The sequence below is a fragment of the Nuphar pumila genome, chromosome 11, assembly GCF_984573655.1.
Source record: "Nuphar pumila chromosome 11, dmNupPumi1.hap1.1, whole genome shotgun sequence".
NCBI classification, from domain to species: domain Eukaryota; kingdom Viridiplantae; phylum Streptophyta; class Magnoliopsida; order Nymphaeales; family Nymphaeaceae; genus Nuphar; species Nuphar pumila.
The window spans coordinates 8,654,850-8,799,028 of NC_143259.1; the positions used below are offsets into that span (position 1 = coordinate 8,654,850).

General features: G+C 35.7%; 4 protein-coding genes and 1 pseudogene across 13 annotated transcripts in view; 3 read left to right on the top strand and 2 right to left on the bottom strand.

Annotated features, from left to right (window-relative positions):
• LOC149821853 (guanine nucleotide-binding protein-like NSN1) overlaps nt 1–7,903 on the top strand; it is a 9,678-nt gene extending 1,775 nt beyond the window's left edge. Inside the window, exons 4-10 of the mRNA XM_089980661.1 lie at nt 446–557; nt 659–832; nt 2,190–2,407; nt 3,477–3,741; nt 4,383–4,562; nt 4,634–4,845; nt 7,311–7,903. Of these exons, the coding sequence (XP_089836787.1) occupies nt 446–557; nt 659–832; nt 2,190–2,407; nt 3,477–3,741; nt 4,383–4,562; nt 4,634–4,845; nt 7,311–7,652 (1,503 nt within the window). The 3' untranslated portion in view covers nt 7,653–7,903. The remainder of the gene's footprint in view (nt 1–445; nt 558–658; nt 833–2,189; nt 2,408–3,476; nt 3,742–4,382; nt 4,563–4,633; nt 4,846–7,310) is intronic.
• Nucleotides 7,904–11,630: 3,727 nt separating this feature from the next.
• Nucleotides 11,631–71,161, bottom strand: LOC149821854 (uncharacterized). Of its 2 annotated transcripts, none has more exons than XM_089980660.1 (8): nt 65,347–71,161; nt 61,220–61,343; nt 61,040–61,116; nt 59,526–59,767; nt 52,310–52,396; nt 17,512–17,611; nt 14,430–14,634; nt 11,631–14,331 (listed from the first exon to the last, which is right to left on the bottom strand). In XM_089980660.1, exons 1-8 carry the CDS (start codon nt 69,556–69,558, stop codon nt 12,560–12,562), a joined length of 6,819 nt encoding a protein of 2,272 aa, XP_089836786.1. In that variant the 5' UTR covers nt 69,559–71,161; the 3' UTR covers nt 11,631–12,559. The 2 variants fall into 2 exon arrangements, with proteins under 2 accessions (XP_089836786.1, XP_089836785.1); XM_089980659.1 differs by having other exon boundaries at nt 11,631–14,337.
• A 10,468-nt stretch (nt 71,162–81,629) lies between these two features.
• On the top strand, nt 81,630–83,351 carry LOC149821855 (pentatricopeptide repeat-containing protein At2g13600 pseudogene; annotated as a pseudogene).
• A 19,575-nt stretch (nt 83,352–102,926) lies between these two features.
• On the top strand, nt 102,927–110,273 carry LOC149821856 (uncharacterized). 3 transcript variants are annotated; one of them, XM_089981001.1, is made up of 3 exons: nt 102,927–103,088; nt 104,362–104,648; nt 108,970–110,273. In XM_089981001.1, the coding sequence occupies exon 3, from the start codon at nt 108,980–108,982 to the stop codon at nt 110,054–110,056; it is 1,077 nt and encodes a 358-aa protein (XP_089837127.1). In that variant the 5' UTR covers nt 102,927–103,088; nt 104,362–104,648; nt 108,970–108,979; the 3' UTR covers nt 110,057–110,273. The 3 variants fall into 3 exon arrangements, with proteins under 3 accessions (XP_089837127.1, XP_089837126.1, XP_089837128.1); XM_089981000.1 differs by having other exon boundaries at nt 102,927–104,648; XM_089981002.1 differs by lacking the exons at nt 102,927–103,088; nt 104,362–104,648 and adding an exon at nt 105,240–105,582.
• Nucleotides 110,274–112,575: 2,302 nt separating this feature from the next.
• On the bottom strand, nt 112,576–138,167 carry LOC149821857 (uncharacterized). 7 transcript variants are annotated; one of them, XM_089980689.1, is made up of 9 exons: nt 137,992–138,167; nt 137,428–137,468; nt 123,469–123,569; nt 117,036–117,302; nt 116,714–116,815; nt 115,888–116,598; nt 115,428–115,495; nt 114,512–115,319; nt 112,576–114,370 (listed from the first exon to the last, which is right to left on the bottom strand). In XM_089980689.1, the coding sequence occupies exons 4-9, from the start codon at nt 117,102–117,104 to the stop codon at nt 112,712–112,714; spliced, it is 3,417 nt and encodes a 1,138-aa protein (XP_089836815.1). In that variant the 5' UTR covers nt 117,105–117,302; nt 123,469–123,569; nt 137,428–137,468; nt 137,992–138,167; the 3' UTR covers nt 112,576–112,711. The 7 variants fall into 7 exon arrangements, with proteins under 7 accessions (XP_089836815.1, XP_089836814.1, XP_089836818.1 ...); XM_089980688.1 differs by having other exon boundaries at nt 137,397–137,468; XM_089980692.1 differs by lacking the exon at nt 123,469–123,569.
• Nucleotides 138,168–144,179: the final 6,012 nt, after the last annotated feature.

Here is a 144,179-nt window from a genome sequence, read left to right on the forward strand (position 1 = left end):
GAATTGGTTTAGCAGTTGCATGAGGGATGGATATACACTAATATAGTGAAAAGGATAAAATGTAATTCTGATAATGTCTAGTGGGCAATGCAACCATAATGAATTTAAGAGATGATTTGTCATAACTTTTAAACTTATAGGAAGGTTAATACATTTACTACTGTTGTTATCAACTAATGAATTAGGATAGCAATCAATTAACAACATGTTGTATGTCAAAATAATGGGCTATTTTCATGCTTACATTTAGTAAATTAGTATATAAGGAAAGTTTCTGACTAATTTTATTTGTTTTACCTGGGCATATTTTGAGGACATTACTTTTATATGGAAACGATTTTTTGTGTGATTGTTGAATTGGCAATTACATAGTCTGGATTTGGAATGATTGAGCTACAATATGGTTGTCTTTTTCACATGAGAACGAATTTGTTGTCATTTCTAGGCTCAAAAGAGGAAGTTAGGATTGCTAGAAGGAGGTGATAAGCAAGCAGGTGCAGCATCTGCTAAAGAGGGCAATTTTATGAAGGATGACATAGGAATCAACAAAGTCCATGGTGGGTTGCTTGTTTTCTAGTTTCTTCTTGGTACAACAAATATAATTATAATTCCTTGTGTTTTTCTCCTTATGCATAAACAAGTTCTTTTTATGTTTCAGACAACTCTGAAAGGGCTTTCTATAAGGAGCTGGTGAAAGTCATTGAGCTTTCAGATGTCATTCTGGAGGTTCTTGATGCTCGTGATCCTCTTGGGACACGATGTATTGAGATGGAAAAGATGGTGCAAAAGTATGGTCCTGATAAACATCTTGTTTTGCTTCTTAATAAGATTGGTAAGGACATAACTGATTAATAACTTGATGCATAGTCTGAAAGTTCTATGATTATGTAGGTTCAGATTCTGTTAATTTCTGTATTTAGAGAAGAGATTTTAATAGAGGAATGCATTTTTGGGTGGTTAAGTTTAAATTTTGGGGAGTTTCTACTTTCTAGGCAATAGGTCAACACTTCAATTATTTTCACATTGTGATATTCTTTTGAATAACTTGTGCTACATGAGCCCCACCATCAGTGTATCTCTTATTTTAGCTGCTATTCTTTTGAGAGGGGCCAGAGGGCAGAGTGAATCTTTTTGCTATATATTATATCTTTTTTTTTCCTGTTTTTTTGCCAACTCCTTTTTGATTCATCAGTATCCTCACAATTGACACTTCTTGTGTCTTAATTGTATGAGATACATAGTCAAGTAATTGTCAATTCAGTTTGCAAAGAAGTTAATTTTGTTTGGATAAAGAAAGACATAGTCAGTAGCCTCAAGTTATCTCTAATTGAATCCAAACACCTGCTTTGGGATCTTTGACTGCATTGGCCAGTCAAATATAATCTGAACCAACTAATCCAACTCTTTTCAGTTGATTTGTTGATTATGTATGTTGGCACATTTCACATGATGTTGAACTGTGCATTCTTTACCTATTTTTTCCCTTACAATGCTAGATCTCTTATCGACTATGTAACATGGGTACTTCTGGAAGGTTGCTGCACCGATGTCCACACCAGTACCTTTATCGGTACTTCTTGGGTACAGTTCAGACTTCAGACCAGTTTTAAATCTGGCTTGACCCATGGCTGACCCATTATCTATCATATTGGGTCATTTTCATCTGTCTTTAAGGTGCATAAAGGTTTGTTTATATCCCTTCTTGTATGGTATTTGATATGTGTCCTTGTGCGCATGCCCCCATACCCATACTTTTAGAAATTCTTTTTGTCATACCTTACATACCCACACCACATCTATGTAACACAGGCTGTGGATAATTTAGTATATTCACTTTTCTTGTCTATAATTTTCTCTACGTCTTTTGTCCTTTAACATGGATTTATGTGAACTACTGTCTTGACATTGCCTGTCAAAGTTTTGATTAAGTTCTGGGTCTTTGTCTCCATAGGTAAGTCATTAATTGATTATCTGTTTTTTTGTTTGTTACTTTAGTGTATAAAAATTTGGCAATTGGAACTAGTGAAAAGACATATTTTAGCTTAATGAAAAGATATATTATTTGATAAACACCTTCATTGTTTGTATGTGATATATTAGCCTAATGATGAGATATATTATATGATAAACACCTTCGTTCTCTGTATTTGCCTCTAGATTATTTATTTATTGTTAATCATCTTTGTTAGATCTCGTTCCTCGAGAAGCGGCAGAGAAATGGCTCAAGTATTTACGTGAAGAGTTACCTGCCGTTGCCTTCAAGTGTAGTACACAAGAACAACGATCAAATTTAGGGTGGAGATCTGCTTCAAAAACTGCAAAGCCGCGCAACTTACTGCAAACAAGTGATTGCCTTGGAGCTGAAACTCTTATAAAATTGCTGAAGAACTACTCCAGAAGCCATGAGGTATCATCTGTTCCATTAGAAAACTATTTCAAGGTTTCCTCTTGTTTGTGCAAGTTATGTCTCATAAAAGTGCCTTATTATTATTAAGGTGTGTAGTTCCTTTTAAACTATACTTCATGGCTTCTGGGTACTAAGTTCCCCACCGTCACATGGCACTTCTGTGTGCGGTACCCACAGCGCCACCCCATACTGCATGTTCCTCTTAGCTCCTGCTGACTCGGTAAAAATCCCGTCTTACATCCAACCACATTGATTTGGTTATTAAGTTCTCCAACCCACATGGATCATTACTTGTTTAGAACTTCTCTGAGTTTGTTGATATTTATGTTAGTCTTTATTAAAGGATGCATATCCCACTCTAGTTAAAATGGTAGATGACTAGCATATTTATGTACCAAGCAGGCAATTTTAGTTACTTACATTTATGTTGTCTGCATGTTCTTTCCAACAAGTTCTCTGGTATGCACAATGATACTTAGCTGGCAGACACCTAAGCTCCTATTTTTTTACTATGCCCTCGATCTTTCCTTGGTTGTTTAAACTAGGTCATTTGCCTTTTATTATCAACTTTGAGGTTATATCATGAAGAACAAAAGGTTTGGATTATAGTTCTTGCTCTTTCTGTTTTACACTTCAAAATTCAAATATATGTTGTGTGCACCTAGCTAGAGTGGGATGTTTTTTCATTCTAAGATTAAATCGGATTAGGGTGATTTTGAAATGGTGGAAACTGTTGGATTTAAAGTCGGCATTCTTGTTCTTGTTTTTATACTTATGTGTTTGAAATATTTCTTGTTGTGGGCATGGCTGCTTACATTGAGAATCCATCATAGAAGACTAGAAGCCTCATTAGTTGCAGCTATTTTTTTGTCACATGATGCTGTAAACATTTGTAAAAGAAATATATTCCTGAGCACATTTATGCAGCTTAGTTTTGTTTTTGTGCAAGTTTCCAGCACACTAATGCTAGTCGCTGTTAGGTACAGTATAGGATTAGATTATTGATATAAGTCAATTACTGTCCGTTGCATGTTTGAGACTAAAGTTCATTGTGGCTTGTATTTGGCAGCTGAAAAAGTCAATCACTGTGGGTGTTGTTGGGCTTCCAAATGTTGGAAAGAGTAGTTTAATAAATAGCTTGAAGAGATCACATGTTGTCAATGTTGGTGCAACCCCTGGATTGACAAGGACAATGCAAGAAGTTCAGTTAGATAAGAATGTGAAGCTATTGGATTGCCCTGGAGTTGTAATGCTTAAGCCTTGCGAGAATGGTGTATCTATAGCACTTCGCAATTGCAAAAGGATTGAAAAGTTAGATGATCCAGTGTCTCCAGGTAATTTGATTTGGTTCACAGATTTTACTGATTTTTCAAGAAGAATATGACCTTTTTTTGTGGTAGGAGAATGTAATTTTTGTGTACATTATTCCTTTTATTCATGGCTCAACGTTAAGCATCTAGAAAGATCATAGTCTTGCATGATTATAAAATAAAACAAACAAACATTTCTATTCATTTACATTGTGGTTCACCCAACGGGCGCAAATCTAGTTGGTTCCAAATCAAGCGATTCTTGAGTTAACAAAGGATGTTAAAGGAATAGTACGTGTGAAGTGGAAATCATTAGCTCAGCTCTCTCGCATATGCTCATATGAGCGTATATGCTTTTATCTATGCTTGTCCTGATATGCACAAATGTGTTGTTCTTGTATACCTGTCTATTATTGTACTTCAGTTACTGAATGCTAATTCTGATAGTATAGATTCAAGAGTTGTGAATAAGGAAATGATAAATTTGTCATGTGAGATACTTTTGAGGGGAAGGAAAAAGTCTTAACATGCACATACAGCTGTGTAACCTGTGTAAATTCATATTTTATGTGTTGATATTCCAGTTTATGGATGCATGTGACCAAGCTGCCCATTTTCTTCAAACCCTTCTGACTCTAAGATGCTGTTCTGTTTGAATCTCACAGTTAGGGAGATTCTGAAGCTTTGCCCTGCTGAGAAGTTGATGGCAATATATAAGTTACCAAACTTTAGCTCAGCTGATGAGTTCTTGCAGAAAGTGGCTTCTCTTCGAGGAAAATTGAAAAAGGGTGGTGCTTTGGACGTGGAAGCTGTGGCCAGGATAGTTCTTCGTGATTGGAATGAAGGTGCGTGCTTTAGGCTGATTCCTGTAGCATTTCACTATATAGTAAGGCTCTTATTTGGAATGTTGCTTCAGGTAAAATTCCATATTATACATTCCCTCCTGTCAGAGACCAAGGCGAGAAACTGGAGTCTGCCATAGTGTCAGAATTGGGGAAAGTGTTCAATGTTGATGAGGTTTATGGAGAGGAGTCATCTTTTATTGGAAGCCTTGTATCTATTGCTGATGCTGCTCATGTTGAAGTCCCTCCAAGCTCTCCTGTGAATTTGGATGATCAAATGGTAGAGGTAAGCTTTTTTATGTTTGTTGCTGCTTGATGGATTTCTGCTTTTCATTTCCTCTATCAGGGGGACATCCAATTACTCCCATTTAACACTTTATAGATACTATCTTAACAGTAAATAGTTCAAGACATAGTGACAAAAGTTAAAAACGGCAAAATCTCAGCAGGCAAAAAATGTGGGAGATTTTGAAATTTTTCATAATCTCACGTTTGTTTTTCAGCAAAATCTTGGGAATAAAAAATAAATTAAAATGTATTTTTTATAAGAAAATATAAATAAAACACATTAAAAAAAATCTCGGGGGTTTTCACGATAAATATCTTTTAAAAATATAAATATTGCGATATTTGTCACGGTTTGAAAATCTCATGAGAAATTGCTGTTTTAAAGTTTCAGGCAATTTCTCCCGATATATTGGCGATATTTTTATAAATATCTTGATATATTGGCGATATTTTTATAATGAGCCAAAGTTAAACAAGCCACACGAGGTTCTACATGTTGAGCCGAGCCGAGTACCTCTTGTTCTTACTTCATATTCAGCTTGCTGACCCTATTTTACGAGTTTGATCAAGCTCTTTATGAGCCAAACATGAGCCAACCCACGGACTGTTCAGCTTGTTTCCCAGCCATAGTTCCATGCCCTTTTAGCTGTGTCCATGTGGCATACCTCTGTTTTTATGTTTTTTTATTAGGCAAGTTGGGGTAGTCTGCTTTCAGTTTACAAAAGATGACATTGCAGAGAATTAATGAATCAAAGTAAACCAATCTCGTGGTTTATCCTTCCAGCACCTAGCCAAGGGCGCCTAGTTCCACTAACTTTCTAGGAATGTAATTACACTCTGTAGGGACCCATTCTCATTTGAATTTGTTCCTACTTAGCAGCCTCTGAACAATGTCCCTGGCCACAATCCCTCACAGATCTGTTCCTTCAATCGTATGCACAATCTCACTGTGCACATCTCATCTTGATGATTCCACAATCACATTTGATGCATATACATCATCTAGAATCTCAACCCACCAAAACCATTCTCTGCACTTCATGTCAGGTGGTCTAACCATGGTTGGCATTCTCGGGACTCGGTATTGGGTCACATACAACTCGGTGACTCGGGCAAGTCAAGATTTTTTATTTAATTTATTCTAAATAAATAATAAGTATGTAATTTATGATACAAAAATAAAAAATAACATATTAGGTGTGATTTATTATATATAGTAATAAACATAACTTCACAAATTATATATATATATATATATATATATATTAAATATATTTTCAAAATATTAAAAAATTACATTTTCACTATTTGAAATTGAAAAAGTGTGTTATTTGCAAAATATTATAATGTACTTGATAAAATGTAAATATCACATTGTAATCATGATATTTTTATAGTCTAAACATAAAATTTTCGGAAAATATAGACTATTGCATGAGAGTTAATTAGATGCATTAAAATAGTGCCATTTTGGTAAAATACCTATTTCTTATCATTATTTAAGTATTAAATACTATCATTTAATTCATCATCTCTCTGTCTCTCTCCCTTGAATGCTAATAAATTCTCATCCACCGATTACCCACACCAAATGCAACTTTGGAAAGTAGAAATATTTTAAAATCTAGCTTTGGAAAATTGAAGGTTTTTAATGCTTTTAGTTCATTTCTGAATTTTTATCAAAACATGTTTAATGCTTTTACCAAAACATGCTTTTAGTTAATGAAGTTTCAACATGGTAGCTAAGACTCGGCCCAGTCGATGATAAGCTCAGCCGAGTTTTACTGACTCGTCCGAGTTTGGCCTAACCGAGTTGTACTACTTTTTGAACTCGGTTATGTCCTGATCCGAGACAACTTGGGCGAGTCACCGAGTTTGCCACTCTAACCATCCATTCAATTTTGATGAAATGTTCTTTGTCATCTCACTGCATATCTAAAACGCAGTTTATGATTGCCTTTTTCCGTTCATATAGAAAAGGCCTCTTTATTTTGGAAATAAAGCAGGTATCACTGTTCACCATATTTTAGTACAATAGATGGCAAATATCTATATAGTGAATCAGAGGGCCATATGCAACACGATGTAGGTTCCTTGCAAATAATTTAAATTGTTTCCTCTCCATCTTTATTTTGATTAATAATGTTTTTTCTTTTCCTTTTTTAATATATCTGCATTTTTCAAAAGATATCTGCAAGTAAATATGTCCGTGATAGATTATAAAGAAAACAACCTGTTAGGGCCTTTGCACAAACTCGGATATCTTAATGTTGGAATAAATTAACCTTTTTAAATCCAAAAAACGCAGTCTGTTTCTTTTTTTTTTCCTTTTTCTTTTGAGAATGGTGAACTTTCTCAATTATTAATGTGGTGGTTGTGTTATTATTGCATCGTCTTCTACTTGTTCCTGAAGGTAATCAATTTCTTTCTTGATCTATAACCGTTGCCATTCCAACTGTTCAGTCCGAAGATGAAGAAAAACTGGAGGAGCTCGTGGCCTGCGACACTGTTGACTTGGCCAATGAAGCGAAGCCCCAGCACAGCAGTGGACAGAATGACAAACTTTATTCTACAGAGGGCATACTGGATCCACGGATAGCTAAAGCGGAGAAGAAGAAAAGGAAGAAGACTCAGAAGTCATCTGCTATGGACGACAAGGATGGGGATTATGACTTTATGGTTGATTACAATATCGGGAGACATGCTCCAAATAAGGCTTTGGATGATAAAATTGCTGATGGTGGTGGAAACAGTGATAAATTAAGTGATGGGGTGCCAATGTCTGGCGTCGAACTGGATGCATAAACCCGGAGCTTCTGAACCTTGTAGAGAGAGAGAGAGTTTTGCAGGATATGCCTTGTAGAATAGAGTTTGAGCATAGTTTTGGGCTTTTATCAGGTACAATGTGCGAGTGGCTGGCAAGGCTGGCTGCAGTATCTTTTTGTTTCTTGACAATGGCTAGCAAGGTTCATTTTTTGCTTTTTGGAAGTGACAATATCAACGTTGTGAACCCAATGCGTGTCTAGCGATTTGCAACATAAAAGGGTAATTTACATTTAAACGCCCAACTTGTAGCAAATTTATGTTTATCTGCCCTGCGGAAAAGTGGTAGCTGCCTACCACTGGCTTACAGCAAGTGAGCAGTTTTGAGGTTGTTTTTTGCAAATCTGACTATGCAGATGTGTTTGGCATGATCTATTTGTTAGAAAATCATACTTGAATTATATTTTTTTGATAAAAAGAAATATAAATTTTAAAATTTTGAATATTTATGTAAATCTTGAACCGTTGATTTTTAAACCTTATAAAAACCAACCTGTGTATTGCAATCCGACAATCCAAGGGCATGTGCAGTTGAGCCCCATGAGAATCACTCATTCGAATGAGAGTATGATTCTCATATGGCCTCATTTCTCATGACCAACCAAACATGAGAAAAGGGCTCATGTTATTTTGAATCAAATGTGATTCAAAATTACTCCAGTCTGTGAGATTCCTTGTGTGAGATTCCTTGTGATTCTTAATCATATGATTCAAAATCACACTACACCAATCACTTCACACCCGTGACGTTAGTGTGATGTACAGGTTCTTGTGCAAAAATGCAAATGTTGGGTGATGGGTTGGGGGGTGATGCATCCGTCTACCGCCACCTGCATCCAGCTTGCTGGAAGTGGAGACATCAACTGAAGAAGCGCTTTTGAAAAAGAGTGGTCGCCTGAGTTCAGGTATGGGTTTTTCTTTTTTCTGTTTTCTTTTTTGCTGGGAAGGGGTTGAAGCAGGTGGAGCTTGCTGGAAGGGCTCCTCCATCGAGCTCCACTACCCTCCACTTGACTCATGTGGCTTCCTGCTTGCAACTCCCTATTTCGACCTATTTTTTTCTTTTTGGATTGCTGCAACCATCTTCCAAGATTGAGCAGAGGAGCTGCAACTGTGGTAGAATTGAGATGGCGCTCCTCCAGTAACCTGCAATTTTTTCCTTTCCTAGCACCAACAAGCATGGGAATTGGAATCATATGAAATTCCAAATCATGTGATTTTGAATCTCATGAGATTCCAAATCTCAGGTGATTTATTTTCAATTTTGTAAAATCCAACCAGACATACCCTAAATTAACTCATTGAATCACTGTTGGATGACCACCTACCTCTATTACCCTTGTGCAACACACGTACCTTCCACTTCAAATTATTGAAGTGATTTGACTGCCAGCAAGCTGCTACCCAATTACCTTTTGGCTGCCTCTCTCTTCATCATAATGAAGCATACGAGAATCCTACAACATTTCATTCATGGGATACGATATCCTTGTCGCTGTCAAGATCTCAATGAAGGTTACTACTCATGAACTCAATTAAGCCAAGCATCCCACTTCTTCCCTTGATCCTCCCGTAATAGATGATGCCAACCAAGATGGACATCTAACCAGTAGATGATGTGGCTCTGCATTATGCACATTGGAGTAGTCATCTTATTCTTACCCCTTGGAGTAGCCAAAATTTAACTGTAGTATAACATAGAATCAAGGGAAAGTATTGTGATATAAAACAATCACTTAAAAAATTTCCCAGATTTTCTATGTCCCATAAACTTCCCAACATATCACACATCTATGTAACGACCATAAAAATGTAACATGATTTTCAACAAGTTTGTTCACCAAGGCAAAATGAAGCACATAGAGATCAACAAACATTTCACTTATGTATCTTTTAAGGCAATGAGATTGAGCCACGTTTATAGGTATCAAGCATCAACTTGCAGAAGCCATCCACTAAATTTCTCACTTCATACACACCGTGTATAGACTGTCCAACAAAAGAATGGAAGAGAAAACAGAGTATCCTGGTAATGTGGATCATAAACATCAAAATGACTCCACTAACTAAGAAAAAGATATAGTGGACCTCTGGAGTCTGCTATGTGTTTATAAATGTCAAGATCGAGCACCAGTAGTCAAAAGCAGCAGAAATGGAGGATTTCTAATTTGTACATATGGAACACATTTTTTATGATAATTTTTTTTTGATAGTCGAGCTGGGAGATTAAGGCTCCCCAGCTATACCAGCAGTAGACATAACCTACTGTGGTTGAGAAAACAGTTGCCAATCAGGTGGTTTATCTTTCCATACTACACAGTCCCCATCTTTCGAAATATAAGTCAAAAGGTAACACACTATCAAGTCATGATTTCTGACTTTGAATTCACATTGATTTAATTTAGACTACAATGTTGTTGCACGATTCGAGATACGAATTCGACCTTCCTTGGCTGCCTTCATCCGCGAGATCCAGGTTTTATGGGGAGAGAGGATCCAGAATCTGTGACTAGATGAATGCGTTACCAGGAGCATTTCTTCGAGCAAAAGGGTTTCCGGATCCAAAAGCTCCTCAGGTTGCTGAACGGCACCTAGCATTTCACAGTCAACTCTTACATAAGCCACATTGCATCCCTTCTTAGAACGGGTTAAGATGAAAACAATTGAACTTTACCTCTATCACAGTCACTAGATACAGCACTTCATGCAGGCTCCTGTGAAACAAAAGCAGTGCAGTATTGCATCATTAATCAAGGTTCATGACAAAAATAGCCACACACAAGCACTCACGAAGAAAAAAAAACACATTATGATAATGCAGTAATCTAGTAATCTTAAGATGTTCAAAAAGCATAGAACAAGGTGATCAAATATTATGAAACATGTATCAAATTATTTGTTTGAGAGTCCAGATTACCCGAAAAGACATCAGGCGAAAATGGGAATATAAGTTCACACCAAGATTATGTTGCAAAACAAATGCTATTGATATCTTCAACCTTTGCCTTGTAAAAAGAGAAGAGTGGAGGAGAGCTTATACTGGAGTTCACTGATCAAGGGAAGTGCATGAAACCCAAAATCAGCTAGTTGCCTGCAAGTTACACACAAGCCCAGGCCACCTGGGTTCCTTCGAACCCAGATGCGGAAGGGAGGAGGAGAAAGAAGCAGGACGTGAGGAAGATGAAGAAGAAGAAGAAGAAGAAGAAGAAGAAGAAGAAGAAGAAGAAGAGAGAGAGAGAGAGAGAGAGAGAGAGAGAGAGAGAGAGAGAGAGAGAGAGAGAGAGAGACTAGTGCCCTAAACCCCCTCTTTTGTGTGTGTGTGTTTATAGTTTTGTTTACCTTAAAATAGGACAAAAATGGATTCGTTTAGAGTTGGCCGAGTTAATTTTTTGGCCAATTTGAGCTCACATGCAGTTGAACGCACCTGAGTTCAGGTTGACTGCACCCAGCGCAGCAAGGCCCACGTCCCACTGCATCCGCATCGCAACACGGGCGCAGGGGCCAGTATGGCTACTTGGCGGGTCCATGTGACATAGGCCAACTGTATGCTAGTCTCTACCAATTGTTTTGATCTCCACTTTTTCAAGGACGCTGACTATACGTTACTCTGCCAATTGTTTTCTAATCTCCGTTTTTTCAATTGTTTCCTAATCTCCACTTTCCAAGGATGACAACTTGCCAGTCTTGATCTCCACTATTTCGGACAGGAGACAATATACATGAACATGAGAGAACATGAATACATCATTTCCCATACTCAGAAAGGTTTTGAATGATTTGCAGGTTAAACCAGGAAGAACCTACAAGGGATTTGAGAAAACACAAAGCACACCAGATCTTAAGAAAGCAAGCATCATTCACAATGACAATGTTATAGATGTAATGCAACTCATACTCCCTCAGGTACGAGTACATTTGCGATCTTATACAAGTCATGAGATATTTCAACAGAAAAAGACAATATTTCAATAGAAAAAACATTCATTTCTCATTCAAAGGTCACATGTTTGATTTACAAAATACAAGTGGGTATGAGTTAGCATGGATAACCCAAAACCATCAAGAAAAGGAAAGAGTGTCATGATGATCATTCAGGTGGTCAGCGCATTTTTAAGATATTGAACGTCTAGTAAACTGCTTCTAGGTTAGAGAACTAATTGAAAATGGCTACTTATTTGAAATCATCTTTGCACTGGAAGTGAACATTTGATACGACTTCCAACCTTCCCAGGTTGCTGTTGCTAGCTGTTATTGGCTCAACTGGACCAAATGGTGTGTCGATTCCCAAACTCTCATGTATTAAAAATCTTGTCCAAGGTCAAGATTCACTAGGGGAACCAACATCTACACAAAAGTGAATTTTTGGAATGAAGATGGGAAATGCCTGTCCCAAACAAATCAAGGGAGCTATATCAGCTGTTGCATAATGTTTCTCCAACACTCGATATCTAAAGCTTCCTTTCACTATGGTACCAGTTTCCACAGAACATACATTACCATGGTCACATGCTAAAAGGAGACTTCACCAAGCAATGGAAACATGTTGAATGCCCTTGTGCAAAATTTATGCTGCTAACAGAAGCCATGACACATCACTGATAATCTGTTCCAAAGGATCCCCAAAATAAGCTCCCTGAATACTAAAGCAGCAGAGAGCCTTCACAGATATACAAAAATCAGAAACTACTTTCATAAAGCTCATCTCATAGAACATCCTTTTCTCTGATTAACATAAGGCCTATTATCAGCATATCTCATGGCTTTAGTTCTCGGAGAAAACAATCTCAAAATCCTTATAAATCCAAGGAAGCAACATGTGCCAATCTCCAGCAGTATTTGCATTACTCATTGCCTATTTCAAGAACAATACAGATGCCCCAGAAAGAATCCATTTACAACCAGTCATGAAACTTCTGGTTTCTACCATTCTCAATGGGATTTCTCTTTGCAGGGAGATCATCAAAAAGTTGGCATGCCAAACCCAGGACTACCTCTTTATGTGCTGGGCTTGTTGCTTTTGCGTTCTTTGAAACAGAGAGAGAATTCTCACCCTCAGCAAAAGTACTAGAACCTGCTACCATCGAACGCAGGAAATAGGACTCTGATGGTACACTTTTATCTTTGATAGATCTGAAAGAAGAGTTAAAATGCAGCCCCCTTGAAGAGTCACAAATGTTCTCATCGGGTGTCTGAACATGTTGTACAGCTTGCTGAGGAAAGAGATTAAGAGATTTTTTATTATCATTTAAAGACACCAAAGATTTTCCAGCTATGCTCTCTTCCCAACTGTTATCCTGGAAGACATTAATGGCATCATGCCCAGGGTTTACAGTAGCTTTCCCCACTGCTAATTTTTTACTTGCCAGTGATCCTGACAGAGACATCATTCCATCTGACACATCATGAATATTAGGAGACTTTTTTGTGGGAGACACTGAATCCAAGACATTTTCATTTGTAGTCCCCGATACAAAAGAAGAGGAATTTAATGAAGCATTTAAATCAACTTGTGCATGTGGGACAGACGATTCACACTGAGAAATGTTTTCTGGTTTACTGGGCTCTTCATCCACATTCATCAAGCTGACCATTTGAAGATCACCATTTTCGACTCCCTTCCTGTGAAATACTTCCACACACTCACCATCTTCAATTGAGCTTACTGCAATGCTGAACAGTCTCAAATCATTTTTTACAGGGTCATCTGCTAAATCTTTAATAGTTCTATCTTTGTTTGGAGATGATTCAAAACCTTCTTTTTGTAGGGTACTAAGATCAGTATTGACTATGTTCACTGAAGCAAGATGATGATCTTCTATGTTAGCAATCTCATGAACAGATGCTTCTGATGTACACAACACTGGAGCATGCAATGAGCCCGATGAGCTATCAAAAGATTCTACTAGCATGACTGATGATTTGTTTCTTGTCTCACCAAGTAAGTCAAGATGTGCAGATTTTGGAGTATTCAAGTTGGCTATTTCCTGATAACATTCATGTTTTCTCACCAACCCAAAACAATTGCAGCTCCCTTGGATCCCGTATTTAACTATGTCATCATGTATCTCAGCACTAGATTTCATCATTTCTGTGCTACTCTCCAAATTTCTGCTTCCCTGGTCCCTCATGCCATCTGCACAATCCAGTACTTTAGAACATGGAATGCTGCCATCTGTGGCCATAATTGCTTGACCAGGATCATGAAGAAGAGGAACAATGTTAGCAAGTTTGTCTGCAGGGACAGATCCAGATGCAACACATCCTGAATAGACTGGACTAGAATTAGAGTGATCACATTCATCTGATGAAAACTTTGTAACTGTTATCTCCATATCAATGGCACAATTCCCTTCAGAGTTGTCCAGTGGTTCATTCTGTATTCTGCAGCCTTCAAGTTTAGCATTGACATGTGAAATAATATCTGTGGCTATGGGTGCAGCACATGTCTGAGGAACATTCCCTAAAACATCTGTTGGAACTCTTGCAGCTTCCAGCAATGTGCCATTGGCAGATGGCTCTTCAAGTTGCAGATACTCAAGAACAGATTCTACCCTCATATCATTTTTAACATTGCGATTGTCAGCAGCTCGATGCCTGGGTTCAAGCACAGGAAATACCTCAGAAGGATCCACTTCTTCATGCCCCTCCTTTGACGTCTTGCCCCCTGCTCCTGCCCATCAAACCAGATAGAGTATAAAACAATAGCAGTCCTTTTAAAATTGAATGGAATTGGCCATAACATACAAGAAAAGGAAAAGTCACCTGTTTCTTTTTTTTCAAAAGATTGTGAATTATGCAAGCGCTTTTCTAGCAATGTTGTTCCAGGAAATACCATCAAGTTAATATTATGGAATAGCTCCTTATCAGAATCATCTATGTGCTTGAATCCAAATGCCGAGGTCCAAGTGTCAATTAAATCAGGAATAGCTAATATCACCAGCCTTTCTACGTTGATGGACATTAACATCTGTTACATTATACAGATAAACATGAGATAGAAAACAAAATGAAGAAAAGAAAGAAAAAAATGAAATTCCAAGAAAGAAGCATTGTAAATCAATTTCTATGCAACAATCCTTTTTGTTTCCTTTTTAAGTTGGCATGCAAGATATGTTGCTAAACCACTTTCTGTAAACAAGCCCCAACAATAGTCCTTTCCTTCACAAGCAAACAACAGATATGGGATCCGAACATCACTAAGAAATCAAACAGCAATACTAGATCAGTAGTTACTGTAAATTTCAATGAAAATATTTGAAGCATCTTCACATGGAAGTTCTGTTCAGTTGAGATGGGTCATCAACCTAGTGGTACAGCTCAGCGTGGACCTACAGATGACCTGGACCATCCAAACCTCTGACTCTGGACTCATGCATAAGTCCCTTGAGTCCCCAGTCAGGTACCAAGACAACAAATACTGCTTATAAATATGAAACCAGAACTTCAATTTTCAAGCTCTAGCTTCATGTTTTTTACAAGAAAAAGTTAAAAGTTTTTAAGATTCAGGGTTCAACACAGGAAATAATAAGTGAAAACCTGTCTGCAAGGAGAGCTCATCAGTCTGTTCTTGAGCATAGAAATAACTAACTCAACTGGCATTTCCATAAGGTTTATCAGTTCAAAAAACCTCAAAGAGCAATCCCATTTACATGGCCTATCCAGTTGGGTTGCTTTCTGAATCATCCAACACAGGCTTTTGCCAAGTAGTCTAGCAGAAAATCCCTTTATATTTTTATGGTGGTTTATGCCATTTCCTCCCTTTACATATTGTTATGCATGTAACTAGATATTCTGTCTGTTTTTTTAACTGTTCAGCCCTGGAAAAATTTAACAGCCTCTTGGATGAGCTCCTAGGTAGGCAAAAACTGCTTCCTATGCAATTATTTCAAGCATGTAATCATTTCAGCCAGTATTCATTGTCTGACCATGTCACTGGGATGGATGTGGATATTGGGTACAGCACGTACATGAAGGGTACAACACAAATTTGTAAAAAAAAATGGCTAGGGTGTTTTTCTCGTAAATCTTGCAATAATTTCAAGACACCAGAGATATTTGAGGCTATGACCTCTATCAGAGAACCCACCCAGTACCAGTAACCCATGTTGATACGGTATGACATGGGTACAAGGGCCTATTATAAGTACATATATTACATATTTATCAAACAATTCATCATTACCACGACTATGGGACACAAAACAATGGTCAGTTTTGAAACCAATCATTTTAAACGTTTCCAATCTGAAGCAATTTCCAAGAACTTCCGGTTCTCCTGAATGTTGCTGAACTTTTACGATTTTTTATTTAAACTGTTTTTCAAATAGAGCAATTCAAATTGATTCATGCCAATTTGTTTTTTTTTTCTTTTGGAAATCCAATTCGATTCAGAAACCAATTCTGACAACATTGGGCTTCACTAGTCCTGTCATGCAATAATTTCCATTCACAGGCCTAAATAAACCTATCTTGTTTTACCCTTGTCCATCTGAACATGACAAATTACCACACAACACTAGAATCAGATAGCACACAAAAAGCTTTATTGCACTAAATTACATCAAAGGGAAAAAGTGTGAAGAGCCTCATTGATCAATTGTCACATTCTTGACTGTCACTAACACCTTTCCAGAAATATTTTTTTTTTAAACGGGATTTGTTTGTGATACCAAACGTACACACAAGATCAAAGAACCTGATTGGTGAACAAACTTTTTCTCAAACAAATATTCTGAATATTAAAAAATACAAAGACAGAAACAGAAGATGCATCATCAACTTTATAACTATGTCACATGGGTGCGGGGATTCGGCACTTCCAAAAAACCCGGGTGCAGGGGTGCGGCAGGGGCAAAAATGTAATATATATATATATATATATATATATATATATATATATATATATATATATATATATATATATATATATATATATATATATATAAAGGGGGGTCCGGGGGTTCCCCCGGCACGGGTCCCGCTGCGCGGTCAGGGGCTTATAGGGGGGCAGCATCCCCCCCCCTTTTTTTTTTTAAATTCCGCAGCCCATTTCATAGGGCAATTTTTTTTTTAAAAAAAAAAACCAAAAAAATGGACCATCCGCAGCCCATTTCATAGGGCAAAATAAAAAAAAATGGACCAACATGACCCTTGGTGCAGTCAACGCACCCAGGGTCGGGTTGACCGCACTCGCGTCGACGCGGGTGCGGCACCCTGCTAGCCGAGTCCCTGTGACATAGCTTTATAATCATAGAGGCTTGAGCATTTGCAGCAGCATCTAAGCAAAAGAGGCATAACTAGGAAATACTAACAATGATGAAGATTGATGTTTAATATTCTTTTCTTCAACAATGGCACACCACTGCTGTTTTAGAACTTTGAATATGATTAATGATTCTTCTATTAATTAGTTAATAACATAATAGGTTTTACTATTCCTAAACTTTGTCTTGATTATGACAATGACTAATGTTCACCTGCTTAAGATACATGATTACATGGAATATTAATATCAAATATTTGAACAGCTGACTTAACCACACAAAAATAACTACAAACCAAAGCTATAAACAAAAGTTACAAGACTTGTATCCTACCATAATTATATAATTGTTTTCTTCACTTCCGTACCTTTCCATTATTCAGTATTTATTTAACATGTTACCTACTACTGATCCTTTAGCCTATCAACTTTAACCACAATGACCTTATGCAACCAGCCAGCACAGTAAGACACAGAGATTTAGATTTAAGAGAAAAAAAGAAAAGAAACTTGTCGGTGCATGTCATGTTCAAAGTAAGAAATTTCAATCCCTCCATGTAAGGCCTACTGGATGTGCATTACCTTCTCAATAGCATTCATAAGCCGGCGACACATGCCCTGGCGACGATATTCGCTGCAAGTTGCAATAAGAGGCAACTCCGCGACTACAACTCCATGTACCCTGCACAACCACCAATTAATAATCATGTGTTCTACACCTTAAAGAGAAGAGTAGGTGCACAAATGACACCATAAATCTCTTCAGACAAAGTGACTTAAATACAATAACCAAGAACCAACTATGACCTTTTCCAATGAATGTCATCATAATACATGCAGCATTTGATGTCTACAAAGGACTGGGAGAAAAGAAATATAGTTCCACACCCATTTCACAGCATAAACACCTTGCTCCTGCTCTTGGCTAATATGATCTATTCACATAGCTATGTGTGCAGGTACAGGTATGAAATAGGTGCGAACAAAATTTCTAATGAGTATGTGGGTAACGATATATATGTGTGTGTGTGTGTGTGTGTGTGTGTGTGTGTGTGTGTGTTTGTGTACACAAGCACGTAATGCAATGTACAATAATGCTATGTTTTGCAAAATGCCTTAGAAATGAAGTTAAAGACTGCCCATTGTGAATTTAAGTCTAAAGTATTATATAGTTTACTAACAAATAATGATCCACAGATACATACTTAACATGAAACACTTATGATGATGAGGGTAGGCTACACATTAATTGGATCTTGAGATTGAGTTAAGTTTGAAACCCAGTTGATGGGTATCCAGTATCAGTACAGGTATGACACCGGCACAGGGTCTTGGTGGAAGCACCCATGATACATAAAATATGAGTAATATGCAGCATCTAGTATCCTCCTCAACAAGGATCATTTCCAAACCCTTCCTCCAGGCTTCCTTCCTGATTTATGAGCTGGACATCTTGAAACAGTCAAGAGAAGTTAGTTTGAACTTAAAAAACCATGGACAGTTTATGAAGCCTAGAAACCTTCAAAATGACCACGTGATCGTAAACCCTTATGTCAACCATCATGCGTTCCAGATGTTGAGTACTTGGAAACCATGAATCAAGGATATGATCAATTGTTAACCTAGTGTAAAACACTAATTTAATATTTGTTTAAACATATCTAGGCAATACTCGAAACAGTAAGAACTTCTCCGCACCCAGTGTGAAAAACTTCATAACTGTAGTAGCACTTTTCATTAGGTGATAATAGAAACCCACCAAAAACAAAGAAAATCATTAACATGGTTCAATTTTGTTAGGTGTTACAAATTAAACTCAATTTCTGTTTTTCTTTTGTGGTGTTCAATATTCTCAGGTTACCAACCTCCAGGAGGATAGTCTACCTTTACTGTTAAAATATAGTGTATATATTTGTATACCTAACTGATATACATATATTTATACAATATGCATATATCAGAGGTATTTTGGTCATTTAATGGCATGTAATATAGTACAGTCCAATAGAGACTGTAGAGTCTTTTTTGTTTTTTTATTTTTCTGTTTTTTTTTTGTATGTCAGTCAACATCGTTCGACTGCCCCCAACGGTCATAAATATGACCGTTGGACCCTCTCATTGTTAGAGTCCCACTACTCTACGTAAAATAAGCTTTTCTAAGCTTATTGGCTGTTATATAAAAACCAGTTTTTTATGTGGAATTTGTGTCATTGTGCTCTTGTAAAATTTGTGTTTTTATATATCTCTTTTATGAGATTGATATCGGTCCATTAGAAACCATATTGTATTTATGCACTTGTGTAACCCTTTGTTGGCATTGTGATTGTGCACATCTTGTTTCATTACATGATATCAAAGCCTAGGACTCTTGAAGTATTGAAAGTTATCGTGGGATTGCTCTTTGTGGTGGTGTTCTTCAATCTTTAGTCTTCAAACACAAACCTTCTTTATTATGGGAGAAAGAGATTCCGCCCGTCATCTCCTACAAGCTCAACGAAAGCAACTATTTGATGTGGGCTACCGCAATGGAAAATCACATCAAAGGTAAAAAGCTTTGTGGGTTTGTTAGTGGAACCACTAATGAACCTCAACTTAAATTAATAAGAAAAGAAGAAGATCAAGTCAAAACTCTATTCGAAAAAGAAAAAAAGAAAGCTTTGCAAGAATACCAAAACAAGTTGGAGGATTGGGAAGCTAGCAATGCTCAAATACTCTCATAGTTCATGAATGCTATGGAATTCAAGATCGCCAATAACATCATCAAATTTAAAAAGACGTGATGCATGGATCTTTATAAAGAACACATTCATTCAAAAAAAATATGACTATGTTATATTATCTTCAAGACAAGGTGCGTAATACCAAACAAGGAGATAAAAGTATAAGAGACTTTTGTGATATCTTGTCTCCTATTTGAGATGAACTAGCTATGTTAGAACCAAAATGAGAAGGTTTGGCTATTAAGATGAGAAAATTACAAGTTGAAAGAGAAAACCTTTTCTCTTTTCTATATGTTCTCCAACCAGAATTTAAGCAAGTTAGGTCCTCCTTGCTTCATAGGACTTTGGCTCCTTCTATAGTGAGACTTTTGCTCAAATTTATCACGAAGAAACAAGACTTGAAATGCACAAGTCTAATGACAATGTTCTTGCCGTATCAAGACCCAAAATTTTTGTAAAAACTTATAAACCACCTCACTTTAAAAGAAAATTCAATAAAAAAAGACTTAACGAGGGAGGATACAAAGGTAAAATTACTTGTCATCGTTGTAAAGAACCGGAGCATATAAGACTGGATTATCCCAAGCTATAAAAAATGGTTGTCACAAGTGAAGAACCTCAAGAATCAAAGCAAGAGAAAAACTTCAATGATTTAACAATTGCTCAAATAGTGAAGGTCGTCTCACAAATTCTAAAAGTCACTCCTTCTACATCTAGTGTTGCCATCTCCTCTTCTTCTCCTTCGAGCAAGTCTTCTTGGATTTTGGATTCAAGAGCCTCATTTCACATGACTCATAACGAGGCTCTTTTATTCGATTGCACTAATTCATATTTTTCATGTGTGTCAATCGTTGATGGTACTTCTTTAAAAGTTAAAAGTATAAGAAACCTTAACAATATTTCAAAAAAAAAAATTTGTTTCAAATGTGAGGGTTATCCAAAATTAGATTTAAACCCTTTTTCGGTATCTCAAATTTTTGATTATAGGTGTAAAGTATTCTTCTCATCTAAGGCTTGTTGGGTGCAGGATCTCCAGTCAGAGAAGCTGATTGGGCAAAGCCATAGAAGATGAGATCTTTACTATATAAATTCTTTAAGTTTACCTAAAAACTCATTTTGTAATCATATCAAAGAAATTAATTAAGATCTTTGGCATAAAAAAATAGGACACCCAAGTATATCCAAATTATCACATTTTCCATTTTTGGAAAAATTTTGTAAGGATAAGGAATTTCTATGTGAAGATTGTATACTTGGAAAAATGCAAATGCTGCATTTTGGATCTAGAACTTCTTTCACTAATGAAATCTTTGAATTAATGCATTAGGATGTATAGGGTCCCATTCCCGTTATGTTAAAATGTGGTTATTCATATTATGTTACATTCATAGATGATTTTAGTAGACATAGTTGGATCTACTTCCTTAAACTCAAATAAGAAGTTTTTTCGTGTTTTAAAATTTTTTATAATCTTATTAAAAATTGATTTAAAACAAATATTAAAATCTTTCACTCGGACTCAGGGTGAGAATTTCTTGCAAATGAATTTCAATCCTATCTAAAAACTCATGGTATTTTATGCCAAAGATCTTGTCCTAGGACCCCCAACAAAATGGTATTTTTCAAAGAAAGCATCGTCATATTATTGAAACTACCAGGACCCTACTCATTTCAAAAGAAATTTCAAAAAAAAAATTGCGTAGAAGCCGCTCTCACCAAGGTATATCTAATAAATAAAATGTCTTCTCAAACTTTGAAAAACAAATCTCCAATTGAAAAACTCTTTAAAATCTCTCCTACTTTGAACATAAGCTTCCTAATAGGTTTGTCTCCCATGAATCCTTCTCTCAAAATTAAAGGTCATCCCTTCTACCAATTAATTCATGAACCAACTAACTATAAAGAAGCTAAAAGCATAAAAGAATTGACAGAAGCTATGAAAATAGATTTAGATGCATTACACAAAGCCCATACTGGGGAAGTCCAACATCTTCCTAAGGGAAAGAAGACAATAGGATGTAGATGGGTATTTAAAGTCAAAATAAAGAATGACGGGTCCCTAGAAAGATATAAAGCAAGATTACTTGCAAAATGATATTTCTAAGAATATACAATAAATTATGAGAAAATATTTGCTCCAGTAGCTCACATGACCATAGCTAGGGCTTTAGTTACAGTAGCATCCATTAAAAAATGACCTATATATAAGTTAGATATTAAAAATGCTTTATTAAATGAAAATTTATTAAGAAGTTTATGTGGATCCTCCCCTTAGTCTGACTATTGAAAATGGAATGGTTCTTCGTCTTCAAAAAGTTTATATGGGCTTAAACAAGCTCATAAAATATGGTATGATCGATTTAGTGAAACTGTGTTGAATCTTGGATTTAAATCCTGTTATACTGACATTGCTTTTTTTTGTAAGATCTACAGGTACCTCCCTCCTTTATCACTCTGTTTTTGTAACTTGATGATATGATCATCACTGGAAATGATCAGAAGGAAATTGAAGAAATTAAGATTATGTTTAAAAAATCTTTTGATATGATTGACCCAGGTTTTTTGAGATATTTTTTAGGAATTAAAGTAGCATACTCGCCAAGAGGGTAGATTTTGTCTCAAATAAAGTTTGCAGCTGATATTATTGCACATTCAAGATACTCCTAAAGTGATAGATGCTAAAATGCGAGTTGAAGACAAAGTTTTATTAGATGATCAAACTCCTTAAGGCAACTCATCAGATTATTAATGTACTTATATATTACTAGGCCAAACATTGTGCAAGAATTACATACTGCAAGTCAATTTCAACATGCGCTTACATTAGCTCACATGAGTGGTGTTAAGAATAGTTCGATACATCAAAAAAACTATATCTAAAGGGATATTCTTATCTTCATCATCTTTAAATCTTATTGCTTATACTAATTCTGACTAGAGAGAAGAATCCAATAACCGTCACTTAAGTACAGGTTTTTATGTGCTTGTAGGTGATTCCTTTATTTCTTAGAGATGCAAAAAACAACAGAAAGTGTCTTTATCTTTTACGGAAGCTGAATATAGGGCGATGACAACAACTGAGTTCGTGTGGATAAAATCATTACTTTCAGATATGAGTATTGAACCATCAAAATTATGTTGTGATAACAAAAGTGCCATATATATAGCCAACAATCACACATTTCATGAACGCACAAAACATATTTAGATGGATTGCCAATATGTTCGAGAAGAATAGTTGAAGGGGACGATTACTTTACTATATGTTCAGTCCAAGTTTCAGATTGTAGACTTCTTCACCAAAGCACTTTTTCTACCAAGAATTTTGTATCTTCTTGGCAAACTTTCAGTGATCTCACAAAGGGGAGTGTTAAAATATAGTATATATATTTGTATACCTAACTGATATAAATATATTTATACAATATACATATATCAAGGGTACTTTGTGTTAAAATGTAAAACTGTACATATATGTATATATAATAATATTATATTATTATATATATATAAATACATTTTTCATTTCTTTCATTTCTGTAAGTTTTTTCCTTTATTTTTATTTTTTGTCTTTATGTCATCTAGTTCAGTTTGAACTAGAATGACTGTTGCTAGTCAAGTCCTGTCCAGACTTGACTAGCAATAGAGCTGTTGGACTGACACAGTCCAACAGCTCTTAATAGAGCTGTTGGACTGTGCCCAACAGCTCTATTGAGTCCTCTTTCAGCTGTGTATATAAAGGGGTGTAGCCCCTCTTGTATTTTACTCCAATGCTTCTTAAGCAATTGGTTTTTCATATCAATAAAGAATACATTTTTATTTTTATTTTGTTTCCAGTTATACCCTTTTTAAGGGTTATGCTTTAGTGTCATTCTTGACACTTGCTCTTGTTAATCTAAGCTCGTGTTTCGAAGATCCCCATTTCATTTCATGGTATTAGAGCCGCAGAAGTACTAAATCTTGAGGAAAAGCTGCCTCGGTTTCCGTGCCCGTTTGTAAAAGTGTTCGCCACTTGAAGAGAAGTGTTTTATCACTTCATTGGAGAGGATTTCACATCTTGTTGTATTGTTTTTTTTCTTTCTTTTTCATTTTCCTTCTTGTTTCTCTTCTATCCCTATTCTTTCTCTCATTGTAATCGATGGATGACAATGATAAAGTCACCATCATGCCTATGAAACTAAGTGATACGAACTATGTAACATGGGCTTCAATCATGAAGCACCATATATGGGGAAAAGGCTTATGGGGGATTGTGGATGGTTCCGATTCGGAACCTAAGCTATCTCTTACTAAAAAGAAGGGAGATAAAGAGGTCCTTCTATCGGAAGAAGAGAAAATCAAGGCTATTGCCTCATACGAGAAGAAATGGAAAGAATGGAGAATATCTCATGCGAAGATAATGTCATGGCTTATCAATAGCGTTGACATTAAAAAATGCTCAAGTCTTGCCCAATTTGATCATGCAAATAAGGCATGGGAATACCTTAAGAATATGTATTCCCTTAAAGATATTGCACACGTGTGCAACCTCCAAGAAAAAGTTCGAATGATGACACAAGGAGACAAAACTATTCGTGAATATTACAATGGGTTGTCCGAACTTTGGGAAGAACTTTCCCTTTTAGAACCAAAGTGGCATTGTGCCGAAGACATCGAGCTTCGTCAGAAACAACTCGATGCTGAACATTTTTACCAGTTTATCACTGGATTAAGGCCGGAATTTGAAACCACTAAATCGGCCCTACTTCACCGGGGAAAAATTTCTTCTATTGTTGAAACTATTGAAGAGTTAACAATGGAAGAAAATCGTCTCCGGAAAGGTTCTTTAAAAATTGAAGATGATTCCGTTTTAGCCGTGTCTAGACCAGGGAATCATGTTCGATCATATAGGCCTCCTCACTTTAACCGACAAAATGGTGACTATGATAAGAAGAAAGTTATTTGTCATCACTATCATGAACCGGGACACTACAGGCCACAATGTCCCAAACTTAAGGAGCTGAGAGAAAAAAGAGCTGCAATTGCTGGATCGGAGCCTAAAGATCATGATGCACCAGTTTCCCTGACCCAACTAATGGAGATTCTTCAGCCTCTCATCAAAGGTGCCTCTTCCTCATCTGAAGCTTCAACCGGCGCAGCAGCCTCATCTTTTTCTGATCTAGGTAAAATTTCTTGGTTTCTTGACTCTGGTGCATCTTTTCATATGACCCCAAAAAATCAAAGTCTATCCAAATGTGTTAAAAATAAAACAAGTGTGTCAAAGGTCTTTACTGCTGATGGGACTTCTCTTGAAATAGAACGAATAAGAAATTTTGAAAAAATTTATAAAACAAAAAATTTTTTTATTCCAGAAATTAGACATGTTCCCAAATTAAATTTAAATCTTTTATCTGTATCTCAAATTTCTGATTATGGGTGTAATATTTCTTTTTCTTCTCATGGTTGTTGGGTACAGGATCGCCAGTCAGGCAAGCTGATTGGGGAAGGCCATAGAGAAGGAGGACTCTATTACATGGATTTTTTGGAAATGCCGAAGAAAGCTTTTTGTTATAATATTCAAAAAATAGAGTTGGAACTGTGGTATAAGAGACTTGGTCACCCACATATAGCCAAAATCCAACATTTTCCAAATCTAGGGAAATTTTGTAACTCTGAATCATTTGATTGTAAAGATTGTATTCTCGGCAAAATGAAAAGATTACTATTTCAGAACAGAACCTTTTTCTCTTCAAGACCACTTGAATTAATACACTCGGATGTTTGGGGTCCTGCACCAGTAATTTCTAAAGGAGGATTTGTTTACTATGTTATTTTTGTCGATGATTTCTCCCGACATACGTGGATGTACTTTCTCAAACATAAGTCTGAAGTATTTTCTGTTAAAATGTACACTCAAAATCAATATTGTAAGTATAAATATATATACTTATATACATAGAGATACGTATACATATATTATATGTATACGTATCTCTATATATAAGCATATATATTTATACATTTTTATCCTTTTTTACCCGAAAGGGTATTTTTGTCATTTTACATTTTGCGCATATTCCATTTGGAATATGCTGTAATTTTTCCATTATTTTTGTAATTCTTTTAATTTTTTATTTTTTCTTTTTTGCACTCTCAAAAAGTGCATTGGGGGTCTCCCCAATAGAGTCGTTGGGGAGCCCCCAACGGTCACAATTGTGACCGTTGGGAGCTCCCCAACGACTCCTTTGGGGAGCCCCCTCTTGCCTCCTTCCTTCTTGTATAAATAGGGGTGTTCCCCCTTTGTATTTTTCCAAGCTTGAGAGTCTCAAGCATTTGCTTTTTATAAAGTACATGCATTATTGCATGTTTATTATTTATACGCTTTTTGCGTATTTTGTTCAAGTGTTGTGAGAGTGCTTTTGTGCACTTCTTTTCCAAAGTATTTGTGCGTATATGCGTATTGTCTCTTCGTAGACATTTTCACATTTTCATACTTTCAAACTTTTCATAATATGGTTAAAAACAAGTTTCAAAATGATATTACTATTTTTCGCACAGATTCAGGGGGAGAGTTTTTATCCACAGATTTTCAAAATTATCTTAAATTGCATGGCATCACACATCAAAGATCTTGTCCTTATACACCTCAACAAAATGGACTGGCAGAACGAAAACATCGCCATATTATAGAAACCACTAGGACTTTATTAATAGCAAATCAAGTCCCGAAAGACTTTTGGGCAGAAGCTGCCTTAACTGCCACCTATCTCATTAATAGGATGCCATCTTCTTCGTTACAAAATATCACTCCCATTGAAAAACTTATGAACATTTCTCCAGACTACTCTAGACTAAGAATATTTGGATGCAAATGTTTCATATTTACTGACAAAAATGATAAACTTTCCCCTCGTGCGATTCCCTGTGCCTTTTTAGGATATGCTGAAAACCAGAAAGGTTATAGATGTTTTGACTTCAAAAATAATAAACTATATGTGTCTAGAAATGTTTCCTTTCTTGAAAAGGAGAGCTTCTTTGATTTTAGAAAATTAAAAGACGCCACTGAGTACTCCTTTTTGCTAGATCTAACATCAACATCTGATGAATATGACCTTGACTGTAACTTTGATGATGATCAAAGAATTATTGATCTTAATGTTGAAAATGAAGAAGTTCATAGAGATACTAGTATTCAATATTCCAGGCAACAAGAGTCTAATCCTCCATGTGCACTTGAGAAATATTCTAACATTCCAATTAGACAATCAACCCGAATCTCGAGGCCTCCAGGAAAGTTTGTATCATACGAGTCTTTCTCACACACATATAGGTCAGTTATTGCATTAATTCACTCATATGAAGAACCATCCACATATTTTCAAGCAAAAAATGATATCAAATGGATAGAAGCCATGAAAGCTGAATTAGATACACTTGAAAAGGCTTCTACATGGAATATTCAAGATCTTCCTCCAGGGAAGAAAACTATAGGATGTCGATGGGTTTATAAAATTAAAACCAAGAGTGATGGTACTCTTGAAAGATATAAAGCCCGTTTAGTAGCCAAAGGTTATGCCCAAGAATATGGGATTGATTATGAAGAAACCTTTGCTCCGGTGGCTCGTATTACTACTGTCCGAACCTTAATTGCCTTAGCTTTTATCAAAAAATGGTCTATTTTTCAAATGGATGTCAAAAATGCTTTTTTAAATGGAAAGCTAGTTGAAGAAGTATATATGGAACCCCCTCCTGGTCTAAGTATTCCTAAGGGTAAAGTCCTTCGCTTAGAAAAAGCTCTTTATGGACTTAAACAAGCACCAAAAGCTTGGTATGATAGGTTTAGTCGTGTTATGATTGATATTGGTTTTCAATTCTGTTTAACTGACACTGCTTTGTTTATTAAGAATTCTGATGCAGGGATCATTGTGCTTCTTCTCTACGTGGATGATATGATCATCACCGGAAGCGATAAACAGGGAGTTGAAACAATCAAAACACTTCTTAAATCTCATTTTGAAATGACTGATTTGGGTTTGTTGAGATATTTTTTAGGCATTGAAGTTGCTTATTCTCCTAGAGGATATTTATTATCTCAGACTAAATTTGCTTTTGATATTGTTTTCAGGTCTGGTATTACTGATGATAAGAAAGTCGACACTCCAGAAGTTGTTAATGTTAAAATGAAGATTGATGATGGAGAACTTCTTGCAAACCCTACTCTTTACAGACAGCTTGTCGGGGCACTTTCCTATCTATCCATTACCAGACCAGATATAGCACATGTTCATACAGCAAGTCAATTTCAACATGCTCCTACTTCTGTTCATATGGGAGCAGTCATGCGTATTATCAGATACATCAAGTCTTCTCTTTCACGAGGACTTTTCTTATCTTCCTCCTCTTCTCTTGATTTAATTGCATATACTGATGCTGATTGGGGAGGTGATCCCAATAACAGACACTCAACCACTGGCTTTTGTGTCTTTTTAGGGGAATCATTAATCTCGTGGAGGTGTAAAAAGCAGCAGAAGGTATCTCTCTCATCCACCGAAGCTGAATACAGAGTCATGGCAACCACGACCATGGAAGTAGTTTGGCTCCGACGACTGCTTGCTGACATGGGAGTTGAAGCAACAAAGGCTTCACAAATGTGTTGTGACAACAAAAGTGCGATCTATATTGCTAGTAACAGAACATTCCACGAACGCACCAAACACATCGAAATGGATTGTCACTACGTCAGAGAGGAATATCTACACGGGATAATTGATCTGCCATATGTCACTTCAGAATATCAGTTAGCAGACTTCTTTACAAAGCCTCTTGCTGCTCCCCGATTTCACTTTCTCTTAGACAAACTTTCGCTCATTGTACCGTAAGTTTGAGGGGGAGTGTTAAAATGTAAAACTGTACATATATGTATATATAATAATATACATTTTTCATTTCTTTCATTTCTGTAATTTTTTTCCTTTATTTTTATTTTTTGTCTTTATGTCATCTAGTTCAGTTTGAACTAGAATGACTGTTGTTAGTCAAGTCCTGTCCAGACTTGACTAGCAATAGAGCTGTTGGACTGACACATTCCAACAGCTCTAAATAGAGCTGTTGGACTGTGCCCAACAGCTCTATTGAGTCCTCTTTCAGCTGTGTATATAAAGGGGTGCAGCCCCTCTTGTATTTTACTCCAATGCTTCTTAAGCAATTGGTTTTTCATATCAATAAAGAATACATTTTTATTTTTATTTTGTTTCCAGTTATACCCTTTTTAAGGGTTATGCTTTAGTGTCATTCTTGACACTTGCTCTTGTTAATCTAAGCTCGTGTTTCGAAGATCCCCATTTCATTTCACTTTGGTCATTTAATGACATATAATATAGTATAGTCCAATAGGGACCGTAGAGTCTTTATAGTTTTTTTATTTTTTTGTTTTTTTTATGTCAGTCCATATGACTATGGGAGAGGCACTCCAACTAGTCATTGGACTACCCCCAAGTCCAACGACTATTAGACTGCCTCCCTATCATTGTATGTGAGGCTCTATAAATAGTCTCACCACTCTATGTAAAATAAGCTTTTCTAAGCTTATTGGTGTAATGAAATGGTGGTCTTCCACAAACGCGCGAATAACTCATAAACAAGTGTCTATTGGAGACACTAAAAGCATGGCCCTTGAAAGGGTATAAAAGGAAGAACACTTGAAAAATAAATAATACTTTATTCATGTTCAAAATGCTTAAGAAGCATTGTTACTTACATTGAAGGGGTTCACCCCTATATATACAAAAAACTGGAAGAGAGAGGAGAGCTCAATTTGAGCTCTCCAAAAGAGACATTGGACTCTAGTCCAACGGCTCTTATTATAGCTGTTGGACTAGAGACTAACAGCTATTGCACAAGTTCCAACAGGAACTTGACTGGATCAAATGTCTAGTTCCTATTGAACTAGATGCTAAAAAAGAAAATAAAGGAAAATAGAAAAAGAAAATAATAAAAGGAAAATAATAATAATATTATTAAATAATATATATGTATCACAATTTACATTTTAACACTTTCTTTCAAACTTATGGTACAATGAGCGAAATTTTGTCTAGGAGAAGTGAAATCTAGGAGCAGCAAGAGGCTTGGTAAAGAAGTCTGTTAATTGATATTCTGATGTAACATATGGTAGATCAATGGTTCCATATAAGTATTCATCTCTGACATAGTGACAGTCCATCTCAACGTGTTAAGTGCGCTCATAGAATGTCTGGTTGCTTACAAAGTAGATCACACTTTTGTTGTCACAGCACATCTTTGAAGCTTGCGTTGCTTCAACTCCCATATCCGCTAGCAATCGTCTGAGCCAAACAACCTCCATAGTGGTGGTTGCCATGACTCTGTATTCAGCTTCGGTGGAAGAAAGAGCGACCTTCTGTTGCTTCTTGCACCTCCACGAAATTAAGGCTTCACCTAGGAATACACAAAAACCAGTAGTTGAGTGCCTATTATTGAGATCACCTCCCCAGTCAACATCAGTATATCCAATTAAATTTAATAAAGAGTCCTCATGAAAGAGAGGATTTTAAGTATCTAATAATATGCAAAATTGCTCTCATATATACAAAGGTAGGAGCATGCTGAAACTGACTGGCTGTCTGAACCGCATGAGCTATATCTGGCCTAGTAATGAAAAGATAAGAAAGAACTCCAATAAACTATCTGTAAGGAGTAGGATCATCAAGAAGTTCTTCATCATCAATTTTCATTTTAACATTGACAACTTCTAGAGTGTCCACTTTCTTATCATCTGTAATTTCAGACTTGAAAACAATATCAAGAGCAAATTTAGATTGAGATATCAAATACCCCCGAGGAAAATAAGCGACTTCCTATGTCACATGGATTCGGCCAACAAGGTGCCGCACCCGCGTCGACGCGACGCGACGCGGGTGCGCGTGCGGCACCCGGTGCAGTCAACTTGACCCTGGGTGCAGTCAACGCACCCAGGGTCATTTGTGTCTAACTTTTGGACCAAAAAAATGGCTGATTGATGGAGTATTTGTTTGTTTCTAGTAACTTGTGTTTGGTTGTAAAATATTGGCCGATATATGTTCCTAGGCATCATGGAAAAAATAAGGACGTTACCACTAATGGTTACTTAAAGGGGTTTCATGGAAAATGAAAGAAGAATTAATTCTACATGATTTTTAGTTACTTTTATCTTGGGAAGAAACTTCTTAGAGACTAGCAAAGACGTAACAGCCAAGGGGTGGAGATTTAACAAAGGAACGGACTGCTCAGTTCCCATTAATTACTCTTTCTCTCTCTCTCTCTCTCTATATATATATATATATATATATATATATATATATAAGTAATCAATAAATGCATTAGAAAAGTTAATTGCTTTGACCGGTAAAATATCATGTCCATTTATGTTTTACGCCCTGCAGTGTAGGGATGAAAGTGAGGTTGGGTAAACCTGACCCAACCCGAATTGACCTAGCTCGACTCGGTCATGCCCAAGATGAACATTCATTAGTGTTAATGTTGTTAACTGTTAAAACTTAAAAATTATATATATATATATATATATATATATATATATATTACCACACCCCCGCACCCAAGTTTTTTTAAAGTGTTGCACCCGCACCCATGTGACATAGGCGACTTCAATGCCTAAAAAATATTTTAATAAACCTAAGTCGGTCATTTCAAAGTGAGTTTTAAGAAAAGATTTGATATTTGCAACTCCCTGTTTGTCGCCTCCGATGATAATCATATCATCCACGTAGAGAAGAAGAATAATGATGCTTGCATCAGATTTCTTAACAAAGCAGTGTCGGTTAAACAAGGTTGAAAATCAATATAAAGCATAACATGATTAAATCGGTCATACCAAGCTTTTGAAGCCTGTTTAAGACCATAAAGAGTTTTTTTTAGACGAAGAGCTTTACCCTTAGGGATACTAATACCAGACGGGGCTTTCATACTTCTTCAATGAGATTCACATTCAACAAAGCATTTTTGACATCCAATTGAAAGATAGGTCATTTTCTAATGGAGGCCAAGGTTATTAAAGTTCTAACAGTGGTCATACGGGCCATAGAAGCAAATGTTTCTTCATAATCAATGTCATACTCTTGGGCATATCCTTTTGCCACTAAACGGTTCTTATACCTTTTCAGGGTCCCATCACTTTTGGTTTTGACTTTGTATACCCACCTACAGCCTAGAGGTTTCTTACCTGGAGGGATATCTTGGATCGTCCAAGTGTTGGCTTTTTCTAATGCATCAAATTCTATTTTCATGGCTTCTATTCATTCTATATGATTTTTGGCTTGAGAATAGGATGATGGTTCATCATATGATTGTATTAATTTAATGGTTGGCCTATATGTGGGTGAAAAGATTCATAAGAAACAAATTTTCTGTCTAGAGATTCTAGATGTTCTTCTGGGTGAAACTTCAGAGTATTTTTGTAATGTATATGGAAGATTTTGCTCTCTACGTCTTGAATATTGTAGACTAACATCCCTATGTATTTGCTCTTCATTATCATCATTTTCAACAGCAATAGGACTTTGATCATTGTCAAGGTCACATTCATTGGATTTTGAAGTTAGATCAATTAAAAACGAGTATTCAGTGACATCCTTAGATTTTTCAAATTCAAAGAAGCTTTCTTTTTTCCAAAAATGATACATTTCTTGACACATAATTTGTCATTTTGAAAATCGAAACACCTGTAGCCTTTTTTATTATCAGCATATCCTAAAAAGGCACATGAAATTGCACGAGGAGAGAGTTTGTCATTTTTGTTGGTGAAAACAAAACATTTGCATCCAAAGACTCTTAATTTAGAATAATATGAAGTTAAATTAACAAGTTTTTCTATTGGAATTGTATTCTTTAATGGGGAAGACGGCATCCTATTGATGATGTAGGTGGCAGTTAGGACCGCCTCAGCCAAAAAACTTTTTGGAACCTGATTTGCAATTAGCAAGGTCTTAGTAGTTTCCATAATGTGTCGATGTTTGCGTTCGGCTAGGCCATTCTGCTATGAAGTGTGTGGACATGATCTTTAATGCGTGATACCATATAAATTGAGATAGTCTTTGAATTCTTTGAACATAAACTCTTCCCCTGAATCAGTGCGAAAAATGAAAATATCATTTTAAAACTTATTTTTAACCATTTTATGAAATATTTGAAAGTTAGCAAAGACTTCAAATTTATGTTTAAGAAAATAAATCCAAGTATGTCTATAAAAGTCATCAACAAAAATGACATAATATGTATAACCACCTTTGGAAATAACTGGTACGGGCCCCAAACATCCGAATGTATTAACTCAAGTGGTCGTGAAAAAACAAAAGTTCTACTAAGAAATGATAACATTTTCATTTTGCCAAGAATGCAGTCCTTACAAGAAAAAATTTCAGAATTACAAAATTTTCCCAAACTTGAAAAATATTGAATTTTAGACATATGAGGATGGCCAAGTCTTTTGTGCCATAAATTCAATTCTAATTTCTGAACATTACAACAAAATGCATTCTTGGGTAATTCCAAAAAGTCCATGTAAGAGTCCTTCTCTATGGCCTTCCCCAATCAGCTTCCCTGACTGGCGATCATGTACCCAACAACCATGAGAAGAAAATGAGATATTACATCCATAGTCAGATATTTGCGAGACAGATAAGATATTCAAATTAAGTTTAGAGATATATCTAACTTCTGAGATAAAAACATTTTTGGATTTTTGAAGATTTTCAAAACATCCTATTTCTTTTATTTCAAGAGATGTGCCATCGGGTGTAAAAACCTTTGACACGCTTGAGTTATTTTTAAGACATTCGGATAGACTATTAACATTTAAGGTAATGTGAAAAGAAGCACTAGAATCTAAAAGCCAAGGAAAGTTACTTGGACCGAAGAAAAATGCAACAGCCGCTCTAGTTGAGGCTTCAGTTGAGGAGGATACCCCTTTGAGAAGAGGTTGAAGGATTTCCATCAGTTGAGCCATAGATACAGGTGCATCTCGATCTTTTGACTCGGATTCAACAGATGCAACTCTTTTTTCTTCTCTTCTTTTTAACTTTGGACATTGAGGCCTATAGTGCCCTGGTTCATGATAATGATAACAAATGACTTTTCTTTTATCAAAGTCACTGTTTTGCCTTTTAAAATGAGGCTGCTTGTAAGTACGAGTATGATCTCTAGTCTAGACACAGCTTAAACTGAGTCATCATCAACTTTTGGAGTACTTTTTCTAAGTCTATTTTCCTCCATAGTGAGCTCTTCTATAGTATCAACAATAGAAGAAAATTTTTCCACGATGTAAAATGGTGGATTCAAACTCTGGCCTTAGACCATTCACAAATTGATAGAAATGTTTCATATCGAGTTGCTTTTGGCAAAGCTCGATATCTTCGGCACAATGCCATTTTAGCTCAAGAAGAGGCAACTCTTTCCAAAGTTCAGACAACTCATTATAATATTCTCGAATAGTTTTATTTTTTTGAGTCATTGTCCGAACTTTGTCTTTTAAATTGCACACATGTGCAATATCTTTAAGGGAATACATGTTTTTGAGGTATTCTCAAACCTTATCGGCATGCTCAAACTTAGCTAGACTAGAACATTTTTTAATGTCTACGCTATTGATTAGCTATGACATAATGTTTGCATGCCCTATCCTCCCCTCTTTTCATTTTTTTTCATAAGAGGCTAACGCCTTACTCTTCTTTTTCTTCGTTAGAAGAACCTCTTTTTATCGCTCTCTTTCTTGGCAAAAGATAGTTTAGGTTCCGAATCAGAACCATCTACTATACCCCATAAACCTTTTCTCCAAATGTAATGCTTCATAATCGAAGCCCATATTACATAGTTAGTATCATTTAGCTTCATAGGAATGATGGTGATCTTATCATTGTCATCCATCTTTTACAAAGGTAAGAGAGGAATAGATATGAGAGAGAGAGAAAGAAAAAAAGTAGAAAGGGAATAAGAGAGAGAATACAAAACCAATTTTTATAGCACAAGTCCTCCTTTCTTCAAACAAATCTTCTTAAGCCAAGACCAAGGTGATGAAACACCTTTTGTAAATGTGGCACAAAAATTGAGGCGAAAGCACTTCAAGATCTAAGGATTCCGTAGCTCTAATACCATGTAATAAAATGGTGGTCTTCCACAAATGCACGAATGATTCACAAACAAGTGTCTATTGGAGAGACACTACAAGCATGACCCTTTAAAGGGTATAAAAGGAAGAACACTTAAAAAAAAATAATACTTTATTCATGCACAAAATACTTAAAAAGCATTGCTACTTACATTGAACAGGTTCACCCCTATATATACAAAAAAGTGGAAGAGAGAGGAGAGCTCATTTTGAGCTCTCCAAAAGAGACTTTGGACTCTAGTGCAACGACTCTTATTATAGCCGTTGGAATAGAGTCCAACGGCTATTGCACAGTCAAGTTCCAACAGGAGCTTGACTGGATCAAATATCTAATTCCTATTGAACTAGATGCTAAAAAAGAAAATAAAGGAAAATAGAAAAAGAAAATAATAAAAGAAAAAATATAATAATAATATTAAATAATATATATGTATTACAGTGTACATTCTAACAATTGTCTAGTATATAAAAATCATTTTTTTATAATGTGCTTGTATGGAATTTGTGTCATTATGCTCTTGTGGAATTCGTGTTTTTGTATATCTCTTTTATGAGATTGTTATCGGTCCATTAGAGACCATATTGTATGTGTGCACTTGTGTAGCCTTTTGTTGGAATTATGATTGTGCACATCTTGTTTCATTACCACTATGCATGCACCTCTATGGCCATGGAAAAGCTCTGAACCTCAACGATACACATAAATCCAGATCGACCTATAGAAAACTCGTTAAAACAAGTTAGAAAGGCAGAACAAGGTTCAAAATGAAGGCCACCAGGCACATAGACACACAGAAGCCTGTCCAATCACCACAAATGTTGATGATACATTTTTCAAGATGAATGCATTTGTCAATCACATCAATATAATAATTCTTCTATTAAGATCAAATATCAAATGAAGATGTATTTGTATGCAGAAATACAAAGCAAGGGTACCTAAGAGCTTACAAGATCATAAACACAAAGTGTACATGCAAATATACAGTCCAACTAAGGTACAATACAAGAGCACAAAGGCACTATACAATCACTAAGTGCATTCAAGACATCAAACAATTAAAAAGAGAAACAAAAGAACATAAAAAAATATACATATTATTGAGCATGAATGCTTAAGAGAAGAATTAACTTGAATGGCGACAAGTAATCCCTATATATATATATATATATACACAAAAAAGCACAGGACATAAAGTCATTGGGAGCTCCCAACGGACATAAATGTGACCATTGGAGCTCCCAACGAATTTATAGTCCCAATGACCATAGAGTTGTAATGAAGTATGCAAAAATGTAACCCGACAATGCTTAATGCATTCACAATGTCAAATAATGGACAAGCACTAGAACATAAGAGAGAGAATAAAGAAGTTCACTATGGGACAATACAAAAAGGCTTTAAAAGGCTTAAACAAGAAAATGTAAAGAACTTTATTCAAAGAGAGCTCCACAAGCTTAAGAATACAAGAGAGAAAGCCCTTATTTATACACAATGAAAGAGGAGAAAAAAGGGAACCATTGGAGGCTCCCACATGGTGTCGTTAAGGGTCCCAACGACTCTATGTGGGACCCCCAATGCATATAAAAAAAGTGCTTAAATAAAAAGAAAAGAAAAAGTAAAAATAAGCTACTTATTAAAACAGTTGTTTCTAAAAACAACCACGTAAAATAACAAAAAAAAAAACTATCTGAGTATTGTACATATATATGTACATACTTATATTTTAACACCCCTCCTCAAACTTTACGGGGAGATGACTGAAAGTTTGCTAAGAAAAAAAAAACAAGGAGCATAAAACGGGGAGCAGAAAGAACTTTAATGAAGAAGTCCGCCAATTGATACTCTGATGTGACATATGGCAGGGTAACCGTTCCTCTCAGATATTCATCACGTACATAATGGCAGTCCATCTCTATATATTTGGTGCGCTCATGCAAGGTGTGATTGCTGGCAATGTAAATTGCACTTTTGTTATCGCAGCATAGCTTCGAAGGACCGGAGATGTCTACACCAATATCTTTGAGAAGACTTCGTAACCAAATTAGTTCCATAGTGGTAGTTGTCATAACTCAGTATTCGGCTTCAGTAGAGGATAGTGAGATTTTCTGTTGCTGCTTGCATCTCCAGGCAATCAGAGAATCTCCTAAAAAGACACAAAAACCAGTAGTTGAGATTCTATTATTAGAGTTTCTTCCTCAATCAGCATCAGTATAAGCAAGTAAATTTAATGATGAAGGTGATGATAGAAATAGTCCTTTAGTGATGGTATTCTTGATGTATTTAGCGATTCTTAGCACAACACTCATGAACAGTTGCATGCTGAAACTGGCTAGCAGAGTGAACGACATGAGCAATATCTGGTCTGGTAATAGACATATAGGTGAGAGAGCCAATGAGTTGTCTAGAGGGTGTGGGATCTTCTAGAAGAGTCTCATCTTCTAGTCTTAATTTAGCATTGATCACTTTAGGTCTTATCATCTGAAATTCCAGATTTAGTACATATATTTGCAGCAAGTTTCATTTGAGAAACTATATATCCTCGGGGAGAGTATGCTGTTAGAAAGTGACTTGGAATACATTGGGTTCAATAATAAACCCATACTTATGCACATGGAGTGCAAATAAACCCATTAAAGGGAAACAACATAAGCACATAATGTGCTAACACATAAAACCCATAAAAAGGGAAAAATATGACATAAAGTCATAAGTTGCATATCATTGAAGAATAATGGAGAAGGGGTAAAAACCCCATTACAATGGAGCATAAGCTCCCTCAAGAATACAAAATACAAAGGGGAAATCCCCTATTTATAAGCATGAAAAGGGACCACCTTGGGGGCTCCCAAAGGGGACGTTGGAGAGCCCCCAACGGTCACATTTGTGACCGTTGGGGGCTCCCAACGTCACTTTTGGGAGGCCCCCAATGTGGTACGAAATCCAAAAATATAAAAAACAAAAAATAAAAATAAAACAAAAATTACAATGCACATTCCAATTGGAATATGCGTAAAATGCTAATTTACAAGAATACCCTTGAGGGTATTTTAGGAAGATAAAATATATATATTTATATATATATATATATAAATAGAGATATGTATACATATATATATATATGTATACGTATCTTTATATATATATATATAAATATATACATGTACATTTAAGGATCAACATATTTTAACACCCCCCCTCAATCTTTGCGGGGAAACGAAAAGATTGAACAAAGGGCAAGACTCCAAGAGGCTCCGGCAAGGATGCAATGAAACTTGAAAAGGCCTTCCTCCTATTGTCTTTAAATTTCCCGAACTATCCATGGTACTTCTCTTTGTCCTATCTCCAAGATCCTGTGAAATAACAACAAAGAAACAAGTAAAACAAATCTTTGTACTTTTATTCAAATGGAACATTTCTAACTAGCATAGGTTAGAAGAGATACAAATTATGCAAAAATGACACCAAAGTTTCAAAATCACATATCATGTTTAAAATAAAATGAGCGGAAGCAAATTATGCAGAAATAAATTGCAAGAATGCATAATGCATTCATAAGGTCCAGCGTTGGACAAATATAACCCCATAATAGGGAATAACAAAATGGTCCACTAAGGGACACCACAATAAGCCTACGAAGAGGCATGATATACATAAACATTATTGAATGAGGGCCCAAAAAGGCCATAAAGAGCATATGCATATACTTATCATGAAATGAATTAATACTCAAAGAACTCATTAATGAACATGCTTCAAACATGTAATGAAGTGTCAAACAAGAGAAACAAAGTCTCCAAGCATACTTTAGGCAAAATAAACCCAAGAGTTCACAAGGTTTTAAAATCATTTATGAAAGACATACTTAATACACATTTTGCATATAAGGGTGGCAAAAAACCATAAGCACTTAATATATAGATTAAATGCTAAGAAACCAACTTGATATGCATATCAAAAATATGATTTGCTTGAAAAACACAAGTCATGAATGAAATTTTGCAAATTTCAACAATAGTTTATCCATTACAAACATCTTCCTCATTAGTCCTCCAAAACCCATAAATCAAGTGTATAAGCTACTAGATCAAGAATATAAAGCCATTAAATGCCAAAGACACACACAAAGGTGTGTAAAAGAACCTCTTGTCTACATATAATAATACTTGAAATAAGTGTATCTACGACAAGAACAAGAGAATACATGCCAACATGGACTAAAAAGTATCTCTTGTCTATGTAAAAAATACACTTAAAACCAAGTATGTTCAGCTACTAGAACAAGAGTAATAAGCCAACCATGGGCTTAACACATAATACATCTCTTGTCTATATATGATAGCACTTGAAATGTGTGAAATAAGCCAACCATGGGCATACATCTTAAGCGACTAGAACAAGGACACAAACGCCAACATAGGCTAAAAATCACACACCATGGTGTGAATCAACGTGCCTTGTCTACATATAAAAACACTCAAGACAAGTGTGTTCAGCTACTAGACCAAGAGAGCAAAAGCCAACAAAGGGCTAAAAACACACGAAGGTGTAATAAAATTCTTGTCTACATATGATGACACTTAGATAATGGGCATAAAAGGAAAAGACTTTTGAGGCAATAAACTTGTAATGAAAATAAACCTCGAATAAAACAATACTCCTTTTAAAATGAATTCTCATAACAATAACATGCATGTAAAAAATATCTTCAACAAGATACTATAATCGATAAAATAAAATTCTTGAGAACATATCTTCAACAAGATACTTTAGTCGATAACGCAACCACCTTAAGAATAAATGTGTGAACATACACACCCAATAACACTTGTGCACAACAAGCACAACACACCGAATCACAAATGTGCACTTGCACCCATAAGTTTCATAAACACTAAAGAGGTTGGGCTATAATCCCAAATCCCTTGATTTTTAATATACCTTAAAACATTTAAGGTTTTAAAACACCATATGTCCATCACATTTACATAGAAGCATCCATAATATCAATGGCCACAAGAGAAAAAATGAGTGACACACTCATAATTAGAGATCATACAACAAATCATTTTAGAGTCCCAAGGTGCCCATAACTCACCTCAACAACCATCTGTAATATGGAAGGTGGACAAACTAAAATGATATAACACGAGGTGCCCATAACTCACCTCAACAAACATCTCTAATATAACAATAATAAGGCCAAATAAAAGATACATTAAATAACATGTGATGGACAAATATAAATGCCACAAAAAGGCAATAAACACTTAAGGAATCATTTTTCAAAGAAAAGAGGACCGATTAAAAAATTGAATCAAAAGGTCCAATAATCAATAATGTGCTTTATAACAACAATTTTGCATAAACACAAATTATGCTTAATCTTCAAACAAGTCATTTATACCAAAAAGGACTTATTAAGCAATAAACACAACAACATAAAGAATTCATCAAGACAATCAAGCTTTTAATCAAAGAAATCATAAGAACCGTAATGGTTCACAAAGAAGGCTTTAACACAATACTCAAGGAATGAATATTTAAAACACTTGAAAATTTATAAATTTGGGATTAAATCCCATACAACAATTTTTAAAAAACCTTTGATTGTGATGAGATATGCGGAAACATTCAAAGTGCTAAAAGCACTTACAATGATTTAAAAAGGACTCAATATCTAAATTCATTATATTTTTCACAAAAATAAATGTGCATAAAGGCTCCATAATGCAAAAATGTCTACGAAGAGACAATACACATGTGAGCACAAAAGGCTTTATAAAAGATGTGCACGAAGGCACTCATACAATACTTGAACAAATACACACCAAGGTGTAAACAAACATGCACTAAGGCATGTATTTCATAAAAAAGAGGGAATGCATACAAGTGCAAATATTTGAGAAACAAATGTGCACAAAACACAAAAATACACAAAAGTGAGCAAGTATGTACTTTATAAAAAGAGAAATGCTTGAAATTCTCAAACTTTAACAATTGCAATTGAGGACAAAGAAAACCATATTATGGCCAATGTAGGCATTTTTTTTAAAGATATTATTAAGAGGTTTCGAAACCTTATGAAAAATACAAACCAACAAGTTTATAAAGATAAAAAATGAAATCATTTATACCAAAAGGATGCAAAAGATGAACTATGCACTCTATGTAGTGTGAGAAATTCCTTTTTAAAAAAAATCTTTCCTAATGGTTCATCATAAACAATTTTTCAAAAAAGAAACATAGAAAAACTTTTAGGAGTTCTTATAAGTTATCATTAACAAGAACTACTTTAGGATTCAACAAAGATTTTTAGATATGAGAGATTTTCATATAAGGATTATAGCAAATTTTTCAAAAAATGCACTAAAATTCATAATCAAAAAAGGAACTCAAATCAAATTAGGGTTCATATGAGAGTAAAGAAATTTTAAGCAAAGATCATTACTTTAGCAAGAAATCATATATATAATTTTAAAAATTAACTTATAGGTCAATCATTGGATAGTTCGATGAACACAAATTATATATTTGAACAACAAACGAGTTCACCAAATTTGAGGGAGATAATTTTAAAATATACGAGCACACGAAATGTGAAAAGACATAATTCAACTATCATAACCATTAAACGAACAAACTATATGCAAGAAACATATTTTCAAATGCATAATACTTTAAGAAAAGGGATACATACCGAATAACTTCAAAGCAAAAAGGAAGGGCAATGAATACTTCACCATTTCTTGAGTGACACGCTTTCCGTTGCACCAAAGGACAACCCCATCGTGACCTCGCTCTGATACCATGTTAGAAAGTGACTTGGAATACATTGGGTTCAATAATGAACCCATACTTATGCACGTGGAGTGCAAATAAACCCATTAAAGGGAAACAACATAAGCACATAATGTGCTAACACATAAAACCCATAAAAAGGGAAAAATATGACATAAAGTCATAAGTTGCATATCATTGAAGAATAATGGAGAAGGGGTAAAAACCCCATTACAATGGAGCATAAGCTCCCTCAAGAATACAAAATACAAAGGGGAAATCCCCTATTTATAAGCATGAAAAGGGACCACCTTGGGGGCTCCCAAAGGGGACGTTGGAGAGCTCCCAACGGTCACATTTGTGACCGTTGGGGGCTCCCAACGTCACTTTTGGGAGGCCCCCAATGTGGTACGAAATCCAAAAATATAAAAAACAAAAAATAAAAATAAAACAAAAATTACAATGCATATTCCAATTGGAATATGCGTAAAATGCTAATTTACAAGAATACCCTTGAGGGTATTTTAGGAAGATAAAATATATATTTATATATATATAAATAGAGATATGTATACATATATATATATATATGTATACGTATCTTTATATATATATATATAAATATATATATGTACATTTAAGGATCAACATATTTTAACATATGCAACTTCAATTCCTAAAAAATATCGTAAGAATCCTAAGTTAGACATATCAAAATTATCTTTTAACATATTTTTAACATTACGAACACCAATTTGATCATTCTTTGTTATAATCATATCATCTACATAGAGTAGAATAATAACATTACTAGTTCCTACATTTTTCTCAAAGAGAACCGTGTCAGTATAACATGAACTAAAACCCAAACTAGTCATGACATCACTAAATCTATCATACCAAGCCTTGAGAGCCTTCTTAAGACCATACAATGCTTTTAAAAGTTTAAGAGTTTGTCCCTATTCAATGATAAATCCCGGCGGAAGATCTATATAGACTTTTTCATTTAGTTTTCTATTAAAGAAAGCATTTTTAACATCCAATTGATATATAGGTCATTTTTTAGTAGACGCAACAGCTATTAGGGTCCTAACACTAGTCATTCTAGCCACGGGTGTAAAAGTTTTCTCATAGTCAATACCATATTCTTTTGAGTATCCTTTAGCTACTAATCTTGCTTTATATCGTTCTAAAGTTCCATCGCTTTTAGTTCTAATTTTAAAAACACACTGGCATACAATAGGTTTCTTGTTGGGAGGGAGCTTGACTACTTCCCAAGTGTTAGCTTTCTTAAGAGCATCTAATTCTATATTCATGGCTTCAATCCAATGCGGTATATTTTTGGCTTGATTATAATGTACAGGCTCATGATGGGAATGTAAAGTTATTAAGCAAGCCCTATAGTTAGGTATTAGTGTTTCATAGGACACAAACCTATTTGGTGGAATGGATTCTCTAGCAGATCGTCTAAGAGAGGTTTCCTCTACACACTCATTGTTTTGAGAAAAAAATTCTAAAGCACTAATAGGTTTATTTTGCTCACGCCGAGTATAAACTTGAAGGTTTTTAAAATTATCAATGATGTCATCAGTACTTAGTGATGTTTCAATATTAGAGTTTTCATGATGTGTATAATCTATTATTTCAAAATGATCCAATGAATCTCACTAGAATGCATATCTTTCGTGGGAGAAAGATCATACAAAAACATAGTCAATTTCATCTTTCTTATCAAGACTTTCAAAACCATTTTCATCTTCTAAGAATGTCACATCTTTGGAAACATAAAGTTTGTTATTTTTTAAATCAAAGCATCTATATCATTTTTTATTTTCACGGTATCCAAGGAAAACACACTCAAATTGCTTTCGGAGACAACTTATCTCTTTTGTGTAAAAGTACAAAGCATTTGCAACCGAAAACACGTAAGCGATTGAAGTCGGGTGCTATGTTGAGAAGTTTTTCATCAAGAGAGATATTTTTCAAAGTGAATGATGGCATATGGTTTATTAAATAAGTGGAGGTTAAAACGGCTTCAGCCCAAAAATTTTTGACGATATTTTTAGAAATAAGTAATGCTTTAGCGGTTTCTACAATATGCCTATGTTTTCTTTCCGCTAGCCCGTTTTGTTGAGTTGTCCTAGGACACGATCTTTGATGATAAATTTCATTTAGCTTTAGGTAATTTTGGAAATTATTAGATAGATATTCTCCACCCGAATCAGACCTAAGAATAGATATATTGCTTTGAAATTGATTTTTAACTTTTATGCAAAACTCTTTAAAAAAGAAAAAAACTTCAAATTTAAAGTTAAGAAAATAGATCCATACATACCTAGTAAAGTCATCGATGAATGTTACATAATATGAATAACCACCCTTAAGACATAACCGGAGATGGACCTCATACATCCGAGTGCACCAATTTAAAAGGTCTCGTTGAAACAAAGGTTCTAGTTGAAAATAGAATAAATTTCATTTTCTCAAGAATATAATCTTTGCTAGTCATATCTTTTTCTTTACAACATTTGTTCCCAAAAGAAAAAGATACATTTTTGAGTAGCTTGGATGTCCAAGTCTTTTATGCCAAATTTCAATACTCTTGCCTTGAACATATGTATAAAATGATTTTGAAGGAAGAGTCAAATAATTCATAAAGTAAAGGTCTTCCTTCCTATGGCCTTGCCCAATCCGCTTTCCGAACCGGAGATCCTGCATAAAGCAACCATTAGATGAAAAAGATATTTCACATCCATGGTCGGCAATTTGAAAAACCGAAAAAAGATTAAGTTTAGTTTTGGAACTCTAACTTTTCGAAAATTTTTGAAAATTTTTGGGATCTAATGTTCCTATACTCTTTATTTTTAAAAAGGTTTCATCAGCCGTAGAGACACAAAATATTTTTGAATTGATGCATACATCGGTTAAAGCATTTTCATGGAAAGTCATATGAAAACATGCTCCCGAATCTAAAATCCAAGAATACGTACCGAGTGGTGATGTGGAGGCAATGGTGGCACCCGATGTAGAGGAGGTAGCTTTGAGAATCTGTTGAAGAGCTATAGAAATTTGTCCAAGTGTATCTTTAAGAACTCCACTCTTGCCTTCGTCTTCCTCTTTGGTAGTTGATTCTTCAACAGAAGCAACCTTATGCTTGAAAGTTTCATTCAATTTTGGGCATGCGGGTTTAATATGACTCAGTTCATTACAATGATGACAAACAATCATCTTTCTACTCCACCATAGTTATTATTGTTGGTATAGTTACCTTGCCTCCCAAAATATGAGGGTTTATATGTTTTAATATTGTTGGGCTTAGACACAGCTAAGACCTCATCAACACTCTTACTCATGTCAAGACGAGTTTTTTCTTGAATAATTTCGGCAATAGCATCCTCCAAAGGAAGAAAAATAGATCTGCGTAGAAGGGAGGATCTAACTTTCTCAAATTCGGGACAAAGCCCGAATAGAAATTGAAAAAACCTTTCTTGTTCCATTTGTTTTGCCTAAGTTCCACATCCTCAATGGCAATCCACTTAGGCTCTAAGAGTGTTAATTCATCCCATAGAGGATTTAAAGCACTATAGTAATCTTGAATGCTTAAATCGCCTTATTTGGTGTTTCTCGCTTTTTTTTGCAAAAAATATGCTCTTGCAAGATTTTTTTGGGTATACATATTCTTCATAAAGAACCAAGCCCCATTGGCTTTATGAAATTTGGCAATATTAGCACATACCTTGAGTTCTACATTGTTCATGAACCATACAAGAATCTTTGCATGATTGTTCTCCTAATCTTTTACCTTTTTTTGATGTTCTTCAATGGCCTTGAGGCGAGAATCTCCCTCAAGAGTTGTCTCTTAACTTCCTTATATCTTGGTGAGCTTTAGTTGAAGTTCGGGAATAGAACCCATTGCATAACCCCAAAGTTTTTTTTCTTTGAGATTATTTTCCATTGCGGATGCCCACAATAATTCTTGCCATTGAGCTTGAAAGAGAGATCAATCTTGGATTTCAATGTACGGATAAGATATGAAAGGAAAGAGGGAGAGCGTTGTAACAACTTCAACTCCAAGAACCGTATGACTCTGATACCATGTAACAAAGTATGTGAAAATGTAACCCAAGAATGCTTAATGCATTCACAATGTCCAATAATGGACAAGCATTAGAGCACAAGAGAGAGAATAAAATAAAGAAGTCCACTATGGGACAATACAAAAAGCCTTTAAAAGGCTTAAACAAGAAAATGTAAAGAACTTTATTCAAAGAGAGCTACACAAGCTTAAGAATACAAGAGGGAAAGCCCCTATTTATACACAATGAAAGAGGAGAAAAAAGGGAACCATTGGGGGCTCCCACATGGTGTCGTTGGGGGTCCCAACGACTCTATGTGGGACCCCCAATGCATATAAAAAATATTAAAAAGAAAAAAAAAGAAAAAATAAACTACCTATTAAAATAGTTGTTTCTAGAAACAACTATATAAAATGACCAAAATACCCCTATCAAGTATATATATATATATATATATATATATATATATATATATATATATATATATATATATATAAACAAGAGCCTCTAAACAACATAAAAACGGAAAAAAGTAAAAGAAAAGAAAAAATACAAAACTGTTCCTAGTGGACAGCATCTATTACAATATGAGAAAAAGACAAAAATACCCCTAAAGGGTATTTACCTATTATAATGATATATACATATATAATATATATACATTATATATATTATATACATACATCTTTAACACCCCCCCTCAAACTTACGGTGAGTAACCGGAAGTTTGAAAATACAAGACAAACTAGGGAGAGAATTCAAGTCTTCGAGTGTCTTCATTAGAAATCTTCATCTTGCATCAGACAAAATTTGTAAATACAAGTCTCATTGATGATCGTCATCAAATACCTTCATCGGCTATCTCCATCTTCATGATATGATGCATCAAAGATATTACTTTCTCAACTCATCTCATCTTCAAGAACCTACGGAGAGAAAAAAGCAAAAATTTCAACTACACAAAGAAAAATATACTAATCAAATAGTTATAAAGTTTAAAAAAGAATATATATATATATATATATATATATATTGAATAAGAATAACACTCAAGTAGAATTTTTCAAACAAAGTAGCAATAATTTTTAGAAACATTAGATAATCATTAAGAAAGATAAGAGGAGCATACCTCAAAATATTTTTATGAAATCAAATTTAGGCAATCATAAACCCAAAATCAACATATTTAAAAAAAAAACAAATATTGATTAGAAGAGAAATTGATTACTAAAGGATATATAAATTATCAAAAAGAGATAAACAATCATGCATAAATAATATCCAAAGGATTTTTTAAAAATGACTTCATACAAATCACCCATTATACTGAGCAAACAAGATAGCATGTATATAAAATATAACAATTTAAAAGAGCCCTCAAGAAAAGAAGAGTTAAATAAATTCATGCATACACCAATGAGAACAAGATAATCAATATAAAACATATATATATATATATATATTCAACATGTAATTAAAACATATTTAATGCACATAATAATGAATGAGAGCAATCTCACAAATCGCAACCCATTAGGATTCACAAATGACCAAACAACAATATTAAAATATATATGTATATATATTACCAATAAAATGCACATAAGATGCAAGAAATTTGATCAATAAACATTTTTTTATACAAGGAAAAGCAAGTAGTAAAAGTTTAGAAATTTCATGGAGAGATTCCTTAAAAAATTCCACCTAACAAAAGGAACGATATTTGCAAATCTCAACAATAATTTGACCACCACAAGCAATCACCTCACTAAACCTTCAAACCTCAAAATTCATGTGTATCAGCTACTAGAACAAGAGCACAATACAAATGTCAGCCATTACCAAACCAGTGAACATGTTCCAACAAACAAGTAATTGAAACTGAATACAAATGTCGGCAAAAATCACTTTTGTGACCATGCATAGGTAATACAAGCTCCCTAACAATAAAACCAGCTATAACCATAGGAAGTGCACATGCCTCACCTCACAAATGATTGCCAAAATTGCAAATAACATTAATGGGTGCACATAACTCACTGCACTAAGAAACATCTCTTGTTTATATAAAATGACACTTAAATAAGAGATATAACAGGAGGAAACACATGAGCTAAGAGAGCTTGTAATGAAATCAAACAAATGTCATCAAGAACATAAGAAAAAAATTACAAATCAAACAAGAGATATTAAATTTTACAAACTTTCGAAACACCATAGTTTCAAAAAATAGATAGTCATCACAGATAAACATAATTATAAGCATACATAATAACAATGGCCAAATATACAAATGATTGATATTCAATCACTGATATATTGAAAATATCACAAAAATATTGGTAATTTCAAGCCAAACGTTAGTAACGAGAATATATCCCGATATATTCAATATATCAACAATTCATATATCTCGCAATAATTTTGCGATATTATCGTGAGATATATCGCTACAAAAACTGCGTGATTTTCATATTCTGATTTCTTAAAAAATCCCCAAATTTATTATAGATAAAATTTTGGAAAAATCACTATAATTTAAAGAAAAAAATGAACTCGGACTCAAAATTTGGTTTGATTTGGTTCAAAAATCAAATCAAATCGATGTGTTTTGCACATTTTGTGGCTTTTTTTTTCAAAAGATCTTATTTTCAAAAAATATGAAAAAATGGGGGATTTTAAAAAAATTACTATTAATTTCTACAACAAAAACAACAACAACAACTACGCCTTCATCCCAAAACAATTGGGGTCAGCGATATGAACCAAAAAAGAAATTCATTTTGGGTCTTCCACATGAATCCTTTTCCTCCAATCATTTCTATCCAACGCCATGTCCTCGGTGAGGTTCAAAGCATTCATATCCTTTCCTATCATCTCCATCCAAGTCTTCCTAGGCCTACCCCGACCTCTTTTAACTAATATATTTTCCCATTTCTCCAACCTTCTAACTGGAGCATCATTAGGCCTTCGCCGAATATGTCCAAACCACCGTAAACGATTCTCTCGCATCTTATTTTCAATGGGTGCAACACCTACCTTCTTACGTATCTCTTCGTTCCGAATCTTATCGTTCTGAATCTTATCTTTTATCTTTTAACTAAAAATTAAATGATTTGCAAAAAATCTAGAGTATGGGTGAGATTTGGTTGAGATATGAGAAAATCCCCAAATTGAGTGTCACGAGGGGTTGTTTCTGAAAAAAGGGCATTTTGGGGATTATGCAAAACTTTAAAACATGTGGTTTTAAAAAGTTTTAAAAGGTAAAATAGAAAATAAAAATGTGTTTTAAGGGTTTTAAAAGCTAACTTAGTTGCTCATTTATCAATTTATCTTGTCTATTTTAAGGTCTTTATTTTAGTTTTCTTTCATTTTTCTATTTTCAGTATTTTTACTTATTTTTTTAAATTTTTATTTAATTTTTTATATATTGCCGAGATATTCCCAAGATTTATCAACTTTTGAAAATCTCTCCGAGAAATACACTCGCTAAGAAATTACCTTTAACGTACATGTGACTATGGTGATAAAACACACTCACAGAACCAAAGATCAAACAACCGCCAGATAGAGCCAACTAAAAGTCGACAATCTAAATTGACAAAACCGAGGTGCACACAACTCACCCCAACAAACAACTTTGGTTCAACAAAAGCAACATGGATCCAGAGACCAATCAACTATCAATTAGATCCCAGACTAGTGTCAACATAACACTAATAAACTTTGATAATTACATAATGATAAGATGACTTGAGGTGCACACGTAACTCACCTCAACGGCTAACTCAGAATTCCAACAACAATGAATTAAGAGGTCAATCAACCATCAATCAGACCCAATACAAGTGACAACACGCCACTTATAACCCTTCAGAATCTACATTGATAAGATGACATGAGGTGCACACATAACTCACCTCAACAGCTAACCCCGACCCAATAACAAGGCCAAAAAGAAATGATGCATCATATAAAATTCAGTGATGGACAAAACAAATGTCATAAAAGGTGATACAAGCACATGGATATCAATTTCCCAATATGGGGTTCATATATAAGAACTGATTTAAAAAAGCAAAGTTTCAAATCAAATTCAAATAATAGTAGATGAAAAACTTAGAATGAATAGGCCTTTAATCACGAGCAAAGTCTACCCAATAGATGTAAAAGTGGACAAACAACAAAGAACCCACTATGGGATTCAGTCACAAACCTACAAAGGGAATACACACAAGAAGGCACAATATAAAATTAATATTTTATTTAATATCATAAGTGTGAAAAAAAAAACTTAACATAACTCATGTGAGGTATCATAATGCAAATGTAATCATATGACAAGACAAAATGTCCACCATTGAAAGTCTTCAATTACGAACAAGCATATCCATCAGTAGAAAAATGAACAAGTACTAAAGTGAACCATGGAAGAAACAGTTATAACACCCACAAAGGACATGCACAAAGAAGACTCTCATAATTCTCAAATTAATACCATGTATGCAAAAAGCATAATACTTAAATCTCATGCAAAGGCATGTAAAATAATGTTCAATAAAGAGCCATGAGACTAAGAAATAACATAATCACAAGGGATACAAAAAAAAGGTCAACAACATAAACTCACAATAACACAACTATTTTTAATCATTTTAAAAGGCATTCATTGAATAATTCCCATAAGAAGAAATCATGCTCAATACCTTATGCACTAATAGACAATCTCATTCATCAATGTGTATATAAGACAATCACAAGTGAACACGGATCATATATCAATATAAAAATAATTTATTCAAATTTAAAAAATAACAAGGTGTCCATGATTACTAAGATCCTTCACACAATTTTTAATACTTCACAAAATATTTTGTGTTTCACATAAGAATACATCAAAGAAAAGAAAGAAAATTCAAACCCAAATTAAGCAAAATCTCATAAAACCATACTTGTGAATGACACATAAAACCATTTTAAAATAATTATTTCAAATAATTTAAAAGAATTTGACAATTTTTCAAAAGCAAAACAAATTTCAATATAACAATAAATATGAACATGATTTAACATTTATAATCATGAAGTGTTCGATTAAAGCATCTAAATGCCAACAACGCATGCTCAAGAATATTAGATCATATATGAACATATTAAATAAATCGAGTTCAAAAAATCTAAGATTCAAACTAGATCTCATAAAAGCGTATACATATATCATTTCACAAGATCAAACAAATTTTATAAACCTCATAAAACATTTAATAAAAAATAAACCTAACAATAATTTTGAAAAAAAATTAAAGATTTTAGTTTTTAGGCCCGCTTTACTATATGGTAAGGAATGTTGGGCTGCCAAGAGACATCACATTCAAAAAATGAGTGTAGTTGAGATGTGTATGCTTAGATAGATGTGTGGAAATACAATAAAAGATAAAATTTGAAACGAGATACATAAGAAGGTAAGTGTTGCATCCATTGAAAATAAGATGAGAGAGAATCGTTTACGGTGGTTTGGACATATTCGGCGAAGGCCTAATGATGCTCCAGTTAGAAGGATGGGGAAATAGGAAAATATATTAGTTAAAAGAGGTCGGGGTAGGCCTAAGAAGACTTGGATGGAGATGATAGGAAAGGATATGAATGCTTTGAACCTCACCGAGGACCTGGCATTGGATAGAAATGATTGGAGGAGGATTCATGTGGAAGACCCATAATGATTTTCTTTTTTGGTTCATATCGCCGACCCCAATTGTTTTGGGATGAAGGCGTAATTGTTGTTGTTGTTGTAGTTTTTAACAAAAGTAACATAACTTTTCAAAAGATAAGAGAAATGAATGTGTTATCATGCATAATGCATGAGATAGATAACATAACACTAAAGATTTAAGATACATACCGGGTCAAGATTTCCCTTAAATTCAAGCCAGACAATGATCACGAACTTTACGAAACATAAACTTGAACCAAAGAATCCTAAGACCCAAAAAAGGCAAAATACCAAGAAGGATTTATGGGCTCTAAAACTATGTAATGAAATATGTGAAAATACAAAACAAGAGCCTCTAAGGGCTTACAAGATCATAAACACAAAGTGCATATACACATACACAAGTCTAACTAAGGGACAATACAAGAGCACAAAGGCACTATACAAGCACTAAGTGCATTCAAGACATCAAACAATTAAAAAGAGAAACAAAAGAACATAAAAAAATATACATATTATTGAGCATGAATGCTTAAGAGAAGCATTAACATGAATGGGGACAAGTAGTCCCTATATATACAAAAAGGCACAAGACATAAAGCCATTGGGAGCTCCCAACAGTCATAAATGTGACCGTTGGAGCTCCCAATGACCATAGAGCTCCTACACAACATAAAAAGGGCAAAAAATAAAAGAAAAGCAAAAATACAAAAGTGTCCCTAGTGGACAGCATCTATTACAAAAGAGGAAAAGATAAAAATACCCCTAGAGGGTATTTACCTATTACAATGATAAATAAATAAATATATATATATATATATTACAATGATAAATGTATATATATATATAATGTATATATACATTATATATATATATATATATTATATACATACATCTTAACAGTATTATGGTTAAAATGAACAAGTAAAAAACCAGTACCTGATGGATGCTACAGAGATGAGTTCATCACCCTTCTCCAAGACCATGGTGTAAAACCCCTGATAATTTAGCCGTGCAAAATTAGACCTGCCAGCAACAACAAAAGCCAAATGAAGGATAGAATTTAATATCTTTACAGACCATACAAAACACCATCCCTTTTAGTACTCTTTGTATTCTGAATAGTACTGAACAGTGACCTGCTGACAATTTTTAATTTTATTTTTTATAAACAAAAAAGCACCTCTTACAAGGGCAGGGAACTTTGATAAAAAGTTATAATATTGTAAAAGTGACCATTTACTATGTTTTCATCACTGATAGAATGAGGCTCAAATGTCCTATCAAGTAGTCAATGTAAAACAGCATGGTACAAAATCTCCTCTACATACTAGTTTTTCACAGTAAAAAAAGGAAAAACAATAATTTGTTTTCACTAGAGAAATGTATCTCCAGGATGTTCAGTTTAATGTATTGGCCACACTTATGATCAAGTTTAGAGTAAGAATATGCATGCAGCATGTCCATTCAAGGGGAAAATGAGCCCAAAGTAAATGTACAAGTCCTTGGATGAAATATGTTTTGTTACAAAAGGCAGAAAATAAAAGCTTGAATATGAAAGCACTAAGGGAAAAAACCCTGAAGTAATATATAAGCCATCGTTACCAAAGAGGTGAAATAATAACCTGAAATAGGAGAAGTAAAACACACAATACAATCTCAAATCTACTGAAAGCATTCTGATGTGACACAAAGACTGACACAGTATTCCAATGAACTCAGGACACCAAGTTTATTGGGTAAAGGGCGTTGCAGAGGCACACATTCTGTTCTGATAATACCGTCATAATAAAAGCAACAACAACAACAACAATCACAAAAGACAAAATGATTGAAATGTGAACAAGAACATTGAATTTTTAGTCTTTCATCAACTATGAATAAGTTGATAAACATGAGAAAAGAAGTTTGCATTGTCACTACAAAAGCAAAGTCCAAATCACTAGCCAGAACAATATGAACCACTGACCACATAGTAAAGTTTAAAATATCAAAGAAAACCAAATTAACCAAGTTAGCACTGAAGAGCATCTTGGCATGGCAAATAACAAAAGCAGCTGCCACAACTGATTAAGATGCTGGAACTGCTAAAGAAGCCAAATTCCCTACTCTTTACCTCGGCCAACATATTCCCAGCATAAAGAAACAAAATGTTCCTGAATGCCTTCATGTTGGACCAGTTATGTACCATGCTTCGTCAAGATGTAGATCCCAGATGCACCACCTAAAGCCATACCACAGAACTTTCATCCCAACAGCCTAGTCCGCAGAAAAGCAGTTTGCTGTAACTTCTCTCTAGGCCTCACCTTAAGAAGCCAAGAGAACATATCCTTCCAATTCCTATTTAGCTCCCTGCAGACTTAGGATGATTTTCCTCCACCAGCCTCCTAAAGATAACACTTTGTACCTCCGCCAAAACAATGTAAAGCAAGCTATAGAATGTACAATCTCCGACATATCATGGATTGAGCACATTAAAATCATTTTTTTCTTACCAAAGAAAAAAAAAACAGTAAGCCATCAACAAATTTGAGGTGTGGATTGTAATGAAATAGCAAAAAATGCAAAAACAATGTCACTAAGGGCTTACAAGATCACAATCACAAAAGTGCACAAGCACAAGTCCACTACGGGACAATACAATAACCAACAAAGGGCAACAACAAAAGCACTAAGTGCATATAAAACATTAAAGAATAAAAAGAAAAACACAACATAAAAATATTCATCTTTATTGAGCATAAATGCTTAAGAGAAGAATTGTTTATACAAGAGGGGTTCAACCCTTATTCATACACAAAACAACCACTAAGAGAGGCTACTGGGAGCTCCCAACGATCACGAAGCCCCAACGACTCTTTGGGAGAACACCCAAAGAGCCCTTGGTCTTTTGGGAAATTGACCAAGAATAAAAATAAAAAATAAAAAATTAAAAGACTATCCCTAGAGGACAGATTTTATTATAAGGGAAAAATACCAAAAAATCCCTAACAATAACAGAAAATAAAAAAGAGTAAAAGAATATATATATATACATATATTTTAACACGCCTCCTCAAACTTACGGTGTGATATACTGAAAGTTCGGAAATACAACAAAGATTCAATAGGAAGGATCCAAATCTTCAAGTGACTTCAACGAAAAACTCCATCTTTATGATATATTAGAGAGTTTTGCAAATACAAGTCTTCAAATGTATTTTATTGGTGATCTTCCCCAGTCGCCTTCGTCGGCTATCTCCACCTTCATGATGCATCAACGATATTCCTTTCTCAATCCATCGCATCTTTAAGAACCTATAGAGAAAACAAAACAAAGGTCCCAACTACAAAAAGAAGGTATTCAAACCAAATAGTTATGAAATTTCAAAGCATATATATATTTTAAACAAGAATAACACTCAAGAAAAAAAATATAAATATTAGATAACTATTAAAAAAGATAGGAGGAGCATACCTCAAAAGAGAAATTTCAACTAAAAAAAGAAGGCATTCAAACAAAATAATGATGAAGTTTCAAAACAAATATATATATTTTAAACAAGAATAACACTCAAGAAATTATTATTTTTGAAATATTAGATAACTATTAAGAAAGATAGGAGGAGCAGACCTCAAAAGAGATTTTTTTATGAAATCAAATTTAGACAATTATAGACTCAAAATCAACATATTTTTTAAGAAAGCATAAATATTGATCATAAGGGAACTTAATCACTAAAAAACATATCAATTATCAAAAAGAGATAAACAATGATGTATTAATAATATACCAAATTTTTAGAAAAACTCTTCAATTAAACTAAATCATCAATTTATACTAAAAACAACATGCATATAAAGTATAACACTAAAAAAAAACTTTCAAGAAAAGAGGAGTTAATTAAATTTATGCATGCAACAATGTGAACAAGATAATCAATATAAAACACACATATATATCCAACATTCAATTAAAGCATATTTAATGCACATAAGACAACAAAAAATTTAATTTTATCAATAAAATGCACGTAAAATGCATGATTTTAATGTAAAGAATCAAAGTCTTTAATTACGAACAAAAGTTTCCACCAATATCAAGTCAACAACACACAAGTATTTTCGTAAGAAAAACAATTTCAATATCTACAAAGGGGCATACCCAAGGAGGCTCACAATATAAAGAATAAGATTTTTATTAAACATCACAAGTATGCAAAATCCATGAAATTTTGATCAATAAACATTTTTCCTTATAAAGTAAAACAAGTAGAAGACATTTTTGAAATTTCATGGAGAGATTCTAAAAAATCCCATATAACAAAGAGAATGATACTTGCAAATTTCAACAATAGTTTGACTACTACAAGTAATTCCCTCACTAGACCTCCAAACTTCAAAATTCAAGTGTATCAGTCACTAGAACAAGAACATAACCAATGGGTGCACATAACTCACCATATTGAAAACAACAACTCTTGTCTACATATAATGACACTTAACACAAGTGTATCAGCGACTAGAATAAAAGAATAATCACAATGTCAACGATGGGCAAAAATCACAACGAAGGTGTGAATAAACATTTCTTGTCTAAATATAATAACACTCAAAACAAATGTATCAGCGACTAGAACAACAGCATAATCATAATGCCAATGATAGGCTAAAATCACACACAAAGGTATAAATAAACATCTCTTGTCTACATATAATGACACTCAAAACAAGTGTATCAGTGACTATAACAAGAGTATAATCATAATGTTACTAATGGGTTAAAAAACACACAAAAAGTGTGAATAAACATTTTTTGTCTATATAAAATGACACTTAAATAAGAGGCATAATAGGAGGAAACACAAAAGGTAAGAGAGTTTGTAACGAAAACAAACTAATGTTATCAATTTGTACAATCTTTCAAAACACCATAGTTTCAAAAATAGATAGCCATCACAGATAAACATAATTATGAGCATCCAATATAATAATGGCCAAATAAACAAATGAGTGATACAACTCACTCATAAAACCAAAGATCAAACAACTGTCCGTTAGAGCCAAATTATAAGTTGACAATCTAAATTAACATAATTGAGGTGCACACAACTCACCCCCTCAAACAAACTCTAGTTCAACAATAATAAGGCCAAGAAAAATGATGCATCATATAAAAGTCTGTGATGGACAACACAAATGTCATAAGGCAATAAATACTCACGAAAATCAATTTTCAAATAAGTGAGTTCATATATAAGAACCGGTTTAAAAAAATAAAGTTTCAAATCAAATCCTACTAACAACAGACGAAAACTTTGAATGAATATAATGCAATCATATTGACAACTTGATGCAATCAAATGCAATGCAATCATATCAATATAAGCAAGCTATATAGAGAGATAACTCAATTTAGATTACAAATCTACTATGAAACAATCAATGTCATATGATATTAAAGAGGGCCAAAACATAAATAGAGATTCTCAAAGTACCATATAGAAAAACAAGTTCATACACAAGTACAACTAATCATGGATACTCAAAAACTCATGTATATGTAAGTGATAGATTAATACACTAAAGGCACAATATAAAAATTTATATTTTATAAATAACAAGTATGCAATGAATCAAAATTCCTTTAATCAATAATACACATGTCCACCAAAGATCTAGGTAGACAAGCACGGGCATCAATAATGGACAAGTACTAAAGTGAACCATGAAGGAAACGCTTAAAACACCCATAAAACACAAAGAAGTTTCTCATGATTCTCAACTGAATATTTTATTAAAAACTAAGTATGCAACATAATCTCATGCAAAACATGTAAAATAATGCCATGAGGCTAAGAAAATAACATAATCATAAGTACCACAAAAAGGATCAATAAGAGAAACAACTAATATCATAACTATTGTCCCCACAAAATGACCATAAAAGGCATTTATTAAAGTGAATGACTGCCCATAAGAAATCATGCTCAATACCTTATGCACGAATAAACAATCTTATTCATCATGTAAGGCAATCATAAGTGCACAAGGATCAAATATTAATAGAAAAATTATTTAGATCATAATTTTTAACACTTCATATGCTATTTTTAATACACCAAGAGTAAAGAGAAAAATTAAACGCAAGTTTAAGCAAAATTTCATAAGATCATACTTGTGAAATACACATCATTATTTTTAAAATAGCTCAAATTATTTTAAATTATATGGTAATTTTTTAAAAGAGAACAAAACAAAGTTCAATAATAAATACGAACACAATTTGACATTTATAATCATGACTTGTTCAAATAAAGCATCTAAATGCCAACAGTACATGTTCAAGCACACAAGATTATATACATATATATCAAATAAAGCAAGTTTTGAAAAATTAAGAACCAAACATGATTTCAAAAACATACATATATATAATTTCACAAGATTAAACAAATAAGCCTTATAAGATATTTAATAAAAACAAGTCCAACGATAATTAAAAAAATATTTAAAGTTTTTTTTAATAAAAATAACATACATATTTTTTAAAGATATAAGATACATACCTAGTCAAGATTTACCTTGAATCCAAGCCACATAGAGATCATGAATCCTTCACAAAGCATGAACTCGAACCAAAGAATTCCAAGACCCAAAAGAGGCAAATGCCAAGAATTTCTTGGCTCTGATACCATGTAATGAAATAGCGAAAAATGCAAAAACAATGCCACTAAGGGCTTACAAGATCACAATCACAAAAGTGCACAAGCACAAACCAATGCCACTAAGGGCTTATAATCACAATGTGCACAAGAACAAGTCCACTATGGGACAATACAATAACCAACAAAGGGCAACAACAAAAGCACTAAGTGCATATAAAACATTAAAGAACTAAATAGAAAAACACAAAACATAAAAATATTCATCTTTATTGAGCATAAATGCTTAAGAGAAACATTGTTTATACAAGGGTTCAACCCTTATTTATACACAAAACAACCACTAAGAGAGGCTATTGGGAGCTCCCAATGGTCATAAAAATGACTCTTTGGGAGCATACCCAAAGAGCCCTTGGTCTTTTGAGAAATGGACCAAGAATAAAAATAGAAAAATAAAAGACTGTCCCTAGAGGACAGATTTTATTAAAGGAAAAAAGACCAAAATACCCATGACAATAACAGAAAATGAAAAAGAGTAAAAAAAGTGTACTATATACATATCTTTCAACATGGATGACATTGACACAACTATTTGAGAGAGTAGGATAAGTTATCAAGCCTACTATATAGAAAGAAAACTATGCCAATCTTTTCTAATTCACAAGCCCTTTATTCCAATCTCTAAAATTATTAGGCAGCATTATCTAATAACCCAAAATTCAATCTGATAGTCATCGCAGACTACATAAGCTAACCAAAAAGCAAACAAAAGTTTCCGCTAGAATAAATATCTCGCACAACCAAACAAGGAACAAGAAATAATGAAAATAAAGGTTGATTAGATACTCCAATCAAAACAAAACTAAATAACTTAAGGACAAAGAGGGCAGAAGCTATGGTACCCGAACACTCAATTTTTCCCTCCGTACCCGTGTTGACATGGATATCCCCGTGTCAACACCCGGACATGCCATTTTACCCTCCGTACATACAAGTTTTTATTTAATTTATAATTTATAATTTATAATTATATTTTCAGTATATAATATATATTTTAGATAGATCATATATATTTAGATTATATTCAGTTTATTTTGAATTTATTTTGTATTTATGTGATATTTAATATACATAAATAGTCGTCATGTCCCCGTACCCACATTTTTTGGAATTGTCGTGACATACCCGTACCCGTACCCGCACCCATACCCAGGTGTCATAGGGCAGAAGGCCATTTAAAAACACCAAAAGTGACTTGAATTCTACGCATGTTTTCAATCAGAGGATACATAAAACTCTATAAATATCATATTATCATGTAAAGAAACATAAAGTCCAAGACACAAGCCAGACTGTAATTTTGGTGTCTGAGGTTTATACTTTAGAACTGAAATGTGATGAGCAGGAGCATGCTGGATGGAACACTAAAAGACTAGAAGATACCAGCTGAGACAAAAATAAGAAGCAATAAGAGGAGATTGGTTGAAGCATAATCAAGGGCAGGACCTCACCCCCAATTGTATAAGGCATGAGGAATCATATCAATGCCAGTTCTTGGGTCTATCATAGGCACAAAGCATTCTTCCATAAGAGTAAGGGAAACAGCTAGTTTAGTATTGCACTCTGCCATTAATGTGAATCTTGGCATTGAAAGTTCATTCTGGTCACTATGAATGCATCTCAGAAGCGTCCAAGAAAAACCTTCTCCAATATGGTGAATAACTCCAACATGAGAACGCAGTCCTGAATAAACCTGTAGGTAAAATGACAGATTAGATTGTTGCACACATGTGCGTAAGCACACGCACTCACACATGCACACACACACGCACACATGCCCGTGCATGCACACACACACATGCATATGTGCATCAACATGCACGCACACACAAAACACACACACATATGTTAATGTTTGCTACCCTCGTGGGCATTAGCTTGAGTGTGCATGCTTTATTTATTAGATATTTAGATCAAGTTATTGCTAGATATTGGTTTTGGAGTTTGGACCTTTCTGTATTTACTTTAAACCCTTTATTTGTTACTGATTGTTGGTTCGTCAATAAAGGATTTCTATTTTTTAGTTTGTGTTTTTTAGGTTCTTTTTAATTTTTATAAACTTTTTAACATGTCTGTGAGGCTTATGCTTTACTCCTTGATGCTTATACCTCACCTCATGTTTGGGTGGAATGTCTTGCTACAGCTCAACACTTTTCACCCTTTATATCTGAATTTTACAATGAATAAGACCACACTATGTTCAAATATATATGATTCAGTGATGCACACATCCTACCTGATCCAACCTATTTATACCTCCGATATTATAATATGGATCACCTTAGTCTATAATATATTTGGTGTGTCCAATAGCACCTTTGTGCACACTTAAAACAAATAATAATGAAAGAAGATTTTATCAAGCACTCCATCTGGTATATGTTGTAAATATTATGTCATTCCCCCTTTGTTCATAAATGTTTGTGTATAATTGTCTTATCCATTATAATTAAGGTCCCAAAGAATAAAAAATAACTTCAAAGATAGCTTTACTAAATCATTATACCACACTTACAATTCAACACTTTACTCTTTGAGGAAGCACTTTCACATGCCACCTGAACCATACTGCCAGAAATACATGAATACAGAGGGTAAGCATGGTCATAGACCTTTTCCTGGGTTCCAGGATGGATGTCAGACCAGCAGATTGTAGGAAGAGCAAATGATGATGACAAGTTTCTAGGTGTTTATATTAATAGGCGTTATAGGCATAAAACAAAGTCGTAGTAATAGACAAACATTGAAACTTTGGCAACAGCCAACAGGATCCACAAATAATTTCTCCTTTAGATCACTTTCTTCTGAAACAAGAAAGGTTTGTTGAAAATAAACATGTTGCCAGTATGTCAAATTTTCTTTCCTATCTTCAAACTGAGTAACAACCCCAAAATAGTTTTTATGTTCATGCTACATTTCCAAAGAAATTATCTAAAAAATACGAAGAAAGGATCTGAAGAGGTACCTCCTGACAGCTTTCTCCACAAAACCATGTCTCATCACCCTTACATCGAACCTTGCCATCCAGGCAGGGCTTATGGTCTGTTCATCAAGTAGCACATTATAAGAAGCAGCCCACAGCCTAATATTTTGCATTCAAAAAATAGGAAGCAGGCCACCACATTCTAAGGTAGTAAAAGAGTACATTTGTGTTCACACTGTGCACATTGTAATAGCATCGAAGAACCCAAAGGCTCTTGCTGAAGGACCGCTTCACCACAGATCTTACAAGTACAGTATGGGCAATACCAATTGTCATCAGGAAGCACCTGAACACATTACCCGAAAAAAAGATCAGTCGCTACTCTCCAGTATACCAGGAATCAAGAATCTGCTTCATAGATCATAACCTATGAAGCAAAAACTAGCAGATATTTCTTTATCAGTAGAAAAAACACTTTTTTATGAATTATGAGTTGAACCATATACAGACATGTTTAATACTCGACATGATCAAGTCTAAATATGGTTCATCAAATTTAAAAAAGAGGCCCTAATATCAATTGAATAAGCATGATAGGATAGTAATAATAATAGTAACTTGACATGCCAAAAGTAGAAGCAAAAGCTCATCAATGACATGTAAAACTATTCAATCTAAACAATCAGCAAATTGTACAACCTAAAATATATTGAGACATTGGATGCCATCAAAGGATCACAAACAGAAATTAGTCCATTTCACTTAATTTCACATGACATGGCCATGGAAACTCTAATGGAGCACACAGGAACCGAGGCAGAGAGAGAGAGAGGGAAAGTCGTTATATCATTAGAGCTAATCTCCTCTAGTTTAAATAGAGGTTAGCCTAAAAAAAATTTACATATGGGTCCCTCATTATATATAAAATACCAAAAAGCAACTTTAAGAATAAAACAAACTTCAGATGGTCGACTAATCTTAACACTCCCTCTCAAGCTGGAGCATAGATATCAATCATGCTTAGCTTGCCGCAACATTTTGAGAAACTAGGCCTAGCAAGAGGCTTTGTAAAAATATCTGCAACTTGGTCCTCCGAGTTTAGATGCTTGGTAGAGATATGACCAGCTTGATCTAGTGGCCGTCAACTTCAATATGTTTTGTCCTCTCATGAAATACAGGATTATTTGCTATATATGTAGCCGCCTTGTTATCGCACATCATTACCATAAGAGATGAAACCTTCACTTGAAGATCATTTAGTACAGTTCGAACCCACATCAATTCAGTTGTTGTTTGGGCCATAGCCCTATATTCTGATTCGGCACTCGACCTAGCAACTGCGGTTTGCTTCTTACTTCTCCATGAAATTAAGTTACCTCCCACAAACACACAGAATCCTGTGGTAGATTTTTTATCCTCTACAGATCCAGCATAATCAGCATCAGAGTAAGCAACTATCTCCAGGGTCCCCCCTTTCTTGAATAATAACTCTTTTCCAGGAGAAAATTTTAAGTACCAGAGTATCATTATTGCAGCATTCCAGTGTACCTCAGTCGGTTTGTCCATGAATTGGCTAACCTTGCTTACTGCTAAAGCAATATCAAGTCTAGTCATTGTCACATATAGTATCTTCCCTACCAGTGAGCGATAGCTTCTGCTATCAACAGGTTTTGACCCCTCTTCCAATAACTGAATTTTGTGATCCCTGAAAATATTTGTTGGTTTAGCTCCCAACATTCCTGTCTCTTTTAATAAATCAAGAACATATTTCCGTTGAGACAAAACCACACATTCACTGTTCCTGGCAACTTCTATGCCCAGAAAGTATCTAAGTGGACCAAGGTCTTTTGTAACAAAATGTTTTTGAAGATGAGCCTTTGTAGCTACAATATCTTTCATATCATCTCCTGTAAGGATTATGTCATCCACATATACCACCATAACAACTAGACCTGAGTTAGTTTTCTTAATAAATAATGTGTGGTCTGACGCTGACCTATTAAAACCAAACTTTGACATCACTTCAAACAACTTTTGAAACCATGCACGTGGATTTTGCTTCAGACTATATATCACCTTTCTTAATCTGCACACCTTCTGACACTCCCCCTCAACCTCGAACCCAGGAGGTTGTTGCAGGTATACTATTTCAGACAGATCCCCATATAGGAATGCATTTTTCACATCTAGTTGACACAGACTCCATCCATGGTGAACAGCTACGGAGAGAACAAGATGGATGGTACCGATCCGTGCGACGGGAGAAAATGTTTCAAAGAAATCAACACCATATGTCTGAGTATAACATTTTGCTACTAATCTGGCCTTGTATCTTTCAATTGAACCATCTGAGTTGTACTTAATGGTATATACCCATTTACATCCAACAATGTTTGCATCCAATGGGGGATCAACCAAGTCCCATGTCTGTTGAGACAATAAGGCATCCATTTCATCTTGCATTGCCTGCTTCCATCTGCTATCGAGCTCTACCTGTTGATAGCTCAGAGGAATAGTTTCGGCAGATAAAGCTGAAATAAATGCTTTCATCTGATTACCAATTCTGGCATCGGACACAAACTGAGACATAGGATATAAGGTACATTGTCGTGTCCCCTTCCGTAAAGCGATTGGCCTATTATCATCAACATGAAGGTCCTTGTTATCAGGAGCACTTACCTCAGGAGAAGAAGAAGGTGAAGGCACGGGAGGAGGTGGAGCTCTACGCACATATACCAATGGAGGATTATGAAACCGTGAGGAAGGTAGAGTTGAACTCGGTAATTAGGGCGCAGATTCCAAAGGAAAAAGAGGGAGAAGAAGAGGAAAGGAGTCATCTTGATCAACTTGCATCTGAGCACCAGTACTAGAATAATATGGAATGGACTCCAAGAAAGATACATCCGCACTGACATACTCCCAATGGGAAATCAGATCATAACATCGATAACCCTTTTGATTTTTTGGATAACCTATAAACATACACTTAGTTGCTTGAGCAGCTAATTTATCACGGTCAGGTCCAAGTCTGTGCACAAAGCAAACACACCCAAATACCTTGGGCGAGAAAGAGAAAAGTGGAGCATTAGGATACAGGATGTGCAAAGAAATTTTATCTTCCACGGATGATGAAGGCATGTGGTTGATCAGATAACAAGCTCTGATAACCGCATCACCCCAATATGAAGCAGGAACATTGGATTGAATCATAAGGGTACGTGCATGTATTTTCGCTCAGCCAACCCATTTTGTTGAGAGGTATAGGCACAAGAGGTTTGAGGTTGAATGCCATGGTCTTGATAAAATTGCAACAATGCTTTGGTTTTAAACTCAAGGGCATTATCAGTGCAGATAATCTTGACAACAGATTCAAACTTAGTTTTTATTTCAATAACTAATTATTTGATAATACTAGGAACTTCATACCTTTCTTTTATTAAGAACACCCAAGACAACTTAGAAAAAACATCAACAATAACAAGATAATATCGATACAGAGTCCTGGTAGGAATCTTACTAGGACCTTATACATCCACATGAAGAAGTTCAAAGACCTTATGACCGGACTGACTCTGACTAGAAGGAAACGAACTCCAATGACACAGGCTCAACTTTACAAATGGTTGCTAAAAATATCTACCATGCATAAAAGTGATATAAGCATGTCATATATATATAGAGAGAGAGAGAGTAATGTGTAAGTTCCCAAACCCTTTATCTCCCAGACCAGAGTTACCGGAAGCGCCATAGGGAATGGGGAAGTGCGCTTCCCCGAAATGTGTCTCGGAAGCGCAAAACGTCGTGCTTCCGAAACGTCCTGGGAACTGCGCTTCCCATTTAGGGAAGCACGCTTGCCCCTCGCTTCCCCTTTTTTCATTTTTTTTATTTTTTCTCTATTTTTCGCTTCCGGTTCGCTTCGTAGGTCGCTTTCGAGACGATTCTTGGTTCGCTTCTAAGTCATCCCACGCTTCCCGCTTCCGCTTCCTCAACTGGCAACTTATAAACCATTGATTTTTTGTTTAATGCTTAATCCAAACCTGTAGATGTGTATCATTGCTTATTCACTAAGAACCATACTTTGGATCAAATCAATTTAACAAAAAATTTTAGTTAATCAAATTTTTGGTGTAATATGAACCATTGATTTTTTGTCCAGGTAAAGACACATCTAAACATGAAAAATGTTTAAAAACTACAAGTTTGTTACTAAACAAAGCATAGAGATCACATATATGCATCTAGATTAAGTAAAAAACACATGTAAATATGTCTTTTAAAGGGATTAGAATGGTCTGGAACTTACACATTACTCATATATACACACACACAAAAAAAAAAAAAAGACAAACCTCATTCTTCAGGCAATCATGATGAAAAGTAGATGGGCAGTTGTCACAACATATTAGTACACCTCCATCCCCACAGATGCCACAGGTATCATCATTAAGGTCCACATCCTCAATTTCTACTGCACGTGTGCCACCTTTCCTGGTCTTGTACTCAGCGGACCAAGCCCGAAGCTGACATAGCGTGAATGATTCACCACTCTCTACAAAAAGATTCAATGAGGAGAGACCAACTTTGGAACCAGCATGAATCTTAAATTCTGTCAGGGAAAATGTCTTATTGCAACACTTGCATAATAACCCATCCCTTGTAATCCATCCATCTTTAACCAGTGCCCCATTTTTTGAACTCTGGTAATGAACTACCTCATTCTCAAATAAAGCACCCGAATCAATCATCCAGGAAAGAACTGTCCTTTTGCAAAAGGTAGACAGATTCCCATCCAATGAATGATGTCCACCTTTGCCAGGATTTCGTGGGAGCAACTTGCAGCCTCCTCTTTGAGTCTTAAGCTTTCTTGCAGTTCTTGATGTTGCCTTCCTTGCTTTGAGAGTAGGCTTTTTACTGCAACTGAAATCTTTATTTTTTATTATAGCTGCAATCAAGAGATCATCATCATTTATCAGGCATCCTTTTTTATTTGAAACAGCCCCATCTTTTGTTTTCTTTCGTCCATTTTCATTGCTGATTTTGCATTTCTGTACCTTCACAGCTTTGCTGCTACCATGCAGATCAGAAGATAGATCAATGGGAAACCTAACTGGGCTCTCCTTTTTAGAATCCACAATGATTTCTTGTTTCTTTAATGACAAGAATTCATGTTGAAACTTATTATTCACTTTAATGGCATCTTGATTCAGAAAAGAAGTAGCAGCAGAAGAAGATTTTGTAGTTCCTTTGCATCTTTTTGTAGCTGGAGAGGTATGGGCCCCTTTTAAAAGTTCACAGTTTTTAATTTCATGGCCTGGACTCATGAATTGCTCTTTGGCTTCATGAGCCACTGAAGCATTAACTTCCACATCACGGTTGCACAATTTGTTGGCTTCAATTATCAATAGTTTCTTGGATTTCTCATATGACCTGTTCAAAACACGCAGTGCCTCAAACTTGGAACCTTTTGATGCACCACATCTTGGCCCTCCAACAGATCTTTCCTTGGATCTTGATCTCTGCTGTTTCTTATGACCTGAGATTCCTGCCTGGCATGCAATCCCATCATCAGCACCAATACAAGTACCCTTCTTGCGAGGACTCCTTCGACAACCAAGACACTGAAGACTCTTATGTTCATTAACTTGTTTGTCAGTATTCAATGACTGGTCAACAGCAGCCATCATTTCACTAGGTTCCTTCATCCCAAGGCACAATTGTCCCTTTAGAGAATGAGTACGTGAAGGCTTTCTATTCACTGCTGGTTGTCCAACTGATTTTACTTCTTGATCCAATCCCTCACCAATGATAGAAAACTGAGGTCTGTTTTCCTTACTTTCCATTGTCACATTCATTAGAACACCCATTTGACTGCCATCAGCGTTTGAATCAACAACAAAGAAATCTGAGGCTTTATGTGTTAGTGACGTATGGGTTGCATCTACATCACAGGGAGTTGGGATAATTTCAGAAGAAATATCAGGTGAGACATAGGTTGATGCTTCCAGTGACAACATTTTAACATCTTGGATAGTAGAATTTTTGTCAGGAGAACGCCTACATTTTCTCGAAGTGGAAGGTCCTCTTACATTAGTTGTAAAGTTCCCCACCTTGTTACCGATCACATCTTCAGTCAATTGGCTGTAAACACCATCTGGTTCTAACTGAGGTACTAAGTTCAAACCCAAGCCTCCAGACTCCTCAAATGAAGTGGGGAGCTTTGACCTCCTTTTTGTGACCAAACACTTTGACGACCAGCAGCCATGAGAGTTTTTAGTTGATCCCACCAAAGCCTTTGAATATTCTCTGTCTTTCAGTGGTTCAAGTCTTTCAATAAACAGCATAGTTACAAAGGGATCAAGGAGAAGCCATCTCCTTAGTGACTCAATCTGATGACCCACATGTTGCACCTTCCTATCAACAAGAGCCAAAGCATCAGTTAGCTCGGCCCAAAACTCAGTAGTATCCTCCCACTTTCTTGTGGTTGAGTCCAACATAGGCTTGTCCTTGCCATGAAATAGCATATTGGCAGATGCCTTCCATGCTTTGATGGCTGAAGCATAAAGGATCCTTTTAAGCCCAGGTGACACATAAACCGAATCAACAGTAACCCTATTGACCCTGTGGCGGAACTGTACCTCAAATCCAGCAGCCACAAGAAAATCTTTTACATGTTGGCGGAGCCTCACACGAAGTTCAGCAATGAAGGCCTTCTTCCATGATGGTTTAGCCTCATCTGACATTAAAAGCAATGCTTCCCGAGTTCTCTTTTCTGTGTTTCCTCCAACAATATTTAGAAGTTGCACGTCATCTTCAAGAGTAGTGAAACTACTCTCATGGAACTTGGGACCATGGTTCTCCTGTGAAACAGGTGATGTGATCACCACCTTTGCATCCATGGCTTCCTTAGCCAAGCCATCATTTGGGCTTGGTGTACCCAAGCTGGATGCTTCAGAAGCGACCAACATGTTATGACATGATTGCAGGCAACCTGAGCATTCTTGTGCACATCCTCTACTGTCTGATGCTATTTGTTTCTTGGTAGGATCATCACGAGACAAGATATCATCAACCGAAGATTCAGACATTTGTCCTGTTATATGTTGAATGGCCTCCCCATTATCCATTGATTTAGTGGCATCATCAACCACCTTAGGGGGCACTGAATGCACAGAATCATTTCCAATTTTTTCTTGGGATTTTGAGCTCAACATCCCAGAACTGTCCTCGGAAGAAGCATCAACCAACGCAGAATCATGCACTGATTCACTTTCAAATTTTTCTTGGGGTTTTGAGCTCAACATCCCAGTACCGTTCTCAGAAGATGCATCAACCAAACCAGAGCCATGTACTGAATCATTTCCAAATTTTTCTTGGGGTTTTGAGTTCAACAGCCCAGAACCATCCTCAGAAGAAGCACTGATCATACCAGAACCAGGAATATCAGTACACAATCTTACCTGCTTGGACTTTGCACCTTGTGTCTCTAATCCCAGTGGTAAACAAGAGTATGTTATAAAGGATGTAGGTTTAGAACATAACTCAGTTCCAGCTCCACATTTCCCCTTCAGATGCCCAAAACTTGTATCCAGTGCTTCCTTAGCCAAAACATCATTTAGACTATGTGTGTCCAAGCTGGAAGCTTCAGAAGTGGCCAACATTTCCTGACATGATTGCGGGCAATCTGAGCATTCTCGCTCATATCCCCTACTGTATGCTGTTATTTGTTCCTTGGCAGGATTACCATGAAACAAGATATCATCGACTGAAGATTCAGCTATTGGCCCAGTTATATGTTGAACTGCCTCCCTATTATCCATTGATTCAGTGGCGTCATCAACCACCATGGGGGGCAGCGAATGCACAGAAACATTTGCAAATTTTCCTTCGGGTTTTGAGCTCAACGTCTCACAATTATTTTCAGAAGAGGCATCAACCAAACTAGAACCATGCACCAAATCATTTCTAAATTTTTCTTGGAGTTTCAAGCTCAATATTCCAGAAACGTTCTCAGAAGATGCACCAGTAGTACCAGAACCAGGATTATCAGAACACATTTTTACCCGCTTTGTCTTTGCACCTTGAAACTCCAATCCCACTGGGAAACAAGAGTATTCTATAAGGGAAAGTGGTTTAGAACCTAATTCAGCCATAACTCCAAATCTCGCCTTCAAATGCCCAAATTTTGTGTCAGAAGTATGACGACCATCTCCATCCACCATTTGGATCAAAGGCTGATCTGTCATAGTTGAATTCACATAAGTTGAGACCAAAAACCCATCAACATTACTACCCCCGACTCCTGCATTGTCTGACTGACCTAGCAGACAAATGTTTGAATCGTCGATGGCACACACATTTCTTGTGTTCCCTGTTGCATTCTCATACAAATCATTGGTTTGACGGAACACAGCAGAGAATATTCGGTATTCACCATTCGACCCTTCAAGACCACCATTACCATCTACCAAACTTCCAATCTCTTCTCCAAATAAAGCTTTCACCGACTCCTCCTCACTAAACTTCCAACCTCTCATTCTTTTAACGCCCATTTTTTTTATCATTATCGGGCTTAATCCTTGTAGCACTAGTGATAAAATGCCAATGCCATATAAGTCTGGTCAAGAAATCGAACCACAGACATCTACAGAGGAAATCTACAGAAGAAACATAAATTCCCCATGTCTCCAGCAGAAACACTCCATGCGCTATCCAATTTCACCATATTGATCACCCGAAAGAAAGCTTTTTCTATAATTTCCAAAAAAAAGATGTGAACCCAAGTACACCCAAACTCCCCAAATTTTCAGCCAGGCTTGCTCTTCAGATACCCATAAACTCTTAACCCTCAATCACCAAGTCTCGGAACAGTAAAGTTCCACAATCAGCAAAGAGGCCGTGAATTCCTCCATCAACATTCCATCTTTTGCTAAGTTCTAATAAAAACCCAATTTTGGAAACGGAAGAAATCCCGACATTCACAATGCCAACGTCAACACCCAATTTCACGTGCAGCAAAAGACTAACCCAGAACCCCTAAACCCTAAATTTCCAAAACCGGCCATCGCCAACCCCACCGCCCTCCCCCAGAAGATAAACAAAACCAGAAACCCCTCAACCGAAACCCCACATTTTCCGTTGCCCTAGCAGAGAAAACCCCACATCAAAAACACCAAGAAAAAAGAAACCCTAAAGGAAAAAAAACACAAAAAACCCATCAGAAAAAAGAACCCACGATCTTTCCGTCCTCTTTCCATGTTTAACGATTCAATGAGACTCGGGAGAACCACTTACCTCTGAATTCGATCCACAAAATCGAGTAGAAAAGAGGTAGGGTTTCCTTTTCCTTCTTCTAGAGAGAGAGGGAACGTGATCAGGGGTGCAAGAAAGGGCACAAGGGAAAGGAGTACTGATGAATAAAACGCTCTCTCTCTCTCTCTCTCTCTCTCTCTCTCTCTCTCTCTCTCTCTAACCATTGGGGTCGAGGAAAGATTGGACTGGGATTATGGGCATTGTTTGATCACAACGTTGTCTTGAGCTCCTACTTTCCCTTCCCATCCCCTTTTGCCCTTTTGCTATTTTGTACGACACTTGCGAAATTCGCCACCTGCGTTTGGTTTGATCTGATTTCAAACTAGGAATCGAAGTTCAAGGATTATATATACATGTACCTCTGTTTGTACCTTTTTTCATTGGGTGTATGGGAATCTTTCGACTTTTATTTCTCTAGTCTGGTTCTTCTTCCCTTGGTTTATGTGTCCACCTAAACGGGTGAGGTTTCGCGATAAAGCACAAAGCATTTTTGTGAAACTCATCATGGCAACGCAAACAGAGGACTCCCTTTTAAAGAAAAGAGTCCCAAAATCAACGTGACCACCCCCTTTCAGTAGAATAGCTTTCCCCGAGCCTCCTGATTAGGCTACTGTAGCTGTCACGGATGGAGATAAACACTGGTGTAACTGTAACGTAAAATCAAACGTGATTCCTTCGATGTAATCATGTTCATATTTTCATAATAAACAGGTAGGTGTCCGCTCCGTGAGCGAGTAGTCCGACTCTGTTCCCACCGAAAGAGACTTCAGGCCGATTGCGGTGCGCAGAGCCTCGTTCCGCGTGGTGCATATCCATGGATTTGTGCAGTCATAGAGACTCCCCTGTTTGCTTTGGGGTCATGCATATCTAGTGTTTCAACCTCGATTCAAGAGACCCAACGATCTATAGGGCAATCAAACACGCCCTTTGGAGGTTTTACTCGTTGCTATGAAGAGTACCTACAAGTTTTTTCTGTCCTATTAGCTTCGTAATCCGTTTACCCAGGTGAACGTTACTTCCATCTATTTTCTTTTCTTTTGTTTTAGACAGTTACAGACACATGGACACGAGGATGATGCGGGTTTGACTCGTAAGTTGAACTTTTATGGAAAACAAGATGAAAAGAAAAATAAGTCTTTAATTAATAATGGCTAGTTTGTAATTTTTAATGTTTATTTTTAATATAAAACCTTAGCCCCAAAGGTGTAGTGGGATAGGGCTTATTTTTTTTATTAATAATGGCTAGTTTGTAACATTTGAATGTTAAAGAGAGTTTTTAATATAAAACCTTAGCGACAAAGATGGTTTAATTTCAAATCTGGCATTATCCCATGTGCAAGCCGAATTGTGACTACTTCACAGGGGTAAGCTTTTTGAGTTTTACTCTAACATAAGTACGGCAGTGTTGAAAAAAAAATGGGAGTTGGGAAAGATTTGACTTATTCGGATTTAAAAAAAAATTTAAAAAGATACGGGAAAATAGTATGTAAGTTTTGATCGTCCTTTGCCCGAGAGAAAGGTAAAGCCCAGACAGGTTTTTTATTTTTGTAGCTCGAATTGCACCGTCGAGAAAATAAAAACCAATTGTGTGTAAGTATTTGTTTTAAAATATTGAAACTGAAATGAAAAAACAAACTTAATAAAATGATATAGAAAATTATCTTTTTTTGAACTTGAGAGCCCATTTAGCTTTTACGCTCATTTTCGTCTGTGAGCACCTCTGCGTAGGTACGAGGATTCTTTAATGGCATTGGGACAAAGTGCGGGAAGGGCTTGAATATGCTTGTTCTGCAGGGCCAACACTAGATATGGGATTTTCAGATTTAATGATCCTCTAGACTATAAGGGGTTACCCTAATTTATAGGAATTATGCATAAGATATGGATTCAAGAATTATTTAGTTTTAATCCAACCAAAATGAATATGTTCTTATCATTATGGAGGATATGACTCATCCAATAAGAGCTTTGATTGTGATAGGACTTTGGGTAGGATAGGATTCTATTTTTATTTTATTTTTTTGCTCTAGAGAGACAATGATAGGTTTTGGGGTGGTTTATATTCAAATGCCACGTATAGATGGGATTTCTAGAGATTTCTTATGAATTGGATAATGGAATTCCAAATCTTCATGTTTAAATCGGGATGTACTTTATATTCATTATGACATGGTAACTTGTTTTAGACATAACTTTCAATATAGATATCAGATTGAAAAACTGCTTAATGTGTTAGAATAGATTTGAAATCTAAATTTTAAAACAATATAAAATATTAAATATAGATTTTATTGAATGAAAAACTTAAAATAACTAAGTTTAATAAAATGGTAGAGGTCCATAGGGTGAGGCATCCCCCTATGTGGGTCCATCCTATATGGCATCTTATGCTGGAATTAAATTTAAAAGTTAAAAACCCTAGAAATTGATATTTCAAAAGTTTCTTAAAAACAAAACAAGTAAAGAGAAAAATAAAGAAAAATAAATTCAAAACTTACCAAATAATTTGTATAGTAGTACTTAGGCTAATGAGATTTAAATTTAGAAAGTTTGGGATGAAAATTTAGGAATTTGAATGGTTTGAAAATAAGAAAAAATGTTTTATAAAGGGGCCAAAGAGGGGCTATGCCATTGGAGCTTGAAATTTTTCTAGAGTTTTGCGTATTTTCTCTTTTTATTTTTTTACTTTTTCTTCTCTCTTCTTCTCCAATTATCGAATGAGGTTTCAGCTGTCATTGAAGCTACATTTGAAGGTTTCATCAAGTGGAGGCAACATCTAATCCGTTAAATTTGGTTGTTGAGGTAGGTACCTCTATCATATAGGGTCGAAAATAAATTTTGGGTACGTAGATAATGCAAAATCAAGATCAATGGTGATCCATAGTAGATCAACCATAGATCCTGTATTGGAGAGGTTGTAAATGTCTATGAATGACATACCTCATGAGGTAATGTTTTAAAAACATATGCGTTGTTTGGGATTTTTTACAAAAATAGGTTTTGAAAAATCATGTAGTATTGAAGGTTAGATGCAAATCAATTTTTATATAGTTATCTATAGAATCGAATGCATGATTCGATGCGATATGATGTTAGAATTGATGTGAACAAGATTTTTATAAATCTGGAATCAAAATTGTTTTATTAGATTTTTTAAGAAGTTAAAAAAAAGGTGTTCTTCCAAATATGTGTTTTAGATCTTGGTAAAAACATGAATATGATTAGGTCTTAATGCATGATTCGATTTATAATTTATGTTACAACATCATGTTTGCTAGATTATATGTGTTCTATGCTTAGAAATCCATGATTAGACATTTTTATACATAAATTTTCATGTAAATAGTTTAATTAAGAAAATAGCTATGTATAATTTGTGTTTTCGAATTGAGTAATGTTGGTACAAAAGTCATAACACTCAAATAAATTAGGGTTTGATGAAATCCTTTTACGTGGGTCATGTGGACATGTACATGAAGTCTCAGTAAATAGGGTTTGGTTGTAATATGAACCAGAAAATCTGGCATGTTTACCGACCAAATCTGACATGTTTTACCACGAAAAACCCAGTAAATCCCCCTTATGGATTTAGGCTAATTTTTTAATACGTGTTGTTAGACATCTTTTAGAATATGTGAAAAATAAGATAAAATTGTAACCCTTGTCAACTAGTACCAAAACTTTATCCAAGTCGGTCAAATTCTGTTACTTACAGAAAACCAGGACCTATAAAATTCTTTGACACAAGTTTGGTCCATAATATGTTTAAAAATAATGGTATGGAGTTTAACAACAAGAGTGGACTCTACTTAAAGATGACAAATAAGGCTTTTACTAACAAAATATATAATTTATAAGCCTTTGAAAAGAATATTGATTCACTATTTTTTTTAGGGAACAGAGTTTTGCATCTATAACTGTTGACAGAAAACTAGTTTTAGTTTAGGAATTACTACTATAAAACATAAGAGGTTTTCCAGATCTGTAAATTGGAGATATTAGGGGACACACACACGTGTTACCCAAAATTTTTGATTGATTGTTGATGTTATGTATGAGCTGTGGAAAAACCTATAACTATAGCACAATTTTTATAATTTACTGTTTGTAAGTATGCTTTGTGAACTTATGTGATTCAATGTTCATCATGCTCACACACACATTGTCAATGTATGAATTCATGTACAATTTATGAAATATGTATAACTGATATGTAATAGCATAATAAGTGTATTCATAATCTTTATGATGAATGTTTTGTTTCTTGATGTGATAAATCATGATGAGATAACCCATCTATGACGATAATTTGCATGAATGTTGCAGAAATGGTTTATATTATAGACATGTGTATCATGTATTGTGTTAAAAGATGTATGTAAAGCATATTGGATGTGACATGGGTTATGAGGGACTGATGTCCTTTTGAAGAAATTATAGTTTTCAAAAGATGTTTAAGTGAAAGCAATGTGAAAACCATACATCAAATAATAAAATTTGGGTTTCACTAGTGGTAGAGACCGAGTCGAACTCAGGGAACGGGAATACTTTGTATTCAAACAAGCAACTAAACTACTCTTTATTGCCAAAATAAAAATTACGAGAAAAGTAAATCTAACTAACTATTACAACAAATGAATACCCTACGCAAAGGGCTTAAAATGATTTTATTACAACCCAAATTTAAATTCCTAAATTATAAAAGAAAAGCAAAAAGTCTTCTTTGCTTGTGCTTCTGTGTCACTTGTTCACTTGTACTCCACTCCGTGCTATCTTGCACAAATCAAAAGAGCACGAGCAACACAAGATACTAATAGAGACTACACTAAGCAAAATATACTAATTAAATGCTAAAACAATGAAAGATAATGTGAAAGAAATCTGAATGACAAGTAAAACTATATTAAATGCTAATTATTTCAAATCAATTAAGTAATTTAATTACAAAATGCTAAATCAAGCAGATGCTAATGAAATCAAATACTACTAAACTAAATGCTAAACATTAATGTAAATAATTACAAAAAACTAATACTAAACACCTAAGTAAAAAAATATGCTAACTATTTTAAATCAACTAAGTAAACCTACTTACAAATCACTAAGTAAATCTAATTACAAATTAACTAAGTAAATGTACTTTGTATTAATCAATTCAACTAATAGCATTATTCACTCAGATAACAACTACAAACTAACAATTCAATTAACAACTAAGCTAAATAGATAATAGCTAACAGAATTCAGTGGATAACAATCTGATTAGGTATTTAGTAAACAATGATTTATCAGGCCGGAAAACTCAGACACTTGATTATAGATCAGTAACAACAACCAAAAATAGTGCTCAGAAATTAGTGGATTGATAAAAGATAAAAACTAAGACATAAAAGTGACTTCCTTCATTTACCTTTTCGACATGAGACTCAAACATTTCAACTTATGTTTGTTCTCAGCTACTAAGGATCACGAAGATTTCTACTCTCCTTTTCAAAATGGAATTCAAACGCTTCAACTTGCGTCTAAGTCCCATTTACTAGGGATTGTGAAATTATCCAAACAACCTAATGCATGCACTTTTTACACTTTTGAGCTCATTTTTGCGCTTTTATTCATTTGCTTACTTTTTCAAAAATAACACTATGCATATTCATATTTGTGATTCAAAATAAACTCTAACATGCATTTATCGCCATTTTCTCGAAATCCACATAAACAACCATAGTTTTTAGATCCATGTCAGGAAAATTTTTCGTGGAGCTCAAAAATTCCCTAAAAACATTGGATTTGAAATAACATTCATATAAGTTCAAATTCTTTCTTTAAAAATCTACTTTTCATAAAAGAAGTGTAAAAATGTGCAAGAACATCAAAAAAAATATCAAGGTGTGCAAACTACACCCTCCCCCATGCTTGAATGATATTGTACCAGTGGCACTCCCCCATGCTTATATGAAACTAAGTGAATACACATGAGACGCAATAAATGAGGAAAAATAGTAGAATGAACCTGATGTGAAATATAAATGCATGTTTTATGAATGCAATATATACATGACATAACATGAAAACTCATGAATGAAACAAAAAAAATAAAATAAAACCTAATAAAATCTACAAATCCTAAAGGCAAATCTAATAATATACAAGATATGAGTTGCCTCCCATAAAGCGCTAAGTTTCACATCCCTAGCGAGACGGATCCCTGAAAAAACCTTCATCGTCTATGAGATCAATGGACATGAAGTCACGCTCAATCGGGCTCTCTGAGAAAAAGAGTGCCATCTGTGACACTGCGCACTGTGTTCTCACCCACTCTACTCCTAAATGTGATATCATGACTCTCGTTACAGAAAGAACGAAGGTTAGTCATCTCTGAAAGACTACTCTAAAAAAGAGAGTCTAGGACCGATCGACTATCGATATATGCAACCTCAAACAAGTGGTGGTCATGATCCTGCTTGACTAGGTCAAGCATCTTTTGCATATGCACCTCTTGCTTGCTAAAAGCAATCGGCAGTTTGAATGCCTGGAAGACTGTGGCTCGGTGAATATATGATGGCAATACGAATTGTGGGCCTTGCCCCTTCTTCGGAGGCTTAATGGAGGAGATTGACTCATCAATGGGTATGACATTGGGCGCCTGAGTCAATTCCTGAACGAGTTGACACGCCTTCCCATTTTGAAGGGATGTAACAGATTTGACCTGCGTAGGGTGTGAATCCGTGGGATGCAGGTCAAATGGCAAGAAATTTGCTCTCTTGGGGATGACAAAAGAATGACTAGATAGGCTTCCCTCGCTTTGCCTGTTGAAGGCCCGAGCCAACTGTCCCATTTGAGTCTCTAGCTTTGCTATTGACTGTGTGTGAGAACAAAGAGTGGCCTTAATACCAGAAAAAGCCTCTAACATCTTCTCCTGAAATGATGTGCTCGATGTAGGCTCTTGAGGAGAAGGCATACTATACTAGGGGTGAACTTGTAGAAATGTGGGACACGAGTAACTTTGTGAAAAGTTACTCTGTCTATGCTGTGTCTGGAAGGGCTGATGGGGTGGTTTCACCATCCCGTGTTATAAGTGGGTGCAAATGAATCAGGCACAGGCCTAGCGAAACCTTGGGCAACATTCACCTGCTCCTGAATAAATTCAGAATATAGCGGTGTTGTAGGACACTCTGAAACATAGTGTGCAGGGCTAGCACATATCTCGCATACTCTTACCACTGAACTTCGCAAAGAATTGGCTAGAAATTGATCGAATTTCCTAGACAATAGGTCAACCTTGGTTTGCAAATCTCGCTCGGACCCTACTTTAGAAATCCTTATTTTTCTAGGACCACTAGGCAAAAATGTGGTCCTATCGAGTTGTGAAGACAAGGCATGATGCATCGTGTTCTCATTCAAGGTCTCAAATAAATACCAAGTCTCGTCCTCACTCTTGAACATGAAAGTGCCCCCACATGACGAATCAACCATTTGACGGTTCTTCTCAGTAAGACTGTCATAGAAATATTGCACCAATTGCCAGCGAGGCACCTGGTGGTGGGGACACTTGCGGAGAAGATCCTTCATCCACTCCAAAGTCTTGTGAAACAATTCCCCCTCTATTTGCGAAAAGCTGGTGATGGCCTTTCGATACTGATTCGTCTTACCAATTGAGAAATATTTCTTTAAGAAGTCCCTTTGTATATGTTATCAAGTGGTAATTTGAACAATATTTAACACCTTCAGCCAATGCTTGGCTTTATCCTTTAGAGAGAAGGAGAATAAGGTCAACCTCATAGCATTGTCTCCAAAATTGTTGATTCACACTGTCGAGCAAATCTCAAGAAATTTGTCGAGATGACGAGATGGGTCTTCATTACTAAGGCCATAAAATTAAGGTAGCATCTGGATCACACTGGCCTTAATCTCAAAGTGGTTCACTCCTACATCAGGTCTCGTGATGCAGGAGGCAGGAGTATACGTATTGGGCATGAAGTACTCCCTAAGGCGATGAATTATCTGCTGATCCTCAACCATGGTTGCAGCTCTATGGGCTCTTCCGATAAGGGACTCAGGGTACTCGATTGACTCGATAAGCTCGGGGTCAAGCGAGCATCTCCCTTGCATACACCACTAGGTAGATCGATGCAACAACCATCTTAATTTAGAATTTTTTACCTAACTAACGCGCTAGCGGCCAAACCACAATGTGAGTAAACAAAAACAAAGCTAAAAAGTGAGAAATAAACAAACACCATACAATTGCACACAACAGAGATTATGCAAAAAATGAAATCTATGTGCATGGTACCAATCGTACATAGTCACCTCTAAGGGGATCCTAGTGGGTAGGCTGTGCAGAAAAGTAAGCTCGTCTCTACGGTATGCACACACGTGGTTCCAAGCCTAAATGTGAAAAGCAAACTAAACAATCCTAATTAATCAACTAAACAATCCAAATTAAAGAACTGAATTAAACTAACAACCTAAAATACGAGAATAAACACAAGGCAATAAAGTGAATACTCGTATTTCGTCATTCCTCAGCAACGATGCCAAAAGTTTGATGTCCTTTTGAAGAAATTATAGTTTTAAAAAGTTTTTTAAGTGAAAGCAATGTGAAAACCAGACAAAGTAAATTTAATTAACTATTACAACAAATGAATACCCTACGCAGAGGACTTAAAATGGTTTTATTACAACCCAAATTTAAATTCCTAAATTCTAAAAGAAAAGCAAAAAGTCTTCTTTGCTTGTGCTTCCGTGTCACTTGTTCACTTGTACTCCACTCCGTGCTATCTTGCACAAATCAAAAGAGCACGAGCAACACAAGATACTAATAGAGACTACACTAAGCAAAATATACTAATTAAATGCTAAAACAATGAAAGATAATGTGAAAGAAATCTGAATGACAAGTAAAACTATATTAAATGCTAATTATTTCAAATCAATTAAGTAATTTAATTACAAAATGCTAAATCAAGCAGATGCTAATGAAATCAAATACTACTAAACTAAATGCTAAACACTAATGTAAATGATTACAAATAACTAATACTAAACACCTAAGTAAAAAAAATATGCTAACTATTTTAAATCAACTAAGTAAACCTACTTACAAATCACTAAGTAAATCTAATTACAAATTAACTAAGTAAATGTACTTTATATTAATCAATTCAACTAATAGCATTATTCACTCAGATAACAACTACAAACTAACAATTCAATTAACAACTAAGCTAAACAGATAATAGCTAATAAAATTCAGTGGATAGCAATTCGATCAGGCATTTAGTAAACAATGATTTATCAGGCCGGAAAACTCAGACACTCGATTATAGATCAGTAACAACCACAAGAAATAGTGCTCATAAATTAGTGGATTGATTGATGCCGAAGATCAGATGCAGATCAATCTGTGAATATGCATGGTAAAATGCTAAGGAAAGTGCAAAATTGAGAATGAAGTGGAGATGCTATGCAGTGAAATGCACTACTGACTGAAAGACAAATGCTGATGGATTAACTAGATGAAGATGAATTAAAATGAATGTTATCAAGGGCTTGGTTTAAATGGGTATGTTGTTTTGTGTTTATGAGAGCATCTTGAGAGAAGCTCGGGCTGGAGGGACCTTATTGTTGAGACACTTGAATTGACTGGTGAATCTAATTAATTAATACTAAGTAACCCGTTCAAACAAGTGTCTATTTTAGAGAGGGTAGGCAATACACACGATCGAGAAAAGAGATGTTTGTTTTGGAGAGCGAGGCGTCTCCCAGGTTCTCCATCTTCGGCATAGGAAACCAAGACTACCTCATAAGTGCTAAGTTGGTAGATCCATGACTCTGTAGAGTAAGAATCGATTTTTTGAACCACTGGAGTATCTTTAGGTTATGTGCCGATCCAGTGGATGCTTGTAGATCCTTCTGAGTTTATGAAGATAATAAAACATATGAAATAATGAACACCCTATCGGATTGGTTAGATCAAAGTTTGAGTCCATGAGAGTGTACCTTTATAAGGTGAGAAAAGAGAAACAACGCATTATGGATGATGTTCACTTGCTTCATATTTTTGCATGTTTTATATTGAGATGCATGAAATGAATGTATGCAATGTTGCATGATTTTGATTACTGATAAACTTGTGTGGAGGTATCAAATTAGTGAGTAAGTAATGTGATTTATTTATCTTTATATTCGTCAACATTGAATGTAATCTGAATATTTGGGTTATGTGTGTATGACATGATCAATTGCATGCTTTGCCTGTTTAGAATTTATTTTCTTGTCTATATGGTAGAGTGTTACTTAGGCATGGTTTGACCCCTTATTTTTACTATTTTCCAGGCAATGAGTGAGCTAGGTGATGCAACATGCTTGGGATGGTGTAGAACGTTCATTATATATTTACTCTCAATGCTATGACTCTTGGGAGTCCTAGATGTTTAGGACTTTTAATTTATTTGTTAAAACTCTGATTTGTTGAAGATTGAATATTTTAATTAAGGAATATTTTGTTAAACTTCACTTCTATCTTATTTTAACAACGAAAGTGATTTTCAAACTATGCGCAAACTCGAATAAACTTGGGTGGGTTACAATCAGAGTTTTAACAAATAAAAAAAAATATCGTTTATCTTTATCCTATCTTGATTATTTTCAAGTTTGTAGATAAAAAATTCTTTATCTTGACCTGTATTTGTATAAAATGTATGAAATGAGAGAGTGAATAAATTGGAAAAGAAAAAAAAAGCATGAAAAAGAACGTGAGAGTTTTCCTCCGTGAATGCAAACCTTTAGCCGAATGATTGTTATTTCTCCATTTCTCCCTCTTAATTAATTATTTAATTTTTATTCAGCGAGTCCTTTATTTTTAACACTTTATAAACGTCAGGTTCATTAGATTTTGTATAATTAGGTGGCGAGGGAAAGAAGCCTGACACGGCTTAATGTTTCAAGCTCACCTCGAGCCTACGTCTACGAGTTCATGCCTCGCCACTCTGTCTAAACGGCACTCAGCCTCCCCCTGGTGCTCCTACACATGCGGTACCTCTTCAGAAACATTCAAAAATTCAACCGAAACGCATCAATCCCATACGCGGAATTCACTCAAATGCGTGGTTCTTCCATTATCAATTCATACGAAACCCATTCACCTGTCCTTCAAATTCTATCAAAATATTGCGAGGGATGCGGTTTTCGGGGTGCCATCGTTGCCTTGCTCACTCCGACGACTAGAGAAATAGATGACAATCCTCACATCGTCACCCCTTTGGCGAGAAGACTAGTCGATTTGGGTTGTCTAGAAACCGCTAAATGCACTCATACTCACATGGTGGTATCTGGAATAGGTGCCTCTGTCGCCGTAAACAACCACCTGATTGTGGTGTATTCGAAACTCGGGAGTTTTCGTGATTGCTGCAATGTGTTCGACAAAATGCCTCAGCGAAATGTAGTCTCTTGGACGGTTATGGTTTCTGCATGTGTGAAGAGCGGTTACCACTCTGATGCTTTGTGCGTCTATTGTGGTATGAGGAGGCAAGGCATGGCTTGGGATGGCTTTGCGTTGTCGTCTGTGTTACGGGCGTGTGTGGCAATTGGATCAATAAGGTTAGGCCATCAAATCCATGGAGAATTGGTGAAAACTGGAAATGGGTTTTGTGTTTTCGTGGGTAATGTGGTGGTTGATATGTATGTCAAGTGTGGGAGTGTGGCTGATGCTGAGAAGTTCTTTTATGAAATGCCTGTGAAAAATGTAGTCTCTTGGACTGCTCTTATAGGTGGCTATGCTAGGAACAGTATGGATTTGGGGTTTAAGCTTTTTGTGGAAATGGTTCAAGCAGGTCTGCATCCTGACCAATCTGCATTTGCTAGCGTGCTGCAAAGCTTATCAATGGATAGTTTGAATCAGGTTCTGCAGGTGCATGTCATTGCTATCAAGTTAGGCTTTGGTTCAGATACTATTGTTGGTTGTGCACTTGTTGATCTGTATCTGAAGTTTTCTCTTTTAGATGATGCCTACAAACTATTTGATGAGATGCCAGAAAGGAATGTTGTTTCATGGACTGCTATGATTGTTGGTAGCATGCATAATGGTCATCCTGTCAGGGCTCTAGAATTGTTTGCTCGGATGCGGCTGTCCGGCATAAAAGGTGACGAGTTCACTTCATCAGGTGTTCTCAGAGCTTGTGCAAACTTGACCTCTCTAGAGACGGGGAAACAAATTCATGGCCATGTGATCAAAAGACGGTTTGAATTGGATGTTTCTGTCAATAATGCACTCATAGACATGTATGGCAAGTGTGGTGATATTATGGATGCACATAAGGTGTTTACAGAGGTTGAAAAACCAGACTTAGCCTCATGGAATTCTATAATTGCTGGTTTTTCCCTGCATGGGCATGGGGTAGAGGCCATCAGGCTTTTTGAGGAAATGTGGATGCAGGGTGTAAAGCCTGATGCCATCACTTTTGTGGCTGTCCTTTCCGGTTGTAGCCATGGAGGTCTGGTAGAGAAAGCTCGGAACTACTTCAGGATTATGACCGAAAGCTATGGAATTGCACCAAGAGAAGAGCACTATAGCTGTATTGTTGATCTTCTTGGGCGAGCTGGATTGCTTGATGAAGCATTAAAATTTGTAAAAGAGATGCCACAGAAACCAGGTGATTCGGTTTGGGGTGCTCTGCTTGGTGCTTGTAGAGAGCATGGTAATGTTGAAATTGCAGAAAGGGCAGCGTTGGAGCTGATGCAGCTCGTGCCTGAGGAGCCGATAACTTACATAAGTTTGGCCAACACCTATGCTGCTGCTGGTAGATGGGAGAGTGCAGCCAGAGTGAGGAAGTTGATGACAGGCAAGGGAATGAAAAAGGACCCTGGATGTAGTTGGATTGAAATGGATAACAAGGCTCATGTATTTGTAGTTGGGGACAAATCACACCCTCATGAAGTTGAAATCAATGGCCTTCTAGAGGTCATGTCTATTCATATGAGGGAGCGAACCTGTATACACCAGCAAAAGTATGCACTGGATAGTGAAATTGTTTTTGAAACTTGAAGTGGAACTGCATGAATTCCAATGGTTTAAGGTTCACCTGCAAAGCTAATTTACTTGGTGACATGAAAAATGAGGAGAGAATAAATAACAACAGCAAGAACAAAGTTGTAGCCTTTGTGTCTCCATGCCTAAGCACCATCTAAGATGGCTGCTTGCAATGAAGAATGGGAGAACAGCAGGAAAATTTACAGATATTTGAAGCTTTTATTCAAATATCGAAAGCTTAGCAGATATGATCTTTAATGTTCAAGCCTTCAAGGAAAACAAAATCAATCACCGCTCGTCTGAAGAGAAAGCCTCCTAAGCCCGGTTCCAAGCTCTTGCACGGAGCTAAGGATCACTTGCCATTTTAGTGACTGGAAATTAACTGCTGAAATCATCTCTACTACCACTAGGAAGAATAAGCTTGAGGTAGCTTTCATGAGCACTCTTTGTGGTGCCTATGAGTCTGCCACTTAGTGATAGTCCCTGCAATGGGTAATGAGTCACATTGAGTGCTGATTCGTGCAGGTTAGAGGATAAATAGGATATGATTCTAGTTGTGGAGGAGAAACTTACAGGACCTTCAAATGCACCACAAGAAGAACCAAGAGCTTCCATATTGTATTGACATGAACACTCATTTCTCTGTATTACTAGAAAGGGAAAAACTCAAAGAAAAGAAAAACCACTGCTATCTGCAGCTGCTGAAAAAACAATGCCAGAAAAGGTTGCTAATGGACTTCTCAATACAAGGGTACCTAAGATCAACAAAGAACTTCCTTGGCATATAGGGAATATCAACAAAGAACTTCCATGATTGGATAAAGCCTACATTTTCTAAAGAAAAATTTAGAAAAACACGCCGCCTATTTACAAACACAACCTAACTTTTGAAATATCACAAATACATGCCTAACTTTTGAGAATTGTTTTGTTAATTAAACCTGTATTTGTAATATCTTAAAATTTATGTGTAAATAGATAAAAAATTAGCTGTGTTTTGTAAATTTTTCTTTTTGAAAACAACGTGAATTTTAGGAATCATATCTGCTGATGGAAATTTTATGATTTTCTGAAATATGGTTATATTTTCCAAATATGGCGATATTTTTAAAATATGTCCAGTACGGCACAGGGTATGGCACATTTCCATCAGAAGTGAGGTGCTGCCAATTGTATGATTATCAACTTTTATTTTTATGGGCTGATGCTGAGTCACTAGAATATGAGAACTGGAAATATGAACTATTTTCATACTTTTTTTTGCCTTTTTCTCTTAAATCTAACCGTACAGATGTGACCTACATACTTGATTTTATAAAGGCCATCCCTTCACTCATCCGATCATGATTCATAAACAAGATTTTTTAAAGCTTTAAGATCAGCCACTCATATTCTTCATAAATATTCAAGCATTAAAAAATCATTTTTTTATAAAAAAAAACGATCCAATAATTGATTCCTAGCAAATTTATCATGCCGAACACATCTACCTGATTTAATTTGCAAAAAAGGGTTGAAAATGCCCAGCTGCCAGTGACCCAGCTGATGCTAGCCTCATCTTGTATATGTATGTGCACAGGGCTCACTGAAAAGATCCTATTAACTTAGTTGGTTTAGATAAACAATTCTTAGTGCCTTGTCCTTGGTGGAACCCTTTAGGCATGTTTGGAAGAGAAAAAAACTTTCATAGAAAAAAAAAGTTTTGCTTACGAGAGTTTTTGATACGAGAAGTTTTTCAAAAAAAAGTTTTTCGCATGAGAAAAACAGAGTTGGAAAATGTGAAAAAATGAGAGAGAGGAGGAGGAGGGTGGTCGTGAGATGGATGATGGAGGTGATGGTGAGATGGGTGGTGGAGAGTGTAAAAATAATTTTTCTTTTGATAGAAAACATTCCTCCACCCCCCTCCATGAAGGAATGTTTCCTATCAAAAAGTGTATTTAATTTTTAGAAAAACTCTCGCAGCGAAAAAGTCTCTCGTGTTTGAAAGGGTCAGAAAATTTGTACAGATTTTTCATTTTGCATCATTTTTCTAGAATCTTTCTCGCTTCCAAACCTGCCCTAATGGAGCTTTTTTTTAAGACGACTACTTTGAAGAAATCAAAGTCTTTCAAGCCACTTAATTGTGATTTTTTTATCATATTGATGCCCAAAGTGCCCTTGCTGCATATAAATCCTAAATGGGTTGTTGGATCCATGTTGCATCCAAGCAAGCCTACCTGTAGCGACCCAAACAGGCTTAAGGAGACCCTATCTAAAGGTAGGGAACCCCTTGGAGGAGAAAAATGAATGAACTAGGGCTACTTGTGAATGTCACCAAGTTGACGGGATATCACAAGTTTGAAACCCACACGTGGTGTCCCTTACCACGAATTTGAAGTTGGGTGTACTCCCCGGTGGGCAGGGAGACTTGGGTTTTATTAATCGGAGTCCATCCAATGTGTGGTCGGTATCCAAAAAAATAGAATAAAAACAATATTCTGAAAACAAAATTCTAACTTAGCATTAACCTAGGGACGTTTTCTCGTGGACAATGATGAAGAAAGGTGTTTCTCTCAAGTACATTAGTATAATTAAAGATATGTATGAAGGAGTAGTAACCAATGTCCGCACTTGTGGAGGGGTGACAACCAATTTTCCTATAACGGTTGGGTTACATCAAGGATCTGCTTTAAGCCCTTTCCTATTTGCTATAGTGATGGATGAGCTTACGAGATCAATTCACGAAAATGTGTCGTGGTGTATGTTGTTTGTTGATGATATTGTTTTGATTGATGAGTCTAGAGTTGGGGTTAATGCTAAGTTAGAATTATGGAGACAAACATTGGAAGCAAGAAGTTTTAAGTTGAGTAAGAGTAAGACAAAATACATGGAATGTCGATTTAGTAAGCAACGAAATAGTGATGGGAGTGTAGTGAAGCTTGGTGAGCAAGAAATACCGGTGGATGATTCTTTCAAATATTTGGGATCTATCATTCAAAAGTATGGAGAAATTGATGGAGATGTAAATCATAGGATAAAGGTTGGGTGGATGAAATGGAAGAGTGCAACTGGAGTGTTGTGCGATCGTAGAATGCCATTGCGATTGAAGGGAAAGTTTTATAGGATGACTATTAGACCCGCTTTACTATATGGTACAGAATGTTGGGCTGCCAAGATACATCATATTCAAAAAATGAGTGTAGCTGAGATGCGTATGCTGAGATGGATGTGTGGAAATACAATAAAATATAAGATTCAGAACGAGAAGATACGTAAGAAGGTAGGCGTTGCACCCATTGAAAATAAGATGAGAGAGAATTGTTTACGGTGGTTTGGACATATTCGACGAAGGCCTAATGATGCTCCAGTTAGAAGGATGGAGAAATGGGAAAATATATTAGTTAAAAGAGGTCGGGGTAGGCCTAGGAAGACATGGATGAAGGTGATATGAAAGGATATGAATGCTTTGAACCTCACCGAGGACATGGCATTGGATAGAAATGAATGGAGGAGAAGGATTCATGTGGAAGACCCATAATGATTTTCTTTGTTGGTTCATATCGTCGACCCCAATTGTTTTGGGATGAAGGCGTAGTTGTTGTTGTTGTTGAAAACAAAAACAGAAAAGATAGCGTGATATTATCACTTGATTAAACAAAAATATTGTGATTTTATTCATAATTACACTTATACCAGCACAATATCATTAAAATATGAGTTTTTAAAATAAAGCATTAAAATATAAGCCTATTTTCATATTTTTTGCACATTATTCAATGGTTTGTTCTTTTTCTTGCATTTTCTTAATTCATTTCTTATGATAATTTGCAGTTAAAATGACATCAAAACAAGAAACGCTTTAAATATCATGATGCTCGATAAAATGCCATTTCAAACAATGGCCACATGAGTGAACCAATTTAATTGTCGAGCCAGTCAACATTTTGGGCTTTTGCTGGGTCAGCATTTTGGATCCGGATCTGACTGTGTGACAACCAAAACCAACCGTATCAAGCAATCAAGATGCCTCTTTTTAACACAACCACCATGGTCCAAACCTTAGTTGGATCATGGGTTGGATATGGGTCTAAACTATCAGCACTCAAACAAACTCGATTGATATAATGCTTGGATCCTGTTGGCTACGGGTGCAAGTGGGTTGGGGTTTTGATCCGGTTCTGGCCGAATCTATCTGACCTTTTATGTACAGGTAAACCATATCCTACACTCGGTTGGATCTGCCTCCAATAGCTACTAATAAGTTAGCAATGGATCGAGGTCAGAAGCAGGTTCAACCTGACCTTTGTCTACTATATTGGGGAGGTTTTCATTTTCATATATATATATATATATATATATATATATATATATATATATATATATATATATATATATATATATATATATAGCATGGTAGCTGCGCCTAGGCAACTATTGGAAAAAAATGTGGAACAAATGCATAAAAACACATGTTTTTCTGCTTTTTTGGCTTTATCGGCAGTTTCTGGCCGCCTCTGTCACTAAAGGTCTTAGTGGAAACTGGGGCTTTTAGTGACAAGTTTTGACCATCGCTAAAGGCCTCAGTTGCCGCTGGATAAAAAATAGTCGCTAAAAGTAAAAATGGGTACAATCACGCATTTTTGCATGTTTTTGCGCTGGCCGTCCACAAGGCCTGCGATGAATGGCCAACAGAGTCTCCGCTGGTAGCTGCGTACATAAGTGTTGTGCACCTACCTCCCCGTATTTTAAATATGTTTTTTGACAAATCTATTTATATAAATGTGATCTCCATGATTGCAAACATATGAATAGACTCTTCCACGTGTAGATAGGATTTACAAGAATTCAAAAATCAATGGTTCTAAAATTTCTGAATTTTTTCATGTCATAAAATCTTACCTACACATCAAAAACTTTTATCCAAAAATCTAATAATATGTTTTCAAAAGATTACATCTATACGATCAGTTTTGCCAAAAAAATATCGGACATACCAATTTTAAATGTGGACAATGCACATTTTTTTTTTCGTTGATGGGTGTTTAGCAGCGGTAGGATGCACCAGCATCGTCCATCACCCACAATGGATCACACTGGTGTGTTGGACGTCGTTGCCAGCTGCTCCCTTCTCTCTCTGAATTGTAGGTACAATCTAATTGAGATCAAATAATGCAAGTTGTTTTGACTTAGAAATAACATGACTTAGGATGTCATCTAAGACTTTGCTTCTTTATCAGAATATATTTCTTTGAAACATTTAATCATGCTTTTAGCTATCAGTTTCTCTTTCTCTGATTTCTACTTTTTTCAAGTCAGAGACGAACGAGTGCTTATTGACTCGTAGAAATTGAGCAACCAACCAATGGGGACTCCGCTTGTCTGGCAGGAGCAGTTAGTGCACGTCACCTTGTGTTGGGATGTTGCAAGTTCGAACCCCCAATGGTATGGTTGTATAACTGTTAGGGTTTTGCGTAAGCCCAGCTTTCTCTGTCGAAAAAAAAAATTGAGCAACCAAGGAATGTGGTGTTCGTCTTTGACAAGATCATTACCTTTTGTTAAAAAATAAAAATAACAAAGGCCTTAATGAAATTGAGTTAGAATTTAGATGACTTTGAAGAAACCAGGTAGTCTGTGGTTTCTTGCTGGCCTTAGCCTACGTTCTTAACATTTACATGTGGGTGTTTGACTTGGTTGCCTTTTTTTTCCTTACTCGGTACAAGTCTATTATTATTATTATTATGATGATGATGATGATGAACCCATTAGGATTGAGCTCTAATTGGCCTCATCTTATGCTGGTGATCCCCAAAAGAGTAGTTGGGCTCTGGAATGTCGTTCCATACTTGTTATGGCAGACCAGGTGCAATCACATTGAACACTTTAGTGTTGCGCTGAACCTGTATCCCAGAGATGGAGGAAGGAGTAAGGTCTGCAATGTGATTGCACTTGGTCCGCCCTTGTACATTTCCCAGGTTTGAACTCAAGGGGAATCGAAGTCGTAAGGGCTATGTTTAGCAATTGGTTTTCCATTTGAAAGCGGAATATTTTGTTGTCTGAAGTTTTTATTTTGCTAACCATGGTCAAATACATAGGGCACATTTGGAAGAGAGAAAAACTCTCATAGGAAAAGAAGGTTTTGTCTATGAGAGTTTTTGATATGAGAAGTTTTCCAAAAGAAAGTTTTTCACTTGTTTGTGTAGCATGAGTAAAACATAGTGAAAAAATATGAAAAAATGAGAGAGAGGAAGAGGAGGGTGGTGGGTGGTGGTGAGATGGATAGTAGGGAGTATAAAAATAATTTTTCTCTTAGAAGAAAACATTAATCCACCTCTACCGTGGAGGAATGTTTGCTATAAAAGTGTACTTTTTAGAAAAATTATGTCAGCGAAAAGGTGGTTTTTCTCATTTGCAAAGGTCAGAAAATCCATACAGATTTTTCCATTTTGCATCACTTTTCTTACATCTTTCTCGCTTCCAAACGTGCCCATAATGCTCCTATAGCTCTGTGTGAGCTCATGGATTGAACCATTGACCTTGAAAATTGATCGGTCAAATTGTATGGAGAACTTGCAGTCCCTGCTGACCTTAGAAAAAGAAAAAACAGAATTAGAGGTCGCATAGATGTCCTGGAGGCAAAGGATAAGCCCATAGAGTTTTACGCCACAAGACAGAAACAACAAATATGGCAAACAAAGCCAGCACAGTTAGGTCTCTGATCTTGAGTGTAGTTTCTTCATGTAAATATAAAAATAGCAGATGCTTATTCTACTATACTGGTCAGATAGCAATCATGCTTTATGACCAAGCTCACTTCTGACTAGGAAGATTCTTGTCACATCTAGCATGTTTGAAGTCCCCACTTCTAATATAAATGTTCTTATGGACCAATCAGGACTCGTGATTGGTAGGAGCTGTCAGTGCAGGTCTCCCTGTGGTGGGATGTTGCAGGTTCAAAACCATAGTAGTGCGATTGAATAATAACCGGTGGGGGTTGCATCTCTCGGTTTCCCTTTTATCTTTGCTTGAACGGGCAAAAAAGCAAAACGATGGGATAAAGGTTTTATTTGAAAGTGATTTTGAAAACTGTCCAAGCATATCCATGAAGGAGCCTTATTCGTGGATATGTCGAGATGTGCGGATAATGGCCAGACACCCCAACATACCTAACCCCAGCTTGCCTTTAAAAAAAAGAAAAAAACATGTTCTTAGGGCTGTAGCTGGGATGTGCATTTATGGAGTTTATACATGGTTGCTGTCAAATCCATGATTTAGTATAAATACAAAGGAGAAAGGACCTCACTTCCCATCCCAAATGCATAAATGCCTATTCCAGCGCTTAGATTCCATAACCACCAACATAATTTGATCAAGATTTTAACTAGGGACCCCCAAATGTATAAACGCCAATCCCAACAACGAGATTCAAACAGGCCCTCATGGTAAGTGAGAAAAACTTTATTGCATTAGTTAGTTCTGAATTTCCTAGTTTGAAACTTATAGGGGCAGGTTGTTTAGACTGACCATAGTGACAAACGTTTTTATCGGCAATTTCTCGTTTTTCAAAAACTCGTGAGAAATTGAAAAAAAATCATAAATCTTGCATTTTTTGGCAAAATCTTGGCAATAAAAAAATTAATTAAAAATATAAAAAATATTTCTTATAAGAAAACAATAATAAAATTTATTTAAAAATAAAAATACATGATATTTTTTCATGATAAATAGCCATTTAAAATGTAAATATCGTGTTTAGATCGCGGTATTTATGTTTTTTTTTATAAATCTCACGCTATTTTGTAAATCTTGCAAGAAATGGCCGTTTTAAACTTTCAAGCAATTACTCGCGATATTATCGGGAGATTTTTATAATTCTCACGATATTTGTCACACTGCTTCTGACCTCATGGATGTATTCAAAATAGACAAAATAGTAGGAATCTACCTTTGGGTAGTTTTTTTCTAAGTAAAGGTATGAGTTTTTGAGGGTTGAAAATTCAGTATATTGTAAGCCATTTATATTCGACCTCTAAGAAAATCTGATATATGTTGAGAAAACATAATCCAAGGGCTCATTCTAGAGTTTTACTTCCCTTGAGACAATCATCCAAGGTATGGCAGGCTACGCGATCACAAGTAGGTCTTTGATCTCAGATGCGGTTTCTTCGAGTAATAAAAGAAAAACATAAATCACATTTGGAGGATCAATTCTGCAAAAAATAAAAAAAAATAAAAAAACCGAGTTTTCACTCGTGGGTTTGGAACCCACGAGTATAGCCAATAATTTTCACTTGGTAAGCTCAATTTTTTATTCCAATATCAACAAAAATCACATGTAACAACATAAATATCTTTATACTCTTGATTACAATTTATACAATTCCAAATACAATTTATACAATTCCAAATGCAATAATTTTCACTTGGTAAGCTCAGTTTTTTTATTCCAATATCAACAAAAATCACATGTAACAACATAAATATCTTTATACTCTTGATTGCTAGAGCCAAATGCTCATGACTTCCAGTGAAATATATGATTCTTTTTTTATCGCCATAATGATCCAGACATTGAAACCCATGGGTAGCATCCCTTCCCGCAAGGTCAAAGCTGGGTGTAGGCAGACCATAAGAGTTTTACCAACCAGAGGCCAATGTGCAGTCAGGCTACTCGGTGCCCAATTGTGATGCAACACTCCACAAGGCTAGCAGTTGGAGCCAACTACTGTAAAGTGTCAACCAATGTCAGTATCAGTATCGGCTCTGAATCGTTTGCCAACTATTCAGTGAATCAGCCGATACCGATTCTCATGTGAATTGTTCTGAATCCGCTAAAAAATAAAAAAAAATATTTTGTGTCAATCAGAACGTGACACATGTTAAAAATATTAAAATAATATTAAAATAATATTAAAAATAAATTTAAGCATTTTTTTTACATTTATTAAAAATTAACTTATTCAGGTCAGTATCGTATCAATTTTCTGCCGGTACGATACGGCCGATGCACACCGATACTGACAACATTGCTGTCAATCACTCTCATGCACCAATCTCCGTCCATCTTGGAGATGAACGGCTCAAGTTTGACCAAGCAAGATTATTACCATGATACACCGGAAGACCCTCTCACAATCCTACAATTGGTAGTGTTGTTAATGGATCGGATACCCAACTCAGCACGATGAACCAAAACCTGTCCAAGTGATGCAGGTCGAGAACATGGGGATTTGAGTCCAAAGCTCATATCCATTTTGCATAAAAATACATTAAAATATTCAGGTAGGATAAACCGGTCTGTATTTTCATGCACATATCTGAAAATCCAGATTCAGGTTGGGTCGGGTATATCTGACCCATTGAAAGCAGCAACAGGTCCTAAAAACTATGTCACAGTGGCACGCTGACACGACCATGGTGTGTATGAATATTAATTTATTATTTAAATATTAATTTATTACTTTTTAATAATATTTTAGTAAAAATAAAATTTTATATATTAAAACATCAAAACATAATTTTGATTTATTAAATATTCAAAAAATCCACACTGCCGTACCTTATTTCTGAAAAAAAAATTCACATATCTGGGCATACTCGTATCTTTGTGACATCGCCCAAAAACAAGTGACAGCATGTGGGACACGGTTCGGGTATGAAGTTCATAAGGATGCGTAAAACACAATGCTTGACGGGATCTGGATACATGGACAACATAGAAACTCCAATCAAATCTCAAATTTGGTTCCTATCCATATATGAATCACATTTAAGTTAGGGCAGTCAACAGGTTGAACCAATTCCAATCCGGACCAGATCAGGTCGGGTCAAGGCCTGGTAACAAAAAAATGGGTCTAACTTTTTAGGTCAGACCCATGAAGCTTGATAGCATATGAAGCTGGGTATGATTGATGAAATTCCATATCATCCCGGACCCGAACTGAGTCTTGATGAAGATCCACATTTTTTTAATGTAAAATGCATACAAAATTAGTATTTTACCAGGTCTGGTTTACATTACCCTTTTAGGATCCGGATTGCCTTTGCTTGGTCCAGTCTGACCTGGTACCCGGTAGCAGAACCTCAGAGTCAGATCTGGGTACGGATCCACTAAGTCTGGTATAGTTTGACCCATTGACGCCCCTAAATTACACAATTTGCATAATAAAGCATTAAAAAAAAATAAAGACTTCTAATTACAAATGAATTGGATATAGACTCATGCATGAATTATATTGGTGTGCCAAAGCCACTACCACTGCTACACACTCCTAGGGCCGGTAAACAAGCTGAGTGAGCCAAGCTTGAAGTGTTCAAGCTTGGCTCATTCACATACCGAGCTAAGCTGAGTCCAAGCTCATATTGAGCCTAAGTTAAACGAGCTGAGTTCAAACTGGCTTGTTTATATAAAAAAATACATTGGTTTAGAGCTGGAAGAAACAAGATTATAAAAAAATACATGTAAAATTTATGTGCAATATATTTTTGAATACTAAACGACCTTACACAAGTCGAGCCAAGCTGAGTACCTGTTGTTATTGTTCAGCTTGCCAAGCCTATTTTACGAGTTTGAGTCAAGCTCTTTACTAGCCGAGCCACGAGCAACTCAGCCTGATTCTCAGCCCTACCTCCTCCTCTAAGGGAAAGCCATTGAAACATCAGTATCAAACTAGTATATCTATCATCTTAGCAAATGTGTGGATGTGTTAAAATATGTTTTTGAACAAAAAAATATGTTTATGCATATTTTGTATGAACACAACCAAGATGTTTCCAAACATTCAAGCTTCAAACATTTTGTTGAAGGAATGTTAGGGTAGTCATCACAAATATTATGTACATTTAGGTTCATGAGAGTTGAAAATATAGAACTACCCTTGCAGCAGTAATGTTAAATAGACACATTCCAACTTAGATCTTGAGCAATGACCATAGCCATTATTTTATAGGCACATATATATCGAAAAGAATTGTACTTTATAAAACTAAACAATCTCAAAACCCACAAAACACGTGGAGGTTGTGTGATTGAGAAAAAACTATAAATCCTTAAAACTAGCTGCTCATCATTTGCTGTAAGAAATGAATACACTAGATAACAATCAATATTTTGCACTTTTACATTCATAAAGTGATAAATAGCATGCCCAAGGAAGCATATGAAAAACAAAAATCCCATTGAAAAATTGTATATAAAAGCAAAACCACTCTATGACATCTCTAGGACATATCACATAGACCACACTTGAGTTCATGACCATAATAGAAACAAACTTGATCTTTACAAGTGCTTATCTCATCGGGTCTAAATTTTCTGGACGGAAGAGATAGAACTCTAAAATTTTCATTTATACCCTTCAAGGTAGTTCATGACATATGTCGAAAAGTCTTTTGTGGAAAGCAAAAAACAAAATCAGGTGGATCTATCGAAGCAGAAAGAGGAGTGTTTCTGCTGACATTATGAAGTAGTCAGCAGACCTAACAATGCCATTCATTATTCTATTTCACAAAAGTGAGCAGCCTCAAGAAATAAATTGATGAATAGAACCAATATCTTAAGCGGTAGCTCATAATGATTCAATAGCGCAATTAACCAAATTGTGTTTGTCACCACTTTGAAAATCTAATAGCGCTTAGAGGTGACAATAAATGAGAAATAAAATTGTGAACATTTTGCAGGTGTTTCACATTAAGGACTCGGAGCATTTCACTACTTAGTCATCCAAGAATGAAGTAGTACTAAGGAAAATTCATGATAGATATTTTGAAAAACAATGAATGCAATAAGGTAAAACGATTGATGGTATAATGGAGTCCATGCATAAGTTGGCTACAAAAGTTGGTGAAACATTTAACAATGCTTGAATGAATCAAAGGACTCTATATCATTTCATCCACTTGACTAGGAGTAGACTAGGCATAGCTCATTTACTGGCTGTGACTGGATGTAAAATACATCTACTCAATGGACCTAACCACATTCAAGCAATGAAGCCACAACAATGACCTAAAGCTAAAACCATCAAACCAGCATAACCAATACTAAATCTAATAGTAACAGGAGCAGGCCAACGTTTCACTAATATGCCTTTTAAAACTCAAAATCTTGGAAGTATAGGTTTTCTATCAAAAAAATTACTAAAAGACCACAATGGCAAGAAAAAATACCACCCAAATCTCTAAGCATTATAACACCAACAAAGAAGTACTACAACTTCATTTCAAAAAATTTAAAATCTTAATTTTAATACAAGGTAAAAACATTTTCTACTTCTTTCAAAACTCAATTTTGGTTTAAGTTAGAAATATTTTTGTAAGTTGGAGTAAAAAACTAAAATACAAAAAAGAACTTGCAGAAGGAAACATTTATTTTTTAAAGCCATTTAGAACTCAAAATTATTTGAAGTACCAACATGTTCGAAAAATGTGCACAAGTTTTGATGATGAAAACAACCTATTGTGGGTAAAAAACTTTTGATAAGCCTTTTATTTAAGTACTTCCACTCTAAAAGTATTCCAAATTCTATCTTTTCAATGAATCTTTTGATTTAATAGAAAAAGTCTCTCTGTTTGAAATTTCATGAAGTAAAAGACATTGTCAACATTAATTTAAGACTGAAATATGCAACAATAATTTAAGCAAATGCATGTAAATAAGTTAGAATTTGTTTTCCAATAAAAAAAACTTTATGCAATTTTTTTATGATTACAACCTAAACATTTCAAAGAGAAGCCACTAAAACCATCGATTTGAAACTAGTATATAAATCATTTTATCAACTGCGGGTGGACGTGTTAAAATATGTTTTTGAGTAAAATATATGTTTATGAATAATTTGTATTAATACAACTCAAACATTTCAAAACTACCAAATTTAAAACATTATGAAAAATAAAACCATGACAAAGATAACATTTAAATATTTCAGAATAATACAGTCAAAGAAGTACTACAACTTTCAAAACTCAATTATGCAAGGTGTTGAAAACATTTTATACATGTTTAGGAAAATTTTAAAGCTCAATATTATTTTAAGTTAAAGCATTTTCATGTATTCGAATGAAATAACAAAATTAGAACAAACACTTTTCAGAAGAAACATATATTTTAAAAATATTTTAGAACTCAAAATTATTTCAAGTACTAACATTTTTTAAAAATATTTGTGACTTTTATTATGCAAACAACATGCTTTGATAAACTTTTTTTAGGATGCTTTCGAATAATATCTTTCATTTTTTAAAGAAGAAACCACTTTTTTTTAAATTCTCTAAAGAGAAACCACTAAAACCATCAGTTTGAAACTACTATATAAATCACTTTAGCAATTGCGTATAGATGTGTTGAAATATGTTTTCAAGCAAATAATATGTTGATGCATATTTTGTTTAAACACAATCAAGATATTTCAAAACTTTTAAACTCGATAGATGTTGTAGAATATAATCCAGGGCAATCATATTCCACATGAGTTCCTCTTACATGAAAAGAGTGTGTCCTGAAGTTGATAATGCTTAAAAGATAGTTGGTGTCATATGAAATCCAGTTAAGATATGAACACATGACAAGCCCGTGAAACCTATTTTCGTTGCATTAATCAAGGTAATCATTGTTGTCTTGATTATAGCGACACAAATACACATCAAGCAAGAATTAACTATTTTCCTATATACCATCTAGCTTCACTTCTTGAAATATAGTTGTCCATGGTTGTGGGTAACATGTTCTTAGTTTTTTTTTTAACCTCCACCTAATAGTTTTTTGACAATAACTATTGTCTAACTTTCTTTGTACCTTTAGCTTCACGAGAATTGAAACAATGATTTAATCAAATGTGTGTAAATAGGTTAAAATTTATTTTTCTTATAAAAAATAACTTTCTACAAATTTTGTATGAATACAACTATAACATTTCAAAACTTTTAAATTTGATACATTATGCAAAAAGAAATCACAACAAAATAACATTTAAAGATTTCAAAAAAATGCAACCACAAAAGTACTACTACATCTTTGAAAACTCAAATTTGGTAGGTATCAAACACATTTCATACGTCTTTGGGAAAACTTTAAAAGTTCAAAATATTATTTGCAAACATAAATATTTTCTTGTGTCCTAATGAAACACCAAAATTAGAACAAACACTTTTAAGACATAAATATATTTGTCAAAACTTTTAGAAATCGGAATTAAATAAGTCACAAATACAACAACAACAACAACAACTACGCCTTCATCCCAAAACAATTGGGGTCGGCGATATGAACCAAAAAAGAAAATCATTCTGGGTCTTCTACATGAATCCTTCTTCTCCAATCATTTCTATCCAATGCCATGTCCTCGGTGAGGTTCAAAGCATTCATATCCTTTCCTATCATCTCCATCCAAGTCTTCCTAGGCCTACCCCGACCTCTTTTAACTAATATATTTTCCCATTTCTCCATCCTTCTAATTGGAGCATCATTAGGCTTTCGCCGAATATGTCCAAACCACTGTAAACGATTCTCGCTCATCTTATTTTCAATGGGTGCAACACCTACCTTCTTACGTATCTCCTTGTTCTGAATCTTATCTTTTATTGTATTTCCACACATCCATCTAAGCATACACATCTCAGCTACACTCCTTTTTTGCATATGATGTCTCTTGGCAGCCCAACATTTCGTACCATATAATAAAGCGGGCCTAATAGTCGTCCTATAAAACTTTTCCTTCAACCGCAATGGCATTCTACGATCGCACAACACTCCAGTTACACTTTTCCATTTCATCCACCCAGCCTTTATCCTATGATTTACATCTCCATCAATTTCTCCATACTTTTGAATGATAGATCCCAAATATTTGAAACAATCATCCACCAGTATTTCTTGCTCACCAAGCTTCACTACACTCTTATCACTACTTCGTTTCTTACTAAACAGACATTCCATATATTCTGTCTTACTGTTACTCAACTTAGAACCTCTTGCTTCCAATGTCTGTCTCCATAATTCTAACTTAGCATTAACCCCAGCTCTAGACTCATCAATCAAAAAAATATCATCAGCAAACAACATACACCATGACACATTTTCTTAAATTGATCTCGTAAGCTCATCCATCACTATAGCAAATAGGAAAGGGCTTAAAGCAGATCCTTGATGTAACCCAACCGTTATAGGAAAATTGGTTGTCACCCCTCCACAAGTGTGGACATTGGTTACTACTCCTTCATACATATCTTTAATTATACTAATGTACTTGAGTGAAACACCTTTCTTCATCATTGTCCACCAGAGAACGTCCCTAGGTACTCTATCGTATGCCTTCTCTAAATCAATAAAAACCATATGCAAATCTTTGTTCCTCTCTCTATATCTCTCAATAAGTTGTCTAAGAAGATGTATAGCTTCCATAGTTGATCTTTCAGGCATAAAACCAAATTGATTCTCCGATATCATGACAACCTTCCTCAACCTAAACTCAATCACCCTCTCTCAAAGTTTCATAGTATGACTCATGAGTTTTATACCACGATAGTTTGTGCAATCTTGTATATTACCTTTATTCTTATATAGAGGCACCAAAGTACTCTTCCTCCACTCATTATTTTTTGAAAATGTTGGTACTTAAAATAATTTTGACAAAATTGGGGTTTCAAAGTTGTGTACTTCTTTTGTGGTTGCATTACTTTGAAATATTTGAATGTTATTTTGTCATGATTTTCTTTGGCATAAGTTATCAAGTATGAAAGTTTTGAAATGTTTGAGTTGTATTCATATAAAACTTACAGTTATTTTTTATTGATAGAAATAAGTTTTGAAATATCTTAGTTGTATTCATATAAAATATGCATAAACATATTATTTGCTTAAAAACATATTTTAAGACATCCACATATTGTTGCTAAAGCGATTTATATACGAGTTTCAAAAGGTTGTTTTTTGTGGCTTCTCTTTAGACAATTTTAAGGAAAGTGTTTTTTTCTATAAAAGATCAAAGATATTTTTTGAAAGCATCATAAAAAAAGTTTGGCAAAGCAGGTTGTATTCATTAATAAATGATTCACAAATATTATTAAAAAATATTGGATCTTAAATTAATTTTGATTTTTAAATGTTTTTAAAAATGCATTTTTGTTTAAAAACTTTTGTGCTAGTTTTGTTCTTTCATTCAAACAGAAGAAAATGTTTTAACTTCAAAAAATATTGAGCTTTAAAATTTTCTTGAACATATATGAAATATTTTCAACACCTGCCAAAATTGAGTTTTCAAACTTGTTGTTATAATTTTTCTGTGGTTGCATTATTTTGAATTATTTAAATGTTATTTGATCGTGATTCCTTTTGCATAATATAACAATTTGAAAAGTTTCAAAATACGCATAAACATAGTTTTTGTGCGAAAACATATTTTAACATGTCCACACATAGTTGCTAAAGTAATTGATATACTAGTTTCAAACCGATGTGAATGGCATCTTTTTACAAAATTTTAAGGAAAGTGTCATTTTCTGCGATAAATCAATGTTGTTTCTAAAAAGTGTCATGAAAAAAGTTTGGCAATGCAATTCATTTTTATTAATGAAAGAGTCACAAATATTTTTTAAAAATGTTGATATTTATAATAATTTTGATTTTGATTTTTTTTTAAAAATATGTGCTTCTGTCTGAAAAGTGTTTGTTCGAATTTTGGTGTTTCATTCAGACACAAGAAAATCTTTACGTGTGCAAATAATATTTTAAACTTTTAATGTTTTCCTGAAAATGTATGAAATGTGTTTGATTCCTACCAAATTTGAGTTTTCAAAGTTGTAGTACTTTTGTGGTTGCATTTTTCTGAAATCTTTGAATGTTATTTTGTTGCGATTTTCTTTTGCATAATGTATTAAATTTAAAAGTTTTGAAATATTTCAGTTGTATTCATACAAAATTTGCATAAAGTCATTTTTATTAGAAAAATAAATTTTAACATATTTATACACTTTTGATTAAATCATTGTTTCAACTCTCATGAAGCTAAAGGTACAAAGAAAGCTAAACAATAGTTATTGTAAAAAAACTATTAGGTGGAGGTTAACAAAAACACTAGGAATATGTTACCCTCAAAGCTACTTTTTTTAAGAATTGTAGAACAACCACGAACAACTACTTTTCAAAAAGTGAAGCATAAGGACAATCAACAAGTTTGATGCAACAAAAAAGTGCGTGGATGGTATATAGAAAGATAATTCAATTTTGCTTGAGGTGTATTTATATTGCTATAACCAAGGAAGGGGTGATTACCTTGATGAATGCAATGAAAATGGGGTTAAGGGGCTTGTCATATGTTCATATCTTAGCTGGATTTTGTATGACACCAAGTATCTTTTAAACATTATCAACTTCAAGATCTACTCTTTTCATGAAAGAACTCGTAAGTTATCATATTTCATTTGAAATCATACTATCCTTATTGAAGTTCTATATATTATTTGTCCTAGTTTGAAAAAACTTGTAAGGAGAAATTGCTTTATCATGACTACATTGGATTTTTTTATGCAACATCTATAGGGTTTGAAGGTTTTGAAATATCTTGATTGTGTTTATACAATATATGCACCAATATATTATTTTCTTGAAAACATATTTTGACATGTTCGCACATAGTTGCTAAAGTGATTTATATACTAGATTCAAACTGATGGTTTTATTGGTTTCTCTTTATAGAATTTTAAAGAAAGTGTTTTTTTTCTTTAAAAAATCAAAGATATTTTTCGAAAGCATCCCGAAAAAAGTTTGTCAAAGTATCTTGTTTGCATAAACAAAAAAGTCATAAATATTTTTCAAAAATATTAATACTTGAAATAATTTTGAGTTCTAAAAGATTTTAAAAATATGTGTTTCTTTTGAAAAGTGTTTGTTCTAATTTTGTTCTTTCATTCAAAAATAAGAAAATGGTTTAACTTAAAATAATATTGAGCTTTAAAATTTTCCTAAATATGTATGAATTGTTTTCAATACCTTGCAGAATTGAGTTTTGAAAGTTGTTGTAGTGTGATTGCACTGTTCTGAAATATTTAAAAGTTATTTTTGTCATGATTTTATTTTTTATAATGTTTCAAATTTGATTGTTTTGAAATGTTTGAGTTATATTCATGCAAATTATTCATAAACATATATTTTGCTTGAAAACATGTTTTAACACGTCGTGCTAAAGTGATTTATATACTACTTTCAAATTGATGGTTTTAGTGGTTCTCTTTAGAGAATTTCAAAGAAAGTGAATTTTTCTTAAAAAAATCAAAAATATTTTTTTAAAGCATCAAGAATAAAGTTTGGCAAAGCAAGTTATTGTCATTGATGAAATAGTCACAAATATTTTTAAAAAACATTGGAACCAAAACTGAGTTTTTAAAGTTTTGGTACCAAAAAATATTGGCAGAGCATTTAAAGTTTTCCTAAACATATATGAAATGTTTTAAACATCAGCCATAATTGAGTTTTCAAATTTATTGTAGTACTTATGTGGTTGCATTATTATGAAATACTTGAATGTTATTTTGTCATGGTTTCATTTTGCATAATGTAAGAATTTTAAATGTTTTGAAATGTTTGAGTTGTAGTCATAAAAAATTTACGTAAAGTTTTTTTATTCGTAAATAAATTCTAACTTATTTACACACATTTGCTTAAATCATTATTGCATATACAAGGCTTAAATTAATGTTGGCAATGACTTTTACTTCATGAAATTTAAAAAAGAACAACTTTTTTTATTAAATTAAAAGATTCGTTGAAAAGAGTTGGTTTAAGTGACTTCTTTTTACACAATTTGAAAAAAGTATTTTTTTCTGTAAAAGTTCAAAGATATTTTTTGAAAGCATCGTGAATGGAAAAACAAATTATTTTCATTAATGAATTATCACAAATAATTTTTGAAAATATTGGTACTTCAAATAATTTTGATTTTTAAAAGTTTCTAAAAATGTATTTTAATCTCAAAATAATTTGTTTTAATTTTATTCTTTCATTATTTTTTTTTTAACTTCAAAGAATATTGAGCTTTAAAGTTTTCATGAACATGTATGAAATGTTTTTAACACCTACCAAAATTGAGTTTTCAAAATTGTTGTAGGTATTTTTCTGTGGTTGTATTATTTTAAAATATTTAAATATTATTTGATCATAATTTCTTTTGCATAATGTAACAATTTGAAAAGTTTTGAAATGTTGAGTTGTATTCATGCAAAATATACATAAACATATTTTAACATGTCCACACTTAGTTGCTAAAGTAAATGATATACTAGTTTCATCACTTTACTAAATTTTAAATAAAATGCCTTTTTCTATGATATAACAATGATATTGCTAAAAATAGTAAAAAAGTTTGTCAAAGCAATTTTATTTTTTCATTAATGAAAGAGACACGGATTTCAAGCCAAGTTGACCTATACTCTATCCATTCTAAGAGGGGCATTTTTGTTAATTAAATTCTAATTAAGAGTATTTAATCATGATTGAAATAAAACCAAATTTGCAGAAACCGTAAGCAACAGAGAGAGAGAGAGAGAGAGAGAGAGAGTAAATTGGGTTTCCCTTCCGTTCTCCTATTTTTCTTCTATAAATTTCGCCGTTGCTTCCTGATTCAAACATCCTAGATTGCTTGTTTGTCCCCTTTTCTTCTCAGGACCTTTTCTTCCCTTTCCCCTGAGAAGAAAAGGATTCATTTCTGTTCAGAAAGGGAAGGAAGAGAAAGATGAGGATTTTCTCCTGTGGAACTCTCTCGCAATAGCGCCCTTCGATCGATTGTAATATCCCACTTTTTTTCCCTTCTAATTTCTCTATGGATTTATTTTCTCGTGCACCCACTTTTTCAAACCATGTTTTTTGGGGGATTTTTCTATGCGACTTGTGATTTTCCTCGCTAAAATTGATGGGGTTTTGATGAAATTGTGGGATACTCCAATTGCCTTTTTGACCTCCTCATTAGTTGGCTAAAGAATTGAAATTGGGGGTTTGATAATGGGTATTTTGTTGAATATTTTTGTTTTGAAATAAATGTCGCTTTTCCTCTTTTTTTTTTTTTTTGAAATGAGGGGTGCATGATTAATTCGATCGGTTGGGCAATTCGATCGGCTCAGAGTTATTGTTTTCCTATTCCTTACGATTAGGATGGATTGATTTTGTATAGGAAATTGTGGGTATTCAGTTTCTGGGATGGTTAAGAGATCTAAATTAATTTTACTTTGGTTTGGAATTGACTGAGTTGGTGGGAAAGGTTGGATCTTGATTTGTTTGTTTAATGGGTTTTATGCGTTCTTGGATACCAATTTGTTGTCTTGTTTGATTCTGTGTATTTTTTGATCGTCTGGTATAGGAGGCTGTTGACTCTAATCGAATCTATACTTGATTGATGTTTAATTTCTCTTGTATATCCTTTTGGTGCTTTCTTCAAATCCACGAAATTCGTTTGTTAGAGCATTGGGATGGAGAAAGATTTTTTTTCTTTCTAGGCTTGTCTTAGCCAATTCTGTAAGTGTATCTGTTCATGTATGGTGTCAGTCTGTTGTTGGATCTGACTGCATCTGGGTCCTGCCTTTCATTTTTTCGCTTAATTTTCTCATCTAGTTAATTCTTGGCGCTATCAGGAGAATCTTGGATCAGAAATTTGGTGGTTGAGAAACAAGTTCATCGTTAAACCCATCTGGCTTAAATTTTTTGAGATGTAGGCTGGTTCTTGTACTCATATGCGTTCTTCCTCCTGGAGAATTATTTTCTGATATATATGTTGACTTTGCTGTCTGTTGTGGCCAACATTTTTAGGATGCTAATATCATCTCCTTTTATCATCCCTTCATCTGTTCACATACTTGCTGCTTGCTTTTTATGGTTTTGTCTGTTTCCCTTCTACTTTGTTACCCGGTATTCGGTGGGATTTTCACGGCACCCTGTATCAGTTATTGGTCGTTTTGTTTATTTGTTTATGTATTTGTGTATAGTGGGTGCTGATGAATGATGCTGATTGTGTTCTGGTGCTTTTATGTTTGGACGATTTATCAATGACCATCATCTTTATTCCAGTGTCCCACTGCAGGATTGAGGACAATTTACCTATTTTTGCTGTGGGGGCGTGACTAAGCATTAAATTTTAGTGCCAGAATATTCTTGCCTCAATTTCTGTAGGACACTGGAATATTTGTGTAAAGTGTTGGAAGCTTTCAGCATTATATCAGGGTTTGGATAAGCTTTTGAATATCAAAACAAATCAAGATCAACTGGCTTTTTGTACTTATAGAAGAAGTTCTGAATTGCTGATTTAACAATTTCAAGTATAAGTAAGCGAGTAAAGTTCAAGAATCCTGTTGTGGGTGAGTATTGACAGCTTTTCAGTTTTGGTGGTCTATTGGGTTCAGCGTCTTCTGTCTGTTTGCCTTGTACTTTATATGCTCGTCTAGTCTACTTTTAATTTGTCATCTGAAGCATAAGCTGGTTCAGGGCATTAAATAATGTTTGTTGGCTATGTTGTAAAAAACTCATTGATTTGCTCCTATGGATTGGCTGTTAAAATTTGTGGCCAAACTAGGGATGGCAGTGGGGCGGGGCGGGGCGGGGGACAAGGTCTCCATCCCCGCCTCAAGATTTTATCCTCCACCCCCGCGTCCATCCCTGGCGGGGATGGATTTTATCCTCCACCCCCGCCTTCATCCCCGTTTCATGTCCTCCATCCCTGGTTCAAACGGGGATGAGGCGGGACGGGGCGGGGATATTGCGGGGAAAAGTGGTCGGGGCGGGGATCGTGGCGGGGACGGGGCGGGGCGGGGAAAAGTGCACGTCCATCCCCGGACGGGGATGGATTTTAACCTTCGTCCCCGCCTCCATCCCCGTTTCATACCCTTCATCCCCGGTCCAAACAGGGCGAGGCGGGGCGGGGCGGGCCCCCACTTTCCCCTGGTCCACTGCCATCCCTAGGCCAAACTGGTCTATCTGATTCATATGAATTTATTTGTGTCTGTTTAGTTTTCCCCTCTTCTTGGTCCCCTAAGCTGCATCCCTTTTCTATGAAAGATAAATGTGTTACGTAATTGTATGATCTTTTTTCATATGTGGCTCATAGAAGTATAATGGTATCATCAGTATCTAGTTTGCTTATTAATGTATGGCATGTTATTTACTAAATAGCATTAGTATATGGCATGAACGTCTTCAATATTGTATTCACTATAACATTTTTTTTATGTTCAGAAAGGTCTTTAAAGAGATAATTGGCAGCTCATATTGCACTGAAACTTTACTTTAAAAAAGGTCAGGTCTTTTTCTTTGAAATAGTTCGATGCAAAGCATGTTTTTTAGTGATAAGCACACTTACTGGTTCATATTAAGAAAAAAATACCTGCAACTATGAGTTGTGAATCGGTTAGTGATGTTTAGTGGCTCTATGTCCCACAAATCATTTAATTTTTGTCCTGGATATGACGAACCTGTGCTCAGAAGATCCATGACTTTTTTAGAGTGCTATTAAACAAATTTCCACTAAGCAGCAGCAGAAAGAAACTGATCATTGATGCTTTCAAGAGAGACAATCATTGAAGATTGCTGTAAATCCTCCCTTCAAACAGTAGAAGCTTATTCAAGATTTCAAGCTATGAACATTGAATGACAGGATATGGCTATGCAATATTTAAGTGACATATGCCAACAAAGAAGTTTGACAGAATTGCATTAAAAAATAAATAAAGAAATAAAATAGCAGAACAAGTGCATCCTGATAAATGTAGATGTACCAGGAGAATGATTCCAAATTTTAATTAGAAATAATGGCAGTGCAAAACTACATCCTGTCACAAATCAGATAACAAAGTATCTATTTATCTCCATGGAATGGTGGAATTTTGACTTTTGATGATCATTAGTCTCATGTTTGATGCACAGAATTCTAGATCTCAAAGCATAATAACAACCGACACCCTTGAACATGGTAGATACAAATTAAAAAAGTGGTCGTCTTAATGTTTATTGTGTCATTTTGGTATTGATTGCATCATTACATCTGGAAGTATATGAGTATCGAAATTGCATGCCTCTCTGAGACTACAAGTGTCAGTTCTGCAATGTTGAAAAGACAATTAGTCTGACTGGTCTTATTTGGACCATATTGTCATCTTTTCACTTGCTTCAGTGTTTGTGCAAGTGTACCTCTTGCTAAGGCTTGTTGGACAATGATGATGTATGCATGAATGCTGATTTCAGAAACTTATTGGCGAGAAACAACCTAGGGAGGAGGCATTTTGCTTGAGAAAATTTCAGCATGATTAGGAAAACAAATTATGTTGAAAAAATGAAAATTTCTTGATTTTTTCAGTTTCTGATAAACATTAAGGAAAACAATGATGATATTATTGTGATTAACTCAATCTTGGTGGTAAGTGTGAATAATGGGAGATGCTCGTTTCTGTTCTGGGATATTCCACAGCTTGCTATCCAGAAAAGAACAGAGATGAAATATAAATGACAAGATAATGGTCCGCATAAGGTGGATGCTCAATATGTCGGTTGTTTTATGCATGTTGGTTAACCAAGGATTATTCATTCTTTATTTACATTAGGCCATGGATGGTGCTCTTTACAACACTTTTGGTGTATATTTATACTGTAAGGATGCTCCATTCTACTCTTGTGCATATAGTACTTTTGAAATGGTATGCTGCACGATTTTGGCAATGAGGACTGTGGTATGTTGGAATAGGTTGGAAACTTTCAGTTTGAAACCTATCCCTCATATGGGTTTTCTTTCTGAGAGATAAAAGGGATAGCTGGTTGTGTGATACATTTATTTAATCAATGCATATTATTTTGGGAGAAGCAAGCATTTCTTGCATAAAATTTCTTGCCTTTGATTAATTTTAGTTAATGACATCTCTTCCCATTGAAAATGTCTGATGTCTGTTATATTCCAATTGTTAAAGGTGCATTGCCAATCTTGTTAAAAATAATATGGTGATTACATGGCATTCTGTTATTATGGGAGATGATTTCAGTAATATGATTACTTAAAATGCTATGTTTATCCAACTCCTAGGTTGTCTCTGCTATTTGGCAACTGAATAATGATGTTGCTGGATCTTGAGGTGGTTATGCATCCTAAATAATCATTACACAATCATCTCAGTCTGAATGATTAATTTCATTGCTGCTATTGTGGTGGTCCTGAATTTTAGAAATTTATCATTTCTATCGGTTTTGCTTCAGTTGTTGCACAACACTCCCCTTATACTTCATGCCCAATCCTCTCAATATCCATGTTGAAGGTTATTAGAATGTGTTTTCAACTTATTTCCAACTTTCACAGAAGCAAATGGTGAAGATGGAACTCATGGCTGAAAAACAGCTTCCTTCTGGTAGCTTAGATAATCTTTTACCCTCCTTATGCTGATGCTTTTTCCAATCTTGTAGTGGGCCTAGATTTGCTTTAGGTTTTCCTTTCCATAATTGAAGACTAGTAGCTTGGATCCTCTTTTACCCTCCTTATGCTGTTGTTTCCTCAATCTTGTGGTGGACCTAGGTTTGCTTTAGGTTTTCCTTGCATGATTGAAGATTTGGATATTGTTTTTGATGAGTTTATTTTGGTAATCTTTCAATCTATGTATGGGAGGGTTTGTTGAAAGCTCTACAGGTATTAGGTAACCCTATTTAAATGGCTTATGAATTGTTGGATATCATACCTAGGTGTTAGATGGGCATTTTGGGCATTCTTGGCTCTATTAATAGCATCTTTCCTATGTGTTATTTCCTAGATCATTTGGCACAAGGGCAATTCACTCTCCTTTCTTGTTTGTGATTTCACTATACTTGCGGTTGGTTGGAGGTGCATCTGATTACCTTTAACTAGAAATGATTGGATACTGAGAATAGTACTCTCGTATTTTGGAGTGCTGAAAAAGAAAAAAGGAAATCCTGAAGGTATATATTTATTGGCACTTTTATGCTATCTCTAGGCCTGTTTTCCAGCCATTTTCTTGAAGCTTTTGCTCCTCGTGTCCTCTGCATACATGTAGTCATTGTGCCAATTTGAAGGCTTCCTTTTCAATTTTGAAATATTTGGTTGGACATAGAATGCTGCAGACTACCACGATTCACTTTTGTGTAGAATTTGGAGCTGGAAGGGTTGTAGAGATGGATGTCTTTTACATTATCCAAAGCAAACCTTGAAATTCTCCTCTTAGTTTGACAGCGAGTTTTGCATATTAGTTGTGTGGCTGCCATTTATTCAGTGTTTTTCTTATAATTCAGTTTACTGCATGGAATAAATGAAGTTGACTTTGGGGGATTTTCAAATTAATGGAGTTGCAAAAACGCATCCTATCTGAGATCAGTAGTTGGTTGCCATGTCTGTGTTGTTATAGTCTTCAAATCTAGCATAATTAGACGTACTGTCCTCAATCTGTTTAACCAGTAAAGTTTTGTTTCCTTTAATGTCTGTCATTTACTATTGCTTGATTTTCATGCTGCCCAAGTCCTAGCAAGCAACTTTGCACCCGTGCTCCACCTAATGCCATTTAGACTGTACCATGTTGAACTATGACATTCTTTGGTCCTCCCAACTCAATATTCGCTTTTGAGATCAGATTCTGTTGTTTTCTACTGAAATCATTTCTCTTCCTATAATCTGATGTTGTTACTGGCTTAGTACAGCACAGCTGGGATGTCTGATATTGAAGCAAGCAAACTGGCTAATGCAGAACTCTGTGCTCTGCACAAGGAGTGGGATGATGCTTCATGCCCAATCTGTATGGACCATCCACACAATGCCGTTCTTCTCCTGTGCAGCTCCTTTGACAAGGGCTGCCGGTCTTACATGTGTGATTCGAGTTACAGACATTCCAACTGCCTTGACCGTTTTAAAAAACTAAGAGCTGACTCTAGTAGCTCAAATAATGCAGAAGGTGAAAGGCGTCACCAGAGGCCTCATGATGACCATCATACTGAGCAACTTTTTGATAGTGCAAGGATGAGAGGGAACCTATCCTTGATGCATCAAGAAATATTGCAAGATGGAAATTTACACGGTAATAGCACTAGTAATGGTGGAGTTCCAGATGGATTAGCAGAAGCTGATCATGAAACAGTGAGGGACATCACTGATAATGATATGCATGGTCAACTAAAGTGCCCACTTTGCAGAGGTACTGTGCATGGTTGGAAGATCATCAAAGAAGCGAGGGAATATCTTGACCTAAAGCCAAGGGCCTGTTCCCGGGAATCATGTTCTTTTATTGGCAATTATCATGAACTGCGGAGGCATGCAAGGAGAGTTCATCCATCTACCCGACCAGCTGATGTCGACCCATCAAGGCAGCGTGCTTGGCACCACCTCGAGCATCAACAGGAGTATGGTGACATTGTAAGTGCCATCAGGTCAGCCATGCCTGGCGCTATTGTGCTTGGGGACTATGTGTTTGATAATGACAATGGGCAACTGTCTGATCGCGAAGGTACAGCTGAGGAAGGCATCGAGTCAGGGCCATGGTGGACTACGTTGTTTTTGTTCCATACGCTTGGACCGATTGGTGGTGTCGATGAACCAAGAGGTTTTTCGAGGTCATGGAGAAGACATCGGCGATCTTCAGGAGGGACCTCCGGTCACCATTATCCATGGGGTGAGAGGCTGCTAGGGTTGGATGAGGATGAAGATGTCTGGAATTTGGCTGGTGATGGTTTCTCGATACCAAGGAGGCGTCGACGATATACACGCTCAAGCACTGATGATGAACAGTCATGATGGTTTACCAAGCTCTTTCTGTCGTCTCCAGTCTAGAAGCACCTTTCGCTCTAGAGATGCTGTCGTGCTAATCATTTGTATTCTCAATTGTACATAATTTATAACTCTACAACTCTTCATGAAAATTGGAAGCGTAAGTTTAGTTCTAAAACTGTGTTATGGGGCATTCTGTCTCAGGCACATCTGCATAAATGATCAGTTCCAGATATCCTGTAAACACCGTCCTGAGTTGGACTCAGTTTTTGTGATCTTGGTTGGCTTTGTCATTCAGATTGTCATCCCAAAAACATATAATATTGGAAGTTTTTTTTTTTTGTTTTCTTGTCCACCATTCGGACATGAAAAGAAACTTCTCTCATTTGTGGAAGAGAAAGTTGCAGAATCCCCCATCTCAAAGAAGTTGGACTATTGAATTTCTCCTGCATAAATACAAACCTGTTGAATCCCTTGTTTAAATTGTTCTGCGTGACGTTTGTGGTGATTGCTTAGAGGATTTTTTCATTACAAAACAAATCTGTATTTTTTTTCCTTTTTAATTTTTTTTCTTTAACTTAACAGCCTGGTCACCAAGTTTTCCAGAGGCAAGTATGACACATTGAAGCTGTAATGACTTAACAATCTGTTACTGTTAGCAAATTAAGGGCTAGTAAATACCATACTTAAAAACGCAGTTTTTGATGTGTTTAACATGAGATTTTTCAGAAAGCCCTCCTTGACGGTTAACTAACTAACTGAAGCCATTAATTATTGGCGTTTGGAGTCACGTGTCAGTGCCATTTCCCACAACTCTGATGTTTTTTTTTCTATTACACACGCATGCACACGCACACACCATGCGGTCAATAATTCGTGATTTTCTTATAAACATCTGTAGAGGAAATGGAAACAGCTTACCAATGCTTCTATAATTGGTCAAATCCTGAAAGCTCAGAAAACAAAAGGGAAAAGTCGAACTCAGTTCACAATCCGTCAGCAGAGACAAATACAAGTTTGTCAGAAAACTTTAATGTAAAATAGTCTACTTGTTTGGTATAGCCACCATCAAGTACTTTTCCATATCAATTATTGCAATATTTCCTTAACAGCATCGACATTTTTATGCCCTTAAATGCTAAAGTTTGGCATCCATGGGAAACTTTCAACTTTCCATAGGTTGGCACACATGGGAAACTTCCAACCTTTCCATATGTTAGCACTCATGGTAAACTTCCAACTTTTCCCTAGGTTAGACAAACATAATATGTCCAGGCCCTGCATTGTTACACATATGGGTAAAGCAGCTAGTTCTCATTTCAAAGCCGAGCTTTTCATTATAAAGTTGTAAATTATTCCTCTGCTAGAAAAACCGAGCTTATCATTTTAGGGATGTAAAGTATTCTAAAAATACACACTCCAAAATATTGTAAGGATGTAAATGGTTCGGATCATCCCAGAATACGATACAAACAATTGCAGAATAACATTAAATGTTATGAGTTTCTGATCACTTAAATCATTAACAGTTGATCAGACAAAGCATCTGTTGTCAAGAAAGATGTAGGCAATCTAAATAAGCGAAACCCACTTAGTTGGCCTTGAGTCCTAAGATCACAGATGTGTGCACAAAGTTGAAGCATTCAAAGCTGTCAATGGGTTGGATCTGCTTAACCTGGGAATGATTAATTCGCTTACAGGTGAATGATGCCATAAAACTATGATTTTGAACCAGCTATTATAGGCATGATTTGGCACACCCCAAATCTGAACCAGCCTAGTGATTGATCATGTTGGATTTGAATAGCTAGTACCCCTTAACAGAAATTGCATTGGGATCAGTTTCTTGATAAACTTTTGGGTGCATCACATTGCAGTCGAATTCAAGCCTTAAACTTCCTAACCACGGGCTTCTTCATGATGTGCCTAATCATATCAGCCTCCATTTAACAAACTAGAGCATCCATCCTATTAGTGGACATTAACAAGTTTACTAAAATCTTTGCCCAGATGAGCCCTGAAATACAATTGTGACTTCCTACATGCCTAGAGCATTTTGTTAGATTTCCGAAGAATATCATTAGAAGATTCATTACATTTCCCAAGTACAGATAAATGTGCATCTTACATACAATCCATAGGATGATAATTCAATCTAAAGGTTTCTAGCCATGACAATTTAAAAGCCAGTTAGCAACTTGAAGAGCAGCTGTCCCTTCATCAATATGTACTATGTAGTCTTGTCACAGCCGGATATGGCTTTTTGAATGAATGCGCTTAGATCGATGATTGAGTAATCTGACCCAACCAAAGACATGCACCATTTCAACAGCAAATTAACCAAAAAATTAACAGATTGACAGCACCATCAACGATAGATGGTGTCGCCTTTCTGGTTTCTGGCTAATCTAATGAAATATACCATACGTGTGCAAGACAATTATCAACTCTCTCTCTCTCTCTCTCTCTCACACACACACACACACACACACATGCACACAAACACAAACACAAACTGTAGCCAAACAATGAATTAGGAACCACTATTGACAAGAGGAATGATTCATCTATATTATATTCAAACTATATCTGTACATCGAATACAGAAGCTATAGATCTTTCTCAAATGCAGGTAGTTCATGTACTTACATATGAGACTTGTGCTCTACAAACTTGCTGTAGCTAGTGTCTGCTGCTTTGATCATCAGATATTGTTTCTTCAGATGATGCTTCCTCTTGGATGGACAAATCATCAGCTCTAAGAGGATCAGATTGTGTCTTACTTGAATCAGCACTGTCTTCACACTCTGATAACTGTTTTGCAGATGTGGGTCGTGGGGTATGCGAATTCTGAGAAGAGAAAAGACAAAGCCTGGTCTCTATAGAGGAATACCCGGAGCTAGCCAGAGGTGGCGAGTCACATGCTGATGAATCTGCCAACCATTGACCATCCTTGTCACATGTTCTACTCCTCTTCCTTAGCCACTTGCATGGATCTTCCGCAGGAATGGGATTCAGGCTGGGATCCAAGAGTGAAGGAGTGGCTTGCTTATCAGTGTAGAGAAGATTAACAGAATGAGGAACAGATGACACGCTTGATGGCAACACAGATTCGACTGTTGTCAGAGGATTGCTGGCTGCTTCTCTCAGCCAATGAGGGAGAGAACTGGTACCTGATTGACTGCCTATTAGTTCATCCTTGGGTTGAGGGCAATCCACCTGATTTTTCCCGATATTGAGCTTCTCTGCACTCCATAAATCTAGCTGAGGTCTGTCAAATGAATCTTGAAGCAAATTTGAGGATTTCCATGCATTGATCATTATTTTTCTATCTGAAGAACTCCTCTGAGTTTTATGGAACTTGTTTTCCATAATTCCCATTTTCAAAAAATTGGAGCTTCTTGATTCATATCCAGAACTCAAACAAGGAACATGATCCAACTTAGATCTGTCACTTTTGAGCGCTGGCAGTGATGACTGAGGATGTAAACAGAGCTCTGGACACATTTGCCTGTTTCCCATTATTGAAGCTGATGGATCTCCTAAAGCTAGCACAGTGTCAGCCTTAGGAACTTCTAAGCTAAGAGATGTGCAGTGACTGGTGCTATAACTATCAGTGGCAATCCTTGCCAGCATAGAATCAGAGATACATGGGAAGTTGGGCCTTGATAATCTCATAATTGGTGGAAAAGAAGAATGCAAAAGCTTTCTTTGTTCCTTTTTCCATTGCTCAGCAAGGTCTTTCGCAACCCTGTATTCTGAGAAATGCAATTTTGGGTCGCGAAGCATCGCATTCCAGTTACCTTTCTCATATCTTCTGACACCAATCCAAAGACAATCTAATTCTTCCTCTGACCAGGAACTTGTACATCTCTGAGCCCTTTCTGTTGGTGAAACTTTCCTTTGGTTTGATGCGCCAGCTCTTTTTACAATGTTTTCAAGCATCCATCTATGGCCCTGTGATGACAACTTCTGGTCTCCAGCAGACAAGGGTAATGCACCTTCCACTGCAGGCATTGGAGGTTGCTGAGAGCACGAGTTCTCGTTCCTCCTGAAATTGAAACCTGAAAATGATGGTATGCTTGCAAATTCATGAACAGATTCATGGGCATCATCTGGTTTTGCTGGCAATGATAAATTGAGAAAGTGAGGAGGGCACAGGGATGGTTTAGTAGATGTTTGTTTAGGCCGTTTAATTCCACAAGCCTCAGGCAGAGATGCAGTTTCATGGAGGCCCACAGAGACAGAAGAGATGTTTTTCCAGAAGTCCAAAGTGGGAATGCTCTCTGGTGAATTACTTGTTAATGGTCTATCCTGGGTTGTACAACTTCCAGAAAGACTCTACATAGATAAACAAAAAGAATTTAGGCATGGACTCCAGGAACAAAAGAGAATCTGAAAGCTAGATATCAGATTGCATGAGGAAAAAAAAAAGAATAAGAAAAATCACTAGCACCTTCGGTAGAAAAGAGCAAGACATACCAAGCCCAAAGGAATACAGGTTTCTTGGACGTTGCACTTGTTCTGCAACAGGTCTTTTGTGAATACATTCCCAGGAAATGGACTCAAACTCTTTCCACCACATGCTTGTCTGGATTTGGCACCATCGCCAAGAAGGGAACATGAATTTCTAGCTACCTGAGGTTGGTTGAAAGCAAATATAGGGTCCAAAGTTTTCTCTGAAGTTACTGGCAGTTCTAATTCTTCATTGCTTCTAGGGGCATCCATATTCAACTCTATTGCACAATTTAAATTTGGTAATCTTGGGGTACCTCGAGAATTCTTGGGCACAGCACCAACAGGTTTAAAACTGGTCAGATCCCCAACCACCTCAATATCTGTTATGCTACCCAAAGCTTGTTGTGTGTCAAGCATCAATGTTCTTGAATGTACTTTGTTTGCAAAAGTGTCCATGCTTTGTTTTGACAATGTCATGATTTCATGTGTCACACCAGCAGGTTGGACTGTTAATGCCATATGGTTCAGCGAGACCACTGGTTCATTCTCTGGAAAAGAATTGGGTTTGATAATTGTTGCAATGTTTTCCTTGACCAGATCTGGATTACCAATATTGGAGGCGCCTCCACTACTCGTACAAAAGTTGCATGTCTCCAGTCCATCTTTAGTTACTAATTGAGGAGAAAACCTTACATTAAGCTCAGTTGAAGACAACTGACACTTTACGGTACAAAGGCCTCGATCAGAACTTTGGCCTGGATGAAGTTCAATATCAGGTTGTTCATCTGACACAAACATGTCCTTAATCTGCTCTTCAATCTTGAGCTCTGCACTGTTCATAATAAATAGAAACACAGGGCACATATATGATATAAGCAATAGGGCTGACAATCAAAAGCAAGTAAAAAACCATGGAGAAAATCAAATCAATGTAATTTACATCTTATCTTGAAGAGCATGCCTTGCTGGAGATGACCTGAACATGACATTGTTCTCTTTGACAGCTTTCTGCCCAAAAAAGTTTATACAGGAATAATTTTAGACTTCATGTCAAAAGGTTTCAAGAGTGATCACTATCTAGCAAACTACACAAACATGTTATAACACTTTCCATAACTCAAATGTCACTAGATAATCAATCTTTGTAAAAACGATGCTTTGGAAACACATTAGAACACTTCTGAAGTGACTTCATAAAAAGTGGAACACGACAAATATCACCCCCAAAGACCCTTTTCAAATACCACAATCTTATGTGTACTTCAAAGTTCAGATTACACGTGGAGGGGGATCACCAATTCCTTTGTTTCAAACATATTGATGTCTGATAAATGCATGTCAATATGAAGTCATTATAGGGCATTTGAAGTCATACAAAACATAAATGACAGGAGAAATACCTGTTCTTGTTCCTCTGCCAGCAATAATAGTGCACCAGAATCTTCTCTATCAGGAACAACACATGGTGACTCTTGTAACAAATTGCAATTCTGGGAGGACCCTTCACCAGCATGAGATGATGAGTTTGTAGCTGATGCACAATGAGAAGAGAACAAATAACATTCTTTTCCAACTTGGTTATCTAATTTTTCTGTGTTAACCCGCTTTTTTGCTCTCCGAGTGAAGGAAATCAATGGGGTACTGAATTTCTTGCTTGATATATCATTGCATAAAAGAGCAGGCTTGACCTCGGTGGCCATACTGATACATGAGGCATCTGGTTTTGCAGGAATAGACACATTTGCAGTAGGAGAATCCAAAGGACAGTATTTATTCTCTGTCTCCACATTTATCGATAGAGAAGCAGAGTTTTCTTTGGCAGTTCCACTATCAGAATCCTTGTTTGCTGCTAAATCCAACGGAACAGAGTAAGATTTTTCAATGTACATATATTTTGAAAGGGTACTGCCTTTTTCCTCGCTAGGTGAGTGAACACCAGGACCATTCATTAACAACAGTTTACGAGAACGAAGTGCAATTGGTTCTCGTAATCTTTTAATATGGTTAGTTCGCCTTCCTCTCCTTGCCTCAGATGCTTGCTGCTGTATAGGCTTTCCGGACTCAGATTCATCATAACATGCAGGACATAGCCACTTTCCAGGAGGAGTATGCTACAATTGAGAAAAGGAAAAAAAACAGCAAAGAGAAGAAAAAAAATAGTTGTCATTTTTATCGCATAACTTGCACCCAATATTTTGACGTGGTCATCAGCAGATAGCATCATACCTTAAGTGGTGGAACGAGGCATTGAAGATGATAAGTTCGAGGACAATTGTCACAGCAAAGGAGGTTGCCACCAATATCACAGACAACACATTCAAAGTAGTACTGCAAATAAATCATGTATAAAAATACAGGATAGTTCAATAAACTTAACAGCTCAAGAACCTCAAATATAAGAAACAATGATGAGGTGCAAGAAATGGATAGGTAGAGTTCCTACTTCCTAGCCATTTCCCAGAAAGTGTCATTGATGTGTACATTCAAACCATGCACAAATCCATTAAAGATGGAATACCCCTGCAAGAGAGGTTTTAGATATACCCACCCCATCTGCTCCTTTCTTCTTCTCAACCAAATGATGCTTGCTTATTCCATCTTTTTTCCTTTGTTTCATTGTAGCAATATTCCTTGAAGACTTTGAAGATGAATTAGCACATTCTTGTTCATTATCTAGTTCTGACCTAGATGTGACTCGCTTCTGCTTCTGTGTCTTTGGTGGTTATCATTTTAGACTTCAAAGAGACCCTTCCAAAAATGTAGACCTTCAAATTGTCGATTCCCCATGGCCGCAATTAGCAACATCTTGAGCAACCTGCAGAAATTTCAGAAAAAGATGTAACTTTTAGAAATGTATTACATAACAAGAGGATTCACGTTAAACAAAAAAGAATGCACATAAAGGAAAAAAAAAATCAGAATTTTCTTTTGATAGTCAATAGCATTGTGTTTAGAGGATGCAAAAGTCCACAAGAAGTTCTCTTTCCTTTTTCTAATCCTAGTCAATATTTTTAAAGCATACCGATCAACTCAAATTTATAATCTATTACCGTCTATCACATACATAAACTCATAAAATTTATTGATTCTCTAAGGCACACTATGAAAAAATAAATGGTGTATACCACAAGTTTCTGAAAAGTCTCTAAAAATCAGCCTTGGAACAACTTATAGTCAAAGTTGACATTTCCTCCAGATTTACATGCCACAATGTAAAAGATTTTCTAGATAAATCACCATCATCCAAGAAAATTGAATCTCTGTCTCAACATGTCTCACAGGCTTTAAAAATACATGCATATTCTTTGGTTGTACTTTATGGTGAGAAAGATGGAATGAAGTAATTGTGATGATCAAGAACTCGCATATGGAATAAAAAATCAAAATATTAGAATTTTAACCTAATAAGAAAAGGTAAAAGTACCTATAGCTATACCTATGTGACTCACGTCGCTTTCAGGATACTGGGAGACAAAAGAATGAAAATATGAAATTATTGCCCTTCCGCAGATTTTCAATCATTCCACCATTCATCATCTTTTCCCTTCATCATTCAAAATTTATTTGAACATTGCCATCATTATTGTCATCAGCATGTTCAATCATCATTCATATAACCTATGTCACCTGGGTATGGGTACGATAGGAAATATCAAAAAATGAGGGTACGGGGACATGGCTATTATATATATATATATATATATATATATATATATATATATATATATATATATATATATATATATATATATATAGAGAGAGAGAGAGAGAGAGAGAGAGAGAGAGAGACATTTTTTTAGCTTCATTGACCAGGTTTGGATTTGTCCAAGCCTGGTCAATGAAACCAACTTGGTTTAACCAAGTTACAAAAGCCCTCCCCCCCCCTCTCTGTGTGTGTGTGTGTGTGTGTGTGTGTGTGTGTTGCAGCGAGACAAAGAAGAAGAAGCATAAGAGGAGGTAAGCTCATGCTCGCTCTCTCGGCTTCTCTCTTTCTTTGTTTGTTGCAGCGAGACGAAGAAGAAGAAGAGGAGGTACAATCTCTCTCTCTCTCTCGCGCGCCTTCCCCTCGTGTGAGGCCCACTTCAGATCTGAGCCATAGCTAGGGTAAACCTTCGACTCTCTCCCACTGGTCTCTCTCTTCCTACCTGGCTCTCGTCTTCCCCTTCTCTCTCCCTCTGGTCTAGACTCTCTCTCTCTCTATTTACCCCTCTCTTGTCTTCCACTTCTCTCTCTCTCTCGATTCCCCTCTCTGTCTCCCTCGTGCGTGAGAGAGAGAGGGTTGCGGGAGAGCAGAGAGAGAGAGAGTCAAGGGTTTCGGGGGGGGGGGGGGGGTGTTCGGGTCTACGTTAAACCCGACACAGTGCGGGGCTCGACCTGTGGCATACCCGCACTGCCCACGGTACCCATACCTGTGTCGACACGGGTACGGCAGCTGAACCGCCATGTCACAGTTACATAGCATATAACTAGTGAGAATAACAAATTATGTACACTATCAATTTCTACCATCATCATCATATTCAACTCAGGTGATCATCCATAACACCTCATGCACATCACTTACAACATCACTGTCGTTGTTGCCACTATCACCAGCTATGTCGCATGGATACGACTTCAGATATGTGGATACAACCATTTTTACGAAGTTTCCTGTATGACTTGTATATAAAGGGATACGGAACGACAGCCAAAATGGAGTATCCGTGTGACATAGATCACCAGCATATCATATTCATATTGTCACCTTTGACCATTATCATGTTCTTCCGTTATCCACGCATACAACTTGAATCATTGATAATATCACATAATGCACATTAAAAAAATCAAATCATCATCTAAGCTGTCAGGCATCAGAATATCTTTTTAACATCACCTATGTCACATGGGTGCGGGTGTGGGGATTCGGCACTTCCAAAAAACCCGGGTGCGGGGGGTGCACCAGGGGCAAAAATGTAAATATATATAAGGGGGGTCCGGGGGTTCCCCCCGGCACGGGTCGTAAAGAATATTTAAAAATCAATTTAAGCTATTTTTTTACATTTTATTAAAAATAATCGATTCAAGTCAGTATCGTTATCAATTTTCTGACGATACAATAAGCATCGGCCGATCCAGGCCACCCATACTGACAACACTGGTTTTTTCTACTCGTTAATCTAGCGAGGACAATAATAAGCTGAAGGCGAAGGACAAGATGGCTCTCTATCTTATCAAAATTTTTACTGCTTTTTTATAGTAAAAAGCAGATGTAATGGGTCTCAAACTTCGATATCACTACATTGAACTTAATTGAGAGAGACGAATGTTGGGTGCGCAGTTCACTTTATGCTCTCCATTGTCGACTCTCTTTGGTGCACAAAATCATCGAGTGTTGTGTCGTTGAGAATTAAAGAGTGCCTACGAGGGCAGGGTACCCCTGACGGCAAACTGCCACAAGGGTTACAACAATGCCGTCCATCATGCTGGCCTGTGTCATATAGGCAGGCACTCAAGGGACCCCTGGATCTCTAGGGTCATAATCAACTGTGCACGGGTATGTCAGTAGCTTTTAAAGGTGGGCCACGGAAGACAGGGTGGTCGTGAGGCCCCCACCCGGGGTTTTCCTTGCTTCAGCCAAGGTTCCTCGTTATGAAAAAAAAAATAGGGCACCTCTCAACCTCATTACAGGACACCCCCAATCAAAACAGAGGTTTGTGGATGTTATTAGAAAAGGAAAGACCGTGGAGTCACTTCATAGTTTTTTCTGCTTTTTGTCACATTTTAATTAAAAGGATGGAGGGAAATGGCGCATCAAGCTGTTAAAAGGGCCTACTTGATCATTCTTTTCGAAGAACTAAAGATGGGTAATAGATTTAAGAGGTTAGAATATTAGATGGATGCTTGGCATATTCTTCCTTTTTGGGGTTTGTCTTGTCCAGGCCATTTGTTATGCAGCAGCCTTGTTGCTTAGCATCCAGATGCACTACTGCTGACCATTCATCTCAACATCTCTTAAGATGGATGAACAATGCACCCATCTTCAGAAATGCCAAGATGGGTGGTTATCAGATTTTGTATCCTGCATCTGAAAGAACCATAACTGAGAATTGTTCAATCACGTTTCCCCAAAAGAAATGAAACATAATCATTTTGAGTTTGAAACCTTAGCCAAACACTTGATTTTTTTTAATCTCGTCTACTTTTTGTGGAAAAACCAATCGCATTCGTTAAGGCAAAGAACCCCAACTGAACTTAAGAAACGAGTCAACTCTACATGGGTGAAGAACTATTAGTTTTTGTCCTTTTAAAAAAACCCAAAAAAAATGGACCATCCGCAACCCATTTCATAGGGCAAATTTTTTTTAAAAAAATGGACCAAAATGACCCTGGGTGCGGTCAACGCACCCAGGGTCGGGTTGGCCGCACCAGCGTCGAGTCGCGTCGACGCGGGTGCGGCACCCTGCTAGCCGAGTCCCTGTGACATAGAACATCACCATCATGATCACCATGTCTTGAAACCATCACAGCACCATTATCAATACCCCACGAAGTTGAGACTACATAAAATCAGTCCAAGTGACGAATTCCACTGAAGTTATCTATTTAATAGCAGGTTACAACCATTAAAAAAACTATTCTGTTTGACAAAACTATTAAAAGCAAGATTTCCATCTCTCCACTTATAATGGCCTAAAACTAGAGAGTTTCTTGTTTTACACTCTATTTTCCATTTCCCGCAAGAGAATAACATACTATTATTAGCATATAATCAGATACTCAACCGATGTATCATGATGTTATTGTCTGATAGTGTTTATCAGTATGGAGCCTTTCTGGTTTCTACCTATCTTTCCATGCTTATAGTACTATCATTACCTAGCACAACTAAATGAATGAAGAAATATGCTTTTAGATTGCCCAAAACAACAAACACCAGCAGCATGTCCCTAAACTGGTTAGGCGCATGGGCTCAAAGATCTTCAAGTCATCATCAATGCAATAGGGACTAAGTGCTTATACTTCTAGTTCACAGTTTGCATTTCCATCTTTTTACCTTCTTCCATTTGTTTAAAGCAGGAAAAAGTTTTGGTTCTCTTATTGTAATAGTCAGTTGTATCACAATCAGCGTTGGGTGTACAACAGTTCGTGAAGGCAGTGTTTGCTGGTTATTCAATTGACTTGCAAGTTATCATGGCTTCAAATCCTAAAAAAAAATAAGCAAAAAATGGCAATGCATGCAAATACCAGTGAAAAAATACAATATTAGTCAAGGAAATAAAAGAGAAACCATGCACATCATCTAACATGCCTCTCAGACCCCAAGCTCATGAAGAGAAAAGCATTGGGACTTGACTAAGATGAATCTAATACGTCACTGGTTTATGCTTCATAAAGACAAGTGAATTTCAATGCTTGTCTTTCTCATAATTATTCCAATTTTTGCTTTTCTGCAACTACGCAAGATAACAAGAAAGGTGTAATATGTAATTTTCACTATATCGCTAACATCCCCCACATGAATCGCAGTATGCTTGCATGCCTAACAAAGTAGTATACAATGAATATACAGGTAAAGGAAAAGAAACTTCCTAATGAGCTGGAAATAATTTTATTTCAACTGTTCATAGGTTTAAGCTTGCCATTAAGCACATTCAGCATTTAGTAACCTCACAATCACTAATCTGGGTTAGAATTACCAATCAGAAACTATCATGAGAGCAAGTATCTGATACTTTTTTGCCATTTCTAAGCAGAGAAACATCTCAAGAACTTAAATTTTCCATCTTGTATCTCTGATTAACTCTATTAATTCATGCAGAAACCATTTTTGTTAGCCATATCATTTTACACAGCAGCACTGCCTCCAACATAGTTGGATCATTGTTTACAACAACATCTGGAACTTGGATCTAACACCCCAAACTTGTGAAGCATGTTTGTATTCATACGTTACTTTGTAAAGTAGGCATATACAATCTAAAGGGTCTGTTACTCCTCATGGATGTATAGATCTCCAGAGAAAGTCACTTGTGCATTCTCTACATTCAACTGATACATGGACTACTGGCGAATAGCAATGACCAAAATGAATGTTTGACCAAGTTTTCGTTACAAGTATGAATCAGTATTTCACAGTCAACATCATTTATTTATGACTTTTTTGAGGGAAAATTCATATATATGAAAAACTTTTATGGTCACAAAAACTATAAACCCATTTGCAACTGGCTGCTTTTATGTTTGCAGGATGAACATGAGATACATGACATTCATATACGGGGTAAAGTGTCTTGACTTATATTCCATGACCTACTGCAGCTTCAGTACATAGCCTAAAAGCTATGTCACATGGGTGCGGGTACGGGTGCGGAGCAATTTCAAATTTTTTGGACACAGGGATACGGCTATATATATATATATATATATATATATATATATATATATATATATATATATATATATATATATATATATATATATATATATATATATATATATATATATATATTTGGTTGACCGTGTCCGCACCCGTGTCGGGGCGTGTCGACGCGGGTACGTCAACCTTATAGCCGAGTCTGTGTGACTTAGCCTAAAAAAAAGTATGTGTATTTTACAAGTATACCACTGCTACAAAAACTTAGCTGAAATGAGGTATAAAAAAATAAAATAGGTTAGACAATAAGAAGAGAATTGTAGTAAAGATCAAGAGCATCAATATGGTACTTTAAGGTTAATTTTGTTTTGTTAAGGAGTACAAGCACAGAGACCATACAGAGAACATTCATCATTTGTTAAGTAGATTCTGGAGGCATCCATCCCTTTAACATATATTTTCCTTAAGGTTCATCATCATTTTCCTTGCTTCCAATTTTCCTCCATACACTCTCATTAATTGATTCTATCATATGGATACTCCATTTTTTTGCTCCTGTATTATGTCCCCTTATATAATATACATAATGAAAACTTCCATAAAAAGGGTCGCATCTCCATACCAGTAACTATATGTGCATGGCTTGGAGCGTGGAAGAAAGGACAGACTATGGCAGCAAGAAGCCAGCAGTTGAACATGTTAGATTTAGGTTTTTTGAGGTTCCTGCAAAGACGAGAAAAGTTTGGTGCTGAACTCTCAAGATTCCCAATATGGGAAAATCGTGCCTCATTGTCACTATTTATATTCACTTTACACTAAAATACATCTTTCCTAAAATACACTTATTAACACAAAATACAAGAAGACTAATAAAGGATATCTTAGGAACACAATATATAATAAAATACAATAGAGAACTAGGAGGCGTGAATAGTGACGTTGTGAACAGTGACGTGAGTGATAGATTCAGATCCGACCACCTCAAACCTCACACTCTAATAGCCTCCCTCAAGTTGTATATGGTTAACAACCATGGACAACTTGCTTCCTAAATATCAAAACTTGTTTTTTGTGAGGCTTTTAGTGAACAAGTCAGCCACTTGGTCTTTAGTCCAGACATAGCTGGTCTCAATCTCCTGATCCTCCACTTTTTGACGAATAAAATGTTGATCAATTTTGATATGTTTTGTCTTTCCATGTTGAATGGGATTTACTGAAATCTCGATAGCTCTTTGATTATCACACATCAAGAGGGACTTGGGGATGACTTTTCCCAAATCATTCAGCATGTGTCTAATCCATGTTATCTCAGTTGTAACTGCAGCCATGGAACGATATTCAGCCTCTGTACTAGTTCTCGCAACAACCTTTTATTTCTTACTACTTCATGAGACAAAATTTCTTCCAAGGAAAACACAATATCCAGAAACGAACCTTCTCTCATCAAGATCTCCTGTTGAGTCGGCATTTGAATAAGTTGTAATTATTAACATATCCTCACATGGTGCCCTATTTTTGTAGAGCAAACCATATCCAACATTGCCCTTTAAATATCTCATTTTTTTCACACCCTCCATGTGTAATGTTCTAGGTTTGCATGAAATATGACACCTAATTAACAACAAAAACAATATCTAGACGAGTGAAAGTGAGATATTCCAACATTCTAACTATGCTTCTGAACTGTGTTGGGTCATGAAACAATTCTCCATCATTTGCACCTAATCTCTGATGAATGAGAACCGGTGTTGCAACATGTTTACAATCTTTCATGCCCGTTTTATTTAGGAGAACCATTGTGTATTTGTGCTGAGTTAAAATAAGAAAATTAGCCTGCCGATCTACCTCTATCCCAAGAAAATACCGTAACAGACCCAGATCTTTCATCTTAAATTTTTTTATGCAAGAACATCTTCACTTCTTCAATATGTTCACTACAACTGCCAGTAACAATTATATACAACAACAACAACTACGCCTTCATCCCAAAACAATTGGGGTCAGCGATATGAACCAAAAAAGAAATTCATTTTGGGTCTTCCACATGAATCCTTTTCCTCCAATCATTTCTATCCAACGCCATGTCCTCGGTGAGGTTCAAAGCATTCATATCCTTTCCTATCATCTCCATCCAAGTCTTCCTAGGCCTACCCCGACCTCTTTTAACTAATATATATTCCCATTTCTCCAACCTTCTAACTGGAGCATCATTAGGCCTTCGCCGAATATGTCCAAACCACCGTAAACGATTCTCTCGCATCTTATTTTCAATGGGTGCAACACCTACCTTCTTACGTATCTCTTCGTTCCGAATCTTATCTTTTATTGTATTTCCACACATCCATCTAAGCATCCGCATCTCAGCTACACTCATTTTTTGAATATGATGTCTCTTGGCAGCCCAACATTCCGTACCATATAGTAAAGCAGGTCTAATAGTCGTCCTATAAAACTTTCCCTTCAACCGCAATGGCATTCTACGATCGCACAGCACTCCAGTAGCACTTTTCCATTTCATCCACCCAACCTTTATCCTATGATTTACATCTCCATCAATTTCTCCATACTTTTGAATGATGGATCCCAAATATTTGAAATAATCATTCACCGGTATATCTTGCTCACCAAGCTTCACTACACTCCCATCACTACTTCGTTGCTTACTAAACCGACATTCCATATATTCAGTCTTACTCTTACTCAACTTAAAACCTCTAGCTTCCAATGTCTGTCTCCATAATTCTAACTTAGCATTAACCCCAGCTCTAGACTCATCAATCAAAACAATATCATCAGCAAACAACATACACCACGGTACATTTTCTTGAATTGATCTCGTAAGCTCATCCATCACTATCGCAAATAGGAAAGGGCTTAAAGCAGATCCTTGATGTAACCCAACCGTTATCGGAAAATTGGTTGTCACCCCTCCACAAGTACGGACATTGGTTACTACTCCTTCATACATATCTTTAATTATACTAATGTACTTGAGAGAAACACCTTTCTTCATCATTGTCCACCAGAGAACGTCCCTAGGTACTCTATCGTATGCCTTCTCTAAATCAATAAAAACCATATGCAAATCATTGTTCCTCTCTCTATATCTTTCAATAAGTTGTCTAAGAAGATGTATAGCTTCCATAGTTGATCTTCCAGGCATAAAACCAAATTGATTCTCCGATATCATGACAACCTTCCTCAACCTAGACTCAATCACCCTCTCCCAAAGTTTCATAGTATGACTCATGAGTTTTATACCACGATAGTTTGTGCAATCTTGTATATCACCCTTATTCTTATATAAAGGCACCAAAGTACTCTTCCTCCACTCATTAGGCATCTTATTTGTTCGCCAAATCAAGTTAAAAAGATTTGTCAACCATTCTAAACCTTTCTCTCCCAAGCATTTCCAAGCCTCGATAGGTATACCATCTGGGCCAACTGCCCTTCTTGATTTCATTTTCTTCAAAGCCTCTGCAATTTCTTTCTTTTGAATCTTGCGCATGAAGTCACGATTTATCTCATGAAAAGGAATGGAGAAGTCTCCAAGATCTTGAGCATGACTATCATTAAATAGCTTATCAAAATAATCTTTCCATCTCTCCTTAATCTCCTCATCTTTGACTAAAACCCTTTGCGTTTCATCTTTGATACATCTAACCATACCCAAATCCTTCGATTTCCTATCTCTCATCTTTGCAAGCCTATAAATATCCTTCTCGCCTTCTTTGGTATCCAACTTGTCATAAACCTCCTTATATACCTTAGCCCTCGCGTTTCGAACAACTTTTTTAGCTTCCTTCTTTGCTATCATATACTTCTCCAAATTCTCATTATCACGACTCTTACTTAGATTTCTATAACACTCTCTTTTAACCTTAATAGCTAATTTGACATCCTCGTTCCACCATGATGTATCCTTACCTAGTGGTGCACCGCCTTTAGACTCACCCAATACCTCCTTAGCTACTTTTCTCATACCACCCGCTATCTTATTCCACATTGATTCTGAATCCTCCTCGAGACACCAATCAACTTCCTTAACTACCTGCTCTACAAACATTCCTTGTTTAGCTCCTTTCAGTGCCCACCACTTAATTCTAGGATCTATCCTATGTCTATCCCTTTTGCGGCATTGTCTAATTCTAAGATCTAAAATTAAGACTCTATGTTGTGTAGCTACACTTTCTCCTGGTATAACCTTACAATCGATGCAACAACCCCTATCTCTCTTTCTAAGTAGGAAAAAATCTATCTGACTCGTATTAACCCCACTTTTAAATGTTACTAGGTGAGACTCCCTCTTCCTAAACCAAGTGTTTGCTAAGATCATATCATAGGACAAACAAAAATCTAAAATCCTTTCTCCACTTTCATTTCTTTCTCCTATACCATAGCCTCCATGGATATTCTCAAATCCATCCCTACTAATGCCCCTCAAATCCATCCCTACTAATGCCTACATGTCCATTAAGGTCACCGCCGATGAAAAGCTTTTCTCCATAAGATGTTTCTTGTACTACTCCATCTAAATCTTCCCAAAATTGATGCTTAATGGAATCATCTAAACCTACTTGAGGTGCATAAACACTAAAAATATTAATAATATCCGTACCTAATACTAATTTAATAAGTAAAATTCTATCACCCTTCCTACGGACCTCAACTATATTATCTATAAACTGACGACTCATAACAATCCCTACTCCATTCCTATTCCTATTTATTCCTGTATACCAAATCTTATATCCCCAAGGTTCTATCACTTTAGCTTTCTCACCTACCCATTTGGTCTCTTGAAGACATAAAATATCAATCTTTCTCCTACACATAACATCTACTAACTCTACCAACTTACCAGTTAAAGACCCTATGTTCCAAGTGGCTAACCTAATTTTATGGTCTTGGACTAACTTCTTTACCCCCACCCGTCCAACAAAGTGAGGGAACCCTTGCCTATTTGACACCACACCCGGGCGCCGGTGTGACGCGTCGCTTCTGGGCGACGACCTAGCAATTATATCATTAACATAAATTAATAACACAATGATAAAATTGTTACCTTTATAAATGAAAAGTGAATGATCTAATGGGAACCGAGTAAAACCATAGCTTTGAATTGCAACAAAAAAACTCTCAAACCAAGACCTTGAAGCTTGGTTCAGTCCATAAACAACTCTTTTTAACATGCAAACATGAGTTTTTTTATCCTTTTCATTATACACCGATGGATGCTCCATATAAACTTCCTCCTTAAGATGCACATGTAATAACATATTCTTTAAATCCATAACTCTTTTTAACCTGCAAACATGAGTTTTTTTATCCTTTTCGTTATACACCGGTGGCTGCTCCATATAAACTTCCTCCTTAAGATGCACATGTAATAACATATTCTTTAAATCCATTTGACTTATTTGCCACCCATGATCAACTGCTAGAGAAATGATGATCCGTATAGTGCCTATTTTGACAACAGGACTGAAGGTCTCATCATAATCATGCACATACTCCTGAGTAAATCCTTTTGCTATTAGGCGAGCTTTATATCTCTCGATAGTTTCATCAGGTCTATATTTTATTTTATACACCCATTTTGAACCAACTATTTTTTTATCAGGCGGTCTTTTCACTATCTCTCATGTCTGGCATTCATGCAAGGCCTGCATTTCTTCGTCAATAGCTTCTATCCACCTATTTGATTGCACGACATGCTGAAATGTTTTAGGCTCTTGTTGTTGTCTGATTTGAGTAAGGAAGCAATGAAAATCTATGCTGAAATTTTGATAACTCACCCATCTTTCAATCGGATGACTTACCCTGCTTGATCTTCTTATTGACTGAAGTTGTCCCTCTTGATCTGACGATTGTTCTTGCAAAACCAGTTGGCTTTGATTACGCCTTGTATAAAACGCATCCCTCTTTGAATCCTTTAATCAGTTTCTATATCACAGTCTAATTCGGCTGATGGATCTTCTAAGACATCTTGGCTATGATCAGGAAAAAGATCTAGTTGTTGTACCCTATTATCCATGAGCTTTCTATATTGCCTGAATCGGTTTCTGTGTCACAGTCCAATTTGACGGATGGATCTTCTAAGACATCTTGACTTTGATCAAGAAAAAGATCTAGCGATTGTACCCTATTATCCATGGCTGAAAATAGACTATTATCCAGCCAAGGCTGATATACTTCAATATTATTCTTGTCCTGTAAAATATAATGGCTGCAATGATTATTAGAAAAGTTGTTCTAACGTCCCAAAATTTAACCCAAATTTTTGAGGATTTTTTTTATAACAGCGAAAATATTCAAATTTAAACAAGCTAAGCATTTCAGGCGCGTCACAAGAATTCTCAAAGCAATTACCATCCATTTCATTTCTAATAAAAAGTTTAAAACATAAGGTCAGAGTTTCTGAATGACTAATTAACATAATTAATAATAGAAAAATTAACTTTTGACATCCCGAGAATACAATAGATCATATATCTAGGTCCGCACACCATCCCCCAATTGCTCTTGATCTTTTACTCTTCTTCTGAAAAATAATAAAATAATTTGTGTTAGACTACAACCAGTCTGCGTAGGAGAATACTATGATCTTGCAGATGTACTATGTAACAAGTATGCAATGTGTTTGCTTAATTATAGACACTGAAGCATGATACTAAACATGGCATAAAGAAACAAGTAACATGGAAATGATTTATTGCATCACTATTCTAACTCACAAAAACATAACATGAATTAACATCTAATCAGATAAGTAAACACTGGTTTAAATACTTAATCACATGCTCAATTATCTAATCACAAGTTGACAAGTTCAAGTACAAAGCTCACAATATTTTATCCGATTGATAAGAAGTAAAATTTAATGTTTCTCTTGAATTGTCCCGCGGGTACTCGCAGACCAAGACAACCATAACAGAAGAGAATATTCGGGAGTTTATTATGTATTGGTGTTTTATTAACCCGAATGTTTAACTGAAACTGAAATCCTAAAGGAGCGGTTAAATAACCGAGAGAACCTCTCAAAGGCCCAAACAACAGAATACATCCCCTAACTTCTGCATAAGAACGTGGAGCTACTGCCTAGAACAAATTTGGTAGTTCGGTCCCCTAACTCCGGGAACTGGGGACCAAGGAGCCATTGTCGCTCGAATCTAAAAGCACATGTCCCCGGAGTAGTGTACCACCTACCCTCTCCAAGGTAAGCTCGAGTCTGAGTAGGTTGCTATTCTTATTAATTTGTATTACCCGATTTGTTAGGGTTTTCCCTGATTTGAACCCAGTAGCTAAAAGATACTGGAGTTTCCCCAAAAATTTGAATCCTACCACCGGAGTAGTAGATCACCAACCATTCATACCTTACATGGGTATGTTAACCATATCTTTATCCATTTAATTATGTAAACTCACCCAGAGTGCTCTGGTACCTTAAACCGTCAAGCATGAATGCCTCAGTACCTTTAAACTAGTTAGGCAAAGTATTCATATATGTTTGAATTTACATCTGGATTCATTTTATAACTTTGAGGACTAGTGTGTGACCCTCAATATTCTGGCTTGACACTTATGTGCCCACAGCAAACCGACCCGCAGGCTCAGTTATGAGTTCATTATTTAAGAATTGTGGGTACATTATACTTCCAAGTGAATCACATAACAGTAGGTGTAAAGCCTCGTACCGATATTCATTTCATCCAGCCTAATTCTAAAGTCAGACATATCGATATTCTAATTCTAAAATATCTCAAGAAACCCAAGTGAGACATATCAAAAGTTTTCTTTAAAATAGTTTTAGTTTCATTCACAACTTTGTCATTTCCTATGATGATTATATCAACATAAAAAAGAAGGATCACAATAGAGACCTCTATTTTTTTGACAAAAAGAGTGGTGTGAGTATAGCAAAAAACAAAACCCAAATTTATTAGTGCATTACTGAATTTATCATACCAAGCTATAGAAGCTTGTTTAAGACCATACAATGCCTTTTTTTTATTTTAAAACTTTTTCATTCAAATTCATGCTAGGAGGAGGGTCCATATAAACTTCACCAGAATCTCTATTTTAAAAAGCAATTTTAACGTCTAATTAATAAATAGGTCATTTTTTAATAGATACAATAGCAATGAAAACTCAAACACTTGTCATTCGAGCAACTGGGGCAAATGTCTCATCATAATCTACCCCATACTCTTGAGCATATCCTTTGGCCACTAACCTTGACTTATATCTCTCTAAGGCCTGTCACTTTTGGTTTTTACTTTAAAAACCCATCTACATCCTATAGGTTTCTTTCCTTTTGGAGGATTAACTATTTCCCATGTTTGAGCTTTCTTAAGTGCATTAAGTTCAAATTTCATAGCTTCATTCCAATGGGGATATTGTTTGGCATCATTATAATGAGATGATTCATAGAAAGAGTGAAGGGCTATTACACATGCTCTAAAATTTGAAGAAAAAGAGTCACATGATACAAATCTATTTGGTGTTTTAGAAATATGATTTGATATTCTATTTGAAGATTCTTTTAAAGATGTGTTTTGAGAGAATTTGTTGAGAGCACATGGATGAATACCTTCTTACCGTTTAGTATAAACTTGTGTATTACTTGATATATGTTCATTTAAATCTTCATGTTGACCATTATCCTCATTATTAAGAGATTGTTCATGATTAACACCATTGTCAAGGGACTCAAGAACCTTAATAGGATTAGATTCATCATTTCGTGGTAATAAATCAAATAAAAAAGAGTAATCAATGTTTTCTTTTGATTCTTTACTTTCAAAACCATTTTTATCTTCAAGAAAGGTAACATCCTTTGAAATATAAAGTTTGTTATTTATTGGATCAAAACACCAGTATCTTTTTTTATTTTCTCGATATCCTAAGATAACACACTCAATAGCTTTTGGAGAAAGTTTACCATTCTTATGAGTAAGAACATAACATTTACAACCAATGATTATTAGTCTTTTAAAATCTAGAGTCATTTTAAAAAGTTTTTCAAATGGAGAAACATTGTTTAATGATGTTGAAGGAGTTCTATTAATTAAGTAGGTTGAAGTTAGAATGGCTTCGGTCCAAAAAGTTTTTGGAATATTCTTGAACATTAAGAGAGTCCTAATAGTTTCTATTATATGTTTATGTTTTCTTTCCGCTAAGCCATTTTGTTGCGGAGTTTTAGGACAAGACCTTTGATGATAAATTTTATTTTGTCTTAAATAATTTTGAAAATCATTTGACATATATTCTCCTCCCGAATCCGATCTTAGAATAGAGAGATTACTTAAGAATTGATTCTTAATCATTACATGAAATTCTTTAAAGAAAGATAACACATCGGATTTACGATTTAGGAAATAAATCCATGTGTATCTAGTAAAATCATCAACAAAAATCATATAAGACGAGAAGCCAGGTTTTGATATGATAGATGAGGGACCCCGTAGATTGGAATGAACTAATTAAAACAGCTGTGTAGACACAAAATTTCTTTGAGGAAATGGAATTGCTTTCATTTTTTCAAAAATACAATCTTTACAAGCAATGTCTTTTTCATTACATGCATTTCCCAAAAAAGAGAAAAGAGACATCTTTGAAAAGCTAGGGTGGCCAAGTCTCTTATGCCAAATATCAATGCTTTTGACATTTATAAAATTACAAAATGACTTGGGTGGAAGAGTAAAAAAATCCATAAAATAAAGATCGCCTCTCCTATGGCCTTGCCCAATCAGCTTCCCTGACTGAAAATCTTGCACGGTGCAATCTTTAGGTGAGAAAAAGACTTTGCAACCATGATCGAAAATTTGAGAAACAAAAAATAGATTTAAAATTATTTTTGGAACAAGAAAATCTTGAGAATGTTTTAAATCAAGTGTTTCAAACTTTCAATTTTTAAAGAAGTCCCATCGGCTGTTGAAACATAAGATGCAGAGGGGTTGTAATAGACTTTAGAAAGAATATTCTAATGTGATGTCATATGAAAAGATGTACCGAAATCAAGAATCTAAAAACCTGGAGGAGATGATGATGATGCGATGGCGGCACCCGAAGTTGAGGACGTCTTGAGAAGCTGTTGGAGAGGCTCCGAAATTTGATTAAGGGTATCTTTAATATCTCCTCCGTTTTTGTTTATTTCTTCTTTCTTTGGTACAACTTCACCAATGAAAATCGCTTTACCCTTAAGCTTAGGGCATACCGGTCTAATATGATCTTGTTCATTGCAATATTGACAAGTAACACCCTTCCTATATCCACTGCTATAATTGAATACATTTTCATAGTTATTATTTTTGGCAAAGTGAAGAGGTTTATAGGTTTTTACATTTGATCCCGACCTAGTAACGACCAAAATATCATCATCCTTATGAGTCATGCCAAGACAAGTTCGGCAAGGGCATTTTCGATAGGCAAGACCTTGCTCCTTTGAAAAAGAGATGCCCTTGTTCAAATTCCGGTCTAAGACCATGAAGAAATTGAAAAAAATATTCTTTTTCAATTTGTTCTTTTCTCATTTTTATATCTTCCAGAGCCACCCATTTAGGCTCAAGAAGAGCAAGTTCATCCCAAAGGGGAGACAAAGCACTAAAATAATCACGGACACTCATGTCGCCTTGTTTAGTAGATCTAATTTTTTCTTGACAAAAAAATTGTCTAGCTAGATCCCTTTGGGTATACATACCCTTAGGGAAGAACCAAGCTTCATTGGTCTTCTAAATTTAGCAATGTTGGCACAAATTTTTATGTCAACATTGTTCATAAACCACGCCAAAATCTTGGCATGGTTGATTTTCCCAATTTTCTACCTTTGCTTGATGGTCATGAATGACTTTAAGGCGGTCTTCCCCATCAAGAGCCTTTTCAACATCTTCTTCGATTTTGGTGAACTTCAATGTTGGTTCAAGAGAGGTCCCCGTCACGAAGCCCCAAAGTTTCTTCTTGCGAGGGTGATTCTCCATAGCCAATGTCCACATCAAATAATTTGAACCATTGAGCTTGAAGGAGAGCTTCACCCTTGAATCGTGCTCCATATTGAAGAAGGTAGAGATGAGGGGAGAGAAAGAACTTTGGTCACAATCTCAAAGTGGCACAAAAGAAACCTTCCAAGATCAAAAGAACCCAAATGGCTCTGATACTATGTAATGAAATAAGCAAAAATAAAAATAACAAGTGAAAAACACTTGTAAGTCCAACAATGGAAAAAAACCAAGAAGATTACACAAGCACTTTAAGTGCAAACACATAAACCCAGAGGGGAAATGCCAAAAGGCAAAAAAAGAGAAAATATTATTGAGAGAGAGTGAGAAAACAACTACAAAATAGAGGGGGAACACCCCTCTTTATATACACAAAGAATGAGGGAGAAGGAGGCCTTGGGGCTCCCACACTGTAGTTGTTGGGGAGCCCCAACGATCATATTTATGACCGTTGGGGACCCCCAATGACTACAAACGGGGTCCCCAAGGGTCCCAAAAAGAGAAAAATAAAAAAGTAAAAAGCCTAAAAAATAAGTTGTTTTTAAGGAACAACTTATATTACACATGAAAAGACCAAAATACCCCTATCAAGTATTTTGAAATAAACAGAATATATATATATACACACACACACACACACATATATATATATATATATATATATATATATATTTTTTTTTAACAATAGGTTGATAGACTGTCATCCAAACAGCAAAACTAAGTTTTTAAGGTACTCAAAAAACTAGGTTGTGAAACCAAGATTTTGAAAAAAATATGTTTTCAAAAAACATGTTTTCAAAAAACCAAGTTTTAAAGTTTGTCATCAAAATGCACCCTTGATTGTTAGTGTCCTTTTAGTTATGTTCTTTGGTATTTATGTAGGGTTATAATCTCTCGTCTATGAAAAAAACATGTTCTGATTCTCTATCTTAAGCTAGACCTAGACCCCGATATAAGTAAGATATTGTCATTTCGAACACTGAGATGGAGCTTGGGCCAAATTTGACAGCTTTAACATGCAAATGCCAATAAAAAATGGGAATTTTCCCCCTTCTGACCAAGCTTGTTCATCTCTAAGGTTATATCTCAAACCTACCAATTCCAATAAATCTTGAACTAATTAATGACGTACAAACTTGATGTGGATTCACACAGTTCAACAAGTTGAAGCATTGTTCCCCTCACAAGTAGAAAATTCTGGCTTTGAAACTCCGAATGTTAGTTGAGTTGAGCTCAAGCTTGAACACTTACATTCATTCAAGCCCACCTTGAGCTCAAGCCAAGGATTAGACTAACCAATGGAGCACCGGGTCGAGCTTGAACAAGACAATCTCATGCTCGGGTAAGCTCATGTTTGATGGTAGCGTATTGGAAATGTGCTTCCTATACTTGAGTAGCTTGCTCCTAACTCATTTGTTTTTTTGCTTTTTTACCTATGCCAAATTTGACAGTCTTATTAATTTCAAATAATTAGAAAGATGTCATTCCAAAGGTTTATAAGGGCATTTTAGTAGAATAAGTTATCAATAACAGATGCACAACAAAATTTATACTTGTACTTTTGCTAGATACATAAGACAAGTGGGAAAGGTTGGAAAATAATTTTTGTATTGGGCCTTATTGATATTTTACATCAAAAAGACCAAGTATTGTTTCCTAAGTGCTTCCTTATTCACTTCCTTCTTGCTTAATGCTTCTCACCTGATATGGACCTAAAAACATGCTGGATTCCATCTTCTATTTCCATCCCACAATTTGGTCCATTTTAGCATCCTTTGTTCTTGTAGTTATAGGAGAACTAGGTCCTTTAAACCTCTCCTACATCACCTGCTTCTCATATGACATAGCAGGGGGAAAAATCATAGATTTACATATTAGTATTCTTTTGATTTAACATGTGAAATTTAAAAAATCCATTCTTTCTTCCCAAACACTTCCCTATTTGAGTCCTTCTTGCTTCTTGCCTCACATTTCACAGGCCTAACAAATACTCACTTCATTCTTCTGCTTTCCCTCCAAGCAATTTTATCCATTTTTGTATCTCTTGTTTTTGTAGTTGTATAGGGCAACAGATCATTCATGAAGTGTTGATGTATTATTTATCAATGAGTATTAGCTATTAGATTAATATCTTAATCCGAACAAGAAAATGTAGGGGATAACCTATATCATCTAGTAAGCCTATCCAACCATGTGTAATATAACTATAAAATGAAACTCCTTGAATAAGATCAGTTAAATATATTTTCATACTTCCACTCCTACAAAACTAGCAAGAAAATAAAGGTGAATCAACTATTAATTGACACAACAAATCATTGTGGTGTTATCTTCAAATGTGGCTTCCTATGTAAGACATCAAGCAGGAGGATTGAATTAGTTTGACAAGCTCCACCTGGTCCTATTTGTTTCTTCATACAGATGGTGTTGACTGGTAGTGGTACCCATGTTTACGTGATTAGTCAACGCCAGTGTTAATGAGAGTGACCAGCTTCTCTACTTTCGGTTGCAGCATCTGTTGTGCTGCCACAATGTAAACCAGTCCTTAGGCCTAGCCAACCTGCAACCTATGATAAACGGCCTGGTGAATATGGTTTTAAACTTTAATGGATGCTTTGGGGAGAAGATTAAAATTAGGGAGATATTATTTTAGAACCAGAAAATATAGTCTGTCAACAAAAAAACAAAGAACCAAACCTAGAAAAACTGTCTTTAAACAGAAATCATATGTTTCCATGAATGACAAAGAACTTGGCTGTCAAATGAGTTTTGACAATTATGCAGTGAAAAGGACATGAAGAGATAAGGCGCTCCTGCTAAATAAAGTAAGTGTACAAAGCAGAGTCCAACATAATGAACCTGTTACCAACAGAAAATGTATGCCTCCAAGATCAATATGTTGGATTTCAAACTGAATTTTGTGTGTGTACAGAGTGGCAATGAGAAGAAAGTGATGCACCCTCCTCTTGTAACAGTGTAGATGCAAATTTAAACATTGACATGAACAGTACACACTTTGAGAATTCAGCATCTTGCTAGATCTGAAAATGTTGAATGTAATCTTTTTGAATCAGTGGACATCACCCCTTCTAACTGGTTCAAGCATTTGTGTGTTCATCAAAATCTATCATTAACACCAAAATACACGATGCTTTGACAAAAACTTCCACACAAGCATGGGAACATGATATATTGCTTTGATGATGAGAAACCCACTTCACACAGAAAACTTTGTACATCCTAACTCAAAATATCCTATGCTTAATGAAGAACTTCAAATAAATAGTAGTATCCCATATCACATATTTGTATCAGTGTGATACAGCAAAATGCTTGAATCAGCATCTGCATGTGAATCAACTATGCAAACTGTCAATAGCCAAACACTCATTGAGGAAAATTGAGCTCCAATTGCACATATCCATAAGATATCCGCTTAAACTCTTGCATGAATCCTCCAAATGGTATGTACATTAAAGAAGAGCAGTAGACACATTAACCAACAACCAAAAAGGCATGCCACGGTACGAAAGCATTCTGTAGTAGATTAAACCTCATATCCGCTGCATGCTAAAAATGCAAACCTTTCTCTTCCCACAACTTGGGATCAACAACCTCTCACTCCCTAAATCACCAATAAAATAGAAAAAGAAATTACACAACTAATTCAAGTACCAATGCAGTAATCCCAAACCAAAAACTATACAAAAATAATAGCAAACCTACCAAAACTGCAACCCTTCTACTTTAATCAAATAAAGCAGAACATCAATCAGAACAAAACCAGAAAACAAATAAGAAATCCAGTGAGAGAGAACACCCATGATAAAATACAACCACTTCTATACATTAATCAAATAAAACAGAACACCAGTCAAAACAGAACACCAGTCAAAAAAGGACAGAGCGAGAAAGTGCGTGAGGGAAAGAGAAAAGAGAGAATACCCATCACAGCTAACTACACGGCATTCCCCAACTACTAGCATGCTCAAACTAATTAGCAACATTCTCATTAAAAAAAGGAAGAGAAAAACCAGAATCCCAAGTAAGAAATCTACAGACCATCATTCATAAAACCCTAAACCCACAATCGAAAATGGAAAAAATGAAGCAAACCACCATTGGTTCTGCAATAAAAGAGCACTCACGGTTGATGGGTGTTCGAGTTTCCAACAGAAACAGGAAAGGAAAGCAAGGATGCGTGCTGATACCCACAATTCAAGCAGACCCCCAAAAATCACCGATAGATATCCCCTCTTTTTCACTCTCTTTTGGAGAGAGAAACAAAGAATGAAAAGGGAAGACAAGGGAAAAAAAAATCCCAAGCGTTGCCAAAACGGGTGCCAACGCGGTTACTTATGCGTCCCCGTGTTTTGCCAGGAGAGGACAAAATTGGAAAATGTGGAAAAGACCAAATAATGACAGTGCCCTTGACTTGTCAAAAAAGGACTATGCAACTTGGACTCGGGATTACACGAGTCGATAACCGATACGGATATTGAATAGGAAATGTCAATCAACAACAAATACAATCAACATTGACTCGGATTTAAGGGTGGACATCGGGTTATTTAGGTACCCGATGGTAACCAGATACCCAACTCAAGATGGGTCATGGGTTAGGTTTAACAGCCTCAGCTACCTACAGCCGGATCAAAGTCAGGCCCGGTAAACTAGTCGAATTAGCGAGTTTTAAGGTGCTCAAGTTGGGATTGTTCTCTTATAGCAACCCGACGTCCCACCCGAACACGAATCCGACTAATCCGATTCGGTAGCCAAATTCAGAACCGATCAATAATCGGATTCGGGTCCAGTATTGAGTTTTGCATTCGAACCTAAATCTGAATCAGACTAAAACCAGAATCCGATTGTGTAAATAACGGGGTTTAAGCTAGTTGATCTGCATTCGATTATATCCTATTCTATCTGATTTTGAATCCGAATCCGAGTAAGTGTAAATAATGGGTTTTATGCTAGTTGATCCGTATTCGATTTTATCTTATTCTATCTTATTACTAATCCGAAACGGATTAAAACAGATCCTATTAGGTTGGACTCGGTAATGCTAATTAGATCCTACCTGAGTCTTATGTCCGCAATATGTATAGAGGACCAATGTCACCAATATGTATCCAGATTTTGTTGCATATCAAAAATCTCGCATAAACTAAAACTATTAAAACATAAATTTATATAAGTGATAGAAAAATTGAAAGTTCAAAATGCTATTAGTTTATATTAGATAAATATCAAATTGAAGAAATTCTATGTTTCAAAATAAGTGATACTTAAAAAAAATGATAATTTTTCAAATTGGCACTTTAATTTTCAACATGATTAAAAAAATGCATCTAATTTGGAATTTCAAGAAAATGTACTTAAATTTTGCTATGGATAACTTAAAAAAAAAATCTAAGGACAATTTGACATTAAATGAGTAATGAATCTCAGTCTCTTCTATAATTTGAACCAATTTGTTGTGGCATGAGAACGATGATGATCATATCAATATATTAAAAAAAAATGAGGGAGGAAGATATCAAATCAAAACCTAACCAATTCTTTAGTTTTGCAAACGTAGGTTGGTATATAAAACCAAAAATATATTCTAATTGTTGAACTGTAAAACGATAATATCTTCATAATAGCCTAAGATAAGTTAGTATTAACCACAGTTACTTTTAAAATGTTTGATTTTGACCTACATAAACAAAACTTTATTGCCCTTATAAGGTACATTTTTTAAGCATGGCAAAAGGTTAGGTGTCAATTTAACAATTTTTCTATTATAGATATTGCAAAACTTTGTATCTTAAAATATACCATGATAAAATTTCGGTACTTTGAAAGCATCATGGTCTTAGACAGAATGTGTTTGTGATGGCACAACTACATTAGGGATGGCAGTGGACCGGGGCGCAAAATTCTGCCCTCCATCCCCACCTCTATTCTAGCAGGGGTTTTGATTTTAACCTCCATCCCCACCTTCATCTCCGTTTCATGTCTTTCATTCTTGGTCCAAATGGGGCGAGGTGGGGTGGGGCCCCATTTTCCCTCGATCCATTGCCATCCCTAAAAAAGGATTGGGGATGAGGCGGGGATCGGGGAGAAAAACGTAAGTTCATCCCCGCTTCCATCCCTACATGGGTTTTGATCTTAACCTCCATCCCCGTTTTATGTCCATCGCAGGCAAGGTAGGGCGGGCCCCGTTTTCTCCCGATCTACTGCCATCCTTAAACTATATAGAGAGTGAGCCTAAAATGATTGCATGCATGGTTTTTTGTGGATGAGAGTTAGCTCTTAACTTGGGTATGGCTTGGTTTGGCTCTATTTAAGTAAAAAAATATGGGGATATATTGAAAATATCACAAAAATTATCATTATATTTTTAAAGTCAATACATTCTTGAAAAACATATTATAAACTATAAAGTTATTATAAACTATAAAGTAGTGGATCCAAGACAAGTTCATGAATAGCATGAATATCTACTAGAGGAGCCACCATGAAGTGAAAATGAATATAGAACAGTCAACAGGGTAGGAATCATCAAATTACGGAACTATACAATGAAAAGAAGGTTTAGTTATCACTTAATTTGAAAAATTATTGCATTTTCATCCTGATATTAATGTGATAAAAAATAATTTTGTAATGATTTTTTTAAAGATTTTTGTAGATAATTATAATGTTTTAATATTCCATACATTTTTTCTGGTTGAGATTTTCCCAATAGTGATATTTGTGACATCAGATTCAATAAATGATTTATGAGCATTAGGGGTACATTTGAAAGTGAAAAAAATGTAGGAAAAGTGATACAAATTGAAAAAAATTGTACAGTTTTTTTACTCTTTCAAACAAGAAAAAATATTTTTCTAAGAGTTTTTTTAAAAAGTACACTTTTGATAGAAAACATTTTGGGCCTTTGTCGAAGGAGGTAGAAAATGTTTCTTACAAAGAGAAAATAATGAGGTCCACTCCCCACCACCCACAATCTCACCACCGCCACCATCATCCATCACCACCCCTCGAAAAAACTGGCCTCCATACTATGATTTTTCACTATACATCACCACCATCCATTTCACCACTACCACTATCACCCACCTCTCAGAAAATGACAACCTAAAAGATCCACCACCCCCACTCTCCCCACAATGGTTTTTAAACACCACCATCACCACCATTCATTTTAACACTACCTGCCTCCCAAAAAAAAAATCCTCCTTACTATCAATCACCACCATTCATCACTGCCCACCATCACTCACAAAAATAGTATGGGTGAAGCTCTACCATCACCACATCACGATGATTTTTCACCACCACCACCACCACCTACCTCCCAAAAAATTGCATTGAACACTACCCCATCCTCCGCTCTCGCATGTTTTGAAAATTTTCCATTTTATTTTTCCCAGGCTACCCAAACAAGTAAAAAATAATAATTTATTTTTAGAAAAATTATCATATCAAAACTTCTCATAAGCAATTTTTTTTAATAAGAGTTTTTCTTGCTTTCAAAAGAGCCCCTATCAATGCACTTGGCCAACCCATGATTTAGTTAGCCTTTGGGGCTAACGGGTTGGGTATGACCAGATTCTGACTCCTACCAGATCTGGTAGGATCCCTGTTTGATAACAAAGGAGGTGATCCGATTAACGTTTTGGATGATTCACAGTGTTCCGTTAGCAGATTGATTTACGTATAGTTTACAAAATCACATACCAGACCCAAGTTTGACTAGAGTTTTGATTAAGATTTGTATATTTTTAATGCAACAAATATTGAAAATATTACGGTATAGACCGGGTCTGGTTTATCTCATCCTTATAAGACCTGGGTATGGTTTTCCTATGGTGGTCAAACCCAGTTTCAAACTTGGTACCACCACCTCAGAGTTGGATCTTAGTCTGAACTCACTCAAGCTTGGTGAAGGTCCGACCCATTGAAACCCCTAGTTGGTTTAGTCAAGTGCAGACATCTAACAGACTTGACCAGGTTGAGTTAGGGATGGCAGCGGACCCTAAAAAATAGGGTCTCACCCCATTTTGCTCCGTTTAGATTGGGGATGGAGGACATGAAATGGGGATGGAGGCTAAAATCAAAACCCATGCGGGGTTGAACTTACACTTTCCTCCGCCCTGCCCCATCCCCGATTCCCATTATTAAAATAACTAAAATACCTTTAGGCAGAGCCGTACCTGTGTTTTATGGGGCCTAAGGTGAAGGGAAAAAATGGGCCCCCTATTAATAGTAGGAGTTTGGGGGGAGGGGGGGGGGCACCTCCTAATTTTTTTAAAGAATCAAAATAACAATAAAATTTGCATTCACATTAAACAAATATAATATTCCAAATATTTATATTATATTAAATAAATGGGGAGCTTGGGTCTTAAAAATGGGTCCCTAATTTTTTTTAGCCCAGGAGCCCTGAGGCCCAAGCCTCATTGGAATGGAGATGGCAGTAGACTGAGGAGAAACAAGGCCTCGCCCCGTCTCGCTCGGTTTGGAATGGAGATGAATGACATGAAATGGGGATGGAATCAAAACCCGTGCAAGGATGAAGGCAGGGATGAAAGGCAGAATTTTGAGACGGAGCGAGAATGAAGACCTTGTCCCCCACCTCCTCCCCGATCCACAGACATCCTTAAGCTGAGTTTAGTCGCTCCTTCATCAGGCCAAGCCAAAGTTTGCAGGGTTGCCTAAGGTGACTCGGTTGAGTCAGCTGTGGAGCCCAAGCATCGAGGAGATTTTAAACTCGGTCATTTCCGAGTCTACTGACCGAGTCGTTCGAGCCTTTGGATTTCTCACCGGCTTTGGGTAATGGCTTAAAAGCTTTACCATACTTTCGCATGCCTTCAATAAAATACGAAATGACCATACTATCCCTGGGAATTTGCCAAGGTAATTTGGGGTATACGAAGAAAGAAAAGGGTATTTTTTATATAAATAATTAACAAAACAAAGTTTATAAGAAGTCATAAAGTACCAAACTTTTATCTCTAGAGAGAGTCTGACATGGCAGGCCACCGCAGCACAGACAATCTGACCAATGATGAAACGACACGTGGGGCACCTAAGGCTATGTCTTAAACTCAGGTTTGGTTGGTTCAGGCTGAGTTCACGTAGGCTCGTTGTGATTGCTAGAACCCACTCGTGTTGAACATGCTATGGTCCCAAGACTATGTTTGGTTTTGGTCGGTATGAGGGAATTCAATTTCCTGAATCTCATGGTCCCAATTCCCTTGATTCCCATTTTCATGTCCATTCTCTGGGTTGCCTTTTCACCTACAATTGGGTGGTTTTACTTTTCCAACTTCTATTTGGCAAACCATAATTAGCATTTTTATGGTTGGGTAACGGTGGGGTTCTTTTTTTTTTTTTCCAGAGAGAAAGCTGGGGTTAGGCAGACCCCTACCAGTTATGCAACTATATCATAGGGATTCAGAACATAGTGACAAATATTGCAAGATTTATGAAAATCTTGCGAAAATATTGCGAGAAATTGCTTGAAAGTTTAAAATAGCAATTTCTCGTGAGATTTTCAAAATATCGTGAGATTTATGAAAAAACATAAATACCACTATTTAAACATGATATTTATGATTTAAATCGCTATTTATCATGCAAAAACCATGTATTTTTATTTTTAGATAATTTTTATTAATGTTTTCTTATAAAAATATTTTTTATTGCCAAGATTTTACCAAAAAAAGATAAGATTTATGATTTTTTTTTAAAAAAAATTCTCAAGAGTTTTTGAAAAACGAGATTTTGACATTTTTAACGTTTGTCACTATGATTCGAACTTGCAATTTTCCAACACAAGGTGACATGCACTAATTGCTACTACCATAATAACGTCTAGAGCTGGATCCAATATTATCCCCGTAATAATGTCGTTCAATATTTGTTTGACCCGATCATGGTTGGTTACAGAGAGGTAATTCCTTGTTTTTGAAAGGCAAGCTCGAGGTTAGGCAGACCCTTACCAGATATCTCTTAAGCCCCATGTGGCAGAGGGATTCGAACTTGGGCCTTCAGCTTGGCACAGGACCCGTGGGATACCACCTGGGTTACAGTGGGGTTCTTCTTCATACTGAATTAACAATTCAGATTTGAATTAGATGTGCCTAATACTATATTTGACTAATAGAATGTTGGCTAAATGGATTAAGATTTGAGCTCCAATGGTAAAAAATGCATGCCAAATTCACTTTTTTTATACATGTAAACAGATTCAGGTATTCATCAAATTTAGATATTTAACAGATTTGGTAGTAAAGGTTCAAAACCGTTCATACATCCGATTATAATTGGATATGGTTGT

Coding starts and splice junctions, on each gene's coding strand:
- LOC149821854 (XM_089980659.1), bottom strand. CDS start 69,558: ATGATAAAAAAAATGGGCGTTAAAAGAATGAGAGGTTGGAAGTTTAGT. Junction 61,344..65,346: donor ATGATTGCCTGAAGAATGAG/GTTTGTCTTTTT, acceptor TAATGTGTTCAG/GTGCTTCCTGATGACAATTG. Junction 14,635..17,511: donor TTATGAATGCTATTGAGAAG/GTAATGCACATC, acceptor ATAATGTAACAG/ATGTTAATGTCCATCAACGT.
- LOC149821856 (XM_089981000.1), top strand. CDS start 108,980: ATGTCTGATATTGAAGCAAGCAAACTGGCTAATGCAGAACTCTGTGCT.
- LOC149821857 (XM_089980687.1), bottom strand. CDS start 117,104: ATGAAACAAAGGAAAAAAGATGGAATAAGCAAGCATCATTTGGTTGAG. Junction 116,816..117,035: donor AGAAGAAAGGAGCAGATGGG/GTGGGTATATCT, acceptor ATTTATTTGCAG/TACTACTTTGAATGTGTTGT. Junction 115,320..115,427: donor CATGCTCTTCAAGATAAGAT/GTAAATTACATT, acceptor TATTATGAACAG/TGCAGAGCTCAAGATTGAAG.